The sequence below is a fragment of the Oncorhynchus masou genome, chromosome 30 (genome assembly GCF_036934945.1).
Source record: "Oncorhynchus masou masou isolate Uvic2021 chromosome 30, UVic_Omas_1.1, whole genome shotgun sequence".
Taxonomy (NCBI): Eukaryota; Metazoa; Chordata; class Actinopteri; order Salmoniformes; family Salmonidae; genus Oncorhynchus; species Oncorhynchus masou.
Genome location: NC_088241.1, coordinates 30,488,297 through 30,610,192, shown reverse-complemented (window position 1 = coordinate 30,610,192; position 121,896 = coordinate 30,488,297). Strand labels below are relative to the sequence as shown.

Below are 121,896 nucleotides of genomic sequence, written 5' to 3'. Positions count from 1 at the left end.
ATTTTATCCCCAACTTTGCGGCTATAGCTTCCCCCCTCACCGATCTAACCAGGGCCCGCCTCCCAAAAACAGTGAAATGGACGAACGAGACAGAAGTGTCATTCAGCCATCTGAAGGAAGCGCTGTGCTCCCAGGGGTGAAGCATGGAAACGCGGATGCCCTATCGAGAAGGGAGAGGTACAACGCACTGACGACTGTACCCTCCCCGACAGAGCTCTGGAGGGGGGGTGTACAGCTGGTCACCATGTTGGTCTACCACAATGTCTTCATGTACAATTTGTCTAATACAAAATATTTGTGTAGGAAAAGTACCAGTTTAAAGAACTTGTACTCTGTTAGATTCCATTTTAAGGTGTAAAGTCTCACAGAAGTTATTTCCCAGCAGGCACACACCAATTTCTCCAAAACATAGTACATGTAGTACTCACAGAGAGTTGCCATCCCTTTGACTCAGGAAACAAATCAAGGAATATTTGCACAAATATTAGAGGCAGAGGGTTGCGGGTTCAAATCTCTGTGCTATACTGGGGCTGACCATGTGCTCATGTGTGTGTGTGTGTGTCTGTGTGTGTGTGTGTTATATTTGTCAACAGACTGCATACTAGATGCAGTACTGGTAAAGAATAGACTATTTGAAAAAGATAACAAATTTTTTCACATCCACAAGAACCATAGTATAAGTATATTATAATCCTAATAATCAGAAATGTTCAGAAGGGCGCCGAGACTCCTATGGTCATAAAATGCACATGTAAAACTGATTCAGATTTACACACATGCCTGGACAAAAAAACATACTCAACTCTTTTTCACTTTCAGCATACTCTAGATGTGTGTGTGTGTGTTGTCGAGACACGTGGACCCCAGTATCTAAGTCTGACAGAGCTCATCACAGCCCACGCTGATGTTGATGACTGACAGCTGTATCCACGCAGCATTTCCATACACATTTGCCATATTTCCCTATCAGATAATTGACCATCCACTCATCGACCATGCCCCGGTGGCTTTAACCAACACCTAAGCCACTTTTTGGCATTAGTGATAAAATCCCTCTTGATTAACCTGACTAATCTGAGTGTGTGGGGAGATTAATGCTGCAGTTCATTTGCATGAGTGAGTGCTCCCATTTGGCTATCTGCATAGCAGTGGTAAGGTTCCCCCCTTGGCTCACTGGGCACTGTGTGGGTGGCACAATGCACTGGGAGCACCAGTACCCTCAGGCAGGGAAGAGAGCTGTCGGTTTATCTGTGCATTTGTGCCAGCCATCACGGAACAAGAGTATTTTGGTCAAATGTAATTCCAGAAACAGTTGAGCAACTTCTTTGACAGTGCAGTTGTCCAAACAATCATAACGTAATAGCTGGCAATGGTAGTAGAGATATTGCTGTTGGTCTGTAGCCTTCATTTTCAAAATACTGCTTCTGTATTGCATAAGATGTTTTGTATTGTACGTTGCTGACTTTGAGGTAGTGTGTCATAAGGGTTGGCTCGTGATTTTACTGTGAGTATTGTACCTTGGCCTTAGCCTCACATCTATTGTCTGACTCTCTTCAACCCAAAAAACATTTTATATGAAGTGTTCATCACTACCACATCCTTTAGATTAATTGATATAATTGATTGGATAATTAAAAGTAGTAGGCTGCTCTAGCTGGAGACAAAAATCAATACATCAAAAAAACAAAGCCCAGGGCCTTATTTCCATTCTGGTCTTCAATTTCCATTGTACCCCATTTATCTTGTTCAATCACTAATCAAATTATCGTAATACACTCAGACATCAATAACGCATCATGTTCTCAAAACACATATTGCCTGACTCATTTATTGTACAGTGCCTTTGGAAAGTATTCAGACCCCTTGACTTATTCCATATTTTGTTACGTTACAGCATTATTCTACAGTGGACTAAATACAACATTTTCCTCAGCAATCTACACACAAGACCCCATAATGACAAAGTGAAAACAAGTTTTTAGCAATTAAAAAACAAATACCTTATTTACGTAAGTATTCAGACCCTTTGCTGTGAGACTCTAAATTGAGCGCAGGTGCATCCTGTTTCCATTGATTATACTTGATGTTTCTACAACTTTAAACGATTCCACCTGTGGTAAATTAAATTGATTGGACATGATTTGGAAAAGCACATACCTGCCTATATAAGGTCCCACAGTTGAAAGTGCATGTCAGAGCAAAAACCATGCCATGAGGTTGAAGGAATTGTTCACAGAGCTCCGAGACAGGACTGTGTAGAGGCCAGATCTGTGGAAGGGTACCAAAACATTTCTGCAGCATTGAAGATCCTCAAGAACACAGTGGCCTCCATTCTTAAATGGAAGAAGTTTGGATCAACAAACACTTTCTAGAGTTGGCCCCCCAGCCAAACTGAGCAATCGGGAGAGAAGGGCCTTGGTCAGGGAGGTGACCAAGAACTCGATGGTCACTTTGACAGAGCTCTAGAGTTCCTCTGTTGAGATGGGAGAACCTTCCAGAAGGACAACTATCTCTGCAGCACTCCACCAATCAGGCATTTATGGTAGAGTGGCCAGATGGAAGCCACTCCTCAGTAAAAGGCACATGGCAGCCTACTTGGAGTTTGCCAAAAGGCACCTAAAGACTCTCAGACCATGAGAAACAAGATTCTCTGGTCTGATGAAACCAAGATTGAACGCCTTTGCCTGAATGCCAAGCGTCACGTCTGGAGTAAACCTGGCACCATCCCTACGGTGAAGCATGGCGGTGGCAGCATCATGCTGTGGGGATGTTTTTCAGCGGCAGGAACTAGTAGAATAGTCAGGTTCAAGAAAATTGAATGGAGCGAAGTACAGAGAGATCCTTGATGAAAACCTGCACCAGAGTGCTCAGGACCTCAGACTGGGGTGAAGGTTTACCTTCCAACAGGACAACGAACCTAAGCACACAGCCAAAACAACGCAGGAGTAGCTTCGGGACAAGTCTCTGAATGTCCTTGAGTGGCCCAGCCAGAGACAGGACTTGAACCCGATCGAACATCTCTGGAGAGACATAAATTGCTGTGCAGCAACACTCCCCATTCAACCTGACAGAGTTTAAGAGGATCTGCAGAGAAGAATGGGAGAAACTCCCCAAATACAGGTGTGCCAAGCTTGTAGCGTCATACCCAAAAAGACTCAATGCTGTAATCACTGCCAAATGTGCTTCAACAAAGTACTGAGTAAAGGCTCTGAATACTTATGTAAATGCAATATATTTTTTTCTATATATAAATTAGCAAACATTTCTTAGCTGTTTTTGCTTTGTCCTTATGGGTATTGTGTGAAAGCTTGATGAGGGAAAATACATTTTAGAATAAGACTGTAATGTAACAAAATCTGGAAAAAGTAGGCACTGTAGACTGAAGGCACTGTAGACCCACAACTGTATGAATGACATTTTTACTCCGTGGCGGCCGTGTGGCCTAGTGGTAACACTCCCAGCAGTATTCAAACAGTACATGTTACAACTGCAATCTTCGGCACTGTCTATACTATAAATAGAGCTTGAGAAAATAAGTATCGTAAGGATGGTGGAATTCCATTCGTCTTTAAAGAGAAAACAAATTAAATAATATTGTTCGGTCAACACATCATGGGGAATTCATTTGTTCTGTCAATCAATCCCGAATTGAGTCAATTGTCACCCAATGCACATCTGCTCCACCACCACAATCTGCCAAGCCCCTTGTATTGGATAATGTTCCCCCTGATCATTGTTTCCACAGCACCCTGGCCTTCCCTTGCAGACTCCATGCAAAGCAGGCAATCAGGAGCCATCTCTCTCCTTTTCCACATGGTCTTCCACTCCCTCCCTCTCCTTCCCTCCTACCCTCCCCCCTCAGGCTCTCGCCATATGTCAAACATCACTCAAAATATGACAGCAAAAGTACATGTCACACAACCAAATTGCATGTGGAAAGTGAATGCAACATGCTACAGGTGATAAGTACAGATGTTGTCTGCCCATTGACCTGCAGGCTGGAGGGTTGGTGAGTTGTGGTGGGGTGGGGTGGAGTGAATATAGATTCCTATGATAATAGGAATCTCAAACCCTCTGACGGAGTTGTGTAACATTGTAGCAGCAAGGGGCAGGACTTCCAGTGTGACATTATGGGGAAAGAGGACTATAAATTGAGGGCCACCTCTCAGGCACCTGCAAACAAACAAGCAAGCAGCAAAGCAGAAGACGGATGGGATAATTTGCCAAAGTGCATTTAAGGATATTCTACTTCACCGTGAGCTCTACAAACAGACCAACAGCAACCATGTCAGCACACACCAGCCTGCTCCTTCTCATCACTGTGTGTGTGTCCATTCAGGAAGGTGAGTACTACAGCGCTATTACTATAATAAATTATCTTAGGAATTGTTATGTCTTCCACAAGCAAAAATAGACTTAATCATGTCATTGAAGTATTGAAAAATAATGGTCAAGTGTCTTCCACTGATCATTTTTTGAATGCATAACTAAATATAAAAATATCCTAAAAATATTACTTTGGAATGACACACTATATAAACAATTATGTAATTGTATTGAGGTTCTGCATCAACAAAACACTGGCTGACTTTCTATTTAAACTAATTAATATCCCTATACAATGATGACATGGTGCAGCATTGACTACATGTTTTTATTGTCCAGAGCAATGTAAAGACTTACTCATAAGCACACTCATTATATTCAGTGACAAGATATACAAAGCAACAAAGAGACACGTTTCACCAAGCCCCGTACCAACTGTTCCATCATCAATGAAGGTTTATCATTAAACACATTAGGACCAGTGTTACATCTCACTTTAACCTTGCTGACTAGCTCAGGGGTACACATTCTCAAATGTTGATTCTCTGGAGAACCTCTTCATCTCACACAGCACATGGATTATCTTGTGTTTGAGTGATCTTGGTTGTCAAAACCACCTTAAACTTGAACTTGTGAGAGCATTACAATGTTTGTTTGCTGGTTGTAGACTTATCATTGTACAGTCAGAAAATACCAGAGGCTGTGTTTCTCCATATTCTGGTCATCTCTGTATCGGGACAAATGAGATGTACTGACTCCACTGAAACACTAGTACACATTCCCTTTCTAACGAGGGACCCACTTACTTACTTAAAACGGTCAATAAAGAGGTGAAGTCTCCTCCAGATGTCTGTTTGCCCTTCACTATTGGCATTGGCACTCCCTTCAGAATGTTTGAACAGACAGATAACAGAGATTACAGATGATTACTAGCTTTCCACAGAAAGGATTGATTAGACTGGTGTGATCGATCAAGGCAAATAGCGGAGTACCGGTAATAGTGTCCATTTATGCTGGTGACAGGGTTGGGGAGTAAGGGATTACAAAAAACTAGTCTATTACATTACCAGCAAAAATATTGTAATCAGATTACAGATACTTTTGAAAAAGTAGATGATTACTTTGAGAACTACTTTTAAATTCAGAAAGGATGTTTGCGGAAAAATAATCTTTGACACTGTTTTCTCAATGACATTCAAATCAGCATTGAAAAAAGGCACACGCTTAAGTTTGTTCCATCTAAGCGAGTCTGACCACAAGTCAAAGACCACTATGATGACACACCAAATGTATTTGATGGATCGCGGTAAAAGAGCAGGAACAGGCTTTTGTAGGCTACAATCTAAGCTATGCTTTCCAATGGTGCGACTGCTGTCGGCATCCAAAGATTATCCAACTTGAATAAACGCTTGGAGGTAAGGATGACAGCAGTGGGTTAATCTACAGTGATACGGATATCACTTATTATTGATGTAATTGTGAATCACAGTTCTGCTCTCTCATTTAGCTTTTTTCGTGTTATGGATTGTGGTTGTTGTGGATGGCTGGTCACAAATCTAAAATGTGTATTTGAACCCAATAATGGTTGAATTCAAGAAGTTTAAGCTGCATATCAATCATTGTTTTTTAAACCAGTGGACAGCCAATGAAAAATGCGCTCTTGCAACAGCTACATAGCGCGGACCCCAGCCTATGGAATAAAAGTGGGGCTTTTATTGCTCAATCTAATTCAGGCTGATTAAAAAAATAAATAAAAATACATAGGCCTAATGGACACATGCTCAAACTCGCACACTTTTGATAGACTTAAAGGGGCAATCTGTAGTTGCTACATCCATTTTTGGACATATAAATGATATATATCTATCCATTTATTATTGAGGACTATAACTTATAAATGCCCCATGAGCTTAGTTCAAATATCACACTCCATGAGAAACCAAAATATAAGCTTGTTTTTCTCCAATGTTTGCAAACATTGTAAATGTAATCAAACACTGTATAGCCTCATAACATGGTTAAAACAATACTCTTGATATCATGGATGGTCAGTCCTTGCATCCACAGCTCTGTCTGTTAATCTGAGAGTGATTACATTTCTCCAGGCCCATCCCTCAGCTTTTTACCAACGTGACCGTTTTGTTATTGTTTCATCTGTGGATTTGCCCTTTAAACAGCTGCATATTATCAAGATATCGAAGTGTCACCAACAAAAAGGTCAACAATAGGCCTATAGAAAATGCAACATATTGCATTAATTTTTCACATGTAAATAGCACTTTTCAGTAGAGCTCAAAACATGCCATTTAATGAGCGCAGCATTTACTTTTCAACTCGATTCAATGAGCCCAATCCATACTCCATGACAACAAAATCATAAACAACAGAGTAGGCCTGGCTAATACATCCTTAGTTTTGGGGCTATGCTCAGGTAAAACAATTTGGCTAATCAATACTTACCATGTTTCCAAGTCCTATTCTTGAAGATCAAGGGGTATAACATTTATTGGAATAACTGGAATTCTGAATGACTTTGGTTTTTAATGTAAAGACATAATTTAATCGTATTATTGTTTGTAGCTGAAAGCAGAATCCTACATAACAAACTCATAAAGTAAAATGTAACATCCCATCCCAGCTATGTAAACTTTAACATTGATTTATCCTGCAATAGATGTCGTTAAATTGGTAACATACATTTGTGTCTTCTTTTAATGACTCTTAAGGGGAAAGTAATCTAAAAGTAATGGAATGTAATCAGAATGCGTTACTGAGTTTGGGTAATCCAAAAGTTATGTTACTGTTAACAATTTTGGGCAGGTAACTAGTAACTGTAAAGTATTACGTTTAGAATGTAACCTACCCAACCCTGGCTGGTGGATTGTACGGTCTTGATGCACCAGGATTGCTTTCTTAGCTATATCCTTCTGTCTGTCATGTAGGATTTGGACTTCCACTGTCAGAGAGGCCTAAGTCCAGTGATCTGGCTCCACCTCACAGAGTGCGGACCAAACGCTGTGCCTGCAACAACCAGCTGGACTCTGAATGCCACTACTTTTGCCATCTCGACATCATCTGGGTCAACACACCAAGGTGGGCAAACACACCTCACAGAAATGTATGCATTCACAGAGAGAAACACATGCTCATACACTTACTTACACTAACACACCATCAAAGATGTAAAACAAATACCTACTCAGCTTTGCAGACATATACTTGAGCAATTCACTTATGTGGGTCAATTACGTCACAGTGTGATGATATCAACATTAATATTTGCACCGTTTTTTTATTTTAGCTGTGTATCATTGGTATCAATATGACATTATTCTGGCAATCATCCCTGTCTTGCAACACTGCATTTTATTAATGCCAAGGAACAAAGTCTATAAACATTGTGGTTATATCTTGAGAGTGACTGAGCAAACTGATATTCCCTTTCTCTCTTTCCCTTTCTGTAGTAAGACCACTGTTTACGGCTTGGGCAGCCCTCTGTCACGTCGCCGTAGGTCTGCCGGTCGCTGTGCGTGTGCCGACTCTGACGACCACACCTGCACCAGCTTCTGTCTGGACAGGTGAGTTGGGGTCAAAACAATGGCCAAGACACTATCACACACACTACCACCGCAGACAGACAGACAGACAGACAGACAGACAGACAGACAGACAGACAGACAGACAGACAGACAGACAGACAGACAGACAGACAGACAGACAGACAGACAGACAGATACACAGAGACTGTGGAATGTTCTAGTTTTATTAGTTATTTGTGTACACAGAACAAGAGGGACTCTCTGTTGAAGCTCTACAAGGTGTGGTCTGAGAGCATAGCTCACTTCTCTGGGATTCTATTATTAGCTTGAGGGAGTGTTGTTGTGTGTGTCACACAGGCGTTCCCTCTCGTGGTGGAATGAATCTGCACCACAATGTTACGGAGTGCCCGAAGGGGCAGTGTAATCCCAGGCTGTGTAATCCCCACTGCGTGTTTTGATTGGCTCAAGGGACAGGGGAGTGAAGTGTCTAGGAGTCTCAAGAATTGAAGGCTGAATTTGGGATTAATGGTTCCTAAGGATGATAGAGAAGCAAATACTGGCACCTGGAGACACCCAGAGACTCAATGCACTCATTGTTCCTCATTTCTAGCGTGCAATCTGTAACGCTTCACGCTTGGATAGAGCCGTTAGACATTATATTGTAAAGACATTATTGTTTGGTCTATGACCTTGATGTCAGTAAAACTTTCAGTGTACAATAAAGTTGTCTTTAGATTGCCAAATTGGCAAAAAAAAGAGGCAACAGTTCTTTACACACCTGATTCTTTGATCAAAGGTATTGTGAGAATTCACTGATCTGAGTTTGTTTGAAGGGTATCTGCAGTGCTTTCAGAAAGTATTCATACCCCTTGACTTTTTCTACTTTTTGTTGTGTTACAGCCTGAATTCAAAATGGATTAAAAATAAATAAATCACACATATACACACATTACCCCATAATGACAAAGGAAAAACATGATTTTAGAGAATTGTGCAAATTTATTGAAAATGAAATACAGAAATATATAAATTTACATAAGTATTCACACCCCTGAGTCAATATTTTGCAGAAGCACCTTTGGCAGCGATTACACCTCTGAGTCTTTCCAAACCTGGATTGTGCAACATTTGTCCAGTATTATTGTCAAAATTCTTCAAACTCTGTCAAATTGGTAATTGATCATTGCTAGACAACCATTTTCAGGTCTTACCATATATTTTAAAGTAGAGTTAAGTCTAAATGGTAACTTGGCCACATTCCCTGTCTTCTTAGTAACCAACTCCAGTGTAGAAATGGCCTTCTGTTTTCGGTTATTGTCCTGCTGAAAGGTGAATTAATCTCCCAGTGTCTGGTGGAAAGCAGACTGAACTAGGATTTCCTCTAAGATTTTGCCTGCACTTAGCTTCGTTCCGTTAATTTTTTTATCCTGAAAAAGTCCACAGTCCTTTAACGATAACAAGCATACCTATAACATGATACAACCACCAGTATGCTTAAAAATATGGAGAGCGGTGCTCATTTATGTGTTGTATTTTTGGAGCAAATCCAATAACACTTTGTAGTCAGGACAAAAAGTGAATTGCTTTGCCAATTTTTTTGCAGTATTACTTTACTACCTTGTTGCAAACAGGATGCATGTTCTGGAATATTTTTATGCTGTACCGACTTCCTTCTTTTCCCTCTGCCAATTAGGTTAGTATTGTGGAGTAACAACAATGTTGTACATCCATCATCTGTTTTCTCCTATCACAGACTCTGTAACTGTTTTAAAGTCACCATTGGCCTCATGGTGAAATTCCTGCGCGGTTTCCTTCCTCTCCAGCAACTGAGTGAGGAAGGATGCCTGTATCTTTGTAGTGACTGGGTGTGTTGACACACCATCCAAAGAGTAATTAATAACTTCACCATGCTCAAAGGGATATTCAAAATGTCTGCTTTTTATTTGTATTTTACCCGTCTACCAAAAGGTGCCCTTCTTTGCGAGGCATTGGAAAACATCCCTGGTCTTTGTGGTTGAGTCTGTGTTTGAAATTCACTGCTCGACTGAGGGACCTTGCAATTATCTGTATGTGTTTGGTACAGAGATGAGGTAGTCATTCCTAAATCATGTTAAACACTATTATTGCACACACAGTGAGTCCATGCAACTTATTGTGACTTTTCTTCCTGAACGTATTTAGGCTTGTCATAACAAAGGGATTAAATATTTATTGACCCAAAACATTTAATCTTTTCATGTTTTATTAATTTGTAAAAATGTTCACTTCAACATTATGGGGTATTGTGTTCAGGTCTTGCCATAGATTTTCAAGTAGATTTAAGTCTAAACGGTAACTTGGCCACATTCCCTGTCTTCTTAGTAACCAACTCCAGTGTAGAAATGGCCTTGTGTTTTCGGTTATTCTCCTGCTGAAAGGTGAATTAATCTCCCAGTGTCTGGTGGAAAGCAGACTGAACTAGGATTTCCTTTAAGATTTGCCTGCGCTTAGCTCTGTAGGCCAGTCTGCCCACATCTCTCTCTCTCTTCTTGTGTGCAGCTCAGATAACTCTTCACCCAGGGCTTAATTAAGAGCTCCCCAACCTTTTGACTTTCCTTAATGAGTTTGAAACAGCTGTTTGCTATTCTGGTTTTCAAATGAAGCATAGGCTGTACACAGAATTATTTCATATTGTACCACAAGATGACCGTTGTTATTATGTTGCTGACCAGTGTCTCTTTCCTCCAAAGATCTATGGTCAGAGCCTCTGAGAGAGCCAGGGGATGGGCCTTTCCACCCAGGAAGGAAGCAGCCAGGGTCCCTGGGCTTAATGAGCGCTAAACAACATTGTGTGGCAGACAGTGAGGAATGAACGACGAGTACCAGAACAAATGACACTAACATGGAGAGGAGCAGAACAAAGGGCTGCTGATAGAGAGATGTGTCACATGCAGGAAGGCCACAGACCGGTGGAACTGCCTGCCTGTTTGTTGGTTTGCACCCATAAAGAGAGGTTGGAAAACAAAATGGGACAGAGGCCTGAAGACAGAGAATAGACACTAGATCCAAACCTTGAGGGATGGATCAGGCATGATACATACAGGGTATTTGTGCAGCAAACTGTTTGTTAGGGCCAGGAGGGACAAGGATGGTCCATGCTACTGGCAGACTCTGGACAGGTAGCCGTAGAGAAAAAAACACTTGATGTGTTCATGCTGGTTGTCTGTGTTCAAAACAGTGGCAGACCATTGCTGTCATGATGGAAAGAATGTAACAGGGAGAATATGACTGATACGATCATCAAAATTATGTATGAGATAGCCACTGTGTTTTTCTCATTATTTTGCCAAACATATTTAATCTCTCCTTTATTTGATTTGTATAATAACAACATATTATGATTGCCATGCAGGTTACTCATCAAGGAAAATGACTGAGGTCATTTAAAGGTGCAATGTTTAGGATTATACACTGAGTGTACAAAACATAAAGAATTACCTTCCTAATATTGAGTTGTAAAGTTGACTGGATGTCCTTTGGGTGGTGGACCATTCTTGATACACACGGGAAACTGTTGAGTGTGAAAATCCCAGCAGTGTTACAGTTCTTGACACAAACCGGTAAGCCTAGCAGCTATTACCATACCCTATTCAAAGACACTTAAATCTTTTGTCTTGCCAATTTACCCTCTGATTGGCACACATACACAATCCATGTCTCAGATGTGTCGAGGCTTAAAAATCCTTATTAAACCTGTTTCCTCCCCTTCATCTACACTGATTGAAGTGAATTTAACAAGTGACATCAATAAGGGATGATAGCTTTCACCTTGATTCACCTGGTCAGTTTATGCAATGGAAAGAGCAGGTGTCCTTAATGTTTTGTACACTCAGTGTATATGTGTGTATGGTTGGGTGGATCAGGTGGGTGGGAGTAAAAAATTAATAACAATGAAACATATTGTTGTATTAAATTGATTTCGACCACTTCTGTATTGAGTGACTGTGTGAAGCAGTGTGTAATAATAAACAAATGAATAGTTGAATTATACAAAATACTTGCCAGACTCTCCTTATTTAACTGCGTTGACTAGATGATGAACTCTATGTTTAACTACAACACAGTGTAATAGTTCCATTATAAATATTCTGATGGGTCAAGGAGTGCAGGCGGAATGGAGTTGTCAGTCTTCTTTGGTTTATAACCCTGCAACAGAACATATTATAAAGGAAATGTGAAGGGACGAGGAATTGCACCCAAGTCATGTGGCCGATTCTCCTGTGTTATTGTTTTATGGTGTGATACAGAACACATCTAGCCCATGGGATAAGAGACAGGAAGCATATTCAGTCAAACAAGTTGCCTGGATTTTTTTCCCCCTGGTGTATACAGGTCAATAACTGGGACAGAAATGGAAACACCTAATAAGCAATGACTGAGCACTTTGAATTTACGGAATCATATACAGTGGGGCAAAAAAAGTATTTAGTCAGCCACCAATTGTGCAAGTTCTCCCACTTAAAAAAGATGAGGGAGGCCTGTAATTTTCATCATAGGTACACTTCAACTATGACAGACAAAATGAGAGAAAAAAATCCAGAAAATCACATTGTAGGATTTTTTATGAATATATTTGCAAATTATGGTGGAAAATAAGTATTTGGTAACCTACAAACATGCAAGATTTCTGGCTCTCACAGACCTGTAACTTCTTCTTTAAGAGGCTCCTCTGTCCTCAACTCGTTACCTGTTTTAATGGCACCTGTTTGAAGTTGTTATCAGTATAAAATACACCTGTCCACAACCTCAAACAGTCACACTACAAACTCCACTATGGCCAAGACCAAAGAGCTGTCAAAGGACACCAGAAACAAAATTGTAGACCTGGACCAGGCTGGGAAGACTGAATCTGCAATAGGTAAGCAGCTTGGTTTGAAGAAATCAACTGTGGGAGCAATTATTAAGAAATGGAAGACATACAAGACCACTGATAATCTCCCTCGATCTGGGGCTCCACGCAAGATCTCACCCCGTGGGGTCAAAATGATCACAAGAACGGTGAGCAAAAATCCCAGAACCACACGGGGCGACCTAGTGAATGACCTGCAGAGAGCTGGGACCAAAGTTACAAAGCCTACCATCAGTAACACACTACGCCGCCAGGGACTCAAATCCTGCAGTGCCAGACGTGTCCCCCTGCTTAAGCCAGTACATGTCCAGGCCCATCTGAGGTTTGCTAGAGAGCATTTGGATGATCCAGAAGAAGATTGGGAGAATGTCATATGGTCAGATGAAACCAAAATATAACTTTTTGGTAAAAACTCAACTCGTCGTGTTTGGAGGACAAAGAATGCTGAGTTGCATCCAAAGAACACCATACCTACTGTGAAGCATGGGGGTGGAAACATCATGCTTTGGGGCTGTTTTTCTGCAAAGGGACCAGGACGACTGATCCGTGTAAAGGAAAGAATGAATGGGGCCATGTATCGTGAGATTTTGAGTGAAAACCTCCTTCCATCAGCAAGGGCATTGAAGATGAAACGTGGCTGGGTCTTTCAGCATGACAATGATCCCAAACACCGCTGGGCAACGAAGGAGTGGCTTCGTTAGAAGCATTTCAAGGTTGTGGAGTGGCCTAGCCAGTCTCTAGATCTCAAATCTTTGGAGGGAGTTGAAAGTCTGTGTCGCCCAGCAACAGCCTCAAAACATCACTGCTCTAGAGGAGATCTGCATGGAGGAATGGGCCAAAATACCAGCAACAGTGTGTGAAAACCTTGTGAAGACTTACAGAAAACTGCCAACAAAGGGTATATAACAAAGTATTGAGATAAACTTTTGTTATTGACCAAATACTTATTTTCCACCATAATTTGCAAATAAATTCATAAAAAAATCCTACAATGTCATTTTCTGGATTTTTTTTTCTAATTTTGTCTGTCATAGTTGAAGTGTACCTATGATGAAAATTACAGGCCTCTCTCATCTTTTTAAGTGGGAGAACTTGCACAATTGGTGGCTGACTAAATACTTTTTTGCCCCACTGTAAATCATTATCTCTCTGCATCATACTGTATGTATTGTTAATTCATGAGGTATGTGTGGAAAAGTAAAAGGTAACTTTTGAGTTGTGTGAAGAGTGAACTTTATTATGAGAACTCCCTTCACTGCATGCAGGAATAGGTGAGATTGAATAGGCCATTTCTAAACTATGTAATGTACAGTATATGAATGTTCATTTGGCAGTGGTGTAGAACAACATTTTGAATTGACACCAAGCCACTGAATCTCACCAGAATGTGAAACGTTGAAAGGATACTATAGGAATTAGCTTATGATGTAACACGTCTGTAGTGAGGAAGAAAATGCTGTAATATTGAATTGTTACGTAAATATGGTACATTTTAGCTCTCCAACAGGATTCTCCATTCACTTTACTAGGAAGTAAACTAATAACAATAACTGTTTTGAAAAATACTCTCACATGCTGATGTTTGCCACATGAAGCAAATAATCGAGAAATATGATTTTTCTGTTTGTGTATAGTATTTTCAACTTCTCCCAGTCTCTCAAGCCAATGCAAACACGGCTCTTAGTTTAAACGGAGGCCCAAGGTAGATAAATGTCCAAGAAATTCAAAACCTCAAATAAAAAATAAAAAAAAGATTTTCCCTTCAAAAGCAGGCCAGTTTCTGTTGTCATAAGGATCTCTTGGCACATTTCCTATGACCAAATGTGTCATTGCGGCAGTGTCCTGCATTAGCCATTTTTAGTTACCATGACCCCTCGCTGACCTGTAGGACATAGGCCTATTGCTGAGACGTTGAGTAAACACTGGGAATCGTCTTACTGGGGTTTTTAATGAGATGACTTTCAAGTAATCCATCTCCCCTTTGGCAGTTTGATGCAATCAGCCCCATTCCTGTCATACTTGTTGTCATACATCTACTGCAGAGTACCCCTGCGGCCAGGCTCTCCAGACAGGCCCCAACATAGTCAACCTTCAATCAAGAGCAGGGCCGGGTGCTATTTCCTCATGTCACCACAACGACAATAGATCAGAGGGCAACAAGATCACACTCTACTTGGCTGGCTAAACTTTATCCATGGTGCTGTAAGTCTCTAAAGAGCCTACTGTATAAGCCAGGCTTCAAACTGCAGACGCTAACATCACTTTCATCCTTCCTGTGTTCAGTTAGCCTAAACTGACAAGAGGAGATAATGCATTGATTGAAGACTATTCTAAGATATTGCGTTCTGAGAGAAGTAAATTACTAGCTTACCTTCAAAAGTTACTGAGCTGACATTATTTCCAACATCTCGGTTTGAGGAGATATGTTGGTATAGTTGGTTCATGCTCTTTTGTTCACTTGATTTATTATTGCCACTAATATCAGTGTCACTCTTACATTCTACAACCTAATGTACCATCAAACCTAATGTTCAAGGAATTAATCAAAACATGTATGATAATGTACTTGTTCAAGTATGTACAAGAAATAAGGGTACATTATCACATAAGTCATCCACTCTAGTATGTCAGTACATTAGTAAATTAATGAATTCTGTGAATATGTAACTAGCGGGGTACGAAAATCAAATGCAGCCTTGTTAAGGCTTGTAGTCGCTTACAACTACAGTGCATTAATAAATCAAGTGAAGCGTATGCAGTTTGTTCATTCTTCACAACTCATTTGAAAGTCTGTATAGTTCTGTAACTGATGATATAACAATTTGTCAGCATTCCAATTCCAAGCATTCCAATGAAGTAATGTCAGATAGATGATCGTATCAGAAAGTCCTTTTCAAAGAGGTCTTTCATATCGGTTAGGAAATAAGGAGAAAATGTAAGATAATGTTTAATCATAACGTAGTCAGTCATCTCTTTCAGAATGAGAATCTGAAAGAAATTGTGGCATGAAGGTTCATCATGGGAAAATGATGAACGTTTCATGACGGCAATGATGAGATAGAAAACAGTGACAAACTATTGGTAATCATTTTAGATCCTCCAATATAATCTGGTTTCAAAGCTTGGATAAGGGAGCATGCAGTAAAAGAAAATGGTGATGTTTTTGTAACAGCTTGTATACTGTTACATGCCAGCGTACACACAATATATAGACACACTAGTTTGCCTGACTCTGTGAGACTAGTATACAATACACTCAGTATAGAGTGTACAGTTGGCTATCCACCTCCTATCCAACCCCAGACAACCTCTGTAACTCTTTGCCTTTTACATGGTGGTCTCCAAAACAGGAAGGGCTGTTTCCTCAACAACCCAAACAAACAAAGTTACTTTTGCCCCCGTTCTACTCCCCTGGATAAATGCCTTGCACTCCTATTGTCCCCGATTTGGCTGCTTTGCAAAGCGACCCCAATAACCCCGTAGAAAATCTTCTGTAGCTGCACAAGTGCACTTGTTGTCCCTGTGACTGGGTTGACGTTGGCTGAATTACAGTAGGTAAGTCATCAGTGCAGAGTATTTAGAAAGGCGGTATCCAGTTGTTTGCTATGTCTTTCAGATGACTGTGTGATCTCGCTCTCTGTAACCAATGTGAGTAAGACCAAGAGAAGGCTTATAAAACTTCAATAAAAATTCAAACCAGTTTAATTAAGGCCCTTAACCCCCTACTGTATAATTTCAGTGTTTGACCTGATGGGGCATGGATAGGTGTCGCAATATGGTGATGACTCCACCCTGCTGTGTAATGGACTCCGGGAGACTTCTGCCACATTACTTACACAAATCTAGAACCTCCAGATATGCAAACACTAACTAGAAACCGATGTCCAATTCCAAACCAACCCTGCTCTAAAGTTTGATTTTTAATTGGGCACAAAATATTAATTAACAGGGAGAATGGGTTTTAAAGACAAGTAAGCAAATGAACAGTCAATTTCAGTCAATATTTTATTACTTGCAATGAACATTCACAAGCCAATTCATTCAAACTCAGAAAAAAATATACAAATATTTACATGCTTGAAAACGTTACTTACAATACAAGACAGTTACCTGTGCTATATACAGTTGAAATCTGAAGTTTACATACACTTAGGTTGGTGTAATGATTCTCGTTGGTGGAAGGAGAGGATGACCAAAATGCGGCGTGGTAAGTGTTCGTCATATTTTAATTGAAAAACTGAACACTACACAAAATAACAATGAAGAGAAAACGAAACAGTTCTGCCAGGTGAACAGACACAAAACAGAAATTAAACACCCACAACCAAAATGGGGAAAACAGGCTACCTAAGTATGATTCTCAACCAGAGACGAACGACACCTGCCTCTGATTGAGAACCATAATAGGCCAAACACATAGAAATATAACAACATATAAAAAGGAACATAGACTACCCACCCCAAATCACACCCTGACCAACCTAACACAAAGACATAAAAAAGGAACTAAGGTCAGAACGTGACAGTTGGAGTCATTAAAACTCGTTTTTCAACCACTCCACAAATTTCTTGTTAACAAACTATAGTTTTGACAAGTCGGTTAGGACATCTATTTTGTGCATGACACAAGTAATTTTTCCAACAATTGTTTACAGACAGATAATTTCACTTGTAATTCACTGTATCACAATTCCAGTGGGTCAGAAGTTTACATACACCATGTTGACTGTGCCTCTAAACAGCTTGGAAAATTCCAGAAAATTATGTCACGGCCTTAGAAGCTTCTGATAGGCTAATTGACATAATTTGAGTCAATTGGAGGTGTACCTGTGAATGTATTTCAAGGCCTACCTTAAAGTTCAGTGCCTCTTTGCTTGACATAATGGGAAATCAGCCAAGACCTCAGAAAAAAATTGCAGACCTCCACAAGTCTGATTCATCTTTGGAAGCAATTACCAAATGCCTAAGGTACCACGTTCATCTGTACAAACAATAGTAGGCAAGTATAAACACCACGCAGCCGTCATACTGCTCAGGAAGGAGACGCATTCTGTCCCCTAGAGATGAACATACTTTGGTGCGAAAAGTGCAAATCAATCCCAGAACAACAGCAAAGGAACTTGTGAAGATGCTGGAGGAAACAGGTACAAAAGTATCTATATCCACAGTAAAACGAGTCCTATATCGACATAACCATCCACTCTAGCCGCTCAGCAAGGAAGAAGCCAATGCTCCAAAACCGCCATAAAAAAAAGCCAGACTACGGTTTGCAACTGCACATGGGGACAAAGATCGTACTTTTGGAGAAATGTCCTCTGGTCTGATGAAACAAAAATAGAACTGTTTGGCCATAATGACCATCATTATGTTTGGAGGAAAAAGGAGGAGGCTTACAAGCAGAAGAACACCATCCCCACAGTGAAGCATAGTGGTGGCAGCATCATGTTGTGGGGGTGCTTTGCTGCAGGAGGGTCTGGTGCAATTCACAAAATAAATGGAATCATGAGGCAGGAAAATTATGTGGATATATTGAAGCAACATCTCAAGACATCAGTCAGGAAGTTAAAGCTTGGTCGCAAATGGGTCTTCCAAATGAACAATGACCCCAAGCATACTTCCAAAGTTGTGGTAAAATGGCTTAAGGACAACAAAGTCAAGGTATTGGAGTGGCCATCACAAAGCCCTGACCTCAATCCTATCGAAAATTTGTGGACAGAACTGAAAAAGCATGTGCGAGCAAGAAGACAGACAAATTCACGGACATTGAAGACATGAGACAAAGAAGACACATGAAAATGCTTGATCCTGCACCAGCATAGGCAGTAGATTGATTCAGCACCCCTGATAAATCCCAATTAAAAAATTATTCATATTTAAAATAAATGTCCATCAAATTAGTGAGCTCGGGCTTTATTACCTGTATGAGCAGAGAAAAATACTCCTCAGCAGAGCAGGGAGTAAAATACCCCGATGGATTTCTGATGGTATCGTGCCATAGAGGGTTCCTCACCTCTGCAGAGGGTTAAACCTTTTCCAATAGCAAACAGCCCAAAATCTGTGCCTCCTTTCTGCTGCTTGACGGCCGGCAATGTGTATAGTACCAGTCAAAAGTTTGGACACAGCTACTCAATCAAGGGTTTTTCTGTATTTTTACTATTTTCTACATTGTACAATAATAGTGAAAACATCAAAACTATGAAGTAACACATATCATGTAGTAACCCAAAAAATGTTTTACAAATCAAAATAGATTTTAGATTCTTCAGAGTTGCCACCCTTTGCCTTGATGACAGCTTTGCAATCTCTTGACATTCTCTCAACCAGCTTCACCTGGAATGTTTTTTAAGAGTCTTGAAGGAGTTCCCACATATGCTGAGCACTTGTTGGCTGCTTATCTTTCACTCTGCGGTCCAACTCATCCACAACCATCTCAATTGGGGTGAGGTCGGGTAATTGTGGATGCCAGGTCATCTGATGCAGAACTCCATCACTCTCCTTCTTGGTCAAATAGCCCTTACACAGCCTGAAGGTCATTGTCCTGTTGAAAAACAAATGATAGTCCCACTAAGCGCAAACCAGATGGGATGGCATATCACTGCAGAATGCTGTGGTAGCCATGCTGGTTAAGTGTACCTTGAATTCTAACTAAATCACAGTGTCACCAGCAAAGCACCCTCACATCTCCTCCTACACGGTGGGAACCACACATGTGGAGATTATCCGTTCATCTACTCCGCATCTCTCAACGACACAGCAGTTGGAACCAAAAACCTAAAACTTGGACTCATCAGACCAAAGGACAGATTTCCACCGGTCTAATGTCAATTGCTCATGTTTCTTGGCCCAAGCAAGTCTCTTCTTATTATTGGTGTCCTTTAGTAGTGGTTTCTTTGCAGCAATCCGACTGTGAAGGCCTGATTCACACAGTCTCCTCTGAACAGTTGATGTTGAGATGTGTCTGTTTACTGTCACGTCTGACTAACTTATCTATCAAAACATTGTTAGCTGGCATGGCTAATTGAGTGACTGTCAGTGATTAACATAACAAGAGATATACTGCTGATGCACATCCACATTTTGAAATTGCTCCTACTATTCTATATATAAAGAATTAGTTGAGACTGACTGAGTTCCTAAAAAAAATTACAATTGTTTTTGGGTCGGGGGACCCCTAGCGCTTCTAGGCCACCGCTTATGCTGCTTATGCCTGGAGCCAGCCCAGGTTGTCCTGCTATCCAGCTGCAGCCAGTGATTAAATCTCTGCAGCTGACCTGGTCCCCGAACATAGACATTCCTGCCTAGATTATGACCTAATCCATTCTACCCACTGCATACTATTATTGGTGCAAGTATGTAGGAGGACCACTGGAAGAAATAATGTCTCATAACATGCAAAGACAACCTGATACAACACAAGAACACCTGAAACAACCTATCACAACACATATCTGTCTTGCCTTCACTATGTTCTGATGTTTTTCTAACACCAGGGAAGCAGATCATGTTTTGTTATGTTGGACAAAACATCTGGCTGCAGTGTTCCATCAACACCTCAGACAGACAGAGTTCTGAAGAAATAAATACAGTAGTGAGCCTAACTCTACTATACTGTACCTTAATGTTGCTCTTGTTGTTGTTAGGTAGAGAGAGGCATGGGAATGTTATCAGAGCAAAGGGCACATGCTCATATCTAAGGAGGTGTAATACTGTCCAATGCCTGATTACTTTATAATGTCTTAATCTAAGAACAACCACCAAGCTGGAATCAGATCAATAGACTTAAAAACTCTTCTTCCTTGAGAAAGTTACCTGGAAAAGTTGTTGACACATGATCGGCAATGATTTAGTCAAGTGCATAACGGGTTTCAAAATACAAGAATATGTATTCAAAAAACATCCTCCGTTTAGTTCTAGCCGTGGAGAACCTATTAGAGAGTACCAACGGAGTAGTACATTTGATCAGATGTGCATGTTGTAAAGGTTAAAATATTTGTTTTCAGTAGTCATCATTGCATTCATTTGTTAACCATGTCCATGTATGATCTGATTTCAATTCAGTGTCCTACCATAAACCTTCCAATAAGACACATGGCATTTAGGCAAAAAATATATATACATTAAATTGTGATTATGGAAAATTATGAGTTCTGTTATAACAAAAGATATTCTCTCTGAAATCTATTATGGCCAATAAAAACACTAGTGTATTTGTTCTGCTGCAGTTTCCAGCTGATCCAACACTTTGTTTTATACTCTATTAGTCCTTCCTGCCTTGCCTTGCCTTCCCTTCACATCACATGCCACTGGCACAAGATCATTCCTAGAGTATGACTACAACATCAAGAAAATAAGCAGCATGTTCAGGAGGCAGTAAACCATTTACTACAATTCAGCCACTAGATGAGGCTGTATGTCCAATATAAATTGAAGTTGAAGCTTGCAGAGAGTTTACAGACTTTAGCTATTCTGTAGCCTACTTGGTCTGATTCAATCCAATGTACCTTCAATCTAAAAATTCCCTACAATTATGATAAACTGACTTAATATATATTTGTTCTATTCATGGCAACAGTTAGGCTATTACAGTTGATATGACAGATTCTGTATATTTGTTACATATAAAACAAGAATACAATTGTTCGACATAAAGTAAGACGTATGCCTAAACCTGCACATTCTTAGAAAAAGGGTTCAAAGCAGGGTCTGCATTTGTCCCTGTAGGAGAATCCTTTTTTTTGGTTCAAGGTAGAACACGTTTAGTTCATAAAAGGGTTCTACCCAGCCCAAAAGGGGTTCTATCTGGAACCAAAAAAGTGTTATCCTACATGGACAGTCGTAGAACATCTTATGGTTCTAGTTAACCCCCTTTTCCCCCCATAAGAGTGTAGTACATCGAGAGCTTTGTCTTTTGCTAAAAAAAATTCAAGCTTGACTCATCAAAAGATCTTAAACCACATTTATCTTTAGAATTGTCCATGCTCCAGTTGTGCTTAAGTTGCTCTGAAAGTTTATGAGACCAGCATATCTTGGGTCTTTTGTGATGATAAAAATATGAAAGTATTGAATTAAACATCACTGACATTGAAACAAAGAATACTGTCTTGTAACATTCAGCTGCAATGCATTATTTCATTGAGGAACATCATGATGATTTTAGATTACGAAAACAGTTATAACAGTGCACTTGGACTGTTTTCTTTACAATGCTTGCTGGGTATTGAAGTCTTTCTAATCCGAGGAAGATTATATTTGTGACAACCATCCATAGTAGGCCAATTGAGATGCCCTGCCTGCGGTTTTACACAAAAACTACTATTACCAAAATGCTCTCCGGGTTGTTTCCGGTCATTCCGGTAAAAAAAAGTTTCGATGGGAGCCTGGGAAAAAGTGATGAGGAAATGGCTGAGTAACCTAGCTATATTAAATCGATTGTAACCGATTTCCAAACAAGAGGAGGGCAATTCATGAGTCAGGAGAGAAGGTATGAAGCAACATGGTAGAGTAAACAGAGATGGAATAATTTCCTGCAAAACACAATGAACGTGGTTTTAACTTGGCAATCACTAAGACACTGCCATTGAAAATATAGATTTGTAACAACTTTTTTCCAAATGTAATTTTTTATTAGTTTTCGTACATATTTGTTTTGTTTTTACCGCTTAAATCAGTGACGGTGTATTGTCCACCTTGATCTCCATTGATGCTCTGTTAGCGTTCAAGCACAATGGATGCGAGTGATGATGCTCTCTAGATGTTATCAGTGGAATGGAGTGGTGATGTTACACTAGGTAGCAATTAGCAAACCTCTTTCTTACAAAGAGGTGAGCTTCAGGCTGCGGTTTGATTTTTAGATATGTGACGACTATCCTTCATCCCTGTGGGGTGACTACAACTGCGTAGTCTATTCAATTCGTTTTTTGGCAATAATATGATAGGCTACAGTTGACGGAATAGCTAGTTGCTAAGTAGGCTACTTAATAGTTTGAAAACAGCCGCTATAGCTATCTATGCGGTTGGTTTCCTGAAGGTCCAACATTTGTTAGATTTGCCCACTATTCAGCCATAACCAACAGTTAGAAATGGTGCTGCGGCTTTCTTTGATATGCACAATAGGCTAAACCGAGTCTACGAATAGACTATGCATTTTATTGAACACCCATTTGATTGTTTACCTGTTCCGTTATTCGTGGGAGAATGTGCTCTGCATAGTTGACTTTACATGTTGAGCTGCAGCAAACCCCCAATCTTTCATACATTATAACCAACAGTGTTAAAGTTGCATTGTAACAATTCCACCCAACCACAACAATGAGTACGTTTACATGCACACAATAATGCGATTATTGTGGATGGTCAGATTCATGTAATATAGTTCGATTAAAACGTTTACATGCTTTGCAAGAATAACGATTTTCCTAATCCTGTTTACATGGACGCATCTGAAATCAGTCTACCAGACTGCACTAATCCATGCAGAAAATCGCCAATCGAAATAAACGATCTACCACATCGAACATATTATTTTTGGGAATAATATTTGATTCTGATTTTGGACATAAAGTTTGTATGCGAAAACTATTTCTAAAACGCATACATCCAGTTATTCAGAACTCACTACACTCGTGCCAAACATGCTGATGCTAGCACATGCGCAGATCAAACAGACCACTGGAACGCCAATTAAGGCGTTTAAGTGTCCTAATAATTCGAAATATTTCTCAGAAAACCAGGTGTTTTAATCGACGTATGTTTACACCGATTTTGACTTTACACAGTTTAAGATAAACATGTGTTTACATGACTATTCCATAATCATTAGGGTACTACGGCGGCAGGTAGCCTAGTCGTTAGAGCGTCGGGCCAGTAACCAAAAGGTTGCTAGATCGAATCCCCAAGGTAAAACTATCCTTCTTCCCCTAAATAAGGCTGGTAACCCACTGTTTCTAGGCGTCAATGTAAATAAGAGTTTGTTGTTAACTGACTTGCCTAGTTAAATAAAATAAATACTATGTTTGGAAATGTACTGCATGTTACATTGCCGTCCATTCTTAATGCCACGTGTTCATTCAATTACAAGCTCTACTGGCGAGATAGCCAAAGCATAGACACATTCTCCATTTTCGGTGTTGTTTTCAAGAGATACACAAGCGAAGCATTCTCGTATATTATTATAATAATTATATATATATATATATATATATATTATAATGTTTGTAGTCAAAATATGCATCCAAAACAGAGCAAGATAAACTAATGGGTCATTGTCGATTTGGTTTTGCGAATCGAGAGAGGAATATTAAGCATTCCTGTGACCTCAAGTTAGCTTGCATTGACTTGTTTTGCATGATTTGTCTCTGTGCTCGAGCGAATATGGAGACATGATAGCCGAATATGGATACTACTTGTTCCTGCATCATCATGGCTCAGCTGTAGGATAGCTTATGCTAGCGCTTGCTTACGCGTAGATCACACCGACAGTGTTATTGCGCAAAATGGTATGCAGCATCGTCTGAATATGTGTGCAGACGGGTTCAGGGTCATGAAATATTGTGTGAATGAAGAGCGGGCGGGTTAAATAAAGAAAACAATACCTTAAATTCATAAATGTATAATTCTTGTGCAATTTATATTTATAGGCTACATTGAGGTTTTCCTTTCATTATTTTAGGCTAGATATTTGGTATTTGTGCTTAAACCTAAACTGTAGTGCCTAACCAGTGGTGGGAAAAGTACTCAATTGTCATACTTGAGTAAAAGTAAAGATACCTTAATAGAAAATGACTGATTGAGGTGCGTTTTCCGAGTCATATCTCGCACCAGCTCCGCAGTGTCTTACTCTACATAGGAAGTCTCAGACCCAAGTGCAGCAGTAAGCAAGCGGGTCGGATCTGCTGGCTAAGTCTATTCCTGAATACCATGGGGTGTTCCACAAAATACTGATGAGGATAGATTGTTATGGTACAAAAACTGAATGGGCCATTTGATGGAGGATACATTTTCATGGAATGTTTATGTATGAATATTTAAATTGTCATAATTTTATTCCCTTAACTAAAGGGGATTTCATGTTTTCAAGGTCATGATAAAGTAGAGTACATTGGCACAATGTGGTTGAGCAGAGCAGTCTGTGAGGTAGGTGCCAGTGTTTTTGTAGTTAGGCTATGTTGAATGGAGTTACTTGCGGTTCTCTTAATGCTGGACAGTCAGTATGCAGTAATAACAAATAAACCACGAACTCCGTGGTAATACAGTAGCAAAACACTGCTGCTTGTTTTACCAATGTAGTCCTGTCTTACAGAGACTACTTCAAACAGGATAGTGCAGAGGTGTTGGATGCATAGTGTATCATTATATCAAATTAAATTAAATATTCTGTTGCATGCGCCGAATACAACTGGTGCACAGTTAAACAAAAATGAAAAAATACAATAAAATAGTAACACAAGGAATACAAAATTTGATACACAGTGTATGTTTACAGGGTGTTAAACTGTTAAATCATTTCTATAACAGAACTATAATATAAAAGCAACATGGATCAATTTCAACGATTTTACTGAGGTACAGTTCACATAAGGAAATCAGTCACTTTAAATAAATACATTAGGCCTTAATAAACACAGCAAAAAAAGAAACGTCCCTTTTCCAGACCCTGTCTTTCAAAGATAATTAGTAAAAATCCATATAATTTCACAGATCTTCATTGTAAAGGGTTTGAACACTGTTTCCCATGCTTGTTAAATGAACCATAAACAATTCATTAACATGCACCTGTGGAACGGTCGTTAAGACACTAACAGCTTACAGACGGTAGGCAATTAAGGTCAGTTATGAAAACGTAGGACACAAAAGAGGCCTTTCTGTGAGACGCTTAAGACAGCGCTACAGGACGGACAGCTGATCATCCTCGCAGTGGCAGACCACATGTAACAACACCTGCACAGGATCGGTACATCCGAACATCACACCTGCGGGACAGGAACAAGATGGCAACAACCACTGCCCGAGTCACACCAGGAACGCACAATCCCTCCATGTCCGCAATAGGCTGAGAGAGGCTGGATTGAGGGCTTGTAGGCCCGTTGTAAGGCAGGTCCCTACCAGACATCACCGGCAACAACGTTGCCTATGGGCACAAATCCACCGTCGCTGGACCAGACAGGACTGGCCAAAAGTGCTCTTCACTGACGAGTCGCGGTTTTGTCTCACCACGGGTGATGGTCGGATTTGCGTTTATCGTCAAAGGAATGAGCGTTACCCCGAGGGCTGTACGCTGGAGCGGGATCGAGGTGGAGGGTCCGGCATGGTCTGGGCCGGTGTGTCACAGCATCATCGGACTGAGCTTGTTGTCATTGCATGCAATCTCAACGCTGTGCGTTACAGGGAAGACATCCTCCCTCATGTGGTACCCTACCTGCAGGCTCATTCTGACATGACCCTCCAGCATGACAATGCCACCAGCCATACTACTCATTCTGTGTGTGATGTCCTGCAATACAGAAATGTCAGTGTTCTGCCATGGCCAGTGAAGAGCCCGGATCTCAATTCCATTGAGCACATGTGGAACCTGTCGGATCGGAGGGTGACATTCCCCCCCCAGATATATCCGGGAACTTGCAGGTGCCTTGGTGGAAGAGTGGGGTAACATCTCACAGCAAGAACTGGCAAATCTGGTGCAGTCCATGAGGAGGAGATGCACTGGAGGAGATGCACTACGGTACTTAATGCATCTGGTGGCCACACCAGATACTGACTGTTACTTTTGATTTTGACCCCCCCTTTGTTCAGGGACACATTATTCCATTTCTGTTTGTCACATGTGTGTGGAACATGTTCAGTTTATGTCTGTTATTGAATCTTGTTATGTTCATACAAATATTTACACATGTTAAGTTTGAAAATGAACACAGTTGACTGTGTGAGGATGTTTCTTTTTTTGCTGAGTTTGTATGGATTTCACATGACTCTAGGAATTCAGATATGCATCTCTTGGTCACAGCTACCTTAAAAGAAAAGGTAGGGGCGTGGATCGGAAAACCAGTCAGTATCTGGTGGGACCACCATTTTCCTCATGCAGCGCGACACATCTCACTTGCGTAGAGTTTCTCAAGCTGTTGATTGTGGCCTGTGGAATGTTGTCCCCCTCTTCTTCAATGGCTGTACGACATTGCTGGATATTGGCGGAAATTGGAACGCGCTGTCATACAGGTCGATCCAGAGCATCCCAAACATGCTTAATGGGTGACATGTCTGGTGAGTATGCAGGCCATGGAAGAACTGGGACTGTTTCAGCTTCCAGGAATTGTGTACAGATCCTTGCGACATGGGGCCATGCGTTATCATGCTGAAACATGAGGTGCTGGCGGCGGATAAATGGCACAACAATGGGCCTCAGTATCTCATCACGGAATCTCTGTGCATTCAAATTGCCATCAATACAATGTAATTGTGTTCGTTGTCCATAGTTTATGCCTGCCCATACCATTACAATGGCAAAAATGCAGTCAGATCAAGATCCTGGTGAGGACAATGAGCACACAGATGACAGTTTGTGCAGAAATTCTTCGATTGTGCAAACTCAGTTTCATCAGCTGTCTGGGTGGCTGATCTAAGATGGTCCTGCAGGAGAAGAAGCTGGATGTGGAGATCCTGGGCTGGCGTGGTTACAAGTGGTCTGCGGTTGTGAGGCTGGTTGGACGTACTGCCAAATTCTCTAAAATGATGTTGGCTGCGGCATATGGTAGAGAAATTAACATTAAATTCTTTGGCAACCACTCTGGTGGACATTCCTGCAGTCAGCATGCCAATTGCACGCTCCTTCTAATCATGAGACATCTGTGGCATTATGTTGTGTGACACAACTACACATTTTAGTGTCCTTTTATTGTCCCCAGCACAAGGCGCACCTGTGTAATGATCATGCTGTTCTATCAGCCTCTTGATTTGCCAAACCTTTCAGGTGGATGTATTATCTTGGCAAATGAGAAATGCTGATTAACAGGAATGTTAAGAGAAATAAGCTTTTTGTGCTTATGGACCATTTCTGTGATCTTTTATTTCAGCTCATGAAACATGGGACCAACACTTTATATGTTGTTGTTTTATATTTTTGTTCAGTATATTTCCCTCTTCAGTGCACATGATTTAATCCTTTTTCATCTTATCTATTTTTTGTAATTTTTTTTACCCCTTTTTTTCTCCCCAATTTTGTGGTATCTAACTGGTAGTTAGTCTTGTCCCATTGCCACGACTCCCGTATGGACTCGGGGGAGTGACAGCGACACTCAGGAGGCCCTTTTTCATATTTTCTACACCTGTTACTAGGTTACTAGTGGGTTCGTTCCTGTGTGTCTGTACTGTCTGTTTTGGCCACCTCCAATACCTGCCCCATAAAACTGTATCTCATTATCTGATGCTGACTATTTGTGGCCTGAGAGGTCTTGAAGTTCATTTGCCTGTCAGAGAAAACGCTGTCTCAGTGCTCTTGGAGTGCTCACCGCATACTATTGGAATGCAATGTAATGGGTAATGGGCCATTATAAGCTGAGCAGGATGCTTAACCCATCAGCTGGGCATGATTCAGTTACACCAAAGAGGAGACGGGTCTCTGACAAGCCACTTCAATAGCTCTCAGCCAGGGTTTTCGTTAGGAAAATGTTGCGCCGGACAACATAACCCGGAAGATTTTAATTTACCGGCCATTTTGAGAAATGTACCTGACCCATATCCACTGGGTGCATAACCCATTAGGGTGTCCACACATGGTTCACAGAATGACAGAAATCACATTTAGATTATGGTAATGCATCTTAACAGAACATGCAACTCATGTAATGAAGCAGCCAATAAAACGTCCTTTACAAAAATTGGCCACAATGCAATTAGCTGTAAAACCCCATTCTAAACAGCGCACCTGATAGCAGTTCCATGTGACACAGATGAAAATGTCTGTCAGAAACTTTGAAAGAGGGTGAATCTAAAGATACAACAACTCAAAGGGGTTGCTAATATGAAAAGGATTGTGCCTTTAAATTGAAAACTAATAGAACTAGAGAGAAATGGCATAGTGGTTGGTCCAATGGGGAAGTAAATGGAAATACATTTGCCAAAATTAAATAATTTCTCCTGTCTATACAGGGGAGTGGCAAAAGGCATCGCTGATTTATTGAATTGCGGCTGTCAGTAAAAAGTATCTCAAATATGTGTGAAGATAATGTGTCTTGATTATCATTTAAAATGTTGAGACAAGAAGGGTGTGGCGACGATATAGGTGTCTCTCCAGAATGGCTTAGCTGTATCCTGCCAATTCTTCGCATTCATTGTTTTATTGATTCCCCATTTACATATGTACCGTTAATCCCTGTCATTTGGTTGCATTAATTTGGTTGTCACTCTATAGCTAAAGAAGAGGCGGCAGTGTAGCCTAGTGGTTAGAGCATTGGACTAGTAATCGATAGGTTGAAAGTTCAAATCCCCGAGCTGACAAGGTAAATCTGTCGTTCTGCCACTGAACAGGCAGTTAACCCACTGTTCCTAGGCCGTCATTAAAAATAAGAAGTTGTTCTTAACTGACTTGCCTAGTAAAATAAAGGTAAAATAAAAAAAAGAAGCAAAATGGAAGAGTGATTGGGGAGGTTGTACAGTGTATTCAGACCCTTTCCCTTTTTACATTTTATTTTTACGTGACAGCCTTATTTTAAAATAGATGAAATAATCATTTTTTCTCATCAGTCTACACACAAATACCCCATAATGACAAAGCAAAAACATGTTTCCCGAAATTCTTTGCAAATTTATAAACAAATAAATGACAGAAGTACCTTATTCATAAGTATTCATACCCTTTGCTATGAGACTTAAAATTGAGCTCAGATGCATCCTGTTTCCATTGATCACCCTTGAGATGCTTCTACAACTTTATTGTAGTACATCTGTGGTAAATTGAATTGATTGGACATGATTTGGATTGGCACCCACCTGTCTATACAAGGTCCTACAGTTGACAGTGCATGTCAGAGCAAAACCAAGCCATGACGTCTAAGGAATTGTCCATAGAGCTCAGAGACAGGATTGTGACGAGGCACATATCTGGGGAAGAGTACCAAAACATTTATGCAGCATTGAAGCTCCCCAATAAAACAGTGGCCTCCATTCTTAAATGGAAGAAGTTTGGAACCACCAAGACTGTTCCTAGAGCTGGCTGCCCAGCCAAACTGAGCAACCGGGGGAGAAGGGCCTTGGTCAGGCAGGTGACCAAGAACCCAATGGTCACTCTGACAGAGCTCCAGAGTTCCTCTCTGGAGATGGGATATTCTTCCAGACGGAAGCCACATGACAGCTCGCTTGGGAGTTTGCCAAAAGGCAACTAAAGGACTTTCAGACGTTGAGAAACAAGATTCTCTGGTCTAATGAAACCAAGATTGAACTCTGAATGTTGAGCATCACGTCTGGAGTAAACCTTGCACCATCCCTACTGTGAAGCATCAAGCTGTGGGAATGTTTTTCAGCGGCAGGGACTGGGAGACTAGTCAGGATCGAGGGAAAGATTAACGGAGGAAAGTACAGCAATCCTTGATGAAAATCTGCTTGAGTGCTCAGGTCCTAAAACTGGGGCGACAGTTCACATTCCAACAGGAAAACAATCCTAACCACACAGCCAAGGCAACGCAGGAGTGGCTTCGGGACAAGTCTCTGGATGTCCTTGAATGGCCCAGCCTGAGCCCGGACTTGAACTCAATCAAACATCTCTGGAGAGAACTGAAAATGGCTGTGCAGTGACGCTCCCCATCCATCCTGACAGAGCTTGAGAGGTTCTGCAGAGAAAAATGGGAGAAACTCCCCAAATACAAGTTGTGCCAAGCTTGTAGCGTAATACCCAAGAAGACTCAAAGCTGTAATTGCTGCTAAAGGTGCTTCAACAAAGTACTGAGTAAATGGTTTGAATACTTATGTAAATGTGATATTTCAGTTTTGAATTTTTTATAAATTTGCAAAATTTGCTTTGTCATTATGGGGTATTGTGTGTAGATTGATGAGGACAAAACTCAATTGAATTCTTTTTAGAATAAGGGTGTCACTTAGTAAAATATGGTCATGGGGTATCAATACTTTCCCGAAAACTCTATGTTCTTTAATCATGGCTTAAGCAACAAATGAGGGGTTATTATTCTTATTTGGTAATCAGATTAGCTAATATCCATGTGACTATAGGAGATTCTCACGGGAGATGGATTATATTAGATATATCAGTGGACAACTTTAGTTTTTTGTCTCATCAACCTCTATGCCCCAAATTTGTACAATTCATTATTCTTTGAGAGGAGACGATACAGAAATTGAAGGATTGTAATGAACAAATTATAATGGTTGGAGTTTTTAATATAGTGATAGATTCAGTAATCGATAGAACTGAGAGCCGCATGTCAAATTATCACCCACAAGCTCTTTCAACAATCGGGGAGAATATATCCTCTCTGGATCTAGTAGATATCGGGAGACTTAAAAGTCTGAGTCAATTAGATATACTTGGCGAAGAAGGGAGAAGGCGAGACTAATTTATTATTATTTTTATTTGCTTTTTTACTCAGTTCTAAGGTATTGCTATTGCTGAACATTTATGTTCAAAGTACTCTGTTATTACAATCCAACTTGTCAGTGAGGAATTCCCAATTCCCACTTGAGGAATTCCCAAGTGCTCCAGGGTTTTGGAAGTTTAACCAATCCTTACCGGAGGATGTGAATTTTATTCATAACAATTTTTTTTAAACATAAATTCATTTAACCACAATACAGACGCAAATGATCTGCATATTGTATGGGATGCCATCAAATGCGCTTTCAGTGGGCATGTGATAAAACATGCTTCTTGGAGAAAGAAAAGGTGTTTTCCAAGGAAAAGCTTTTTAAACAGAGGAATTCTTTGCTCTAAACCAACAAATTGACAATTATTTTAAAGATTTAAATTACAACATTACAATTACTCAAAACAAAGAGAGCTAGAGAGACTTTATCAACATGTCGTTGGTGGTATCATCTATACTGTAGGTGGTGAAAAAATATATATTTCATGCATTTACAGCAGAGACATTTGCCTGAAAAAAAAATCTACTCATTTTAGAGAATTGCATTATTAATAGAAGGAGCAAATTATTTCAAACAGTTGTTCAAACAGAAGCCAGCCCTACAATCTCACAAGTATTCACAGACAAGCATTTTACTACACACCCAATAACATCTGCTAAATATGTGAATGGGACCAATACAATTTGATTTGAGATGTTTTTTGTATTGAATATCCCCCACCTGAAACGTATAGATGAGCAGCAGCTTTTAGGTGAAGGTTTGATCACAGAGGAGGAATTACATTATGCCATTGAGTCATTCAAAATGGGAGAGTCCCCACTTTTAGATGAAATTCCAATTAGAGGTATGTAAAATGTTCTTCACAGAAACTAAGAAACCCTTACTATTCTTTTGATGCCATAATCCAATCCGGCACCCAACAGGAGGGAGACTCCTCACGTCACTTGGTTTTAATGTCCGTATACTGTCAATGTATTTCCTTGAGAGTTAGAAACTTCAAGTTGTAGAAACATCCCAAGGATGATCAATGGAAACATAATGCAACTGAGCTCAAGTTTGATTCTCATAGCAAAGGTTCTGAATACTTTTGTAAAAAATATATTTTTTTTATTTGTAATACATTTGCAAAATTTCTAAAAAACTGTTTTGCTTTATCGTCATGGGGTATTGGGTGTAGATTGATGAGGAAAATATATTTTAGAATAAGGCTGTGACCTAACAAAATGTGTAAAAAGTCAAGGGGTCTGAATACTTTCCTAGTGTACTGTATATCCCAATCCAAACTGGATTTCAGCGAAATGTACTACATTTTCACACACAACCTCCTCCCCTTTCCTCAACTTAAACATTTCTCTACCAAAATAGCATAATTTATTTTTAGCAGTGCATCTCCATTACTTCAGGAGGCAATGGTTACACTTCCAATCCTATTCTCCCGAAAACCCTGAGGAAGTTCTTCAGCAATGTATTTAGTACAACACAAATGTTGAATATTAATGGCTAACCTCTTTTGTTGGCCATCTTATTGAAAAACACATTTTCTAAAGGACATTGTGGACAAGGACAGAAAGTTGTTTGATTTTGTAATGATGTGTAGAACCTACGGGGATATATGTACAAATCATACATGTGCTCAATTAGTGTCTGCTATACCCCCCACATGGAAAGTTAACTTGTGCTTTCCTTTCTTCATCTTCACTGTATGCTGTCCTACTCTAAAAAACTATAAATGGATACAAAATTATAAGTTATATTTGTCTGCAACGCCATAAAAATGAGGAAGATATCTTTGACAACCCAATACCATGGAAGCAGATCTGAGCCTTTCAGTTAAAGGTATTTTATAAAATTATGTCAACAAAGACAATGCTTTGTATTTGGTTTATTGAGCAAGACTCGAAATGCAGATTCTGTCATAATGAGGAGGACATAAAGCATTTGTATTGGTACTGTTTGACAGTAAGTTTATTCTGGCTACAGATTCAAGGCTGGCTTTCCCATCGCTCCATCAAACTACAGTTGAAGTCGAAAGTTTACATACACTTAGGTTGGAGTCATTAAAAATTGTTTTTCAACCACTCCACACATTTCTTGTTAACAAACTATAGTTTTGGCATGTCGTTTAGGACATCTACTTTGTGCACGACACAAGTCATTTTTCCAACAATTGTTTACAGACAGATTATTTCACTACATCACAATTCCAGTGGGTCAGAAGTTTACATACACCAAGTTGACTGTGCCTTTAAACAGCTAGGAAAATTCCAGACAATTATGTCATGGCTTTAGAAGCTTCTGATAGGCTAATTGATATAATTTGAGTCAATTGGAGGTGTACCTGTGGATGGATTTCAAGGCCTACCTTCAAACTCAGTGCCTCTTTGCTTGACATCATGGGAAAATCAAAAGAAATCAGCCAAGACCTCAGAAAAAAAATTGTAGACCTCCACAATTCTGGTTCATCCTTCCAAACGTCTGAAAGTACCAGGTTCATCTGTACTAACAACAGTGCGCAAGTATAAACACCATGGGGACCACGAAGCCATCATACCGCTCAGGAAGGAGACGCGTTCTGTCTCCTAGAGATGAACGTACTTTGGTGCGAAAAGTGCAAATCAATCCCAGAACAACAGCAAAGGCCCGTGCGAAGATGCTGGAGGAAACAGGTACAAAAGTATCTATATCCACAGTAAAACAAGTCCTATATCGACATAACCTTAAAGGCCGCTCAGCAAGGAAGAAGCCACTGCTCCAAAACCTCATTGCCAGACTACGGTTTGCAACTGCACATGGGGACAATGATTGCAGAAGAACACTATCCCAACCGTGAAGCACGGGTGTGGCAGCATCGTTTTGTGGGGGAGCTTTGCTGCAGGAGGGACTGGTGCACTTCACAAAATAGATTGCATCATGAGGGAGGAAAATTATGTGGATATATTGAAGCAACGTCTCAAGACATCAGTCAGGAAGTTAAAGCTTTGTCGCAAATGGATCTTTCAAATGGACAATCACAAAGCCCTGACCTCAATCCTATATGAAATTTGTGGGCAGAACTGAAAAAGCGTGTGCGAGCAAGGAGGCCTACAAACCTGACTGTTACACCAGCTCTGTCAGGAGGAATGGGCCAACTTATTGTGGGAAGCTTGTGGTAGGCTACCCAAAATATTTAACCTAATTTAAACAATTTAAAGGCAATGCTACCAAATACTAATTGAGTGTATGTTAACTAGAGGTCAACCGATTTTATGATTTTTCAACGCCGACACCGATACCGATTATTGGAGGACCAAAAAAAGCCGATACCGATTACTCGGACAAATGTATATATATATTTGTAATAATGACAATTACAGCAATACTGAATGAACACTTATTTTAACTTAATATAATACATCAATAAAATCAATTTAGTATCAAATAAATAATGAAACATGTTCAATTTGGTTTAAATAATGCAAAAACAAAGTGTTCGAGAAGAAAGTATAAGTGCAATATGTGCCATGTAAAAAAGCTAACATTTTATCTCCTTGCTCAGAACATGAGAACATATGAAAGCTGGTGGTTCCTTTTAACACGAGTCTTCAATATTCCCAGGTAAGACGTTTTAGGTTGTAGTTATGATAGGACTATTTCTCTCTATACCATTTGTATTTCATATACCTTTGACTATTGGATGTTCTAATAGGTACTTTAGTATTGACAGCCTAATCTCGGGAGTTGATAGGCTTGAAGTCATAAACAGTGCAATGCTTGAAGCACAGCTAAGAGCTGCTGGCAAATGCAGGAAAGAGCTGTTTGAATGAATGCTTACGAGCCTGCTGCTGCCTACCACCGCTCAGTCAGACTGCTCTATCAAATAATAGACTTAATTATAATATAATAACACACAGAAATACGATCCTTAGGTCATTAATATGGTCCTATCCGGGAAAACTATCATTTCGAAAACGAGACGTTTATTCTTTCAGTGAAATATGGAACCGTTCCGTATTTTATCTAATGGGTGGCCTCCAGAAGTGTAAATATTGCACAACCTTCAATGTTATGTCATAATTCTGTAAAATTCTGGCAAATTAATTACGGTCTTTGTTAGAAAGAAATGGTCTTTACACAGTTCGCAACGAGCCAGGCGGCCCAAACTGCTGCATTTACCCAGACTTTGCTTGTACAGAACGCAATTCATGTTAGCAGGCAATATTAACTAAATATGCAGGTTTAAAATATATATACTTGTGTATTGATTTAAAAAAGGCATTGATGTTTATGGTTAGGTGCACATTGGTGCAAAGACAGTGCTTTTTTTGCGAATGCGCTTGTTAAATTACCCGTTTGGCGAAGTAGGCTGTGATTCAATGATAAATTAACAGGCACCGCATCGATTATATGCAACGCAGGATAAGCTAGATAAACTAGTAATATCACCAAACATGTGATTATGTTAAGATTGATTGTTTTATATGAGATAAGTTTAATGCTAGCTAGCACCTTACATTGGCTCCTTGCTGCACTCGCATACCAGGTAGTCAGCCTGCCACGCAGTCTCCTCGTGGAGTGCAATGTAATCGGCCATAATCGGTGTCCAAAAATGCCGATTACCGATTGTTAACTTGAAATTGGCCCTAATTAATCGGCCATTCCGATTAATCGGTCGACCTCTAATGTAAACTTCTGACCCACTGGGAATGTGATGAAAGAAATAAAAGCTGAAATAAATAATTCTCTCTACTATTATTCTGACATTTCACATTCTTAAAATAAAGTGGTGATCCTAACTGACCTAAGACAGGGAATTTTTACTAGGATTAAATGTCAGGAACTGTGAAAAACTGAATTTAAATGTATTTGGCTGAGGTGTATGTAAACTTCCTACAGCTGTATATATGAATCCTCAGCTTATCTTTGGTGACCTCATTGTCCACAGTCCTTCAATTAACAGTACAATACTTCTGCTAGGTAAAATATTTATATTCAAAACACAAAATTCTACATGTCTAACGCCAACTTTTTAAACACATTTTATTAGACACAGATTCATCCTTGAAATTATAATTGCTATTAGAAATCAGAAAATTCAACAGCATCAAAGAAAGTGTGTTATGTCCGTCATCGGAATGAGACCAAAGCGCAGTGTGGAAAGTGTACATCTTCTTTATTTGGATGAACACCAAAAAAAAAAAAAAAAGATAAACAAACATAAAGTTCTGCAGGGCTATACAGCTACTGTGCAAAAACAAGGTCCCACAAACTCAGGTGGAAAACAGGCTGCCTAAGTATGATTTCCAATCAGAGACAACGATAGACAGCTGCCTCTGATTGGGAACCATACCCGGCAAACAAAGAAATAGAAAACTAGAATCCCCACCCAAATCACACCCTGACCTAACCAAATAGAGAAATTAACAGGCTCTCTAAGGTCAGGGCGTGACAAAGTGGGAGATGCTAAGCAATGGGTAGTATTGAGAAACTCTTTAGGCATATTTCGACTAGAGTTCTATTGAACAATATTAATTAAAGCAAATATGTTTTTAAAATTGTCCAAATGCCATGGAATGTAAGCTAACAATGTTTTGTACTTATTTATTTTTTGTATTAGGCTACACCATGGCATTGCTAATAACTGTTGTCCAAATGTGTTGTATCGTGTGTGTTTGTTTTGATATTTTGATATGTACATTGTCCTTAGTTCTTATGGTTGTCTTATCCTGTCATCATTTTTTTTAATCTGTTAATTCATGTCATTTACCTTTCTCAATCTCGGAGTGGAAACGTTGTTTGCTGAGTTCACAACCTTGTGAGAAACATTGTCTTTTGTTTGGGGTGCTCCATATGAGCATGTGTCTGATTTCTCTTTCCTGTTGAGGTAGTGTGTGCGCACTTGAGCACGCATAGAAGTACCTGTCCTGCTGCACAGGAAATGTAGGAAAGTGTTTATTATTTTTTTATATCAGTTGCGAATTATAATATATTGAAACTATAGTTCCTCACAGTAAGCTATTTGAAAAAGGTTTTAAACAATTAAGTATGTTTTCAAAATGCATACTGCCTCCAGCTCACATTGCAAAGTGGTGGGTGATGCACTATTAGGCTGGTGCCTGCACTTGAATGTTGAATGGGAGGTGTGCTTCAATTACCAGTTTAGAGAAACAAAATTGTAGCTCTTTTTAATTGTGCACTAAAACTGTTTTAAACATGTGATTTGCATTGGGATTTGTGGCGCAATGAATGGGCTTATAAAAGCACATTTTACTCTAGCAGCAACCAGCTGAGGAGCTGCAGGAGAAATTCCGCTCAAAATAGGCTCTGTATGCCTTGTGCATATGATAGTTGTTGGATAAATAAGATGCATGATGACTAATGAATACACAGGCCAATTTAATTACACTAAATTATTCAAATTAGCCTATAGACTGATAAGCATGACGGTGAAATGTATTTCCATGAACTGGTGTTTCCACCAATGAATTCATTTTTGATTTTTTATATTTTTTTATTGCCAATTGCCGGCTAACAGAAACCCTGTTGGTTAATGTACTCTGCCCTCTCCTCATTTTAGTCCACTAGCAGGGGGTAGGGTGGAGGGTGCGGAGACTGCGGACTCACTGACTTTAAACAGTGGAAGTGCATTTATGCATGAGGATGGAAATATGGGATGCAGAGAGCTTGGAAGATGGGTGTGTGAAAATACTGACCATGCAAAAGGTGTGGGTTCAAGCTAGATTACCTGACAGCTGTCCCTGCTGATACCTGACAGCTGTCCAAGCCAGCGATCTTGTCTATTGTATGTAATCAGGAACTTCACTTCCACACACCACATTGGGTGGAGTCCTTACTTCTGCCTTTAGGACAGAGGATATAAACACATTCTCATTGCTCATAGTTACCGAAGAACAGTGCGTTTCAAAGGTCCATTTGCACTAGCTTCCTGTTGAACAGTGCTCTAAAACAGGTGGAGAGATTTTTTAAAAGTTTTTCAGGGGATAGGAGCGTTTTGGGCTCCTTGGGAAAGTGGGCCACAAGTCCCTGCGGTGAGTGGTGCTATTCTGGGGTAGGCTCGGTGATGACGTGTAGCCGACCCGGATTGAGAACAGACTCCATCTTCTGTCCGTATCCGAGAGGGGGGCTGGGGAGCGGTGCTGATCGGAGAGATTCGCACGAGAGGGAGTAGAGAGGCTGTAAGTCTGCCACTGCGCACCCAGCTCCAAGACACCTTTGGCGGGGGAGAGATCTGGCATAAAGACCCTTCTGGAGCAGTGAGTATGGCACTGGGTCCACCTGCTTTAGGCTCTGGTTCTGGACAACTGCAGTGCTTACCTTCTAGATGTGTCGTGCTAGATGCATGTCATTAGCTGAGAGTGTTGTCTTGGTGTGTAGTGTAGAGAACTGGGGATAACTATTTTTTCTTCACTGCATTGGTGGCAGTTTGTGCCCAAAACCCAAGCAGCCCTGCTGTGAGAGTAGGTGGGTGGCTATTAAAAGATCACATAACCAAGCCAGCTGCTCCCGTTTCCGCTCTCATCTTAATTGAATCATCGCTATTGGAGTGCGCCAGCCAGTGAGAGTGCACTCTACAAATGATTATACAGTGGTGACTCTAGCAACAAATAGTTTGATTCCTCCTGACCTGTGCTTTCTGACCTGTGCTTTGTGATGCCTGATCTTTGGTGACTGTGGAGGGGCGGATAGGTGTGTGTGTGATTGGAGGGGGTGCAGGCAATAGCAGGACTTAAAAGTACCCTCCGAGTCAGCGTTGTTGTAGGTTTAGCCTGTGTTGGTTGTAAAGAGTTGTTGTGGGTCTAATCTATGCGGGTCACCTCAGGTTGTTTGCTACGGCAAGAGAATCTTTCATATCAATCGGAGCTGATCAGAATGAGTTTTAAGACAACCACTGACTCTAAGTTCATCAGGATCTATTCAATCGGCTACTCACCACGGTGGAAATCATTACGGTCTCTAATTAGTCAGGACTATCACTGACCAAGGTGTGTGCCAGGTCTTGCACCCTCCTGCTTGACAGTCAGTGTGAGGTGTTATGTGAGGTCAGTTGTTATCAGCTGTGGTCTGGACTGGAGACTGACATGTTATGATGTGTCAAAGGCAAGTCGAGTGTATATCTGGCATCGCTATGTTGGAAAGGGGAGTGATTTGAAGTCTCTGGACTGTTTGACTTTGACACAGTGAGACTTGTGGTGATGCAGAAAAGCATTGATTGAGCACAGTGGTTTCGCCCAGCAGTGAGACGGTTAAAAACTCAAAAGGGAACTAGGCCATGTACATCCCTTTTTCACAAGCACCATCCAGAGGGTGTGCTGTGAGCATGAGAGGGAGAGAGAGCGAGGGGGGAGAGAGCACATTTCTTTGTTTCAAATTACATGCAGTGATGCATTCAAAGGCTGAGCATAAAGATGAGAGCATGACGAGATGTATAAGATCACACACACACACACCTTTCTAAGATCGGGAAATGCTCGCCACTCTACTCCAGACTCTGCAGTGACTCACCAAGCCGTGGTGCTAGGCGGGTCGGGAGTGACTACTTGTCTTTCAGTCCAGTACATTTAGCCCAGGCTCTGACCTCAAGGAAAGGATGGGGCTTATTTGGTGTCGCTGCCACTTGTTCAGTTGGGTTTCATTCTTTTACCCTTTTAGCTTTCTTTTGTGGTTACAAAGCAAAGCTTTGTTCCCACACTCATACAGCAAGAGAAACTCAGAAGTGGTGACGGTACTTCTGAAACAAAGCAATCAGTCATATTAAATGGTCGACTGATGATGGGAAGTGCGTGTGCATTTGTGTGTGAGTGAGAGCAGTAGAACCCTGTGCATAGCTGAGTCCTAGATAGACTATTAGCCTAGGTAATGGCTGTGTGTGTGCGTGAGTGTGTCCATGCATTTATGATTGTACGTGTGTCTGTGTGTAGTAGAGCAATAGAACCCTGTGCTTGGCTGTGTCCTGAACAGAATTATTACTTCATGGCAGGGCATTGATTGGATGGTGTGTATTTCTAGCTCTGGTCAATGGGGCCTCTCAGGACAACAGCCATCACATTGTTTTAACAGGCTTTTGCCCATGTAGTCATGGGTTAATTCCACTGTTCATTAAAGAATAGTGATAGTCATTTGTAGGGCTGGGCATTGCCAGGGACCTCACGATATGATATCATTACGATACTTAGGTGCCAATACAATATGTATTGTGATTCTCAGGATTTTATATGTATTGCAATTCAATACTGTGATTTTATTGCAATGTTCAATGTTATAAATATATTGCTCTCCATGTCTGCTGCAGAGACGAGAGCCATGAGAAGTTTTGATCAGTTATGGAAATAAAAGTGCTGAAAACAAATTGGCTCCCAATAAAAAGAAGATTGAGAACAAGCTATGACGTTTTGGTGACGGGAAAGCAAACTAGCACAAAAATGATATTGTGATATTGTCAAAATCATGTCATAACTTTTCTGGCCTTGCATTTATGGAAGTGTAAGTTGTTGTTAAATCATATATTAAGCATTAATCAGTTAAATTAGACATTGAACTTGAACCCTGTAAGGATCTTGTTTCTAGCTGTAGGACAGTTTTTTTATATATAGAGATCTGAAAAATGCAGTCTAAGTAACATTTTTGTGTCTCCTTATGTTATAGGGTGAAAACCTTTTTCATGAGCACACAAATCCAAAATGATGTATGCGATTGCAAAATCAAATGCTTCTAACCGAAAGAGTCACCTTCCCTTGTATTTGTATTTATTATGGATCCCCATTAGCTGCCAAGGCAGCAGCTATTCTTCCTGTGGCCTGGCAAAATTAAGGCAGTTAAACAATTTTAAAGACATTACAATACATTCATTACAGAATCCACAATACACTGTGTGCCCTCAGGCCCATACTCCATTACCACATATCTACAATGCAAAATCCATGTGTACGTGTGTGTATGCATGTGTCTGTGCCTATGTTTGTGTCACTTCACAGTCCCCGCTTTTCCATAAGGTGTATTTTTTATCTGCTTTTTAAATCTGATTCTACTGCTTGCATCAGTTACCTGTTGTGGAATAGAGTTCCATGTAGTCATGACTCTATGTAGTACTGTGTGCCTCCCATGGTCTGTTCTGCTGTATGTCTTGTGGAGTATGCATGGGTGTCCGAGCTGTGTGATAGTATTTTAAACAGACAGCTGGGTACTTTCAGCTTGTCAACACCTCTTACAACAACAAGTAATGAGGAAGTCAATCTCTCTTCCACTTTGAGCCATGAGAGATTGACATGCATGTAATTTCATTTTAGATCTCCATGTCCTTTTAAGGGCCAGCCGTGCTGCCCTGTTCTGAGCCAACTGCAATTTTCCCAAGTCCCCCTTTGTGGCACCTGACCACACGACTGAACAGTAGTCCAGGTGCGACAAAACCAGGGCCTGTAGGACCTGCCTTGTTTATAGTGTTGTTAAGAAGGCAGAGCAGTGCTTTATTATGGACAGAATTCTCCCCATCTTAGCTACTGTTCTATCAATATGTTTTGACCATGACACCTCAACTTGCTCAATTTCAACATTATTCATTACGAGGTGCAGTTGAGGTTCAGGGTTAGTAAATTATTTGTCCCAAATACAATGCTTTGTCCCAAATGCAAGTAACTTATTCCTTGCTACCCATTCCGAAACTACCAAGAGCTCTTTGTTAAGTGTTGCAGTCGTTAAGTGTTGCAGTCATTTCAGTCACTCTAGTAGCGGACGTATATAGTGTTGAGTCATGTGCATACATAGACACACTGGCCATACTCAAAGCCAGTGGCATGTCTTTAGTAAAGATTGAAAAAAGCAAGGGGCCTAAACAGTTACCCTGGGGAATTCCTGATTCTACCTGGATTATGTTTGAGAGGCTTCCATTAAAGAACACAATCTGTGTTCTGTTAGACAAGTAACTCTTTATCCACATTATAGCAGGGGGTGAAAAGTCATAACACAAGTTTTTCTAGCAGCAGACTATGAATGATAATGTCAAAAGCCGCACTGAAGTCTAACAAGACAGGCCACACAATCATTTTATCATCAATTTCTCTCAGCCAATCATCAGTCATTTGTGTAAGTGCTGTGCTTGTTGAGTGTCCTTCCCTATATGCGTGCTTAAAGTCTGTCAATTTGTTTACTGTGGAATAGCATTGTATCTTTTCCAGAAGTTTACTAAAAGTTGATAACAGGCTGATCGGTTGGCTATTTGAGCCAGTAAGGGGGGGGGGGCTTTACTATTATTGGGTAGGGGAATGACTTTAGCTTCCCTCCAGGCCTAGGATTAAATTGAAAATGTGGCAAATAGGAGTGGCAATATCGTCTGCTATTATTCTCAGTAGTTTTCCATCCAGATGGTCAGACCCCATTGGCTTGTCATTGTTGATAGACAACAATCATTTCTTCACCTTTTCCACACTGACTTTAAGGAATTCAAAAGTACAATTATTGTCTTTCATAATTTGGATAGATATACTTGGTTGTGTAGTTTCAGAATTTGTTTCTGGCATGTCATCCCTATGTTTGTTTATCTTGCCAATGAACATGTAATTAATGTAGTTAGCAATATCAGTGGGTTTTGTGATAAATGAGTCATATGATCAAATCAAATCAAATGTATTTATATAGCCCTTCTTACATCAGCTGATATATCAAAGAGCTGTACAGAAACCCAGACTAAAACTTAAAACAGCAAGCAATGCAGGTGTAGAAACACGGTGGCGAGGAAAAACTCCCTAGAATGGCCAAAACCTAGGAAGAAACCTAGAGAGAAACCTAAGAAACCTATGCTCAAAGTATTTGAGGGAAAACAACTATTTAAACCCAGGAGCATGTTCAGAATAGAACTTTCAGATACTGTAGGAATGTATTCAAATCGAATCAAATGTATTTATATAGCCCTTCGTACATCAACTGATATCTCAAAGTGCTGTACAGAAACCCAGCCAAAAACCCCAAACAGCAAGCAATGCAGGTGTAGAAGCACGGCAGCTAGGAAAAACTCCCTAGAAAGGCTAAAACCTAGGAAGAAACCTAGAGAGGAACCAGGCTATGAGGGGTGGCCATCCTCTTCTGGCTGTGCCTGGTGGAGATAACAGAACATGGACAAGATTTTCAAATGTTCATAAATGACCAGCATGGTCAAATAATAATAATCACCGTAGTTGTCGAGGGTGCAGCAGTCAGCACCTCAGGAGTAAATGTCAGTTGGCTTTTCATAGCCGATCATTAAGAGTATCGCTACCACTCCTGCTGTCTCTAGAGAGTTGACAACAGCAGGTCTGGGACAGATAGCACGTCCGGTGAACAAGTCAGGGTTCCATAGCCGCAGGCAGAACAGTTGAAACTGGAGCAGCAGCTTGGCCAGGTGGACTGGGGACAGCAAGGAGTCATCATGGCAGGTAGTCCTGAGGCATGGTCCTAGGGCTCAGGTCTTATGAGAGAATTAGATAGAGCATACTTAAATTCACACAGGACACCGGATAAGACAGGAGAAGTACTCCAGATATAACAAACTGACCCTAGCCCCCCGATACATAAACTACTGCAGCATAAATGCTGGAGGCTGAGACAGGAGGGGTCAGGAGACACTGTGGCCCCATCCGATGATACCCCCGGACAGGGCCAAACAGGAAGGATATAACCACACCCACTTTGCCAAAGCACAGCCCCCACACCACTAGAGGGATATCTTCAACCACCAACTTACCATCCTGAGACAAGGCCAAGTATAGCCCACAACGATCTCCGCCATGGCACAACCCAAGGGGGGGTGGGCGCCAACCCAGACAGGAAGATCACGTCAGTGTCTCAACCCACTCAAGTGACGCATCCCTCCTAGGGACGGCATGAAAGAGCACCAGTAAGCCAGTGACTCAGCCCCTGTAATAGGGTTAGAGGCAGAGAATCCCAGTGGAGAGAGGAGAACCGGCCAGGCAGAGACAGCAAGGGCGGTTCGTTGCTCCAGAGCCTTTCCGTTCACCTTCACACTCCTAGGCCAGACGACACTCAATCATATGACCCACTGAAGAGATGAGTCTTCAGTAAAGACTTAAAGGTTGAGACTGAGTCTGCGTCTGTCACATGGGTAGGCAGACCATTCCATAAAAATGGAGCTCTATAGGAGAAAGCCCTGCCTCCAGCTGTTTGCTTAGAAATTCTAGGGACAATTAGGAGGCCTGCTTCTTGTGACCGTAGTGTACGTGTAGGTATGTACGGCAGGACCAAATCAGAACGATAGGTAGGAGCAAGCCCATGTAATGCTTTGTAGGTTAGCAGTAAAACCTTGAAATCAGCCCTTGCTTTAACAGGAGGCCAGTGTAGGGAGGCTAGCACTGGAGTAATATGATCCATTTTTTGGGTTCTAGTCAGGATTCTAGCAGCCGTATTTAGCACTAACTGTTGTTTATTTAGTGCTTTATCCGGGTAGCCGGAATGTAGAGCATTGCAGTAGTCTAACCTAGAAGTAACAAAAGTATGGATTAATTTTTCTGCATCATTTTTGGACAACGTTTCTGATTTTGCAATGTTACGTAGATGGAAAAAAGCTGTCCTTGAAACAGTCTTGATATGTTTGTCAAAAGAGAGATCAGGGTCCAGAGTAACGCCGAGGTCCTTCACAGTTTTATTTGAGATGGCTGTACAACCATCAAAATTAATTGTCAGATTGTACAGAAGATCTCTTTGTTTCTTGGGACCTAGAACAATCATCTCTCTTTTGTCCGAGTTTAAAAGTAGAAGTTTTGCAGCCATCCACTTCTGTATGTCTGAAACACAGGCTTCTAGCGAGGGCAATTTTGTGGCTTCACCATGTTTCATTGAAATGTGCAGCTGTGTGTCATCCGCATAGCAGTGAAAGTTAACATTATGTTTTCGAATGACATCCCCAAGAGGTAAAATATATAGTGAAAACAATAGTGGTCCTAAAATGGAACCTTGAGGAACACCGAAATTTACAGTTGATTTGTCAGAGGACAAACCATTCACAGAGGCAAACTGATATCTTTCCGAAAGATAAGATCTAAACCAGGCCAGAACTTGTCCGTGTCGACCAATTTGGGTTTCCAATCTCTCCAAAAGAATGTGGTGATCGATGGTATCAAATGCAGCACTAAGGTCTAGGAGCACGAGGACAGATGCAGAGCCTCGGTCTGATGCCATTAAAAAGGTAATTTACCACCTTCACAAGTGCAGTCTCAGTGCGATGATGGGGTCTAAAACCAGACTGAAGCATTTCGTATACATTGTTTGTCTTCAGGAAGGCAGTGAGTTTCTGCGCAACAGCTTTTTCTAAAATTTTTGAGAGGAATGGAAGATTTGATATAGGCTGATAGTTTTAAAAAATATTTTCTGGGTCAAGGTTTGGCTTTTTCAAGAGTGGCTTTATTACTGCGACTTTTCGTGAGTTTGGTACACATCCGGTGGATAGAGAGCCGTTTATTATGTTCAACATATGAGGGCCAAGCACGAAGCAGCTCTTTCAGTAGTTTAGTTGGAATAGGGTCCAGTATGCAGCTTGACGGTTTAGAGGCCATGATTATTTTCATCATTGTGTCAAGAGATATAGTACTAAAACACTTGAGTGTCTCCCTTGATCCTAGGTCCTGGCAGAGTTGTGCAGACTCAGGACAACTGAGCTTTGAAAGATTACGCAGATTTAAAGAAGAGTCCATCATTTGCTTTCTAATGATCATGATCTTTTCCTCAAAGAAGTTCATGAATTTATTACTGCTGAAGTGAAAGCCATCCTCACTTGGGGAATGCTGCTTTTTAGTTAGCTTTGCGACAGTAGGCAGCAGCAGGCTCGTAAGCATTCATTTAAACAGCACTTTTGTGCATTTTGCCAGCAGTTCTCCGCAAGTACAGCTCTGTTTATGACCTAATGGCTGATGTAACCGATGTGAAATGGCTAGCTAGTCAGCGGTGGTTCGCGCTAATAGCGTTTCAATGGTGACGTCTCTCACTCTGAATCCTGAAGTAGTTGTTCCCCATGCTCTGCAAGGTCCGCGGCTTTTGTGGAGCGATGGGTAACGATGCTTCGAGTGTGGCTGTTGTCGATGTGTTCCTGGTTCGAGCCCAGGTAGGGGCGAGGAAAGGGACGGAAGCTATATTTTTACACTGGCAATACTATAGTGCCTATAAGAATATCCAGTAGTCAAAGGTATATGACATACAAATGGTATAGAGAGAAATAGTCCTATAAATACTATATTAACTACAACCTAAAACCTCTTACCTTGGAATATTGAAGTCTCATGTTGAAAGGAACCACCAGCTTTCGTATGTTTTCATGTTCTGAGCAAGGTACTCAAACATTAGCTTTTTTACATAGCACATATTGCACTTTTACTTCTCCAACACTTTGTTTTTGCATTATTTAAACCAAATTGAACATGTTTCATTATTTATTTGGGGCTAAATGGATTTTTATTGATGTATTATATTAAGTTAAAATAAGTGTTCATTCAGTATTGTTTAAATCGGCCGATTTAATCGGTATCGGCTTGATTTGGTCCTCCATTAATCGGTATTGGCGTTGAAAAATCATAATCGGTAATTTACCGGTTTCTCGCAGTTACTTAACCCAGGAAAAGGGAGTGGTTTTGTGTGGTTAATTTTGGTAACCAGGTTCCCGCCATTCAACCCTAACCTGCACTGACACTTTTTCACCTCTCCCTTGACCCTTCACCATCTCTCCCTTGACACACACACACCATTCCTGTGCTCATCCTTCATTCTCCCTGTTAAAGGTCCCTGTTACAGCAGAGCTGCTCAAGGTGGCGAAATGTGCTCACGCTCTGTTCCCAGGATTTAATATTGTCCTCCTGGCTATGACACTGTCACACCGAGCTGCAGCTAGAGTCAGTGTGCGTATGTGTGTTTCAGTCAAGATGGATGCAAATGAGCATGTCTTTTGGCTCTCTTTAATATTTAGTTACCACACACCACAATGTGTTTATTGCCAATTGTTTTTATTAACTATTTTAGAATTTAGATTTGGGTGTAAATCTGAAGAGGAAAAAGTCGTTAAGTCCGTCGTTAAGACCGTGTGTGTTTGGGTGTCATAACGATGCCATTATCCTTCTCCTCACTCTAAATCCTCTAAATATTTAAGTGTTGTTTTATGTGGAATGTCACTTGAGTTTATCATTCCCCATTAAAACTGGTTAAATGCTCTTCCCTCCCAGCTGTGTGTGACTGACTGTGTGTTTTGCTCTCTCTGGACAGCGGGACTGAGCCGAGAGGGCATCTCCAGGGAGGCCTGAAACTACTGCTGCTGAAGACCACCACCTCCCAACACCAATGACCTTCTACAGTGTACATCTCTTCAGTTTTGACATAAATACTATTCATGAAAGTTGACCTTTTTGACATTTACCACTGCAGGCTAATAAATAAAAATGTTGCTGCTTCTTTTTCAGGAACCGTTCACTGTTGCGCCTCAGACCTTGTAATGGAAAGTCTTGGTAAGTTTAGCTTCTTGTTCATTGTGGTTTGTGTAGTAATGCAACATAGACCTGGGTGTGTTTATGGGGCAGTTTGTTTTTGCTGCTACTCGGCGCACAGCACACAGCTATGGCACCCTCTGTAGGCTAGCAAGACAGGCTCCCTCTCTTTCTTGTTAGAACCAGTCTGCCTGTGTGTTGAGGTTCAGTTCCATCTGCCTGCTGAAGAGGCCTGGCCCAGTCTATTTTCCAGGTCGACAGGTTCCGGGCTCATGCGGATTGGCCCAGCTCTCTGTCTCTCCCACTCTCTGGAAGCCAGCCCATTTTGGAGGCTTTATGTGGGGCAGTGAGAAAATGCAGTACAACTACAGACTCTATCTTTAGAAGCAGAGAGAGAGAAAGGAAAGAGGAAAAGGCTCATACCTAGTCAGTTTGTCTTCCGCATTTTACCCAAATGGAGGGCTCTACTTCATCGGTGCCTGGGGAAGAGTGGGATTAACTGCCTTGCTCAGGGGCAGAACGACAGACTTTTTTACCTTGTCGGCTCTGGGATTCTTTAGCTGTGCTTGATTGAGCTTGCCTGGCACAATGGAACCAATAGAATAGTCCCCAAAGTGACAGCTTTGCAAACCTCGCCCACCTGGCACTCCAGACAGGCTCAATCAAATGCTCAAAGTATAAACAACTATTTAAACCCAGGAGCATGTTCAGAATAGAACTTTCAGATACTGTAGGAATGTATTCAAATCGAATCAAATGTATTTATATAGCCCTTCGTACATCAACTGATATCTCAAAGTGCTGTACAGAAACCCAGCCAAAAACCCCAAACAGCAAGCAATGCAGGTGTAGAAGCACGGCAGCTAGGAAAAACTCCCTAGAAAGGCTAAAACCTAGGAAGAAACCTAGAGAGGAACCAGGCTATGAGGGGTGGCCAGTCCTCTTCTGGCTGTGCCTGGTGGAGATAACAGAACATGGACAAGATTTTCAAATGTTCATAAATGACCAGCATGGTCAAATAATAATAATCACAGTAGTTGTCGAGGGTGCAGCAGTCAGCACCTCAGGAGTAAATGTCAGTTGGCTTTTCATAGCCGATCATTAAGAATATCTCTACCACTCCTACTGTCTCTAGAGAGTTGAAAACAGCAGGTCTGGGACAGGTAGCACGTCCGGTGAACAGTTCAGGATTCCATAGCCGTATTCCATTCCGTATTGTGTAGAACAGATATGATTGTCTGTCAGATCATGCCAGCTCAATTCACTCTAATCAAATCAAATCAAATTTTATTTGTCACATACACATGGTTAGCAGATGTTAATGCGAGTGTAGCGAAATGCTTGTGCTTCTAGTTCCGACAATGCAGTAATAACCAACAAGTAATCTAACTAACAATTCCTAAACTACTGTCTTATACACAGTGTAAGGGGATAAAGAATATGTACATAAGGATATGTGAATGAGTGATGGTACAGAGCAGCATAGGCAAGATACAGTAGATGGTATCGAGTACAGTATATACATATGAGATGAGTATGTAAACAAAGTGGCATAGTTAAAGTGGCTAGTGATACATGTATTACATAAGGATGCAGTAGATGAGAGTACAGTATATACGTATGCATATGAGATGAATAATGTAGGGTAAGTAACATTATATAAGGTAGCATTGTTTAAAGTGGCTAGTGATATATTTACATCATTTCCCATCAATTCCCATTATTAAAGTGGCTGGAGTTGAGTCAGTGTCAGTGTGTTGGCAGCAGCCACTCAATGTTAGTGGTGGCTGTTTAACAGTCTGATGGCCTTGAGATAGAAGCTGTTTTTCAGTCTCTCGGTCCCAGCTTTGATGCACCTGTACTGACCTCGCCTTCTGGATGATAGCGGGGTGAACAGGCAGTGGCTCGGGTGGTTGATGTCCTTGATGATCTTTATGGCCTTCCTGTAACATCGGGTGGTGTAGGTGTCCTGGAGGCCAGGTAGTTTGCCCCCGGTGATGCATTGTGCAGACCTCACTACCCTCTGGAGAGCCTTACGGTTGAGGGCGGAGCAGTTGCCGTACCAGGCGGTGATACAGCCCGCCAGGATGCTCTCGATTGTGCATCTGTAGAAGTTAGTGAGTGCTTTTGGTGACGAGCCGAATTTCTTCAGCCTCCTGAGGTTGAAGAGGCGCTGCTGCGCCTTCTTCACGATACTGTCTGTGTGAGTGGACCAACTCAGTTTGTCTGTGATGTGTATGCCGAGGAACTTAAAACTTGCTACTCTCTCCACTACTTTTCCATCGATGTGGATAGGGGGGTGTTCCCTCTGCTGTTTCCTGAAGTCCACAATCATCTCCTTAGTTTTGTTGACGTTGAGTGTGAGGTTATTTTCCTGACACCACACTCCGAGGGCCCTCACCTCCTCCCTGTAGGCCGTCTCGTCGTTGTTGGTAATCAAGCCTACCACTGTTGTGTCGTCCGCAAACTTGATGATTGAGTTGGAGGCGTGCGTGGCCACGCAGTCGTGGGTGAACAGGGAGTACAGGAGAGGGCTCAGAACGCACCCTTGTGGGGCCCCAGTGTTGAGGATCAGCGGGGAGGAGATGTTGTTACCTACCCTCACCACCTGGGGTCGGCCCGTCAGGAAGTCCAGTACCCAGTTGCACAGGGCGGGGTTGAGACCCAGGGTCTCGAGCTTGATGACGAGCTTGGAGGGTACTATGATGTTGAATTCCGAGCTGTAGTTCATGAACAGCATTCTCACATAGGTATTCCTCTTGTCCAGATGGGTTAGGGCAGTGTGCAGTGTGGTTGAGATTGCATCGTCTGTGGACCTATTTGGGCGGTAAGCAAATTGGAGTGGGTCTAGGGTGTCAGGTAGGGTGGAGGTGATATGGTCCTTGACTAGTCTCTCAAAGCACTTCATGATGACGGAAGTGAGTGCTACGGGGCGGTAGTCGTTTAGCTCAGTTACCTTAGCTTTCTTGGGAACAGGAACAATGGTGGCCCTCTTGAAGCATGTGGGAACAGCAGACTGGTATAGGGATTGATTGAATATGTCCGTAAACACACCAGCCAGCTGGTCTGCGCATGCTCTGAGGGCGCGGCTGCGGATGCCGTCCTGGCCTGCAGCCTTGCGAGGGTTAACACGTTTAAATGTTTTACTCACCTCTGCTGCAGTGAAGGAGAGACTGCATATTTCGGTTGCAGGCCGTGTCAGTGGCACTGTATTGTCCTTAAAGCGGGCAAAAAAGTTATTTAGTCTGCCTGGGAGCAAGACATCCTGGTCCGTGACTGGGCTGGATTTCTTCCTGTAGTCCGTGATTGACTGTAGACCCTGCCGCATGCCTCTTGTGTCTGAGCCGTTGAATTGAGATTCTACTTTGTCTCTGTACTGACGCTTAGCTTGTTTGATAGCCTTACGGAGGGAATAGCTGCACTGTTTGTATTCAGTCATGTTACCAGACACCTTGCCCTGATTAAAAGCAGTGGTTCGCGCTTTCAGTTTCACGCGAATGCTGCCATCAATCCACGGTTTCTGGTTAGTGAATGTTTTAATCATTGCTATGGGAACGACATCTTCAACGCACGTTCTAATGAACTCGCACACCGAATCAGCGTATTCGTCAATGTTGTTATCTGATCTCTAATCCTATCTGCGATGTCCAGAACGTTTCACATCACTGAATACACCCCACGTCCGTTCAGTGTCCTGTGTTGCATGTTGCATGTGACCCCAGGTAGTGGGTTTAAACATGCCCTTTGTTCTAACCAAAACAGCCTGGCTGGCTAGCCTTCCTCCTCTTCTGCCGATCTCTCTCTCTACCCTCTCCTATGAGAAGGAGTTGTTTGTGTTGGTCCCTTCACACTCCTTTCTGTCTCTTTATCTTGCCCAAACAGTTTGCACCTCTCCTTGGCAAACATAGGTTTCAAAGGCATGCTAATCCCTCGGAGCCTGTTCAGATTCCGATAAGGATCCAGGCCCAGGATGGACAGAAAACAGCAGCCAGCCAGCCAACCAGCCAGCGTTGAAAATTGAGAAGTAGGGTCGTTCCACGTCAAAAAGCACAAGAAAGAGTGTCACGGCAGATTTCCTCCTCTTCCTCTGAAGAGGTGAAACAAGGATCGGACCAATACGCAGCGTTGTAGGTGTCCATGGTTTTTAATAAGAAAAACTAAACATGAACACAACTACAAAATAATAAAGTGAACTGGCAACGAAACATTCCCGTGTGGTACAAACACTGACACAGGAAACAATCACCCACAAAATACCCAAAGAATATGGCTGTCTAAATATGGTTCCCAATCAGAGACTACGATAGACAGCTGCCTCTAATTGAGAACCAATCTAGGCAACTTATAGACATACAATTACCTAGAAAGGAAACAGACCCATAAACTTACAAAACCCCTAGACAAGACACAACGCATAAATCCCCCATGTCACACCCTGACCTAAGCAAAATAATAAAGAAAACAAAGATAACTAAGGCCAGGGTGTGATAGTACCGCCCCCCGCCCACACACCTAAATCCATAGGGGAGGGTCTGGGTGGGCGTCTGTCCACGATGGCGGCTCTGGCGCGGGACGTGGACCCCACTCCACCATAGTCTTTGTCCGCTTTAGTCTCTTCCTAGGAACGGTAACCCTCGCCGCCGACCTAGGATTGGCAACCTTACTAAATGGCCCCACTGGACTGAGGGGCAGCTCCGGACTGAGGGGCAGCTCCGGACTGAGGGGCAGCTCCGGACTGAGGGGCAGCTCCGGACTGAGGGGCAGCTCCGGACTGAGGGGCAGCTCCGGACTGAGGGGTAGCTCAGGACTGAGGGGTGGCTCAGGCTGGTTGACTGACGGCTCTGGCAGAGCCTTGCTGAATGGCGGCTCTGGCAGAGCCTTGCTGAATGGCGGCTCTGGCAGATCCTGGCTGAATGGCGGCTCTGGCAGATCCTGGCTGACTGGCGGCTCTGGCAGATCCTGGCTGACTGGCGGATCCTGGCTGACTGGCGGATCCTGGCTGATCCTGGCTGAATGGCGGCTCCTTGCAGACTGGCGGCTCCTTGCAGACTGGCGGGTCTGGCGGCTCCTTGCAGACTGGCGGCTCTGGCGGCTCCTTGCAGACTGGCGGCTCCTTGCAGACTGGCGGCTCTGGCGGCTTATGACAGATGGGAGACTAGCAGCTCTGGACAGACTGGAGACTAGCAGCTCTGGACAGGCGGGAGACTCTAGCAGCTCTGGACATGCGGGAGACTAGCAGCTCTGGACAGGCGGGAGACTAGCAGCTCTGGACATGCAGGAGACTCTAGCAGCTCTGGACAGGCGGGAGACTCTAGCAGCTCTGGACAGGCGGGAGACTCTAGCAACTCTGGACAGACGGGAGACTCTAGCAACTCTGGACAGACAGGAGACTTTAGCAGCTCAGCACAGACTCTGGACAGGCGGGAGACTAGCAGCTCTGGACAGGCGGGAGACTAGCAGCTCTGGACAGACGGGAGACTCAAGCAGCTCTGGACAGGCGGGAGACTCAAGCAGCTCTGGACAGGCGGGAGACTCAAGCAGCTCTGGACAGGCGGGAGACTCAAGCAGCTCTGGACAGGCGGGAGACTCAAGCAGCTCTGGACAGGCGGGAGACTCAAGCAGCTCTGGACAGGCGGGAGACTCTAGCAGCTCTGGACAGGCGGGAGACTCTAGCAGTTCTGGACAGGCGGGAGACTCTAGCAACTCTGGACAGGCGGGAGACTCTAGCAGCTCAGCACAGGCGGGAGACTCTAGCCGCGCTGGAGAGGAGGAAGGCTCCAGTGGCGCTGGACAGGAGAGGCGCACTGTAGGCCTGGTGCGTGGTGCCGGCGCTGGTGGTACTGGGCCGAGGACACGCACCTCAGGGTGAGCATACAATAGAAACACTTTTATATACGAAGACAAAAATAACTGAATGTTTTTCTACATACCACTACCAATAAAGAAAACTGACATCAATACATTCAGCTTTCAGATAGTGGCACCTCCGTAAAATCGTCTCTCTCTCAACCACCCTCCAGACTGAGCTGGTTTAAGTTTGGCGGCGTGAGTGAAGGAGGCTTTGTTGCGGATTAGAAAGCCAACTCTAGATTTGATTTTCGAATGGAGATGTTTGATATGAGTCTGGAAGGAGAGTTTACAGTCTAGCCAGACACCTAGGTACTTATAGATGTCCACATATTCAAGGTCGGAACCATCCAGGGTGGTGATACTAGTCAGGCGTGCGGGTGCAGCCAGCGAACGGTTGAAAAGCATGCATTTGGTTTTACTAGCGTTTAAGAGCAGTTGGAGGCCACGGAAGGAGTGTTGTATGGCATTGAAGCTTGTTTGGAGGTTAGATAGCACAGTGTCCAAGGACGGGCCGGAAGTATATAGAATGGTGTCGTCTGCGTAGAGGTGGATCAGGGAATCGCCTGCAGCAAGAGCAACATCATTGATATATACAGAGAAAAGAGTCTGCCCGAGAATTGAACCCTGTGGCATCCCCATAGAGACTGCCAGAGGACCGGACAGCATGCCCTCCGATTTGACACACTGCACTCTGTCTGCAAAGTAGTTGGTGAACCAGGCAAGGCAGTCATCAGAAAAACCAAGGCTACTGAGTCTGCCGATAAGAATACGGTGATTGACAGAGTCGAAAGCCTTGGCAAGGTCGATGAAGACGGCTGCACAGTACTGTCTTTTATCGATGGCCGTTATGATATCCTTTAGTACCTTGAGCGTGGCTGAGGTGCACCCGTGACCGGCTCGGAAACCAGATTGCACAGCGGAGAAGGTACGGTGTGATTCGAGATGGTCAGTGACCTGTTTGTTGACTTGGCTTTCGAAGACCTTAGATAGGCAGGGCAGGATGGATATAGGTCTGTAACAGTTTGGGTCCAGGGTGTCTCCCCCTTTGAAGAGGGGGAGGACTGCGGCAGCTTTCCAATCCTTGGGGATCACAGACGATATGAAAGAGAGGTTGAACAGGCTGGTAATAGGGGTTGCGACAATGGCGGCGGATAGTTTCAGAAATAGAGGGTCCAGATTGTCAAGCCCAGCTGATTTGTACGGGTCCAGGTTTTGCAGCTCTTTCAGAACATCTGCTATCTGGATTTGGGTAAAGGAGAACCTGGAGAGGCTTGGGCGAGTAGCTGCGGGGGGTGCGGAGCTGTTGTCCGAGGTTGGAGTAGCCAGGCGGAAGGCATGGCCAGCCGTTGAGAAATGCTTGTTGAAGTTTTCAATAATCATGGATTTATCGTTGGTGACCGTGTTACCTAGCCTCAGTGCAGTGGGCAGCTGGCAGGAGGTGCTCTTGTTCTCCATGGACTTCACAGTGTCCCAGAACTTTTTGGAGTTGGAGCTACAGGATGCAAATTTCTGCCTGAAGAAGCTGGCCTTAGCTTTCCTGACTGACTGCGTGTATTGGTTCCTGACTTCCCTGAACAGTTGCATATCGCGGGGACTATTCGATGCTATTGCAGTCCGCCACAGGATGTTTTTGTGCTGGTCGAGGGCATTCAGGTCTGGAGTGAACCAAGGGCCAAATCTGTTCTTAGTTCTATATTTTTTGAACGGAACATGCTTATCTAAAATGGTGAGGAAGTTACTTTTAAAGAATGACCAGGCATCCCCAACTGACGGGATGAGGTCAATGTCCTTCCAGGATACCCGGGCCAGGTCGATTAGAAAGGCCTGCTCACAGAAGTGTTTTAGGGAGCGTTTGACAGTTATGAGTGGTGGTCGTTTGACTGCGGCTCCGTAGCGGATACAGGCAATGAGGCAGTGATTGCTGAGATCCTGGTTGAAGACAGCGGAGGTGTATTTGGAGGGCCAGTTGGTCAGGATGACGTCTATGAGGGTGCCCTTGTTTACAGATTTAGGGTTGTATCTGGTGGGTTCCTTGATGATTTGTGTGAGATTGAGGGCATCTAGCTTAGATTGTAGGACTGCCGGGGTGTTAAGCATATCCCAGTTTAGGTCACCTAACAGAACAAACTCTGAAGCTAGATGGGGGGGCGATCAATTCACAAATGGTATCCAGGGCACAGCTGGGAGCTGAGGGGGGTCGGTAGCAGGCGGCAACAGTGAGAGACTTATTTCTGGAGAGAGTAATTTTTAAGATTAGTAGTTCGAACTGTTTGGGTATGGACCTGGAAAGTATGACATTAATTTGCAGGCTATCTCTGCAGTAGACTGCAACTCCTCCCCCTTTGGCAGTTCTATCTTGACGGAAAATGTTATAGTTGGATATGGAATTCTCAGAATTTTTGGTGGCCTTCCTGAGCCAGGATTCAGACACGGCAAGGACATCAGGGTTAGCAGAGTGTGCTAAAGCAGTGAGTAAAACAAACTTAGGGAAGAGGCTTCTGATATTGACATGCATGAAACCAAGGCTTTTTCGATCACAGAAGTCAACAAATGAGGGTACCTGGGGACATGCAGGGCCTGGGTTTACCTCCACATCACCCGCGGAACAGAGGAGCAGTAGTATGAGGGTGCGGCTAAAGGCTATCAAAACTGGTCGCCTAGAGCGTTGGGGACAAAGAATAAAAGGAGCAGATTTCTGGGCATGGTAGAATATATTCAGGACATAATGCGCAGACAGGGGTATGGTGGGGTGCGGGTACAGCGGAGGTAAGCCCAGGCACTGGGTGATGATGAGAGAGGTTGTATCTCTGGACATGCTGGTTGTAATGAGAGAGGTCACCGCGGTATGAAGAGTGGAACTAGGGGCTCCATTGTAAACTAAAACAATGATAACTAACCTGAACAACAGTATACAAGGCATATTGACATTTGAGATGTTGTTCTTTCAATATTAGAACGTTTGGAAGTTCTGTTACATACCTGCAATAGTAAAAAGAACAGACACAAGTTTACATCTGCAATGTTCAGGAGCTTTCTTTATTCTGAAGAATGGTGCGCGCACTTGGCCAGAACTTGCTGTTTTTTCTACTACCACAGTGCAACAGCGCCATCTATTGGCTGGATGGACTGTTTGTTTTCAACCCATTACAGCAACAGTTCTGGTGGACATTCCTGCAGTCAGCATACCAATTGCACGCTCCCTCAAAATCTGTGGCATTGTGTTGTGTGACAAAACTGCACATTTTAGTGGCCTTTTATTGTCCCTAGCACAAGGTGCAACTGTGTAATGATCATGCTTTTTAAATCAGCTTCTTGATATGTCACACCTGTCAGGTGGATGGATTATCTTGACAAAGGAGAAATGCTCACTAACAGGGATGTACACACATTTGAGAGAGATTTTTGTGCGTGTGGAACATTTCTGGGATCTTTTCTTTCAGCTCATGAAACATGGGACCAACACTTTACATGTTGCGTTTATATTTTTGTTCAGTATAGTATGAAGCTGTGACTCAGAGAATTGTTTCTTCATATCCTATGTAATGCATTCCCATGCTAAAAAGTCAGTGGCCAGGTAAACATGGGTGTCATGGCATGCGGAAATGACATGGAATGAACCAGAACCGTCTCAATGAAGTAGATAGTTGTAGCTCTGTCATGAGTGCTGACTGGGAGTGAATGTGAAGAAGGCTTTTGTGAAGCGTACGCAGCTATTTGTAATGGCTAGCCATTGTGCATTCATTTTTCACATTTACATTTTAGTCATTTAGCAGATGCTCTTATCCAGTGCAACATACAGGAGCCATTAGGGTTGTGCCTTACTCAAAGGCACGTCAACAGATGTTTCACCTAGTAAGCTCGGGGTTTCAAACCAGCAACCTTTCTGCTCTTAACCGTTAGGCTAACTGCCACCCCATGACCACTTCAGCAGTACTAGCGACATCTCTGCTGATGGAATGCTGTGTGGTCTCAGAGCAGACACTTCCTCCTCTCTCTATCTGAACTACATCTCCATTGATAGAGGGCACAGATAGAAATAGATCTCTCTCCCAAAGGACAAGCTAGTAGCTTTGTACCTGCTCTGGTTTTCCGACTTTAAAGCAATTTAATTTCTATGTCGAAAGTGAGTTAGAGAAGGTACCACTTTCTATATATTTTTATTCAATTTTTCTCTCTCGGGCCCCACTGCCCATCCTTTCAGTTCTCTGTGAATACTCACAACTCTCAGCCCTACTGGCAGAGTTGCTGTTAGGAGCCCCGTGTTCATGCTGTACATATACAGTGGGGAGAACAAGTATTTGACACACTGACGATTTTGCAGGTTTTCCCTACTTACAAAGCATGTAGTAGAGGTCTGTAATTTATCATAGGTACACTTCAACTGTGAGAGACGGAATCTAAAACAAAAATCCAGAAAATCACATTGTATGATTTTTAAGTAATTAATTTGCATTTTATTGCATGACATAAGTATTTGATACATCAGAAAAGCAGAACTTAATATTTGGTTCAGAAACCTTTGTTTGCAATTACAGAGATCATACGTTTCCTGTAGTTCTTGACCAGGTTTGCACACACTGCAACAGGGATTTTGGCCCACTATAGACCTTCTCCAGATCATTCAGGTTTCGGGGATGTCGCTGGGCAATATGGACTTTCAGCTCCCTCCAAAGATTTTCTATTGGGTTCAGGTCTGGAGACTGGCTAGGCCACTCCAGGACCTTGAGATGATTCTTACGGAGCCACTCCTTAGTTGCCCTGGCTGTGTGTTTTGGGTCGTTGTCATGCTGGAAGACCCAGCCACGACCCATCTTCAATGCTCTTACTGAGGGAAGGAGGTTGTTGGTCAAGATCTCGCGATACATGGCCCCCATCCATCCTCCCCTCAATACGGTGCAGTCGTCCTGCCCCCTTTGCAGAAAAGCATCCCAAAGAATGATGTTTTCACCTCCATGCTTTATGGTTGGGATGGTGTTCTTGGGGTTGTACTCATCCTTCTTCTTCCTCCAAACACGGCGAGTGGAGTTTAGACCAAAAAGCTCTATTTTTGTCTCATCAGACCACATGATCTTCTCCCATTCCTCCTCTGGATCATCCAGATGGTCATTGGCAAACTTCAGACGGGCCTGGACATGCGCTGGCTTGAGCAGGGGGACCTTGCGTGCGCTGCAGGATTTTAATCCATGACCGCGTAGTGTGTTACTAATGGTTTTCTTTGAGACTGTGGTCCCAGCTCTCTTCAGGTCATTGACCAGGTCCTGCCGTGTAGTTATGGGCTGATCCTTCACCTTCCTCATGATCATTGATGCCCCACGAAGTGAGATCTTGCCTGGAGCCCCAGACCGAGGGTCACCTTGAACTTCTTCCATTTTCTAATAACTGCGTCAACAGTTGTTGCCTTCTCACCAAGTTGCTTGCCTATTGTCCTGTAGCCCATCCCAGCCTTGTGCAGGTCTACAATTTTATCCCTGATGTCCTTACACAGCTCTCTAGTCTTGGCCATTGTGGAGAGGTTGGAGTCTGTTTGATTGAGTGTGTGGACAGGTGTCTTTTATACAGGTAACAGAGTTCAAACAGGTGCAGTTAATACAGGTAATGAGTGGAGACCAGGAGGGATTCTTAAAGAAAAACTAACAGGTCTGTGAGAGCCGGAATTCTTACTGGTTGGTAGGTGATCAAATACTTATGTCATGCAATAACATGCAAATGAATTACTTAAAAATCATACAATGGGATTTTCTGGATTTTTGTTTTGGATTCCGTCTCTCACAGTTGAAGTGTACCTATGATACACATTACAGACCTCTACATGCTTTGTAAGTAGGAAACACTGCTGATTTTGCAGGTTATCAAATACTTGTTCTCCCCACTGTATATGGTGGCTCCATAGAGACAGAATATGAATACCTCAGTGGGTGTCATTATTTAACCTTTGACCTGGATCTGACCACTGTCAGGCCACATGAGCAGTCAGAGCCCACTGCTGCTCAAGAAACTACTTTCGTTACTGCTGGTTTTGGTCTATTAAGCATCTGAGTGCCCCATTCAAAGTGGAAAGAGATCCTGTGCAGAACTGTGGTGGGCATATATGAAGGGCTAAAGCCCGAGAGGTTAGCCAGAGAATGTTGGTAAATTCTGTTGTGGTAAATCCTGTTGTGGTAAATCCAATCTTCTCACTCACTCTAACACACACACACACACTAAAATACAAACACATATTTATACACCACCAGTGCAGCTCAAAGGAATGATTGGCATCCATCTGTGAATGCTGACCGGAGGGAGGGTCAGTGAGAAAGGGAGGGTGGGGAGTACTTCAAGGGAGCAGGGAGGGTAGGTCTTACGGAGACCGAAAGAGGGAGGGAGAGGGAGGATTAACCCGAAAGAGGTAGAGGGGAAAGAAAGTTGCAAAGAGTTGGTGGCGAAGTAGACAGAAAGAGGAGACTAGTGAACTTGGTTGAACAAGCTGTGGACCAGGTGTGCTCCTCCTCTGCCCAGCACGGAGTGCCTATTCCTGGGTAGAAAGAGCAAAACAGGCCCCTCTGGGGCTGGATCATGGGACAGAGCCTTCCTCTGGAGACCCCAGCTCAGGACCAACACATCCCCCGCAGAGGTGAGTTTCTAGCTTACTTACTCACTCAGTCACTCACATACACCTGCTCTATAATCAGTCTCACACAGTCACTCACATACACCTGCTCTATAATCAGTCTCACAAGTACACATTTATAAATAAACTCAAACACTTTTACTCACTTATAAAAATATCCTTAGTGATCAGTTTTTCAATTTCTTTTCAACATCTTGGGTGCTGAAAAAAGTTTGGAGGGCAGAGGAGAGGCGGGGCTGAAGATTGTTGATTACACAATGTTGCACACTTTATTTATCTCTCTTTGCCACAGGGAATGCTAAAAGTCACTGGGATCAGGTGGATGAATATCAGCTGTGTGTGTGCATGCACCCACATTACTGAGTGCAGGATACCCTTCTGACATGCTGTATGCAAAACAAAAAGATTAGCCGCACAAACACATGTCTCACTATTTGCGGCAGTAAACTGAGATATTGAAACATTTTTCTGAGGGATTACTGGAAATATGATTTTCTGTCTGAATGTGTAGAGTGTTATGTGCTTTATTTGGAGCCATTCCATCCAGCTTTCCCTCAGTATTGTTGTGGTCTGTTATCCCATGGAGGTTAAGCCTACGAGGTTGGGTTGTCTTGCTAGGTTATTGTATAGAGATTAAGTTAGGCAACCAGCGAGTAATCGGCCTAGTGTGCCACTTGTGTAACAAGTTAAACAAGCACACCATGCAAAAAATGGACCAGCCCATCTCGCATTTGAAATGCCAGATGGCCTGTTCGACCCTGTGTGTAGGTACTAGTACACAAAACCAGGTTGAGAGATAGCTATCTTTTCAACCGAAAACTTTAGGTATTGTAATTACCTCTCTGTACCACCCACTAGTGACAAGTCAAAACTTATCTAGGCTCCATTTCAAAACATGGAAGATGACTAGTTTAGGGTTGAGGAGGGAAAGGGTGGGCTTTCCTTGCGGAAGCAGACTCATATCTAAGTGATCAGGCTGCTCGAGGCAGTGGGCCTGCTGCTGAGGCCCTTTATTAAAATAACACTATCTGCTCTCCACCACATGCTCACCTGACTGCTCCTGCTATGAGTCAATGATTCATGGGGCTGGGGCTAAACCTGGATCATAATTAGCTACAGGTTTTTACGCAAGATATGTGATAACTATGTTTCCATACTCAACGTTACAGCTTAGCTTATACAAAACGTTGCCATAGATTTTTCAACTAACCTGCTCTTGGCAATACTATCTTCGTTCTCGTGTCAGGTACAAGGTTATCTTCTAAATGTCCGTATCCAGTTGCTGGTGGTTCTACAAAAAAATATATTAAAACCATGTTTTGTATCGAGCGGGAAATGCCTCTTGCATGTGTGTAGATCTTTGTTTTGCTCGCACTGTGTAACTTGCTGTCATCTACTAGTAGAAACAACTAGTTCCTGCAAAGATGCTGGGAAATGCTAGATGTGTGTTGACGAAGAGCCTCCCGGCACGGCACAAAGCATGGATTTAAATGCTTTCGGATGTTTTTTCTCCAGATTTTTGTAGAATCACCTGCAACTGGACACTCACATTTATAAGAACATTTTTCCTCATGACTATTACTCAGGCCTCTTTCTTTTTGTGGTGGGAGACTTGGTGTGAGATGATGTGTAGTTCGAAAAAATAATAAATGACAACTCTTTTTATTGACTCGAGTTATGATTCGTTTTTCTGAGTGACTCATTCATTTTTTTGTCATTCTTTTGAACTGCTGGCCGCAATTAACTCTACAGCAGGATTAATACGTGCTTCTCCGGCTCCTGAAATGTGCGCCGACCAACAGCTGTCTGTCATATATGCGCGCTGGAAAATAGATCATGCTGCAGGCAGCATAGAGAAAAAAAATACATGTTTAGAACTGATAACAGCCCCTGTGCAACAAACTCGAACTTGAGAATGAATCGTTTGGGGTGCTGCAGTTGCCGAACAATATTGTGCTTATCACCCTCACTGCAGTCAAGCAATGCATTCCACCAAGAGCCGTTCACAATCTAGTCCGGTTGCGACCACAACCAGACCTCGTTTCAAGTGTATCAATAAATAATATAGTTTGTATTCCTAGAAATCTGGGCGTTACTGACTAAAAATAGTCAAGATTCGTTCTTTTGACTAAACGAGTCAAAGATCATGGTCAGTAAAAATAGCTCACCTTCCCATCACTAGTCTGAGATGTGGAATATGTTTTGACACCAGGTGTGGCTATTAGTATTGCTTTGAGGTTATCTCAGTCTGGCGGTTTCCACTAGATAGTAAAGCCACAAAGTCAAAATTGGCTATATTGTAAAAATGGGAAATCACGTTTTAAGTAGATAAATTGTAGAAATAGGTGGAACTTATGACGTTGTGGCTGTGGTAACTGTTACAGGCTTTGGTTTTCGAGGTTGGTTCTATTTAGTTGTGGATGCGCACTGATTGGAATTATCCTAGTTGATCAGGATGTGTTGCACCTGTTGCCTCATTAGTCAGTCGTTAGTTTCAGGTGATATTTAAGAGCTACAGAGCCAATGCTTCAGTGGGCATCTCTTATGTGAAACAAAGCCTTTTATAATGTCTCACCTGTTTGGTTTGTGCCACATTTATTTGCACTCTTACCTAAGTTGGTGTGAGTTGTCTTTTCCTTTAGTTTGTCTGCTATCAGGCAAATCCAGTGGGTGTTTGTTTGGCCAGCACCCAGTCAGTAGGCACCCCCTTGGATGCCTTTTAAAACCCCACCTGTTTTGTTCTGGTTGTCAGAGGCTTATTTGGTAGTTGCCTATTTCTATTGAGCAGCAATTTTATTTATATAAATTTTTTTTGGGGGGGGGGGATGTAACATTACTAGTGACAACCAAGTCTGACCCTGTATCCTTATTGGTAAGCTCTAGATGGGCTGGATTCCTGATTGGACAGCACTGTCTAGCCTGGTATCCTTGCTGTCACTGCATCATTCACTTTGAACTTTTCTTCCAGACCTCTCTAAGGTCTGTTTTTACATAAAATCATTGTACACAACACTTAAGGATTCTTCAAGAGGTCTGGGTGATTGATGATTTTTAGAAGGGAGTGATGATGATGGAGGGTTTATGGTATTGTTATACAACGGGTGGGTCTAATCTTTAATACTGATTGGAAAAAACCGCATTCCAGCCAGTGTCTATTCCACAAATTAGCACCGGCTAAATCTATGACGTTAAAATGCCTATTTACTCTGTTCCATCTGACTGCACAATCATCCCAGCCAAGTTATAAACTTGATCTCCATTATAAAAGGCATCTAGACATTATCTCAATGTTCTTTTACACTAACATTTAGTTTTCAACAGCAGAGATTTGTATAAACCTTATAGAACATAAAGAGTGAACAACTGGATAGCGTCTCTAGCAACCGAGCCGAACGATCAACCAGCTTGGGTAGCAACCCTAGATTTGTGTCAAGACTATATCTTGTGGAAGAATGAAATGGTATGAATAAATTAATCAAAATAATGTTTTTAATGAAAATATGTCAATCATTATTTGAATATGTTGGTAACCCGTGTGTGTGATAATAGGTGATAATGCCCTTGAAACCGGTGTTTTGAAGGATATATTGGCACAATTTGCTAACACCCCTGCCAATATATACCGCCTTCTGGCATTATCACTTAATATTATGTCCTGTGTGCTTTATAGCCGATAGCCTGTACTATCAGTTGAAACAGGCTCTCTGTTTCCATGTGAGTGGTGGAGGTTGACTTTGTTCTCTGTCACAGTTAGAATCAGGGTGGAGTACCGTTTCCTCCCTTGTTTCCCAGAACCCTCCCCCCTTTCCTCTGTCCGAGTCACACAGCTGCAGACAGCCTACACACACCGGACCTCCACTCACTCTTCAGGCACGCTTTTGAAGAAGAAAATGGGTATAGGAAGGATCCATTTGGTCACCTTTCGAATCTCCGGTATAAGATCAACTGTATTTCCTGCTACCAGCTGAATGGAGTGAATGTGCTGCCATGTGTGTTTCTGGTAGTATCAGTCAGTCAACCCACTGTGGATCTGGAGTGTGTCGGCCCAGCACAGCCATCATTTATCCTGCTTGAGTGGATTTTAACTGACCTGCCTGCCTGCCGTGCTCTCCTTGTCAGAGGCAAACCGTTCTGCCAGAGCCTGCTGTGCCTGTGTGTAGGAGAACCAAGGAGGTGTATGTGTTACAGACAACTGCGTTTAGCAACTCATTCTTTGGACATAGTGAACTGAATCCACTGGTTTTTGTAACTTCCCGAAGAGATGGCTGTACATGGTTTGGACCTGGCCTCTGGACTTTGATGTTTTGTCCGTATGTGGCTTAGTAGCCTTCTGTGGGTCTCTGCACTGTTACAGCCGACCCCCGCCCCTCCCTGCCTAGGGTGTTGGGATCGACTAGGGACAAGTGTTTGAGTTTTTGAACACAACCTTCTGCTTCCTCATGGCATGCTGCCTCAAGTCCCACCACCATGGAAGCTGGACCCTGACCTCTCACCCAGGTGACTAGCTCTGTAATATAACCTCCATGACCCTGCTTTGGAGCCCATTTCCACCTTTTGACATGTTTCCTCTACCTCCACTTCTGGTGTTTTGAAGCTAGGTATTGTATAGTATTATTACATCTGCCCATCAGCAGCTGGCAAATATTATAATGTTTTTTAAGCGTGCGTTGTTGTGTGAACCGAATTGCTGGGGCAGTGTTATTGTCAGGACATCCTATGTTTGTGGGACTGGTTGGTTGTTTTGCCCCAGCCCTTCTACACTGTAAATATTATGTCTGCTGAATTAATACCTCCACCTTAGAGGAACCTGGCTCACAGAGATGTTCTGTGACAGGCCTTGTGAAGCTCAGCACCTTGTCAGTCAGCCTGTCAATCACCTGAGCTGTTGCCATGGCAGCTGGATGTCTGTACGTGTCTCGGAGAGAGACTCACTCAGGCCAAAGAGAGAGTCCTACCTCCAAATAATTTTAAAGGTGTATGACTCCACATTTTTAGTGAAAAAGCATAAAGTGTGCAATGTGTGTCTGTGTGCTTCTACATAGCCTGTTGTTGTTGAAAGGCTTATAACAATATTCTCCCAGTAGGGAGGAATGTGAGACTCTTGATTGTGGGAAGCTATAGGTGGAGGCTAGTGCAAGAGGAACTCTCCCATCTCATAACTGTTGGTTACTTGGTTGTGAATGTGTGGAGGAGTACATGCGCTTTCACTATCACCCTGCCAAAGCACACATAGTCCCAGAGCTCTGAGCTAACGTTAATAACCTTCCTAATGAGCCTGGCACTCCCATGTTCTTTAATCACGGTGCATATGGGTGTCAGGCTAGCATAGCTCGGCTAATGTTCCTCTGCACTTTACTCTGTGTGCATATGGGTGTCAGTCTAGCTCAGTTAGGCTATAGGCTAATGTTCTAATATTACACTTTACTCAAGAGTGCATGGGCCAGGCTAAACAGCAGCTAGTGCACAAGGTTTTGCTCGCCTGAGTTAGAGCTCAGCTAGGCTACTGTAAAAAATGTCTGGGCAAGGGTTACCTCTGCTCTCTGTGCTGTTGATATGTTTCAGATGCCCAGTTGTGGTTGTCATAGTTCAACAGTGTTTCTTGACTCTCTATTCTTGTCTCTCTGATGCCATTGCTCCAGTTGATGAAGTTGACCACCTGCACACCACGACGGAGGGAGATGGGGACAGCACCCCTCTCCCATTCAAGGGCAAGGGCAAGTTCTCTACCCTTGGCAAGATCTTCAAACCATGGAAGTGGAGGAAGAAGAAAAGCAGCGAGAAGTTTACGGAAACTTCAGAAGGTTTGTGTTATGGTTTCGTTGTGTTTGTTAGTTTTTATGTGTTGCATTCAGTCTTTATCAAATGCCTTTCAGTGTGTTTTCCTGTCTCCTGGTGATATGGCCAATTTTCCAGTGTGTACAGTTCAGTCTGCTTTAACAAGATGATTGTTATAGTGGTTAGAATAATATGATTTTTATTTGAAGATCTGTAAACTTACATCTTTGATTTCTGGAACGTGAGATGACACTAAAATCTGAAGTATTATCTTTGGTTTTATATGCTATCTGGAAGAAATCTGAAAAAAAAACTCAGTGCATTAACGCACTGGCTTAAATTCTGTGTGTTGACGGCAGTTCTGGAGAGAAAGATGTCGATGAGGCGACCGAGGCAGGAGCTTATAGAACAGGGAGTGCTGAAGGAGCTCCCGGAGAATGGTAAGAGTGCTGCCACTGGTGATGTCACTCACTCACCAGATCCCCACATGACTCAATCAGCCAGTTCCAGTTGGCTCACTACCCCTTCCACTTGCCCCTAAACTTTGAATGTTTGGCGAAAAATTGCGCCGAAGGGAGAAAGATGGCGCCGAAAGGTAGGGCTGCCGTCTTATCGGCTCTTAACCAACCATGCTATTTTGTTTGTTTTTTCGCGTTGTTCGTAACTTTTTTGTACATAATGTTACTGCTACAGTCTCTTATGACCGAAAAGAGGACTGGGAATACTCACCTCAAATTCGACGAGTCGGACTCGAGGGATATACTACAGACACCCGACCATGCCCAGATCCCTGTGATTCGCTGGAAAAGTAAACGTAGGTTTCACGGAAAGAAATCAGGATGCCTTGTGAGAATCAGGCGACGAGTGGCTAATCTGCCCTTGCCTTCCGTTCTGCTAGCTAACGTTCAATCGCTGGAAAATAAATGGGAGGAACTGAAAGCACGTATATCCTACCAACGGGACATTTAAAAACTGTGATATCTTATGTTTCACCGAGTCGTGGCTGAACGACGACATTAAGACCATACAGCTGGCGGCTTATACACTATCGGCAGAACAGAACAGCAGCCTCTGATAAGACACGAGGTGTGGGCCTATGCATATTTGTAAATAATAGCTGGTGCACAATATCTAAGGAGGTCTCAGGGTTTTTATCTGTATTTTTGTAGCTGTCTACATACCACCACAGGCCGAGGCTGGCACTAAAACTGCGCTCAATGAGCTGTATTCCGCCATAAGAAAACAGGAAAACGCTCATCCAGAGACTGCACTCTTAGTGGCCAGGGACTTAAATCAGTTTTACCTCATTTCTATCAGCATGTTAAATGTGCAACCAGAGGGTAAATTCTAGACAACCTCTACCCCACACACAGAGAAGCATACAAAGCTCGCCCTCCATTTGGCAAATAAGACCATAACTCTATCCTCCTGATTCCTGCTTACAAGTAAAAAATTAAAGCTGGAAGCTCCAGTGACTGGGTCAGTAAAATAGTGGTCAGATGAAGCAGATGCTAAACTACAGGACTGTTTTGCTAGCACAGACTGGAATATGTTCCGGGATTCTTTAGATGGCATTGAGGAGTACACCACATCAGTCACTGGCTTCATCAATAAGTGCATCGAGGACGTCGTCCCCACAGTGACTGTACGTACATACCCCAACCAGAAGCCATGGATTACTGGCAACATTCTCACTGAGCTAAAGGGTAGAGTTGCCGCTTTAAAGGAGTGGGACTCTAACCCAGAAGCTTATAAGAAATTCCGCTATGCTCTCTGACGAACCATCAAACAGGCAAAGCGTCAATGCAGGACTAAGATCGAATCATACTACACCGGCTCCAATGCTCGTCGGATGTGGCAGGGCTTGCAAACTATTACAGACTACAAAGGGAAGCACAGCCGAGAGCTGCCCGGTGACACGAGCCTACCAGACGAGCTAAATAACTTCTATGCTCGCTACGAGGCAAGTAACACTGAAACATGCATGAGAGCATCAGCTGTTCCGGATGACTGTGTGATCACGCTCTCCGCAGCTGTTGTGAGTAAGACCTTTAAACAGGTCAACATTCACAAGACCGCTGGGCCAAACGGATTACCAGGACGTGTACTCCGAGCATGCGCTGACCAACTGGCAAGTGTCTTCACTGACATTTTCAACCTCTCCCTGTCCAAGTCTGTAATACCAACATGTTTCAAGCAGACCACTGTAGTCCCTGTGCCCAAGAACAGTAAGGTAACCTGCCTAAATGACTACCGACCTGTAGCACTCACCTCTGTGGCCATGAAATGCTTTGAAAGGCTGGTCATGTCTCACATGAACACCATTATCCCAGAAGCCCTGGACCCACTTCAATTTGCATACCGCACCAACAGATCCACAGATGATGGATCCACAATCTCTTTTGCACGCCACACTGCCCTTTCCCACCTGGACAAATGGAACACCTAAGTGAGAATGTTATTATCTATTCTTTAATAACTCTACCTACATGTATATAATAACCTCGACCCCCCGCACAATGACACATTGACTCTCTACCGGTGCCCCCTGAATATAGCCCGCTATTGTTATTTACTGCTGCTCTTTAATTATTTTTTATTCTTATCATTTACTTTTTTAGGAATTTTCTTAACTGCATTGTTGGTTAAGGGCTTGTAAGTAAGCATTTCACTGTAAGGTCTACCCCTGTTGTATTCTTCGGGCGCATGTGACAAATCAAATTGATTTGATATATGTAAAGTGTACGCAACATGTTGGATGCTCCACCACTACCCTACATATACCTATCCAGACCCTTCAGATCTGCAAACATTTAATGGTTAAGGCAGCCAAGGGGGAGGGAGCAAATTGGAAATGGCTTTATCTTTATCAGACAAAAGTCCAGGGCTATCACACCTACATAGACAGCATAGTCGATGACAATAACAGCTTCAAATTCAGGACATTCAATGGCAGTTGAAGAAAGGCAAATTCACTCTCATGCTCCCTTTCAAACAGTATAACTGTATATTTTGGGAAGAAAATGACATGGCGTTTTTCTTGAGCTGGGGAAAGTGGAACAAATTGCACCCTGCAGCGAAATAGCTTTGAAAGTCAGTGTGTTCTGTGCCCTTACTCTGCCGGCATCAGTGTTGCAGAGACCTGTTTATTAAACATATTTCACTCCATGGGCAGAGCTCTGTTCCGAAGGGGTTGGCAGTTAGGACACCTTTCTCAAACCTTACATCCTGAATAGGGCTATGAAATTGTGTCCAGATGCACCGAGGGAACAAATCCAAAAGTCCATCCTGCCCTATTTCAACAAGCCAATTAAATTTGCCCATTTATACTCGAATATGCAGAACATTTTGAGTAGAGATGATGGCTTTGTTAGATTTCTGGCTAACCCCTCCCTCACACTTGGTTGGTGACTCAAAGTAGTGTAGTTTATAGATCTTCTCATGTGTGTGTGATGATTGTCTCTGTATGGAAAGTCTCACTGCTTGTATCCATTTTTGTGACAGAAGGGGACGATCTTCACAGCCCCAAGCAGCCCTACGTGAAGAATGGCCACACCCTGCCCATGGGTGGAGGTGGTGGAGGGGGCAGAGGGCAGGAGAACCAGACAAGACCCCCCTCAGAGTCTGGGGTGAACCCCTCAGACTTTAAGATTAACCCAGCCTGGCTGCCCCAGCCAGAGGACCGCAGGGTCCGCTTCCCCCCGGATGTAGACCGCCATGGGGACCAGGGTGGCCCCAGAGGGTCCGGACATCAGGAGGAGGGCCAGCGAGGAGGTGGAGGACGGTCCCAGGGGGAGGGGAAGTCTAACATGGCCTGGCAGGGCCAGGTGCAGGGGATGGGACAGGAGGAGGGTAGACGTGGGGGCAGACTACACCCTTCTGATGGAGACAAGCGGCCGGGCCTGCAGAAGGCGCCATCAGAGGACGGAAGGAGGAGTCGCCCCTCTGAGACAGCATGGAAGCCCACCCTCCCCCGGCACGCGTCCGCAGAGGAGGGAAGGGCCCGTAGAGGTGAGCTATTAACACCGACACATTCTTTTACTTTTAGATTTGTATGTATTGTTGTGAATTGTTAGATATTACTGCACTGTTGGAACTAGGAACACAAGCATTTTGCTACACACGCAAAAACATCTGCTAAATATGTGTATGCAACCAATCAAATTTGATTTGACACATACACATTCTGTGGAGTAGGGTGAAGCTGTCTCTAGACTGATCTAAGGTTTGTGTTTTTCCCCCTAATGGAAGATTTGAAAAGGATCAGCTGGTCCTAGATCTTTGCATAAAGGCAACTTCTACCTGGAGCCTGGTTTTCTGACTGCCCCTCCCTCCCTCCCTCCTTCCAGTCAGTATTCCTCCTCTTCAGTCCTCTGGTTTGGGCCCAGATATAGACAGGAGTCTCGGAGCCTCTTTGCTCCCCTGAGTCCTGCTCCAGCTATGCGTCTTATTCAGGAACAGAAGGGAATAGGAGGAATAGCTCATCGTCTCCTACTTTCGTAATTAATGCGGCACTATCGTTTTAACCATTCCTGCTCTTAAAAGCTAATGCCTCTCAGCTCAACCGTAAACCTGCTGAAGAGCTAAAGCTAATTGATACAATTCCAGCTATTACACACTGAGCTAAATGGCATTTAGTGTCTGCTGTTTCTTTTAGATATTATGCTGTCCCTGATTTATCTTAATCTTCTCGCTTTCTCTTTCTCTCTCTCCCTCTATTGTCTCTTTTCTCTCTCACCTCTGAAACTTCCATGTCATCCCTCTCCTTTTCTCCCCTTTTCTCTCTCCCTCGGTTTTCTCTGACCTACAGTGCCTTCAGAAAGTTTTCACACCCTTGACTTTTTCCACGTTAGTTGTTACAGGCAGAATTTTAAATAGATTCAATTTAGATTTTGTGTCAATGATCTACACACAATACCCCATAATGTCAAAGTGGAATTATGTTTTTAGAAGTGTTTACAAATTAATAATAAATGAAAAGCTGAACTCTTAAGTCAATAAATGTTCAACCCTTTTGTAATGGCAAGCTTAAATAAGTCACTACAAAGATACAGGCACCCTAACTCCGTTGCCAGAGAGAAAGGAAACTGTTACAGAGTTTAGAGTTTAATGGCTGTGATGGGAGATAACTGAGAATGGCTCAACAACATTGTAGTTACTCCACAATACTAACATAAATGACACAACACAACACACCACGTGTGTACCACCCTTCATATTTTCAACCATGGTGGCTGGATCATGTTATGGGTATGCTTGCCATCGGCAAAGACTAGAGTTTTTTTTAGGATGAAAAGAAATGGAATAGAGCTAAGCACAGGCAAAGTCTTAGAGAAAAACTTGGTTTAGTCTGCTTTCCAACAGAAACTGGGAGATGTCGTTTCTTTGTCATCGTTAAAGGTGAAGACTGTTATTTTATCAAATCAATTCTCTGTAATTATTATTACATGATTAAACTAACCATATACATTTTATTAACTAGGAAGTCAGGGCACCACGGAAAATTTTCAGATAACAAAGTTCTAATTTTCAGAATATAACTTCAGATATTTTAATATCTGATCAATTAGTCTTCTATTAATTAATTATTCAGTCTCATCTGAACGTCGTAAATTGTTGGATATCTGCACAAACCCAGCCTGTACAATAAATCATCCATACACCAATTTTCTTAATTATTTATTTACTAACTAAATAATCACAGAAATGCATAAACAAACAAACTGTAGATATTGGTTACTAACAATGATAGGGAAGATTCCCTAGTGGGCTAAACCGATATGACGACTTGGTGGACAAAGGGAAGGGGGTGTGGACTGAGAGAGCGGGAAAGACAAAATGGATTCATTACACAGTCTATAATTATATACATTGAAATGCTAATCCTTCACACATGAACGCTCACTCATTTAGGAATAATTGCAATCAATATATATTTACGCCCATATGTCGTTGTGATATTCTCTGTTGGAATCATCAGTCTGTCTGGGAGAGTCAGTTCATCAGAGAGTCTCTGGTTACTCATGGTGGTAGCTCTAACGGCGGCTCCTGATAATGTCGGTTGTTATGGATACGTCAGGCGTCCATTGTTCTGAGAGTAGATGTTTCGGTGGTTGTCGGTATTCGCATCCCAAGTTTACATAATTTATAGCTGCAGACTAGTAATTAGTATCTAAGATTTGCTCTTATTCTGTAGGGATTGATAGTCTCAGAGTTTAACCATTTCCAGGCATGTAGCCTATGCTCCACATGGTATGGTTTTCTAATCTTGGTACTCAAACCTGTGCCACCTCAGCTTACACCGAGGTATGCGTGGTCTTCACTTTTCGCAATCAAAGTTCACACTGTGGGTTTGCTTAGTCTGAAAAATATTTTCTTAGGAGGGGCTTTTATTCGTAACAGTAGAAAAGGCGGTTCCATGATGCCAGATCATGTCTTCGCTCACGGGGGCGTGGCCGCTGACTAGTTAAACTTTACAGGGAATACAATTCTATCATAATGAAAGGTTAACATCACATTACATTATTTCACAAAGAGTCTCATCTTTACTCATCAAGATTTAGATGCAAACAACATAATTGAGAAATGTACGCATTCAGAGATATACAGTGCCTTGCGAAAGTATTCGGCCCCCTTGAACTTTGCGACCTTTTGCCACATTTCAGGCTTCAAACATAAAGATATAAAACTGTATTTTTTTGTGAAGAATCAACAACAAGTGGGACACAATCATGAAGTGGAACGACATTTATTGGATATTTCAAACTTTTTTAACAAATCAAAAACGGAAAAATTGGGCGTGCAAAATTTTTCAGCCCCCTTAAGTTAATACTTTGTAGTGCCACCTTTTGCTGCGATTACAGCTGTAAGTCGCTTGGGGTATGTCTCTATCAGTTTTGCACATCAAGAGACTGAAATTTTAAGAGTGTCAGAGCTGTAATTGCTGCCAAAGGTGATTCTAACATGTACTGACTCAAGGGGTTGAATACTTATCTAATGAAGATATATTGCGGTATTATTTTGACATTGAGCATTTTGTGTAGATCATTGACAAAAAAAGGACACATTTTAATCCCACTTTGTAACACAACTAAATTTGAAAAGAGTCAAGGAGTGTGAATACTTTCTGAAGTCACTGTTTCCTCTTTTCTCTGTGACATCAGCATGTGATAAAGACTTGTCTATAAATAAACTTCAGCTTTGAGAAATGGCGTGGGATAAGAAGCAGGGTGGAGGGTTAGGGGAATGGGGGGAGGAGGTTTGGTAATTACAGCACCCTTTGTCTATACAGCTGATCCCCTGATAATGACAATACACACACACTAGAGTGGCTGAGTGAATGGCACAAATTGTCTCAGTGCTCCAACCCAAGACTGAAACATTTATGTTTTTTTAGGGAGATGCATAATGTGATGAGATGGAAAACATACTATTATTGAAAGAAACAAACACGCTCCAAAAAGCCTAGCAGTGTGTAGCGAGTTGCTGTGTGTACGGTCTTTGACACGAATGCGCCCATGTGTCTCTCATGATGATGATTAGTGATTTAATGTATAGTGCTCTTTAACACATGTATTTTATGTAACATATTTTTTGTGTGCTGTGTGTTTTGCAGAATCAGATAGCCATTTTGTTCCTGACCCAGATTCGCTGCGGGATACTCTCCGAGAGTCACTGCCCCCCAAACAGTCCGTTATGCCCCCCAAGTGGCTGATGAGCTCCACCCCCGAGCCCGGCAGCGAACCGAACCCTGCAACCACATATTCTTCCTCCTCCTCTTCTTCCTCTGCAGTTGCAAAGCCTGCCCGAACTGTCTCCTCTGCAGGCGCCAACACCCAATCTTCAGCAATAGTGTCCCTTGCGCCATCCTCCACCCCCCAGGCGACCAAGCAGCCACCCCTCCCCCTGCCCAAGCCCGTCAACAGGGGCGTTAATGCTGCCATGTTGGGTGAGTAGTAGTACTAGTTGTGGTGGTTGTAGTAGTAGGGGCCTGTTTAATCACAGAATGGCAGAATTAGCCAATGAGATGCCCGGGGAGACCAGGTGCAGTTTGCATCGATGCACACACACATTCACTCATGTGCACGTCATGCACAATTAGTGGAGCTTCCACACGTAACTTTTAGTCACGTGTCATATGCATACATGTCTGCAGAAGACTCATGTCACATGCATAGGGGTTACTACAAGGGACACGTGCACGTTGCACGCATTCTCACACACACACACTTTGCCACTCTCATCCTTATAATGATGTTATCCCTGCGGCTCCAGCAGCTGTTCCCCAGCCGATGACTTAATAAGACTGAACTATTTTAGACAGCAGCAGCAGAGCAGATTTTCCCTGGCATTGTACTCTCCCAGGACACCACTAACTCTGGTGGCTCTGAGCCTGCTGCTTGCTCAGCTCCATGCGAAGACAATATTGTTGCTTTTGTTGTTACCAGGGGCGTTTCTCGTCAGGGGAGTCTGACTTTATTCACTGTTGTTCTCTTTGAGATCTGATACGCCTATTACCTTAGGACTGTTTTAAACACGTTTTTTTGTATATAATTCCGGTATCATTATTACATGTAGGTTGGTTGGTTTAGCCTGGAGCTAGTAGGCTTGGAAGTCATTTGCCGTGCACTCGTTTGTCACCTATTCTCCATCTATAGTCTGTCAAGCTATTTCATATGTACGTTCTAGAATGTGTGTAGATATTTCAGCTGTCATATTATGTAAACAATTCCGATGTATTAAACTATGTCGGATATGTTAACAAATGGGGCATAGAATGGGGCTTTTCATGATGTAGCAGGAAGGAGAAATGGCATTAAGAAGTTGCTTCGCTGATAAACTTTCTGCATTCTTAATTTGGTACAATTACAATACGTTCAGTTATTGTCTACAATACATAGTCAGTACATTTTGTTAGGTAATGTTCAAACCAAGGTGTTCATAAACTACTGGGAAAACTTGTTGATCTAAAATCTCATCCGGCAATGGTACTGAATATGCAATCAAACTGTATATGAATGCTAGCTGAGCCTGTAGTGAATGTTTTCAAAGGTATTCCACTAGTTAGTTAGGAATATTCCTAACAGTTAGCTAGGTACAGAGTGATTACTTCCAATGGCTAACCTAGAGGGCCCGAAACGGAAGGAGTTTTGATTTCCTCTTCACTTTCCCCACTTGGTGCCCCTCTCACAGCCCAGACAAGCCTCTCAGACACTTAGCGTAACACTAATTACACAGACCCACTTGTTCTGGGTGCTAGTAGTGCGTTCAGTGTAAGCATATACACCTTGGTCGTGTCCATTAGACACCACACGTTTTTTTTTTAAACAGGAAGGACTACCTGGACTGTTTTTAAAATGGTGTGCTACGGGGTGCCCTAATGAACATCACCCTAGTGTATGTGTAGTTAAGGTGACCAGATATTGGAAATAAAAATCTGGGATTTTTTTACATGGGGCTAGTTGTGCAAAAATGTAGAAAAAACAATGGCATGGAACTATAGTTAACTATCAAATTTCAATATATTCCATTCAAATACCTGTATTAATTATAACACAGAAATTGATTACCCCTCCACAGTTTTCTTAGGCTAGCCATTTTAGAATCACCTGTTTAGTAGCCTGGGCCTTCATTTATCAATGTTGTGTACGAACAGATATGTTCGTAAAACATGCGTGTGGGATTCAACAATTTGTACTTACAGTTGAAGTCGGAAGTTTACATACACTTAGGTTGGAGTCATTAAAACTTGTTTTTCAAACACTCCAAAAATGTCTTGTTAACAAACTATAGTTTTGTGCATGACACAAGTAATTTTTCAAACAATTGTTTACAGACAGATTATTTCACTTATAATTCACTGTATCACAATTCCAGTAAATCAGAAATGTACATACACTAAGTTAACTGTGCCTTTAAACAGCTTGGAAAATTCCAGAAAATTATGTAATGACTTTAGAAGCTTCTGATAGGCTAATTTACACATTTTGAGTCAATTGGAGGTGTACCTGTGGATGTATTTCAAGGCCTACATTCAAACGCAGTGCCTCTTTGCTTGACATCATGGGAAATCAAAAGAAATCAGCCAAGACCTTAGGAAACCAAATTGTAGACCTCCACAAGTCTGGTTCATCCTTGGGAGCAATTTCCAAATGCCTGAAGGTACCACGTTCATCTCTACAAACAATAGTACGCAAGTATAAACACCATGGGACCACACAGCCGTTATACCGCTCAGGAAGGAGACATGTTCTGTCTCCTAGAGATGAACGTACTTTGGTGCGAAAAGTTTAAAAATCAATCCCAGAACAGCAGCAAAGGACCATATGAAGATGCTGGAGGAAACAGGTACAAAAATGTCTATAGCCACAGTAAAATTAGTCCTATATCGACATAACCTGAAAGGCTGCTCAGCAAGGAAGAAGCCACTGCTCCAAAACTGCCATAAAAAGCCAGACTACGGTTTGCAACTGCACATGGGGACAAAGATGGTACTTTTGGGAGAAATGTCCTCTGGTCTGATGAAACAAAAATAGAACTGTTTGGCCATAATGACCATCGTTATGTTTGGAGTGAAAAGGGGGAGGCTTGCAAGCTGAAGAACACTATCCCAACCGTGAAGCATGGGGGTGGCAGCATCATGTTGGGGTGCTTTGCTGCAGGAGGGACTGGTGCACTTCACAAAATAGATGGCATCATGAGTCAGGAAAACTATGTGGATATATTGAAACAACATCTCAAAACATCAGTCAGGAAGTTAAAGCTTGGTCGCAAATGGACAATGACCCCAAGCATACTTCCAAAGTTGTGGCAAAATGGCTTAAGGACAACAAAGTCCAGGTATTGGAGTGACCATCACGAAACCCTGACCTCAATCCCATAGAAAATGTGTGGGCAGAACTGAAAATGCGTGTGTGAGCAAGGGGGCCTGCAAACCTGACTCAGTTACACCAGCTCTGTCAGGAGGAATGGGCCAAAATCCACCCATCTTATTGTGGGAAGCTTGTGGAAGTCTACCCAAAATGTTTGACCCAAGTTAAACAATTTAAAGGCAACGCTACCAAATACTAATTGAGTGTATGTAAACTTCTGACCCACTGGGAATGTGATAAAATAAATAAAAGCTGAAATAAATTATTATCTCTACTATTATTCTGACAATCTGACATGATATACTTGAGAATGTGCGTAAATTTAAACACACCTCTGACCATGCGTACACAGCACCTTGTGGTAGAAAAGTCAAACTGCTAATGGAATTCCATCTACCAAAATGGTGGAGAAAGGATTGACATACTGGACCAAATCATAAACTATGAAAAAAGATAATACATGAATAGTTCATTCATGTATTTCTTTTATAGACACTTCAGCTACTAATAGTTTTCTCAGGGTGCTATCGAATTCATAAACATGAAACCATTTCAGCCTAATTGAATAATAAAGTCAGTTAGAGAGTTGAATGTAAGGTTGAAGGCAATTTAGTTAAACCAGTTAAATACCATAAAAGGCAACACTGAGGAATTGTGACTTGTCCAAAATAGCAAATCTTGCATTGCTGGAGGAACTGGCACAAGCTGCATTACGCAGGGAGCGTGTTTTCAATGAGTGTGCAGTTTTTTTTTGTTTGTTGCTGAGAGCGACGCTTGGCTTATAAGTAGATTTCATTTTCCAAGGCATATTTTATTGTATCTCTGCAACCAACTCTCGCCAGTATTAGAAATGGAGACGAAACGCACCAATGCCATCCCAGTGCGTGCCCAAGTCCTCTCCACCCTGGGATTTTTGGCCACTGGAACATTCCAACGGGATATTGCGGATCGGTCTGGCATTTCACAACCAACCATGAGCCGATTATTGCCTGCAGTCCATCGCGGCATTATTTAATTGACCCCACAATACATACAGTTTCCGTACACTGCTGTGCAACAGGCCAGAGTGAAAAGGGATTTCCATACCATAGCTGGATTTCACAATGTCATTGGAGGAATTGGCTGCACCCACATCGCAATCGAAGCACCATCATTGAGCAAATTTAACTTTGTCAACAGAAAAGGTTTCCATTCTGTCAATGTGCAGATCATCTGTGATTCACATTTGGCTTTGTTGAATGTAGTGGCCAAATGGCCAGGTGAGACACATGATTCATTCATTGTGCAGAACCGTTCATTCGGACTTAACCTCCAGGAAGGAGCTGTTGGGGATGGATGGCTTATTGGTAAGTGACTTATGTTTTATTTGCCATGTTAGACCTCTACTGGGAAACAATATCTGAATGTTGTGTTCATAACTGCAGGAGACAGGGGCTACCCATTAAAAACATGGCGGATGACTCCCCTCACAAACCCCTTAAAACCTACAAGAGGCAAGGTACAACCCAGCCCATGTACACAGAAGAACAGTAGAGCGCACCATAGGCCTGCTGAAAGGGCATTGGCTGTACTTGTCTGGGACAGGAGGCACACTGTAATTTGCCGCTGAAATGACGTGCCTTCAAATGCCATTACGTGAATGTAATACAATGTGCAAATTCCTTTTTAGGTTTGCTACATTGTCAAGGATTGCAGTGTGCTCCACAATATTGCAATCAAAATTGGTATTACACTGAATAATCCACCTGGACTCGATGAGCCCATGCCTGACAGAGTGTTTCCCACCAGCTCTGGCACTGAGGACAAGAGTCAATATCACACAACAGTTTTAGGTATCTGTTCTTCCAAATATTGTAATCAAATCGACAAGGAAAACACATTTACATTGCACCAGTATTTGTCTCTAAGGCTGTTGCATACATACTCCATCTGCTGTTTGAATCTAAGAATTGGTTTATTGATCTCGTTGTTTCAGGACTGCGTCAGCCAAAATATGCGGCGCAGCTGAAGCGTTTGCCAAAGAGGAAACCCTTCTTGTAGGCCTGGGGATGGCTGAGGAGTCAGAAAAATCACCCACATCTGTAAAGATTTAATGTTTTGTAATTCTGGTTATATTAATTGTTACATTTGGTTTGTTATATTTATTGTCAAGAAAAAATATTTAGATGTGGTCCATGTCTGAATATGGTTGTGAAAATAAAGCTTGACTTACCAGCAGTTGGTGTGTCTGGTATTCCTTCAGGGTCTGGGAGAGGGTCCTCAGTATCACCATCACAAATGATACCAGACACTGAGGTCTCTCCAATTATGCTACCAATGCGCTGGTCCATAGACAGTGAAGAGTCACTCTACCCTTCTTACACTTATATCTTCCACTTCGGTGATGAAAAGTTTGCAGTTTTCTTTTGTGTTCTTTGATTTCTCTATGTTGGCGGACAGAAATGAGTGACATTTCTTGCAGATTTGAAGGGAAGGTTTGTGACCATTAGTGGTCATGTAGGGCGGTTCTTTATGTAAATGAGACTTCACGTGCACTAGCACAGTGTTTTAGAACGTGTCTGATTTATCAAGGCAAAATACTTTCCGGTGTCTGTAAATCAAGCATACGAGCAATTGATAAATACCAACTTTTTGGGGGATTTGTACAAGATAATTTAGAAGCTTTTCTACGCAACATTGATAGATGAGGGCCCTGGTGGGCATGGTTGTTCATGCGGTGGTTACATGTTTGTATCAATGATCAAACGTTCTCATAAATGGTCAAACAAGTTTGGTACAGGGATAGACCATTTGTACATGCAAATTTGACTGGATACAGCATTTTATTATTGAAATATCAACCTAAATGTAACTTCACAGTTGCATCTTTCTTTCTGAGGGATAATCGTGTATATTTTCAGGGACAGCTCTAGCCGGGGACAGGCCACTAAAGTTGGGGACTGTCCCTGTCAATCAGGGACGTCTGGTCACCCATACACACTGTATACATTCAGCCAGCCTATATGAGAGCTGAAGGCCTGCGTGTCATACCTCTCGTCCCCCGCCAGCCTCCACTCTACAGGGGGGTGTGAACCAGAATGACTCCCAACTGCCCCTCTACTGGTCCTGCTGGAAACGCGAGGGCGACTATGACGTCTACCTGTCCCTCCCGGTCTACCTGTGTCGGCGGGACGGCAGAGGCCTGCGGTCAGGTAAAACAAAGGATGCCCACCAATGCCCCTCTTCACTGGCATCGCCACAGCAATGGTGCCCACCCTGTCTCTCTAACGTCTTCCCGAGCCTGCGTTATGTGTGTGGCTGTATGCCCCCGCCTGTTAACGTCAACCTTCTGGTCACCAGCGTCATCATATTGCATCATCCTGACTTGAAATGCCTCATGACAAATGCTACCTGGATGCTACTGCTGGACTAACCTATAACGGCCTGGATTGAGTGCTCTCTTATGCTCATGCCACGATAGGCTGCATGTACGCAACAAGGTTGAATGAGAGTGAGGTGTGCGTGTAAGTGGGTTTAAGTGGGTGTATGTGGGTGTATGTGGGTGTCTGAGCACCATATGTGTACTACCACCTCTGGCATGTGAATGGGGGAGTAACTGAGTGTCTCCCATGATGGCTAGCTGTGGCTGCGCAGCGCAGACCAGGCTGCCCCATAAAGGTTAATCCACACATCTGCTCTGGAGCAAGAAAGGAGAGAAGGGCAGATGAAGGGCTTGACTCTGTTTAAAGCAGATGTTATAGTCCAATCCAGTCTACTGCATGCTTCATGTCTGTCACTTTAATTGGTCAGCTGCTGTGATCTATTGTACTCCAATGCAGTCCATGGCTTTGTATTTTAATGCTATTTCATGTTAACACATCCGTCAGCAACTGCATCAAGCTTACATATTTAAAGGTTTGCATGCAATCGCAAAATGTCTATTCCAGCTTGGTTGAACAGGGTTTTTTCATAATTCTCAGTTCAGAGATGCTAAGAAGCGATGGATGCATACTGGCCAAATCGATTTGTGTATGGTCTGTGTGTGTTCTAGAGCATGTGTACTTATTCAAACCCTCACTGTAACCTTGATTGCCACATGCGCCCGTTTGTAATGTAAGACCCTGTCGGATGCACTCATGTGACCTGGGTTTGTGGATCTATGCATTCATGTGGACTCAGTCATGTGATCTGGGTGTGTATATCCATTCATGTGCACTCACCCATGTTCCTTGGGCTCAATCTTACATGTAAATGGAGACGTAAACAAGCATGTGCACTCACTTGATCCGCAGTTGAATGCCCAGATTTAGGTTAATAAAGTAAGTGAACATGTGTTTTTATCAGTGTGTGTGACACCTTCAATATACTGTGTTTCTCAATCCCACAGGCAACCTCACCCAGGCCGGTAGCAGCCTTGTGCCAACTAAGCCCTCTCCACCGATGCCCCCCAAGAGGACCACCCCTGTCACAAAGCGCAACCCGGAGGACCCCTCTGCATCCACCCAGTCGGTCCCCACCCCCTCCCCCTCACTGCTTTCTCCTGAGGACCATCATAACCACTCAGTCGGCTTCCAGATGCCTCCCCCGTCCCCGCCCTTACCCAACTACATCCCCCCTTCTCCCCCCCGCCAGCATCTGCACACACACTACCTCCACCACCAGCACTCCTACCAACATCCCATCCCCCAGCCCTTGCTCTTTGACCCCCCCAGTCCCACCAGTGAGCCCCCCCAGCGTCCGGCCCCCGTCCCCCTGCACATCATGATCCAGAGGGCCCTGTCCAGCCCCGGCCAGGCCCAGCCACATCCCGACGGCTCCCAGCGTTCAGCTCACTCCCTGCTCTTTGAGACGCCGCTCGAGTACCAGGGGGACCGCGGCCGGCCCCTAGCCGTCAGCATCCAGCCTCTGAAACTGTGAGTCCAGTGGATATTTCATCAATGTTCTAGACTTGAGTAAAACACACACCTCAAACATTAGGTGTAAAGTTGGCAAGACCTTGTCTAGGACTTATGAATGAATCTAGCCACACAATCTTTCTGTGATGCCAATGATTTATTATAAGCTCCGTCAATAATATGTGACTGGCGGCTTTTTCTATTTCTGTTGAAAACTCATCTGATCTCCATTTCTCTCTCTCTCCCTCCTCTCTCTATCAGGGCTGAGGATGACTACTCTGAGGAGGAGGAGGATGATGATGAAGAGGAGGAGTACGATGGGGAGCTTCCCCAGCCAGAGCTGGAGCCTCGGAGCAGGAGGTGCATGGTGGGAGATCCCAGCATCAATGTCATCCCCGAGGGGCCCAACAGCAGTGAGGAGGAGGAGGAGGAGGAAGAAGAGCAGGACCTGCAAAGGGAAGACAGCGACTCGGACGGGCCAGTGTTCTATAAAGATGAAAATTCAGACGAGGATGAGGAAGATGAGCCTCCACCCAGTATGTATCTCTGTCTCACTTGAATTTGGTTATGGATAAACATTTATACTCAGATACGGCAGCGTCTTTAAAATACTGTAAAAATAAGTATGCCACCTAGCAGACTCGGTGGCATATTAGATGTGACTTACAGTAGCGTGAGCACATACTTTTTTGTATGTGACCTGCGGAAATGTATCCCCGATTTGGCATGGTTGAGCCACACAGGATACCTATATAGTACCAGTCAAAAGTTTGGACACACCTACAGTGGTTGCTCCACTAAAAGTTTTGCGATTATTAAAAGTTTTGCGATTAGAGGTAATTTGTGGTTTAGTACGGTACCCTGCGTCACTACTTCATTGCTCCAGACCAGAGCAAGGGGGAGTTAGGGCACTGATTATGTTTTTGGGTCCTACTGTGTCTCTAACTGACAATGAATGGGTGACATAAACCTAAATAGAAAACTATAATTGTGCACGACTTCATTATTACTTACTAAAAGTGTTGTTACACTAAGGTTTTTTATTATATGTTATTTTGTTAGGATTATTTGGCTTTTACTGTAGTAATGTGGCCCCCTCCCGACCGATCACGTTGTACAGCGCCTGAGTGGTGCAACGGTCTAAAACACTGCATAACAGTGCATGCTGTGCTGCTTCAGATGCTGGTTCAATACCCGTGCTGGCCTCGAGTGGGAGACCCATGAGATAGATGATTGTAGGTTTTTGGTTTCTCTCTCTCTAAAAACAGAAATAAATCATTCTAAATCATTCTAATTCTAAATAACAAACTGGCTTTATTTACAAATTAGTAACAATGTCTCTCCCCATGAGATCATCAAGCTAAAGAGTGGCTTCTTTGAAGAATCTCAAACATAAAATATATTTTGTTTTGTTTAACACTTTCTTTTTGGTTACTACATGGTTCCATATGTGTTATTTTTAGTTTTTTTTAGTTTTGATGTCTTTACTATTATTCTACAATGTAGAAAATAGTACAACATAAAGAAAAAACCTTCGATGAGTTGGTGTGTTCAAACTTTGGACTTGTATTGTATATCTTTCTATACCTGACTACATCTCTCTGTGGTTCTTGTTCAGGTGCTTTGGCCAGCAGGGTCAGAAGGAAAGACACGTTAGCTTTGAAACTGAGTAACCGACACGCCCCAGAGAAACATGCTCGAGAGGACAAGTCCAGCAGTCACACCGAACGACGCACTCCGGGACACACACCAGGTCACACACACCAAGGGTCAACAGGGCTGACATGGCAGAGCAGGGAGCAATGGGAGGCCATACGCACACAAATAGGCTCTGCTCTCACAAGGTAATAGATAAGGCCACACAGTCTCACTATCATTTTCTTCTCGCTCTTTCCTCTTCTCTCCACATATACACACACCATATCTAACACAAAGTTGATGTGAACTTCTATCCTCTAGGCGTCTCAGCCAGAGACCCAGTGCAGAGGAGCTGGAGCAGAGAAACATCCTTCAACGTAAGTCTTTCCTACTCCCCATCACAATTTTTCTGACAGGTGAAAGCTTTGTGGTGGAGGCATGGAGCGCTTGCCTTCACCCGTCCGATCATGTCTAATCAGAGAACTAAAAGGAAGGGAGGAAGGAATAATGCACTTTTCTAGAATTAGAATGGGGCCTAGGTTTTCACCTAATCACAGCTCAATCCCCACTGGTATTTCTCTCTTAGTAAGGATTCTTGTTATTTATATAAATGAGGCCACATTCCAAGAGCATGAGGCCACTTCTTATCAACGTGGATTAGATTTATTTTATCTCAGTCGGTGTACTTGTGTATTTGTACCTAGTACCTTTATTAAATCCCATTGGAAAATCCTATTTTTGTTAATTAGTCTATACAGGGTTCTAAACATTGGTTTGACTCTCTCTCTCCTTTTCAGCCAAGAACCAGGTAGACAGGCAGGCGGAGGTCCGAGAGATCAAACGTAGACTCACCAGGAAGGTAAGACCAGTGACACACACACGCACTACTGTTTACCTGTAATAATATATTTCTCTCATTTAACAGAACATTTACGCACAGAGGAGTAACGAGTGAATTGTTATAAAACAAGCTGAGAGAAGGTAGTCTTCTTCAAGGGAGACTGGCAATGAGGCCCTTTATCTACTTCCCCAGATTCAGATGAACTTCTGGATACCATTTTGGCTTTCAAAACTACTTCTAACTTCCTTCATACAGAACACAAATTCATCTGACTCTGGGGAAGTAGATAAAGGGCGTCATCCCTTTAAACTCTTCATTTAACTCCTCCTCTAGCTGAGTGAGAGGCCCACGGTTGCTGAGCTACAGGCCAGAAAGATCCTGCGCTTCCACGAGTATGTGGAGGTCACCACAGCCAATGATTATGACCGGCGAGCAGACAAGCCCTGGACTAAGCTAACACCCGCCGACAAGGTACAATCAATTGTCAGTCATAGCTCCCTAAAGCCCACGGCTTGTAATGCACTTACTTATTGACACCAGTATATCTCATTGCCCAGTAATGGAAGTATATATTTCTGTATTTACTTTAGCAGTTAGACGCTGTCTTATGCAAGTCTTAATTGTATTAACTTTCCCACCTTCGTCCAGGCTGCCATTAGGAAGGAGCTCAATGACTTTAAGAGCTCTGAAATGGAGGTTCATGAAGACAGTAGGATCTATACAAGGTACTTCCTCAGCCTATGGACAACATGTAATTGTGTAAATAACTTCATAATATAGATCTTGCATTAACATACCAAGACATTTGTTTCGATCCCTTTAATTGGCTGCTCTTACAGCCTTGGAAAATACCTTTTTGATATGTTGAGTTGTTGTGATTGATCAAATTATCATTGATGTCCTTTTCTTTAGGTTCCACCGGCCTTAGCATCCACCCCATACTGGAAAACACTTACTTAACCAGTGGCCGGCAGAGTCTCTGGAGAGGAGTCGCGGGGTCTCGGTGCCCCCTAAACAGACTTCCCTTTTATGTTGCTGAATGTACTGTACAGATCATCAAGGAAGGCCCTGGAATTGACTGAACGGAAAACAGGGGGACTGAGGACCAGATGCAGTATTTCTATCAGACAATAGGGGGTACCAAGTGCCAACAAAGTGAAGAGGTGGCAGAGGGGCTTGACCGAGAGGGCTGACTGGGAGCCACTCTGCCGATGTGTGTTATCCTTTAGGGTTCCACTGACAACGACCTTTTGCCACCTCTTTCGATGTTGCCTTTTTTCTGATTTTACTCTGTATGGCACAGTTAACCCATGTTGCAGAGATGTAAATGTAATAACATTACAGTAATAATAGTCCTAATAATGACAGCTACAATAATAAACACATTAATAATAAATGTTAGAGACAAAGCTGCAGAAAAAGAATGAGGAGGAAGACGACTGTGGGATTTGCCATTCTCCTAACTGGAAAAGCTCTGGGATTTTTGTGCACTTCTGTATAGATGTATGTGATTTCTTAGACTGAAACTTGAGAGTTCTAATAATGACAACTGTAATGCATAATATTTTGATCACATCAGAAATTACTGCTTTTATTTGAACCTGTTTCATAGTGTGCATTTTTACATTTTAATCATTTAGCAGACACTCATCCAGAGTGACTTACAGGAGCAATTAGGGTTAAGTGCCTTGCTCAAGGGCACAGCGGCAGATTTGTCACCTAGTCCGCTTGGCGATTTGATCAGCGAACTTTCGGTTACTGGCCCAACGTTCTTAACAGCTAGCCTGCCTTGCCTGTATTTATATTTGGCTGTGACGCGGGGTCAGCATTTGAGCTTTAACTAGTCATAGGAAAGAAAACAATGAGGAGGTAGTTGATGTGCTATTCTTTTTTTGATTTGTTTCGTCATTTTTTTTGCCAGACTCTGATCCCCATGCTGACAGTAGAATGCTGTTTTCATATCACAGATTTTTTCATTTCGCTGCATGAGCCAACACACAGTGCAATTATTGAATCAACACTTTTTTTTTATTTACGCTTTTTTATTTGTGTTTTTTGTACTTCTCTACATAGGTCAAACCATGCAATGCTGCAAATAATAGCTGTTTTAAAATGCTAAGATTATGATGATGGCATCTTAAATAAAACAAAAGTTTAAATGTTATATTCTGTAAAGATTTGTATCAAAGTGCAGTTGGCATAGATCAGGATTTGATGAAAAAATCACAATTAGTGGATTTTACGGTTGACAGGGAATCATTTCGGCAGGAAAATACTTTTTTATCTGGAGAAATGTTACATGCGTTGTATTCTGGCCAGTAGATTACAGAGTCCTTTAATGTACAGATGCATTTAGGTTACTGTTGTGTATATATCGTTCTTCCTTATTATTTGAAAATAAATGTTAACTATAATAGTATTATAGGTTGCTATTTTTCTAAGCACAAAGTATTACTGTATGCTTAAACACTACAACAATGGGAATCTTTAAGTGTTCAGTTTAACTTAGTTTTTTTACGAAATGTGGAATTTTAGTAACTGCCTGTAAATAGTCACCTATAATTAAAAACCTGAAATCACTCTGAGTCTTTCACTCTTTGAGTCCCACTTCCCATCTTCAATTGTGAAGATCCAGCTAAATCCTGTAATTCCAAATGAATGGGACAATATCTCTCATTCATCTGGGATTCAGGCATATAGCTGAATCACAAGAACTGACAAGTGGATCTAGACTAGTTAATATTTAAAAAATAATAATAATAATTTCTGGGTAACTAGTACCTTACTGTAGTAGATTTCCATTAAAATTGTTTTTTTTTAAATTAATTTTTAGCAAAACAATATTTCTCAAGCAAGAACAACTTTGCTAGGACTAATCACGTTTCCATCCAGTTTTTATGCGAGTAAATCATACCATATAAAAAAAAATCACAACATGTGTGATGGAAACAGGAAGTTTTGGAACTATTTTATAAATGCTGCCATAATTCGCAGCAGGTCAGCTTGGTGGAAACACCTCTGTTGGGAAAATGTGCATATTTTCATTATGCGTATTTTAGAATATTCGCATGAAAATGTGTCTCCAATTTAATGGAAATCTAGCTATTATCTAGGTAGGGAGGGGAAAACTGAAAACTAGCTCTTATTGGCAGGTTTGCATGAGGTTTGGAACTCTCTTTGTTATTGGTCTATTAACCAATTTACTGCATGGTGATGTCACCATCGAAAGCTGAAACGCCCACTCATGCAAACCTGCTGATTAGAAGGTGCTGTGTAGATAGCAACTATCAGGAAATGACGCTGAACGTATTTTTTCACTGTAGTGCTTGTTTCATCAGCTGATAAAATGTTGACTAGCTGGGCCTTTAAATGCCCACAACAGTAAAAATCCACTTTTTCGAGATGAACGACGATAGCCAGAGTTTACCCATTTACCTATAATTAGTATTTGGTAGCATTGCCTTAATTGTTTAACTTGTGTCAAACATTTTGAGTAGCCTTCCTCAAGCTTTCCACAATAAGTTGAGTGAATTTTGGACCATTCCTCCTGACAGAGCTGGTGTAACTGAGTCAGGTTTGCAGGCCTCCTTGCTCGCATATGCTCTTTCAGTTCTGCCCACAAATTGTCTATAGGATTGAGGTCAGGGCTTTGTTATGGCCACTCCAATACCTTGACTTTGTTGTCCTTAAGCCATTTTGCCACACTTTGGAAGTAGGCTTTGGGCCATTGTTCATTTGGAAGACACATTTGCGACCAATCTTTAACTTCCTGACTGATGTCTTCAGATGTTGCTTCAATATATCCACATAGTTTTCCTCCCTCATGATTCCATCTATTTTGTGAAGTGCACCAGTCCCTCCTGCAGCAAAGCACCCCGACAACATGTTGCCACCCCTGTGCTTCACGGTTGGGATGGAGGTCTTCGGCTTGCAAGCATCCCCTTTTTCCTCCAAACATAATGGTCATTATGGCCAAACAGTTATATTTTGTTTCATCAGACCTGAGGACATTTCTCCCAAAAGTATGATCTTTGTCCCCATGTGCAGTTGCAAACTGTAGTCTGGATTTTTTATGGTGGTTTTGGAGCAGTGGCTTCTTCCTTACTGAGCAGCCTCTCAGGTTATGTCGATATAGAACTTGTTTTACTATAGCGGTATGATGGCTGCGTGGTCCCATGGTGTTTATACTTGTGTACTATTGTTTGTACAGATGAACGTGGTACCTTCAGGCATTTGGAAATTGCTCCCAAGGATGAACTAGACTTGTGGAGGTCTACAATTTTTTTCCTGAGGTACACCTCCAATTGACTCAAATGATGTCAATTAGCCTATCAGAAGCTTCTAAAGCCATGACTTAATTTTCTGGAATTTTCCAAGCTGTTTAACGGCACAGTCAACTTAGTGTATGTAAACTTCTGACCCACTAGAATTGTGACACAGTGAAATAATCTTTCTGTAAACAATTGTTGGAAAAATTACTTGTGTAATTCACAAAGTAGATGTCCTAACCAACTTGCCAAAACTATAGTTTGTTAACAAAAAATGTGTGGAGTGGTTGAAAAACAAGTTTTAATGACTCCAACCTAAGTGCATGTTAACTTCCGACTTCAACTGTATGTATACACATGAGTGTATGGGGATTTTTATCATGTATTATACAAGGCACATTTGGAAAAGAGACCTACTGTAGGTCTCAATATGTCTTCCCTGTCAGAATAGAGGTTAAATAAAATAACAAATAAAACCACGGCCAGTACAGAGGAACGGAAGAAGGAAAGGAAGCTAGGAATGGAGGAAAGGGTTAGAGGAAAGAAGGAAAGGAATCTAGGAAAGAAAAAGGAGTTCACATTTGTTGTAGGGATTAACCATGGCCGGCCAGTAGATGGCAATAGTATTGGTTTTAGTGACAAGCTAGTTTTAGTCACCGGCTGCTGCAGCTGGATAATATTGCCAGTGCATCCCCTCAGCTGTTGTCAGACACAGGTGAGTCTTGAAATACCATTCTCTTCCTCAATAGTGTGCACTGAATTCTTACAAAGGTTGTCTATGGAAATACATGTTCTCCAACATGGAAGACAAACAGGTGGAGGCGGGATCAAGTGGAACCATTCTAGCCAATGAGAGGGCTGAAATAGGTAGAGGACTCATCTTTGTATCTTGTGAGAGCAAATTTGCAACATGATGTTATAATAATATAATAGTGTTATAATAATATAATAGTATTATAATACTATAATTGCATCAAATGGTTGTTTAATGCACAGAATCGAGGCCTCTGGGAGATTTAACACTGACAGCAAATTTACGATATCTTTGGGTGATACTGCATTCCAGACCATGAGTTAATGTTTATGTTCTATAAGGTACCAGGGAGAGCTGGCTTTCTACACAATGAGAACAGTTTTTACTGCGGAGTCAATCACCACCTTCCGGAGACACCTGAAACCCCACCTCTTCAAGGAATACCTAGGATAGGATAAAGCAATCCTTCTCACCCCCCCCTTAAATGATTTAGATGCACTATTGTAAAGTGGCTGTTCCACTGATGTCAGAAGGTGAATTCACCAATTTGTAAGTCGCTCTGGATAAGAGCGTCTGCTAAATGACTTAAATGTAAATGTAATGTAAATGTAGATAATTCCCAGCAGACAGTATAAGTGTCTTTCATGCGAATTTTAACCTTGTGACCCATTTCATACTTCTGTTGTTCGTCATGTAGACTGAAGGGAGAGTATCTTGCCTATCTATATAAGACCTGTGTACCTTTGTCTCGGGGCTCTCAACAAATCATCTGAGGGTGATTCGTCGACCAGCCATCATTATCATAGAGCACTCAATCGATTCACTTAATATATGTGTGTTGTATTGACCTGCTCCTTTATTAATAAGTGAATAAAGATTTAGTTTAAGTATTACTCTGACTTGTGTGATAAGTTTGCCTCTCCTCGTTTGATAGTAAAGAAATTAACCAACACAATCTATGCCATCATAGCGTCTGTGACAGCCACAATGGCTCAGCCCATGCTATCTCCATTTTAAAGTAGTAAATTTTTCTTCTTCTTCATTGGCTGATTGCTCCCAATTCATAGGAAAGGGGAAGGGGATACCAAGTCAGTTGCACAACTGAATGTATTCAACTGAATACAGAGAGGTGTGGGTGGCTGCCTTAATCAACGTCATCGGCGCCAGGGGAGCAGTTGCTGTTGGGGGTTAACTGATTTGCTCAAGGGCAGAATGGCAGATTTTTTCACCTTGCCTGCTCTGTGATTCAAACCAGTGACCTTTCGGTTACTGGCCCACCCAGTTGACTACATTAAAATGGTGGAAGCCCATTAATGGCAATGTATATCCATGATGAGTCTTTCATCCATCTCTATGTCAACTTTGCTGAAATGCCAAATGCGTCCACTTATGTCAGTGCATTCGTAACAACCTGACCATTACGACGCTTGTATTAGATCGAATAAGCCTTTAGTAGCAAATTAGCTATAAAACATTTTATTGATCAAATTCGACACTCTCATTAGTTAGGTTTCCATCCAATTGGAGGCCGATTTTCATGCGTTCTAAAATCTGTATAAAGAAAAGATGTGCATTTTCCCACCAGTGGTGTGTCCTCACAGACTTGGTGTGAATAAAATTAACATAGTGCACACCCCAAAAGAATTTGCTTCAGTTTTCATGTACGGAATAAAACTCTAAAGATCAATGTATTTCCAGTGCATTTTCCACTCTACAGATCACAAAAACTTTTGCATTAAATAGCAAACGTGCCTACTCTGGTCTTGGCATATGAGTTCTAGTCAATAAGAGACACAGTGAGAGTAGGCTGTGGGGTTAGGCTAGTCTACATGATGAGATTATTATGGCTAAAAGCAATTCATATTTGCATTTGTCAAACAGCAGTTAAGCATCAATCATCATGTCAACAAAATAAGACCCTCGATAATTATTGGAAGGGAGCATCAAGCTCATTACCTGGCACTTTCACCACCATGTGAAGTTCATAATTGATTTAATCTGTAGTCTAATAAATTGCACGCTCTCCCGACGAGTCATAGTGGGAGGACCACACGCATGACTCCAAGTTTACTTTGATGGTTATTATATCAATATTTGCACATAAAAGCATTTCCACTAACAATTCTCTCATAATACATTTAACTGACACACATATCCCACCATGTCGAATGAAAAAATGTGCTGTTGACGTTTTATATAAAATCATGTCGTGATTTTTTGAAAATACAGTACGACTCTATTCGCATAAAAACTGTGGATCTAAACGTGGTTACGAACTTCCATACAAAAATTCCTCACTTTGTGGGCTTATTTTTGTGGACAGATTTTGGGCAGTAAAACCTCTCGCTTCCCCTCTTTCTCTTTGATTCTACTAGATGAAACGCATCTACTCTTAGGAAAATGGGTTCTATACAGAACCTTTTGATTCTTTGGACGAGATTAAAGAACCCTTTACTGAGCAAGGTTCTATTTACACTGAGTATACAAGACATCGACTGACCAGGTGAAGCCAGCTGAAAGCTATGATCCCTTATTGATGTCACTTGTTAAGGTCACTACTATCCCCGCCCTTATGGAGTGGCAACACAAGAGCTGATTTCCATACTTTTGGAATATTTCATGATAACAAAGTTGAATAAAAAATATGGGTTATTGAACCAACAATGATAGGTGTAGCACACTTAAGCAGACCAGGGTCCAATTTATAGGCTCCTGTGGATTTCTGGTTGTCTATTGCTAGCAAAGCATCTAGGATTTACATGTATTTTTCTGTAAGTAACCTTAAAGAAAAGCTTTGACTACTATATAATTTATCTGATAATTCATCAAGTTTCCCCTATTCGCATCCAGAAAAGAAACATGTAATGCCGATGCTGAAGACTTCTATATTGGTCCGCTAATACAGGCAGTGGCGACCCATCATTCAGTTCAACTGTTTAGCAACAAAAAATATATATAATAATTTATTCTGTGTGTATAAATACATTTTGTATGTTATTTTGGCATTAATACGTGTCACATTTAGTTTGCAAAGAATGTAATATATATATTTTTAAATGTAGTTAATAAAGCCGCATACAAACATGGTCTCTTTTTTTGCTTTCTTGAGTAAGGCAGCTCCAAAATGCAGGTATTTCAGCCTAGCTCAGTGTTTTGTGGTGGTGGGGTAGCCAGCGGAAAAAAAGGGTTGGTAATGATTTCACATTACCAACAGTCGGCACTACAGAGGTCAGCTACTTCGGACATCTTCTCACAGCGACTGGAATCAAGCCAGATCCACAGAAGATCTCAGCCATAAAAGAAATGGAGCCACCAAAGAACCGTGCTGAGCTGGAAACAGTGCTTGGCATGGTCAACTACTTAGCCAAGTTCGCACCCAACCCCTCCAATACTAATGCACCCCTGCGTCAACTGCTAAAGCAGTCCAGTGAGTCTCTGGGACAAGCAACACGACATTGCTTTCCAGAATGTGAAAGACTTGATCACGAGAGAACCAGGACCAATCCTTGCCTACTACAACCCCAACAAAGAGCTCAGACTCCAAGTGGACGTGTTGAAGTATGGACTAGGTGCAGTGCTACTGCAAGAAGGATATCTATGTATATGGACGACAAGTCATTGTGGAATCCGACCACAAGCCCCTTGAGTCAATCATGAGGAAACCACTAGCCGCAGCCCCGCCAAGGCTTCAGAGAATGATCCTTCAACTACAAAAATAGGACTTCACAATCACTCACCTTCCAGGCAAAGACATCCCTGTCGCAGACACACTCTCCAGGAAGTTTCTTACCTATAAGGATAGCAGCCTCAGTGAAGGCATGGACATGCAAGTGCACACTGAGTACAGCAACTTACCAGTTAGTGACACAAAACTGAAGGAGATCCAAGCAGAAACAGAAAAGGACTCACAACTCGCACAGCTGAGGAAAGTCATACAGGATGGATGGCCTGAGCAGAGGAGAAAATGCCCTCAGAGCATCTCAGTTCATCACAATTGTTGCAGAATTCTATCACAGATCAATGGAAAAATTTTCAAAGGAGAGAAAATCATTATTCCAGTCCCAGAGAAGAGATTTTGACAAAGATCCATGCTGGACACATGGGCATGGAAAAGTGCAAACAGAGAGCACGGGACATTTTGTTTTGGCCCGGAATGTGCAAACAAATAGAAGACATTGTTGGTAAATGCGCCATATGTCTTGAACGACGCCCCTCAAACACCAAAGAGCCAATGTTACCTCACTGTATTCCAGACCGACCCTGGCAGGTCGTGGCAACCGATCTGTTCACCTGGAACAAGGAGGACTACATCGTAACAGTGGATTACTACAGCAGATACTTCGATCTCGACAAGCTTCATTCACAGCACCACATCTGCAGCTGTGATACACAAGCTGAAAGCAGCCTTTGCCAGGCATGGCATTGTAGAGACTTTATTATCTGACAATGGGCCCTGTAACAAATCAAATGAGTTTGAATCCTTCACAAAAGCAAAGTAATGTCCTTGCTGAAAAATCTGTGCAGATTGCTAAATCACTTATGGACAAAGCAAAAGCAGACGAGAGACAGACCACTAACTCAGTCTCCTTGAATACCGCAACACTCCAGTTGACAACTTCAAATCACCAGCCCAGCTGTTGATGAGCCGCAGACTTCGCTCAATCCTTCCCAGCACCAACCAGCAGCTGCAACCTGAGGTCGTCAACTACAAGGAAATGCAAGAAAAACGTACACAGAGACAACAACAACGAAAGTGATACTACGACAGGTCAGCTAGACCACTGCCACCATCGATCGACGGAGAGTCAGTTAGAATCAAGGAGCATGGCCTCTGGAAGCCAGCAGTCGTCATCCAGCCAGCTGACACTGAACGTTCTTATCACGTCCGCACCGCAGGGGCGGTGTACCGCCGCAATCGTCGTCACTTACTGAACACAAAATAACAACACACTGAGATTAACTGTTCCCTTGAAAGAGAGTGTCATAGACTAAACACACACACACAGCACAACATACACCATACTTACCTGCAACACCACAAGAGCTGTTGACTGACACAAAAGCATGCTCAGCATCATATCGCACAAGGTCAGGAAGAGAGGTCAAGCCCAGAGCTGTCATAGACCTGTGAAATGTCAAAGGGTGTAGGCGGATCACTGCCATAAAATAGTTCCAGACTGTAAATTGTTATACAAAGTTCACTTGAAATGCTTTGGTATTGTATTTGTTTGAAATGTTAAGATGTAATTTCTACTGTGAAAGCTAAGTTGCTGAGAATCCCTTGTTCGAAAGTAACAGTATGTTGGATCATTGTTTCAGAGTCTATGTTGATTCAGTTGGTGTAGTATGCAATATAAATGGTTACTTACCTTGAGTTCAAACTGCAGAGTGTTTTCAAAAGAAAAGCTTGGAATATGTAAACATTTTGTTTTAAAAGAAGGGGGATGTAATATCCATATGTGTAAACATACTGAATTATAATTGGATGCATTTTACCGCTGTATCATACTGTGCTATGATTGGTTAAGACCACCCAGATCATGGGCAGTTGATCATGGTTGGAGATACGTGAACATGCAAGTTGTAACTAGCTAATAAAGAGCTACGTTAAGAAATATCCTGTAGTACTGAATTTTATTATTTTGTACAAAGCGTGCAAAACAAGACACCTGGGCGATATGTATACTGTAGATAAGAAAGTAATACTAAGTGTATGTTGTGTAGTAAGCTGTTAGTTGCCCATGTGCCTCACCCTAATAATTTGGTCCCTTTCCCCTCATAACTGAGCCTACTGTTCTGACTTGGTGGTGCTCATGTAGCCTATAGCCTGTTTTGGAGAAATGTAATCATTGAATATTGTAAGAGCTTTCATTGTTTGCTTATTTGCACCATTTATTTATCCTAAAGTTCTGACTTGGTGTACAGGGAGACTACTGTAAGAACAGCCCATGTTCTGAATTCTGTCGCTGTACATTTCAAAAGTCCTGAACAAATAGTTATATTGATTACATCCTTCCTTCCTAGCTCGCTCATTAATTTATTCATCAGAATTACGGATTGCCTCTTATCCGCTTGTCGTTCCCTTATGCCATAGTTTGTACACCTCAATTGTCAGTAGAAACCACATTTCTTTAAGCAAGTCAGCCATATCAGCTATGTTTTTTTAAAGGCAGTAAATAGGGATGAATGAACTGTTTTGCTGCCAGACAAGGCTCTGCCAGGTGTAGCGGTGGTAGGGATTCACTCCATGGTGCTGAAAAGAAAGCTCTGCTGTTGGGACATCTTTATGTAGACCCTAACAGTTCGTGAACACCGTTTGATGTCTTTATAGTGCAATTAATGTATTGTTTAGTGTTGTTGTGCAGTGGCTTTGCTGGCATGCATCACACATTATTTACATTTTTTTGCCCCACCATGATTTACATGCTAAAAATCGCCACTGAATACAGGACTAGTAAAGGCCCAGTGCACTACTTTTCTGGATTTTTTTTTTGTGTGTTTACCAGCATTTGTAACTTGGACTGGGTTTCTGTATAATACTTTGACATCAGCTTATGCAAAAAAGGGTTTTATAAATGCATTTGATTGATTGATTATTATCTGTACAAAACAGTTTGTTATTTTTATTTTTTTGTTTTTAACCTTTATTTAACCAGGAAAAGTCCATTGACACCCAGAGTCTCTTTTTTTAAGGGAGACCTGGCCAAGAAGGCAGCAACAATCTGTCACGTTCTGACCTTTATTTCCTTTGTTTTGTATTTATTTAGTATGGTCAGGGCGTGAGTTGGGGTGGGCAGTCTATGTTTGTTTTTCTATGATTTGGGGATTTGTAAGTTTCGGCCTAGTAGGGTTCTCAATCAGAGGCAGGTGTCATTAGTTGTCTCTGATTGAGAATCATAATTAGGTTGCCTGGGTTTCACTGTTTGTTTGTGGGGGATTGTGTCAGCACAGTTCTCATTAGCTTCACGGTCGTTATTTCGTTTATTGTTTTTGTAGTGTGTTTCAGTGTTCAGTGTTTTCTTTATTAAAATTCATGATGAACACATACCACGCCGCATTTTGGTCCTCCGATCCTTCTCGCCTCTCCTCTTCAGATGAAGAGGAGGACGTCCGTGACACAATCAATACATTACTTAATTAAAACATACAACATGATCCAGCCTAAAAAAAAGCATTTACACTCCTCTGTAACAGTCTCCCATCAATATTTTAAATTTGTTCAGTGGCACTAACATATCTAGATGAAGCATGGATTGTAGATTATTCCACGTGTTTGGTGCACAAGAAGAGAAGGTAGTCATGCCTAACAGTGTGAATGTTCTGGGGACTTTAAGTAGCAACCACCTAGCAGACCGGGTATGGTAACTGCTGGTGGTGAAGGAGACCAGACGACAGAGGTAAAGAGGGAGTTTACCCAAAAGGGCTTTGTAGATGCACACATACAAATGTATCTTTCTGCGCATATAAAGTGAGGTCCAACCTACCATTTGTCCAACCTACCACCAAGGTGCAATGGTGGGTGAGTGACTTGGCATTTGTAATAAAGCGCAAGGATACATGTTAAACAGAGTCCAGTCTCTGTAAGATGGAGGTTGTATGCATATACAACAAGTCACCATAATCAATTACAGAGAGAAAAGTGGCCTGAACAAGCATCTTTCTAGTCATAACAGGGAAGCAAGACTTATTACGAAAATAAAAACCCAATTTCAATTTAAGCTTTGTCACAAGATTACCGACATGAACTTTAATAAATCTTCTTCGGGATTGGTGTCCCTTAAACGTGATGGTTGAGCTAACATGGGCTAATGCGATTAGCATGAGGTTGTAAGTAACAAGAATATTTCCCAGGACATAGACATATCGGATATTGGCAGAAAGCTTAAATTCTTGTTCATCTAATTGCACTGTCCAATTTACTGTAACTATTACAGTGAAAGAATACCATGCTATTGTTTGAGGAGAGTGCACAATTTTGAACATAAAGTTATTTAAGGACAACTTGCCATCCAACCAAATACCTAGGTATTTGTAGGATGACACTTTTTCAATGGATAAGCCACCAGATGTGACAATGCAAACATTCTCTGGCAGAGTTCTAGCTCTGGTAAAGGTCATGAATTTAGTTTTTTGTACATTCAAGACCAGTTTGAGACTGTAAAGGGAGGCCTGAAGTGACTGAAAAGCAGTCTGGAGCTCTTAAACAGCCTGAAGGAGCACATGAATATATAATTGTATCATCTGCATATAGATGTAACTTTGCTGGTTGCATCCCATTTCCCAAATCATTAATAAAAATTGAAAACAACAGAAGACCTAAATTGAACCCTGTGGCACACCTCTATTAATCTCAAGAAAGCTATAATTGTCAGTATTTACACATTGTGTTCTGTCAAAGAGAGTTCCTAAACCAATTTACTGAGACCAATGTTTCTGAGTCTACCTAGCAACATTTCATGGTCAACTGAATCAGAGGCCTTTGATAAATCCACGAACAGAGCAGCACAATGTTGCTTTTTATCAAGTGCATTAATGATGTCGTTTGCAACTGCCAGAGCTGCAGTAGTGGTGCTGCGCTCCAATCGAAAGCCAGACTGAACCTGATCAGTATGTTTTTTTTTTCAATTAAGAAGATTTTTTAACTGAGTTCACTAGGGATTCATAGACTTTGGCCAGGATAGGCAGTTTAGAGATAAGACGATAGTTATTAGCATCTGAGGGATGTCTACTCTTTAGCAGTGGGAGGACATAAGCTGATTTACAAATGCAGGATATGATATTGGTCAAGAGACTCAAGTTGAAAATGTGAGCCACAGGTTCAGTAATAATACCAGCTGCTATCTTTAAGAGGTAGGGGTCCAGGTTGTCTGGACCTGCAGACTTTTTGTGTCTATTGCCTTTAATGCTTTATGGACCTCAGTATAAGAAACAGGCTCAAAGTTAAAATGGTTCACATGAGGGCATTTTCATAGTTGACTGTAACAAAGCTTACATTAGTATCCTGGGCCACACCATTATCAAAAACTGAACCAGCTTGTTATATTATATATATTATTGTTTTTTTTTTAATTCACAAAAGTATTGCATTGGGCCTTTACTAGTATTAGCTACAGTATCAGATTTATCTTTCATTTGAATCCATCATTAAATGGTCAGGAAGGCCAGAGGATACATTAGAACCTGACACTGGTTTGATTAGCTTCCAGAACTTGGTAGGGTTGTTTAGGTTCTCTGTGACTGCATTTAAATAGTCATTTGATTTAGACTTCCTGATCCCATTTGGTGCATTTGTTTCTTAGCACTCTGAAGGAGGTACAGTCAACAAGAGCATTTGAATGTCTCGCTTGAGCCCAATATATATATTTTTCTTTCTAATGAATTATGCGAAGTTATCTTAAAACCAGGGATTGTGTCCCTTCCACCGATTCTAAATTTCTTCACAGGGGTATGCTTATCACTAATGTGATGTGGGAGTCCTTATATATGTTCACTTTAACCGCAAGCAATTCAAAATGTTTGGCTATGATATGCGAGAGAATTTCAGAGGTGTTTTTTTATTTATTTTATTTTTTATTTCACCTTTATTTAACCAGGTAGGCTAGTTGAGAACAAGTTCTCATTTACAACTGCGACCTGGCCAAGATAAAGCATAGCAGTGTGAACAGACAACACAGAGTTACACATGGAGTAAACAATTAATAAGTCAATAACACAGTAGAAAAAAAGGGGAGTCTATATACAATGTGTGCAAAAGGCATGAGGAGGTAGGCGAATAATTACAATATTGCAGATTAACACTGGATTGATGAATGATCATGTACAGGTAGAGATATTGGTGTGCAAAAGAGCAGAAAAGTAAATAAATAAAAACTGTGGGGATGAGGTAGGTGAAAATGGGTGGGCTATTTACCAATAGATTATGTACAGCTGCAGCGATCGGTTAGCTGCTCAGATAGCTGATGTTTGAAGTTGGTGAGGGAGATAAAGGTCTCCAACTTCAGCGATTTTTGCAATTCGTTCCAGTCACAGGCAGCAGAGTACTGGAACGAAAGGCGGCCGAATGAGGTGTTGGCTTTAGGGATGATCAGTGAGATACACCTGCTGGAGCGCGTGCTACGGATGGGTGTTGCCATCGTGACCAGTGAACTGAGATAAGGCGGAGCTTTACCTAGCATGGCCTTGTAGACGACCTGGAGCCAGTGGGTCTTGCGACGAATATGTAGCGAGGGCCAGCCGACTAGAGCATACAAGTCGCAGTGGTGGGTAGTATAAGGTGCTTTAGTGACAAAACGGATGGCACTGTGATAAACTGCATCCAGTTTGCTGAGAAGAGTGTTGGAAGCAATTTTGTAGATGACATCGCCGAAGTCGAGGATCGGTAGGATAGTCAGTTTTACTAGGGTAAGCTTGGCAGCGTGAGTGAAGGAGGCTTTGTTACGGAATAGAAAGCCGACTCTTGATTTGATTTTCGATTGGAGATGTTTGATATGGGTCTGGAAGGAGAGTTTGCAGTCTAGCCAGACACCTAGGTACTTATAGGTGTCCACATATTCAAGGTCGGAACCATCCAGTGTGGTGATGCTAGTCGGGCAAGCGGGTGCAGGCAGCGATCGGTTGAAAAGCATGCATTTGGTTTTACTAGCGTTTAAGAGCAGTTGGAGGCCACGGAAGGAGTGTTGTATGGCATTGAAGCTCGTTTGGAGGTTAGATAGCACAGTGTCCAATGACGGGCCGAAAGTATATAGAATGGTGTCGTCTGCGTAGAGGTGGATCAGGGAATCGCCCGCAGCAAGAGCAACATCATTGATATATACAGAGAAAAGAGTCGGCCCGAGAATTGAGCCCTGTGGCACCCCCATAGAGACTGCCAGAGGACCGGACAGCATGCCCTCCGATTTGACACACTGAACTCTGTCTGCAAAGTAATTGGTGAACCAGGCAAGGCAGTCATCCGAAAAACCGAGGCTACTGAGTCTGCCGATAAGAATATGGTGATTGACAGAGTCGAAAGCCTTGGCAAGGTCGATGAAGACGGCTGCACAGTACTGTCTTTTATCGATGGCGGTTATGATGTCGTTTAGTACCTTGAGTGTGGCTGAGGTGCACCCGTGACCGGCTCGGAAACCAGATTGCATAGCGGAGAAGGTACGGTGGGATTCGAGATGGTCAGTGACCTGTTTGTTGACTTGGCTTTCGAAGACCTTAGATAGGCAAGGCAGAATGGATATAGGTCTGTAACAGTTTGGGTCCAGGGTGTCTCCCCCTTTGAAGAGGGGGATGACTGCGGCAGCTTTCCAGTCCTTGGGGATCTCAGACGATATGAAAGAGAGGTTGAACTGGCTGAGGTTGAACAGGCTGGTAATAGGGGTTGCGACAATGGCGGCGGATAGTTAAACTCAGATATCACATAAATTGCAACCCCTCCTCCTTTACTCATCCGATCCGTTCTTTTAAAAAACGGGTATCCACCCATCAATAGAAATCAAGTTATTTGACAGATTTCTTTAGCCAAGTTTCTGAGAAAAGCATTACGTCTGGATTTGTCGTTTTGGCCCATTTTCTAATCATGTCTATTTTTGGAAATAGACTTCTGACTTTAACATGTAAGAGGCCAAAACCTGAGGTGTTTTTAAAATCATAGTGATTCGGTTGAGATTGCATGGTATCTACTGGCCCAGAGTTTGGTTGCACATTACCATCAATAAAAGCGAAACAATATATTTGTTGCCCAATGCGTGAGGACTTGCTGAAGCCAACACAATTGTCAATTGGTCCGCACTTCGGTCCGCAGACCATACAAACGCTCCACACCGCGTGGCCGCGGCCACCCTAATCTGGTGGTCCCAGCGCGCACGACCCACGTGGAGTTCCTGGTCTCCGGTAGCCTCTGGAACTGCCGATCTGCGGCCAACAAGGCAGAGTTCATCTCAGCCTATGCCTCCCTCCAGTCCCTCGACTTCCTGGCACTGACGGAAACATGGATCACCACAGATAACACTGCTACTCCTACTGCTCTCTCTTCGTCCGCCCACGTGTTCTCGCACACCCCGAGAGCTTCTGGTCAGCGGGGTGGTGGCACCGGGATCCTCATCTCTCCCAAGTGGTCATTCTCTCTCTCTCTCTCCCCTTACCCATCTATCTATCGCCTCCTTTGAATTCCATGCTGTCACAGTTACCAGCCCTTTCAAGCTTAACATCCTTATCATTTATCGCCCTCCAGGTTCCTCGGAGAGTTCATCAATGAGCTTGATGCCTTGATAAGCTCCTTTCCTGAGGACGGCTCACCTCTCACAGTCCTGGGCGACTTTAACCTCCCCACGTCTACCTTTGACTCATTCCTCTCTGCCTCCTTCTTTCCACTCCTCTCCTCTTTTGACCTCACCCTCTCACCTTCCCCCCTACTCACAAGGCAGGCAATACGCTCGACCTCATCTTTACTAGATGCTGTTCTTCCACTAACCTCACTGCAACTCCCCTCCAAGTCTCCGACCACTACCTTGTATCCTTTTCCCTCTCGCTCTCATCCAACACTTCCCACACTGCCCCTACTCGGATGGTATCGCGCCGTCCCAACCTTCGCTCTCTCTCCCCCGCTACTCTTTCCTCTTCCATCCTATCATCTCTTCCCTCTGCTCATACCTTCTCCAACCTTTCTCCTGATTCTGCCTCCTCAACCCTCCTCTCTTCCCTTTCTGCATCCTTTGACTCTCTATGTCCCCTATCCTCCAGGCCGGCTCGGTCCTCCCCTCCCGCTCCGTGGCTCGATGACTCATTGCGAGCTCACAGAACAGAGCTCCGGGCAGCCGAGCGGAAATGGAGGAAAACTCGCCTCCCTGCGGACCTGGCATCCTTTCACTCCCTCCTCTCTACATTTTCCTCCTCTGTCTCTGCTGCTAAAGCCACTTTCTACCACTCTAAATTCCAAGCATCTGCCTCTAACCCTAGGAAGCTCTTTGCCACCTTCTCCTCCCTCCTGAATCCTCCTCCCCCCTCCTCCCTCTCTGCAGATGACTTCGTCAACCATTTTGAAAAGAAGGTCGACGACATCCGATCCTCGTTTGATAAGTCAAACGACACCGCTGGTTCTGCTCACACTGCCCTACCCTGTGCTCTGACCTCTTTCTCCCCTCTCTCTCCAGATGAAATCTCGCTTCTTGTGACGGCCGGCCGCCCAACAACCTGCCCGCTCGACCCTATCCCCTCCTCTCTTCTCCAGACCATTTCCGGGGACCTTCTCCCTTACCTCACCTCGCTCATCAACTCATCCCTGACCGCTGGCTACGTCCCTTCCGTCTTCAAGAGAGCGAGAGTTGCACCCCTTCTGAAAAAACCTACACTCGATCCCTCCGATGTCAACAACTACAGACCAGTATCCCTTCTTTCTTTTCTCTCCAAAACTCTTGAACGTGCCGTCCTTGGCCAGCTCTCCCGCTATCTCTCTCAGAATGACCTTCTTGATTCAAATCAGTCAGGTTTCAAGACTAGTCATTCAACTGAGACTGCTCTTCTCTGCATCACGGAGGCGCTCCGCACTGCTAAAGCTAACTCTCTCTCCTCTGCTCTCATCCTTCTAGACCTATCGGCTGCCTTCGATACTGTGAACCATCAGATCCTCCTCTCCACCCTCTCCGAGTTGGGCATCTCCGGCGCAGCCCACGCTTGGATTGCGTCCTACCTGACAGGTCGCTCCTACCAGGTGGCGTGGCGAGAATCTGTCTCCTCGCCACGCGCTCTCACCACTGGTGTCCCCCAGGGCTCTGTTCTAGGCCCTCTCCTATTCTCGCTATACACCAAGTCACTTGGCTCTGTCATAACCTCACATGGTCTCTCCTATCATTGCTATGCAGACGACACACAATTAATCTTCTCCTTTCCCCCTTCTGATGACCAGGTGGCGAATCGCATCTCTGCATGTCTGGCAGACATATCAGTGTGGATGACGGATCACCACCTCAAGCTGAACCTCGGCAAGACGGATCTGCTCTTCCTCCCGGGGAAGGACTGCCCGTTCCATGATCTCGCCATCACGGTTGACAACTCCATTGTGTCCTCCTCCCAGAGCGCTAAGAACCTTGGCGTGATCCTGGACAACACCCTGTCGTTCTCAACCAACATCATGGCGGTGGCCCGTTCCTGTAGGTTCATGCTCTACAACATCCGCTGAGTACGACCCTGCCTCACACAGGAAGCGGCGCAGGTCCTAATCCAGGCACTTGTCATCTCCCGTCTGGATTACTGCAACTCGCTGTTGGCTGGGCTCCCTGCCTGTGCCATTAAACCCCTACAACTCATCCAGAACGCCGCAGCCCGTCTGGTGTTCATCCTTCCCAAGTTCTCTCACGTCACCCCGCTCCTCCGCTCTCTCCACTGGCTTCCAGTTGAAGCTCGCATCCGCTACAAGACCATGGTGCTTGCCTACGGAGCTGTGAGGGGAACGGCACCGCAGTACCTCCAGGCTCTGATCAGGCCCTACACCCAAGCAAGGGCACTGCGTTCATCCACCTCTGGCCTGCTCGCCTCCCTACCATTGAGGAAGTACAGTTCCCGCTCAGCCCAGTCAAAACTGTTCGCTGCTCTGGCCCCCAATGGTGGAACAAACTCCCTCACGACGCCAGGACAGCGGAGTCAATCACCACCTTCCGGAGACACCTGAAACCCCACCTCTTCAAGGAATACCTAGGATAGGATAAGTAATCCTTCTCACCCCCCCCCTTAATGATTTAGATGCACTATTGTAAAGTGGCTGTTCCACTGGATGTCAGAAGGTGAATTCACCAATTTGTAAGTCGCTCTGGATAAGAGCGTCTGCTAAATGACTTAAATGTAATGTAAATGTCAATAAAACGAACTGTCTTTCGACACAGAAAAAAAAGTAATTAAATAGTTTGAGATTTTGGAAGTATGCCATCAAGTGTAGGTCCAGTTGCGTTTGAGAATGGTAGAAATGTAATTGCAGAGAGACACCAAATTCCTGGTGGTATTGACATGAGGGTATCGTCGGAGTGCTTGCAAATTGTATGGCATAAAGCATTCAGCCTATTTAATCCGGGATGGCATTGAATAAAGAGAAGGCAACAGTAACCGATACATAATGCCGGTTTTTAGAGGTATTTCAGCACAGGTGTGCAACGACCAGTAGACGTGTAGAACAAGGTAGGTTTTCCAATTCGATAACCGCTTCTCGGCTCCAAGCTTTCAGTGCGCACCTGCGCCCACGTAGTAGGTATTGCGCGCAGATGACGGTCCTGACACGCAAAATCCAACTCCAGAAAGGTGAAGAAAAAAATAAAGGCCTTCTCAATCTGAAATATTTGTACAAGTAAAATAGAGACTGAGATCTAAAACTAATAGTTATATACAGCATCCATCTTCACATAAAAAGTATTCGCTTCTGTAAACAGGATCAAGGTCCTTAAAACATGAAAACTCTGATCTCATGGATCACACATACAAACGGACAGACTGATTGGCTACCAAATCTGATAATACTTTTGGAATATAAAAATTATTGCGTGGTATATGTTTTCCAGTCTCTTGAAATACCTTGCAAATGCATTCATTCCTCTACCAACTGAGCCACATAATCACAAACCACTACATGTCTCAATGTACTCAAATACTGTATTGTGCATTGTTTTTCTTCATGTTGATGGAAAGTCAACAGGTACAAACCTAGATGACCAGTTTATGTACAATACAGTAATGTACATTTACATTTATGTGGTTTGTAAGAATGGTAAATGATTACACTACTAAAAGTGTTTGTTTTCCATGTTATTTGATCAAGAAAAATATTTAATTTGATGTGGATGTTTTGTGTCTTTGCCCATAACTTTTCACCTTTTGATGTAAATGGTTGAGGACAGGGTTTTGTTCTTTCTGGATGCCATTAGAATTAGACAATTGTAGAGAAAGGAACAGGGCAACAACTTTTACAATTCCAACTATTGAATCCTGCAAGATACTGTTCTTAATTATACAACTACCCTTTTAGCCAAAGCTGAGATGCTGAATTTTTGGGGGGCCAGCGTTGTTGCCCAACTCTTCATTGGTAGCTAATACTAGTAAAGGCCCAATGCACTACTTTTGTGAATTAAAAAAATAAAATAATAATATATAATATAGCATTTATCAATATAGCTAACACAGTATATATATACTATATATTTGATATCGTTTTTTGGGGGGGGTGCTGCAGCACTGTCAGCACCCCTTCTTCCCGCAGATACACCTCAGTTGCCAGTCTGGGCCGAAGCCTGTGTTTCTGGTCTCGACCCAGTGTCTCTTTTATGGATGACTTCGGATAATTCCAGAGTGTACCTTTACCTTTAACCCCTATTTTTTTTAAAGGGATTATCATTATCCACAATAGTATTGAAGACATCTGCAAAGAGGCTCAAAGCTAAATCTGGTTCAGGGACAGCTGAAATATACAATCAAAGTCACTAAAATAAAGATTGTGTAAAAAGCCTGTTCACAGAAGTTTTTGAAGTTTCTCTGTGATGACACAAGGCTTAGATTTTTGTATTCTCACATCTCTAACACAAACAACTGGGCAATGGTCACTAATGTCTTGGGGCAAAGACACCAGTATAAACATATTGCTTCAAGGTATTCGTTAAAATACAATCAATCTGAGTTGACTTTGAAGGATCTTTAGGGTTGGGCTGTGTAGGCTTAGGTGGCCTAGGTTTAGATCCTTAATACCTACCACATACATGTGTACTCCTCCTTTTCTTTCCTAGATTCCTTTCCTCCCATCATCTCTCCTTTTCCATTCTTGCTTTTCCTCCTTTCATAGCATTCTTTCCTTTCCTCCTTTCCTTCCTTCCTTCCCAACCTAAATGTTCTCTCCCCCTTCCCTATCCTTATCACCTTACCTTTCCTAGCTCCTTTTCTCTGTTCTCTTTTCCTAGCTTCCTTTCTTTCCCTACATCCCTTTCCTCACCTCCATCCCTATCTACCTTTCCTATATTAATTTCATTCTTCCTTTTATTTCCTAGATTCCTTTTCTCGCTCTCTTTCCTTATCTCCTTTCCTACCTTCCTTTCCTTTCATAGCTTCCTTTAGAGAAGCACCTGCTATCAATATGCTTTGTATCCCACATTTACTCAAGTGTTTCCTTTTTTGTGGCAGATATCAACCACGACCAGAGGAAAGGAACGGAAGAAGGAATGGAAATTAGGAAAAGAGGAAATGAAAACACGCTAGGAAAGAAGGAAATTAATCTCGGAAAGAAAAGGAGATCGCGTGTATGTGGTGGAGATTAACCACAGCCAGTAGATGGCGATAGTATTTGTTTTAGTGACAGGCAAGTTTAAAACTTCAATATGTAACTTTTGGGGCAAACTGAGCAAATTCATATAGAAATATTAGTTATAGATCTGTCATTCTCTCATTCAAAGCAAGTCAAAGAAGCGCTAGATCTATTTTATGTGCGCTATTTCTATGCTTCCTGTTAAATTAGTTTTTGCTTTACTTTGAGCTTTGTACATCAGCTTCAAACAGCTGACAATACGATATTTTTTTGTTATGGAAAATATATTTCACAGCGGTTTAGCTGGTACAATGATTATCTACTCTAGAAGTGCTTGTTTTGTCACATTAGCGTATTATAACTATTTGAATTTTAGGAAATGGCGGAGGGATTTCTGTATAGTGCAGCTTTAACACCTTGATCAGACTGACAGCCATTGCAGCATAATCGATTCTGCAGTCAAACTGTTTTTAATGGATATTGTGTGCAACAAAAGTTCAACATTTACCTTTTGCTACTATTTCTGTCAAGTCTATGCATACGTTAAGACTGCATTCATTTTTACTTAACAGTACGTTCTAAATGGTACATACAGTGTGCAGTAATAAGTAAGACAGACGTCTAACACGGCCACTGTCTCTTTAAAAATTGATGGCGCGTGTTCTGTGTGGAACAGTTGTAGACTGGGATAGCATACAGTACACCGCACGAGTGTGGCTTCGTTTCTGTCAGCTACCGAAGTGATCCACGGTACATGCAAGTATGTGGGTATTTAATATTTTTACTTGGGGGAAAACTCGTATATCCCGTTATCTTAAAATAACTACGAGATGTTTTGTTATTTTTTATTAGTTTAGTCTATGTTCATCCATGTACCAATGAATCAGCTAGCAAGCTAACTTTCAGATAACATTATCCAACTCCTGTTGAACTTGTTAGCTAGCCTAGCCTTCCCGTGTAAAATGTAGCTAGATCGCGCTAGCTTTGTTGGTAAAATAGCGAACACGTTAGCACACTTTATGGTTTAAACAAACGAATTTTCCAAATATTAGCCAGCTAATGTTAGCTAGATAACTTAACGTTGTCATTGCAGTAACAGGCGCCTATATGCGAACATTAGCTTAGTTCTAGCTGACGAAGTTATGTATTTACTTTAACAATGTAAGTTACACCAGTATAACACATGTACCGACAATTGAGGTCAGTACTAGCTATAGCCATCATCATGTTCCTGGGACGTGTAACGTTGTCATCTACATGGCTAAAGTTAACAGGGTGGTTGTTTGCAGCCGGGAACAACTAGCTAACGTTATTGTTGTGCGCCTTTTCGGTCGTAACGTTGCACACCACCCTACTCTAGTCCAAGTCTCGCTGCACGTACAACTTGTGGAACAGCTGTCCGAACTGGTTGAATGAATAGCTAGTTCCTGACATCTGTTCAAGTCAAACTACACTGCCCTCTTTCATAGGTCACATTTATTTTGTAATTGATATCCTACTGCAGCAATATTACTGTACCCCAGTATTGGAACTGTTATCTGGAATAGTTCTTCCTCTAATGACCTTCCTAAAACAATTGTTTGCTATTTTAAATGCAGTCGTCATTTTCTGTTCATTACAGGCTTGTTTCCCCCTCAAGTCTTCTCACACTAGTTTTGTGCAGGGTCTGTTGCAGCCATGCCTGCAAAGAAGGCTCCTAAGAGACAAAAGGAAAGCAAACAAGAGGAAGTAAAGGATCCTAAGAAAGTTAAAGGTAAGCCACGGACTAACTCCATTAAGCCAATATGAAGTCTATTGTGAGATGTTCAATCTCTTTGTCAAGCCGACTACTTGAACACACCCTAGTATGAGTCCTTTTGAAATAAAATCTTCATCAGTGTCTCTGCTTGTTAATTTTGCTGTTTTCATAAAGATACTACAGTTTGGATTAAACAATACTGTTAGTGTCAGTTTCCCACAGCAGCCATGGGGAGGAGAAGGGTCTGGTTCTAGTGCTGGGCCAAGGGGACGTAGGACAGCTGGGTCTGGGAGAGGACATACTGGAGAGGAAGAGGCCGGCCCTGGTGACACTGCCTGAGGGTGTGGTGCAGGTGGCGGCAGGGGGCATGCACACAGTCTGTCTCAGTGACACTGGAAATGTGAGTGAAGGCGGCAGATCCAACTTCAACTGTCAAGATACTGCATCCAATTTCATAAATTCAGATTAACCATGCTACTGGTCTTTTAAAGCATGCTCAATTGAGAATATCTAAGAGCTTTTTAGTTCAGGCCCTGTTTTCATGAATTGTCTCAGAGCCGTTTTATTTCATCAACAATTTCAAAAAATACTTGTCAATGACTTATTTTTCCTGACAACCAAGTGATGATAACGATATGCGGTGCCCTGAAGAAAAACAAACTATTGAAAAAATATTTTTCCTTTGGAGAATTCCATGAACTCTTATGATTGTGTCCAATCATGAGCATGCATACCTTTGGAATATAATGCAATCCTCTGTGGTCTTTCAGTTGCGCTGGCTGATTAAGCTGATCTGTCTGGCTCTACCACACACAGCTACCAGGAGGACACTCCAGTAACTCCTCTCTTTTGAGGACCCTTCAATTGTAACTAACCTCAACTAGAACCAATGTTTACACTCTTACTTTCATATGGGCTATTTTTGCTTTGATCACATCAGAAGGTCTTACTTTGTTGTCTGTTATTCATCTGTGATGCTCTCGCATGCGGCAATTGCGAGGACCGTTGCTTTTTCTTGATTGGAAATGCTAAGGCTATTTGCTGAAGTGTTAGGAGTACATTAATAATTTTGGAGTTGTTGGAAAGCTCAGGTTTTCCCACTTAAAAAAAGGGGATTACTGTTATTTACCCACATCACAAGGTTGTGATGGGGAGAAAATATGAGTTGTTGTTGTATTGTTAAATTGTTTAACCTGCCTGTAGGCAAGGCTTTGTAGCCAATATGATAAATTATGGCTGGCATTGGTTACAATCTGCCACAAGCAATGTTGCCAGCTATGTGGAAATAGCCTTGTCCAAATAGGCCTACTATCTTAATGTGAACATTTATTGAAGTTGGAGGTAAATATTAATTATTTAATGAGGGAAAAAATGTAGAGTAAAATGTGACAAATGACGACAAAAGAGGACATTTCTAAACCGCCTGATAGCTAAGACTACAAGGCTAAATCTAAAATGGCTGTCAAAATTAACACTGGCTCATCGAGTGCTGATCTAGGATAAAGTCACCTCAGTCTTATTTAAAAGGCAAAACTGATCCTAGAGCAGTACTCCTACTTTGGAGATACTTTGTGACTATACATGCTGGACTAAGATTAATCTGGGGCTGGGAACCCGTATTTTAATGAAATATTACTTAGTAACCAGATGCTTGTCACTGGTGTAGATCTACACGTTTGGCTGCAATGATGAGGGTGCTCTGGGTCGAGAGACGACAGAAGAGGGCTCCGAGATGCTGCCAGGGAAGGTGGCCCTGGACGAGAGGGTGGTTCAGGTGTCTGCTGGGGACAGTCACACAGCTGCACTCACAGATGATGGTGCAGTATACATTTGGGGCTCCTTCAGGGTGAGTAGGGGACAGGGTTTAACCGCTGTCAAACACCCTGGAAACTGTTGCGCCATTCCGTTACTCAAATAATCTTAAACTGACTTGCATCTGCCTTAAAATTGTATTCCATTTGATTCATTTATTAGTCACATGCTTTGTACACAACAGGTGTGGACTAACCGTGAAATGCTTACTTATGGGCTTTTCTCAACAATGCAGAGAAAGAATAGAAATTAACATTAAAAGAATAAATACACAGTGAGTAATGATAACTTGGTTATATACACAGGGTATCTGTACTGAGTATGAGGTAGATATGTACAGTTGAAGTCGGGACATTAACATACACCTTAGCCAAATTCATATAAACTCAGTTTTTCACAATTCCTGACATTTAATTCTAGTAAGAATTCCCCGGTCTTAATTCAGTTAGATCACCTCTTTATTTTAATAATGTGAAATGTCAGAATAATAGTGTTTTTATTTTTCATCACATTCCCAGTGGGTCAGAAGTTTACGTACACTTAATTAGTATTTGGTAGCATTACCTTTTACATTTTTTTTACTTGGGTCAAACGTTTCGGTTAGCCTTCCACAAGCTTCCCGCAATAAGTTGGGTGACTGTTGGCTCATTCCTCCTGACAGAGTTGGTGTAACGGATTCAGCTTTGTAGGCCTCTTTGCTCACACACGCTTTTTCAGTTCTGCCCACAAATTGTCTATAGGATTAAGGTCAGGGCTTTGTTATGGCCACTCCAATACCTTGACTTTGTTGTCCTTAAGCCATTTTACTGCAACTTTGGAAGTATGCTTGGGGTCATTGTCCATTTAGAAGACACATTTGCGACCAAGCTTTAACTTCCTGACTGATGTCTTCAGATGTTGCTTCAATATATCCACATAGTTTTCCTCCCTCATGATGCCATCTATTTTGTGAAGTGTACCAGCCCCTCCTGCAGAAAAGCACCCCCACAACATGATGCTGCCACCCCCGTGCTTCATGGTTGGGATTGTGTTCTTTGGCTTGCAAGCCTTCCCCCTTTTTCCTTCAAACATAACGATGGTCATTATGGTCAAACAGTTCTATTTTTGTTTCATCAGACCAGAGGACATTTCTCCAAAAAGTACGATCTTTGTCCCTGTGTGCAGTTGCAAACCGTAGTCTGGCTTTCTTTATGGCGGTTTTGGAGCAGTGGTTTCTTCCTTGCTGAGCGGCCTTTCAGGTTATGTCAATATAGGACTCTTTTAACTATGGATATAGATACTTTTTGTACCTGTTTCCTCCAGCATCTTCACATGGTCCTTTGCTGTTCTGGGGATGATTTGCTCTTTTCGCACCAAAGTACATTCATCTCTAGGAGACAGAACGCGTCTCCTTACTGAGCGGTATGACAGCTGCGTGGTCCCATGGTGTTTTATACTTTGCTACAATTGTTTGTACAGATGAACGTGGTACCTTCAGGCGTTTGGATATTGCTCCCAAGGATGAACTAGACTTGTGGGGGTCTACAAAAAATGTTTTCCCCTGGGGTCTTGGCTGATTTCTTTTGATTTTCCCATGATGTCAATCAAAGACAGTTTGAAGGTAGGCCTTGAAATTTATCCACAGGTACACCTCCAATTGACTCAAATTAGAAGCTTCTAAAGCCATGACGGAATTTTCCAAGCTGTTTAAATGCACAGTCAACTTGGTGTATGTAAACTTCTGACCCTCTGGAATTGTGTTACAGTGAAATAATCTCTGTAAACAATTGTTGGAAAAATTACTTGTGTCATACACAAAGTAGATGTCCTTAACCGACTTGCCAAAACTATAGTTTCTCAACAAGAAATTTGTGGAGTGGTTGAAAAACGAGTTTCATGTAAACTTCCGACTTCAGCAGTACATGCACTGTATAATTAGGAATGAAGTAACAGATAATAAACAATAGCAGCAGCATATGCTACTTATCACATACCAAATTAAGGTAACCTGCAATTCTCACTAATTTCACACATTGTCCCGTTTGCTTTAGGATAACAGTGGAGTCATTGGTCTACTAGAGCCTCTGAAGAAGGTTACTGTGCCTGTCAAGGTCCCCATGAAAGGGCCTGTGATGAAAATAGCATCAGGTGAGAAATGGGGATCTGTCCCTAAGCTTTAAGGTTTCTCTGCAGAACTTCTGCTTTCCCGGAGGTTTTGACCACATTCAACAAAAATATAATGATTAGAACTGACTTGATTCCTTATTCTGCAGGTCAGAGGCATGTTTGTCCTACAGCTACCATATAGTTTCTTGCTCAATGCTGTCCTGGTTATAAGACAATATTCATGACCTCTGACCCCCAGGTAATGACCACTTGGTGATGCTGACAGCAAGCGGTGACCTCTACACATCAGGCTGCGGAGAGCAGGGGCAGCTGGGAAGGGTGCCGGAGCTCTTTGCCAACCGAGGGGGCAGGAAAGGGCTGTGTATGTACCAACTGAAACCATTTATTTTGACACAGTATTCATTCAGCTGTAGTTTGGGTGTGAGCACTTGTATGATGAATGGATATCTGCACCATTATTCTCTGTTTTGACTGATGTGGGTGACAGGACATGTGTTTCTGTATGCTTACAGTGCGGTTGCTGATACCTCAGATTGTGAAGGTCCAGTCTAGGGGCAAGGTTCACTTCACAGATGCCTTCTGTGGGGCTTATATGACCATTGCTGTGTCAAAAGAAGGCCACGTCTATGGATTTGGACTGTCAAACTACCATCAGCTTGGTGAGTGTTAGATAAAAATGTATTTGATAACTTTCAGAAATACTGTAACAGAACTTGGTTTATCCTCCAAATTAATCTTCCAATTTGAGCTTAATTCATCTTCAACTATAGGTTTCCAGCCACTTGGCAAGGTTTTCATGGGAAATTTAAAGATCTTTATAAAGATAATGCACGTTTTTACTTTGATATGGTTATATCAGTATGTGCATAAAGGGATTGCCATTTTTTTTTTTTTTTATCAGACATGTACTTTACTTGCATAGAAAAAGGTTGGCTGGAACCTGGTTATTTATGCACACTCTGACCATAGACTTCTGTACTGTTTCCAGGGACCAAACTCATCAACACATGCTTTGTTCCAATAAAACTTACCTCCTTCAAAAACTCCACCATTAACTGGATTGGCTTCTCAGGGGGACAGCACCACACAGTCTGCCTCGACTCTGCCGGTAAGCGCATTGGGGCCCATCTTTTATTTTAACACTCTTGATCAACTATGTCAGAACTTGGGACTGTTCAAGAATCTGTCAACTGCATAGTGCAGCACAAATTGGGAAGATGTCTCTGTCCCCCTATAGGGAAGGTGTACAGCCTGGGCCGGGCGGAGTATGGGCGTTTGGGTTTGGGCCAGGGGGCAGAGGAGAAGAGCGAGCCCACGCCTGTGGAAGGACTGGATCTAGCCCAGGTGGTGGCTTGTGGGGCGTCGGTCAGCTATGCTGTCACCAAACAAGGTGAGGTCATTGCTTGTGTGTTTCTTCTGGTTTATGAAAAATTAAAGGATTAACCTGCTGATGTTGTGCATGTCTACGTTATGGTGTGTAATTGTGATAGGAATGACTCCAAGGCCATTGTGTCTGTATATGGTCCACTGATGTGTGTATTTATTGCAGGGTCTGCATATGCCTGGGGTATGGGCACTAACCTCCAGCTTGGCACAGGTGAGGAGGACGACGAATGGAGCCCTGTAGAGATGACGGGCAAGCAGCTGGAGAACCGCATAGTACTGATGGTGGCCAGCGGCGGGCAGCACACAATCCTACTGGTCAAAGACAAGCAGGAGAGTTGATGTATCCTCAGGCAGGGGAAGGTTGCCCTTGTTGGTCTGTACCAGAAGGATCTGTGTTAAATACCTACATGTGGGGGAGGGGTTTGTGGCTGAATGTGACTTCCTGTGCTGAGCCAGGTAACCCGGAGTGGGAACGTGGTGATGGGAAAGGGGCTAGTCTATGTTAGAGGGCTCTGATCTGTTCCGCTCAGTGCAAAAATCCCCTAATGTTTTTGTTGTGGTTCAGTAGATTGTGATCAACAAGCAAGAGAAACACATTTTTTAAAATCTAATTTATACTTAGTTATTTTTTTAAATGAGAATCTTTAGGATGCCAGTCTGGTATGTTTGTGGGGGAAATAATGGACGAGCCTTTTAATGAAATCCCAAGTCACAGCCTTTTAAGAATACCCCCCCGGCATCTGTAAGATGAGTACTAGTATTTCTTGTCAGCAAGGTCCTTTCATTTGAAAGTCTGGCCTAAGGTGTCTTGAACCATGTAGTTTAGACAGCTTTTCACTGTACCCCCTTGCACAATTATTTGCTGGTCCAACTTGGAAATAAAAGTAAAATTTTACTGTTTTGATCTTTCTTTTGGTTTGCGTACTGCAATGACAAACTTTGTTCAGGGGTTGGTGCTCGTAATGCATTGAGGGCCAATTAGTAGATGGCCATAGTGATGATTTGAGTACAACAGCCTCACATCTATCAGTCTGCCAACATATTTATATAAGGCAGCCAACGTAAATTAAAATCACTTGAAGTTGCAAATGATTGTTCTGGGGCAGAGAGCAATGCTACAGGCTAATTTTGTGCTAGTGAAAAGGGAAATGTTGCGTCCTTGGATTTTTTCTACTGGCTTTCATCTGACTAATGACTCAAGGATGTGGAATCGTCTTAAAGCCCAGTTAGCTCCCATTTTTCTCAAAGCTTTGAAATGCTAAAGTCCCTCTTCTACGCACTTAATTGACGAGCATGGCCTCATCCCACTGTTTAGTGCCTGTTCTCCTTTGATAGGATTTGATTTTGATGGGTGGGCAATCAATTCTGTTTGCAATATGCAGTGTCCTTCACTTTTAAATTTCATTTAGCAGTTTATGACATTATTAGGGGGGCTTTCACACTGTTCCTGTGCTTCTCTAATGGTTGCCCTGACCATCTAAGACTGACAGTCTCACTAGTCTATGATGCCTCAGATCTCACCCTCCTTAGTGTCTCAGCTTGATCTTTTAACTCATCAACCAATGTGATCAAATATGAGGTGACCCTCAACCTTCCTGGTTAGTAGATGAAGCAACGGTGTCGCGAAAAGGTTCTGGCTATTGGATTTCACAGTACTTGGTAGGGTAGATAAATTAGATGAGTGACTACAACCGATACTGTTTTGAGTGAGATTAGTAATAAACTTTAATTAAATTCATCTTTAGACCAAAATATACTACAGACCCTGGTTTGATTCCAGGCTGTATCGCAACCGGCTGTGATTGGGAGTCCCATAGGGTGGTGCAGAATTGTCCCAGCGTCGTCCGGGTTTGGCCGTCATTGTAATTAAGAACTTGTTCTTAACTGACTTGCCTAGTAAAATAAAACTGTTCATATAAGGAAATCAGTCAATTGAAATAAATCTATTATGCCCCCATCTATGAATTTCACATCTGGGCAGGGGTGCAGTTATGTATGGGCCTGGGAGGGCGTAGGTTTTTCCCCAACAAAAAGGCTATATTACAGACATACTCCTCAGGTGATACCGCAGGTGAGGAAACCTGATGTGGAGGTCCTGGACTGGCTTTATTACACGTGGTTTGCGGTTGTTCGACCGGGTGGACATGCTGCTAATTGGGCATACTGCTAATTGTTTGGCCGGTTGGACATAGTCAGCATGCCAATTGCATGCTCCCTCAACTTGAGACATCTGTGGTGTTGTGTGACAATTGAATATTAAGACAAACAGGGAAATGGTTCTAATTGTTTTTCCACCATTTATTTTTCACATGGGGGATTTTGGAAACACTTAAAATAAGGGTTGGGTTTTGTGTGGCGGAAGAATCAGAAATAGTTAGGTAACATATATAATTAAGATGGCTTATCTGCATAATATGCTTATGATATGCTCGCTATTAGAATGTATCTTTTCGTACCTGGGGCCCAGAGAGGGGAGAAGTCAGGCTAGTCTTTCACAAGCCTGACTTGTTGAATATCAGAAGGAGAAGACAGGAGGGAACATTGTCTTCATATGTGAATGTTCTAAACCACATGAAGGGATGGCGTGATGAATGGGGAATCAATTGTCTCTACAATGTCTGTGCACCAGTCACTCCCTCCTTTGGTATTGGGGGAGATACGGCATGAGAAGATGTGGGCTAGTGTCTGGAACCATTGGATGTTCTCTCTGATGTTGCACCTATCCTGGAGTAGTGTATGACCTAGAGGCTCATTCCCCTCAGTGAGCTTGTCCAGGTGTGTGGTCAAGAGGGGTTTTACTTGAGATGGTTGTATCTGGAGTTGACAATTGATTTATGCCATATAATTAATTGGTGTTTCTGTGCTATGAAGTACCAGGAACGGGATCGGAGCTTCATCTTAGGGCCAGACTAAACAATAAGAACAGTCTTCATAGCAAATGCTATCTGGCTGTGGGATACTCCTTTCTCATATATCAAGTTTCACCTTGTGACCCATTCCATACATCTGCTGTGTGTCATGAAGACTAAAAAAGCGTATCTTTTCTATAAAAGATATTTGTGTTCTTTGTATGTTAGAGCTACTCACCACAACACTTGGAAGTGTTGAGCTGACCAGCCTCATCATTATAGAAGCAATTGCTCTATTCTTTGCTTATTAATACATTTTGAATAAATGAATATACTGATTGGTGATTGACCTTGCCTCTCCTCATTATTGATTAGAGTCTCCACCACAATTTTGGCGACGAGGATGGGATATGCAACTTCACCTGTGGACCGCTCCTGAAGATCTGGGTAAACTGTGCACAGGGGATCAGAAATTGGGATCCCAGGGAATACCACACTCATTGTTGAGCAGCTAGACCCGCCTAATGATCTGAGAGGAAGAGTGCATGGGTGGATGCCATGATCCTGAAAGTAGAACTGAGAGGTGATCTTGGACAATATCAGTAAGTGATGAAAAGATAAGAAAACAATATAAAAAATAACAATCTTGTATTGAGGGTACACTCAGAGTGAGGTCTTCATTAAGAGGGCCACAGCTGGGTTAACGAGCAGGACTGAGTTGAGTTGATAAGTGTTCTTAACCTCTTGGTGTTAGGGGGCAGTATTTTCATTTTTGTTTTAAACGGGATATTTTTATCAGGAAAAGATGCTAGAATATGCATATAATTGACAGCTTTTGATAGAAAACACTCTAACGTTTCCAAAACTGTAAAGAAATTGTCTGTGATTACAACAGAACTGAAGTTGCAGGTGAAAGCCTGAGAAGAATCCAATCCGGAAGTACCCCAGGTTTTGAAAGCGCTGCGTTCCAATGACTCCCTATTCAGCTGTGAAAGTACCATCAACGAGCTTACGCTTTCCACGTATTCCCCAAGGTGTCTACAGCATTGTGACATTGTGTGTGTGTGTATATATATATATATCACACACACACACTGCTCAAAAAATAAAGGGAACACTTAAACAACACAATGTAACTCCAAGTCAATCACACTTCTTTGAAATCAAACTGTCCACTTAGGAAGCAACACTGATTGACAATAAATTTCACATGCTGTTGTGCAAATGGAATAGACAACAGGTGGAAATTATAGGCAATTAGCAAGACACCCCCAATAAAGGAGTGGTTCTGCAGGTGGTGACCACAGACCTCAGTTCCTATGCTTCCTGGCTGATATTTTGGTCACTTCAATGCTGGCGGTGCTTTCGCTCTAGTGGTAGCATGAGACGGAGTCTACAACCCACACAAGTGGCTCAGGTAGTGCAGCTCATCCAGGATGGCACATCAATGCGAGCTGTGGCAAGAAGGTTTGCTGTGTCTGTCAGTGTCGTGTCCAGAGCATGGAGGCGCTACCAGGAGACAGGCCAGTACATCAGGAGATGTGGAGGAGGCCGTAGGAGGGCAACAACCCAGCAGCAGGACCGCTACCTCCGCCTTTGTGCAAGGAGGAGAATTGCCAGAGCCCTGCAAAATGACCTCAAGCAGGCAACACATGTGCATGTGTCTGCTCAAACGGTCAGAAACAGACTCCATGAGGTGGTATGAGGGCCCGACGTCCACAGGTGGGGGTTGTGCTTACAGCCCAACACCGTGCAGGACGTTTGGCACTTGCCAGAGAACACCAAGATTGGCAAATTTCCCACTGGCGTCCTGTGCTCTTCACAGATGAAAGCAGGTTCACACTGAGCACATGTGACAGAGTCTGGAGACGCCGTGGAGAACGTTCTGCTGCCTGCAACATCCTACAGCATGACCGGTTTGGCGGTGGGTCAGTCATGGTGTGGGGTGGCATTTCTTTGGGGGGCCGCACAGCCCTCCATGTGCTCGCCAGAGGTAGCCTGACTGCCATTAGGTACCGAGATGAGATCCTCAGACCCTTGTGAGACCATATGCTGGTGCGTTTGGCCCTGGGTTCCTCCTAATGCAAGACAATGCAAGACAATGCAAGACCTCATGTGGCTGGAGTGTGTCAGCAGTTCCTGCAAGAGGAAGGCATTGATGCTATGGACTGGCCCGCCCATTCCCCAGACCTGAATCCAATTGAGCACATCTGGGACATCATGTCTAGCTCCATCCACCAACGCCATGTTGCACCACAGACTGTCCAGGAGTTGGCAGATGCTTTAGTCCAGGTCTGGGAGGAGATCCCTCAGGAGACCATCCGCCACCTCATCAGGAGCATGCCCAGGCGTTGTAGGGAGGTCATACATGCACGTGGAGGCCACACACACTACTGAGCCTCATTTTGACTTGTTTTAAGGACATTACATCAAAGTTGGATCAGCCTGTAGTGTGGTTTTCCACTTTAATTTTTAGTGTGACTCCAAATCCAGACCTCCATGGGTTGATCAATTTTATTTCCATTGATAATTTTTGTGATTTTGTTGTCAGCACATTAAACTATGTAAAGAAAAATGTATTTAATAAGAATATTTCATTCATTCAGATCGAGGATGTGTTATTTTAGTGTTCCCTTTATTTTTTTGAGCAGAGTATTTTGTAATAATGACAATTATAACAATACTGAACATTTTTATTTGAACTTAATATAATACATAAATATCTATTTAGTCTCATAAATAATGAATTGTAATATTCAATTTGGTTTAGATAATGCAAAAACACAGTGTTGGAGAAGAAAGTAAAAGTGCAATATGTGCCATGTAAAAAAAGCTAACGTTTCAGTTCCTTGCTCAGAACATATGAAAGCTGGTGGTTTCTTTTAACACGAGTCTTCAATATTCCCAGTTAATAAGTTTTTGGTTATAGTTATTGTAGTAATTATAGGACTACTTCTCTCTACCATTTGTATTTCATATAACTTTGACTATTGGATGTAGTTATAGGCACTATAGTATTGCCAGCCTAATCTCAGGAGTTGATAGGCTTGAAGTCATAAACAGCGCTGTGCTTCAAGCATTGCGAAGAGCTGCTGGCAAACGCAGGAACGTTCTGTTTGAATGAATGCTTATGAGCCTGCTGCTGCCTACCACCGCTCAGACTGCTCTATCAAGTATCAAATCAAAGACTTAATTATAATATAATAAACACACAGAAATACTCGCCAGAGTATTAGGTCATTAATATGGTCAAATCCGGAAACTATAACAAAAACATAACATTTCTTTCAGTGAAATACGCCGATTAATCGGTCGACCTCTATTTGAGACCACTAATTAGGCAATCATTTTGATAACTGGTATGGGGTATCCTGCTCATATAGACAGGGTTTGAAATCTAAAAACAGCGCTAACTGTTTTTTCATCTTGTCTGTCTCGTCCTCTGTGTGTCCATGTTTGTGTTTTCTGTGAGTGTGTATGATTGAAAGAGCAGGAACCATGGGAGCACACGGGAGCATAGGACACAGCATTTTCCATCCCCCAACGGGTGCCCTGAAGGTTATAGTAGATAAGTGGAAGGGGGATATTTTGGACAAGATGAAATTGTGGCATTTCAAAGGAGGTTTTCCTTTGACAGGGACACTTGAGTGTGACACTGTTGGATGAGGTTAGGGAGAGCTTAACAGCTCATGAGGGAACTAAGAAAGATAAGGTAGACTGGGTTAAATTTCGGAAATGGGAAAGAGGCAGACAGGCGCACACAAAGGCAGGACCATACTACCTCAATTGGGCCGACCAACCAGTGCTCCCGCATATTGGCTAACCAGGCTGTCTGCATTGTGTCCCACCACCCGCCAACCCCTCCTTTACGCTACTACTACTCTGTTCATCATATATGCATAGTCACTTTAACCATATCTACATGTACATACTACCTCAATCAGTCTGACTAACCGGTGTCTGTATGTAGCCTCGCTACTGTATATAGCCTTTCTTTTTACTGTTGTATTTCTTTACTTACCTGTTGTTCACCTAATACCTTTTTTGCACTATTGTTTAGAGCCTGTAACTAAGCATTTCACTGTAAGGTCTATAGCTGTTGTATTCTGCGCACGTGACAAATAGACTTTGATTTAACCCATTCAGGGAAAGCCCCGTCAAAATATGGTAGTACAGACTGAGGAAGAAGGGAACACAGACAGATGAGACAGTAAAGAAGAATCGGCAAGACGATGAGAGAGATTTCCCCCCTCCCTATTCTTCTCCTCACAATCTCCACCTAGTGTTGCCGGTGCCTGCTGTGGCTGTCGACCTCCTTCTCCGCCTGATCCAAACGACCTAGTGGATGCCCTTGCTCTGCACTCTGCTGTCTCCTCCCCCAACTCCACAGTTCACTCCTGTGCCTCTCCTCCCATATGAATCTCCCCTAGCAGCAGCGGTGGACAAAATGCTCTCTGGACTGGCTATGCTGGGTGGAACGTCAACCCCAAAACCAATCAGAAAGGGTGCAGCTGGAGGAGCCAGAGCAGCGGGTAGGAGGAGCAGCAACCCCTTCTCACAACCACCCCCAGCCACCCCTGTGGAGGATGATGATGACAGCAGTGATACGTCCTCTCAGAATGGAGCAGCAGCTCCCCTACTCTCTTCCCCTCCACTCAAGAGCCGTCTGCGAAGGAAGATAATCCCGCCGACACCCTCACCATATGATCCAGCACCAGATATGTATCAACAGTACCCTCTGATGGCATGCCAAACACTCAGCCACATTCAGTGGCAGGCCACGCTGATTTGGCTGCCTGGCAACCAATCGTGTACATCCAGAGGACATGGAGACACAATGAAATTAAAGACATTGTTGAGGATCTGCCTGACGTGGTTAAGTTTGCAGCAGAAATGAGGGTTCTGACAAAAAATACAGATTTCCGATTGTTATGAAAACTTGAAATCGGCCCTAATTAATCGTCCATTTCGATTAATCGGTCAACCTCTAATATGGAGATCTGTTGAAGGACGCCCTGGTGAGGGGCCTGACACCAGACCTGTAGAAGGTGGTGAGAACCACCTATATCAGTTGGGAAACTGAACCCCTGGCCACTGTGGTACAACATTGCAAACATGCTGACTGACGACAATGTGCTCAGAAGGAAGAAAAAAATATATATGAAAAAGTGAAGACTCAGAAATTGGAAGCTGCCCAGTTGACATTCTACCAAGGTAGGTGCCTGCTGGAGTGGGTGGTGGTGCAAGTGGAGGAGAACCCAAACTTGGCAGTTGCTTCACCTGTGGCAAGCCAGGCCATTTCGCTGCACAGTGCAATCAAGCCCAGCAGGTGAGGGGAAGAGGCAGAGGCGGGCCAAGAGGCAGAGGAGGAGGTCCACCTGGAGGACAAGGACTGTGGTATCCCCCTGCTCAACAGCCATGGCAGCCGATACCCAACCAATGGTGGGGGTGGCCCTCTGCAACCGTGGGGAATGGCAGATGGGTCCGCCT

General features: G+C 42.6%; 3 protein-coding genes across 11 annotated transcripts; all 3 read left to right on the top strand.

The window, feature by feature from the left end:
• The first annotated feature begins 4,153 nt into the window (after positions 1–4,153).
• Positions 4,154–11,878, top strand: LOC135523142 (endothelin-2-like). The gene is made up of 4 exons (XM_064949866.1): positions 4,154–4,343; positions 7,269–7,419; positions 7,791–7,904; positions 10,595–11,878. The coding sequence occupies exons 1-4, from the start codon at positions 4,286–4,288 to the stop codon at positions 10,683–10,685; spliced, it is 414 nt and encodes a 137-aa protein (XP_064805938.1). The 5' UTR covers positions 4,154–4,285; the 3' UTR covers positions 10,686–11,878.
• A 10,238-nt stretch (positions 11,879–22,116) lies between these two features.
• On the top strand, positions 22,117–86,816 carry LOC135522515 (phosphatase and actin regulator 4B-like). 6 transcript variants are annotated; one of them, XM_064948840.1, is made up of 16 exons: positions 22,117–22,234; positions 47,560–47,649; positions 47,754–47,798; positions 65,877–66,038; positions 66,372–66,452; positions 69,517–70,023; positions 73,628–73,960; positions 79,931–80,074; positions 81,250–81,775; positions 82,019–82,293; positions 83,376–83,601; positions 83,717–83,772; positions 84,193–84,254; positions 84,570–84,707; positions 84,885–84,961; positions 85,149–86,816. In XM_064948840.1, the coding sequence occupies exons 3-16, from the start codon at positions 47,786–47,788 to the stop codon at positions 85,162–85,164; spliced, it is 2,616 nt and encodes an 871-aa protein (XP_064804912.1). In that variant the 5' UTR covers positions 22,117–22,234; positions 47,560–47,649; positions 47,754–47,785; the 3' UTR covers positions 85,165–86,816. The 6 variants fall into 6 exon arrangements, with proteins under 6 accessions (XP_064804912.1, XP_064804913.1, XP_064804911.1 ...); XM_064948841.1 differs by lacking the exon at positions 22,117–22,234 and adding an exon at positions 38,218–38,585; XM_064948839.1 differs by lacking the exons at positions 22,117–22,234; positions 47,560–47,649; positions 47,754–47,798 and adding an exon at positions 60,027–60,240.
• A 20,334-nt stretch (positions 86,817–107,150) lies between these two features.
• LOC135522514 (regulator of chromosome condensation-like) lies at positions 107,151–114,452 on the top strand. 4 transcript variants are annotated; one of them, XM_064948837.1, is made up of 10 exons: positions 107,151–107,275; positions 108,137–108,268; positions 108,466–108,653; positions 109,920–110,099; positions 112,096–112,192; positions 112,410–112,532; positions 112,684–112,830; positions 113,160–113,279; positions 113,409–113,561; positions 113,721–114,452. In XM_064948837.1, exons 2-10 carry the CDS (start codon positions 108,193–108,195, stop codon positions 113,894–113,896), a joined length of 1,260 nt encoding a protein of 419 aa, XP_064804909.1. In that variant the 5' UTR covers positions 107,151–107,275; positions 108,137–108,192; the 3' UTR covers positions 113,897–114,452. The 4 variants fall into 4 exon arrangements, with proteins under 4 accessions (XP_064804909.1, XP_064804908.1, XP_064804906.1 ...); XM_064948836.1 differs by having other exon boundaries at positions 107,152–107,275; positions 108,179–108,268; positions 108,460–108,653; XM_064948834.1 differs by having other exon boundaries at positions 107,152–107,275; positions 108,460–108,653.
• The last annotated feature ends 7,444 nt before the right edge of the window (positions 114,453–121,896 follow it).

Excerpts from the sequence above, each read along its gene's own strand:
- LOC135523142 (XM_064949866.1), top strand. The coding sequence starts at position 4,286 with ATGTCAGCACACACCAGCCTGCTCCTTCTCATCACTGTGTGTGTGTCC. Across the intron at positions 7,420-7,790 it reads ATCTGGGTCAACACACCAAG|TAAGACCACTGTTTACGGCT; the intron begins GTGGGCAAACAC and ends CCCTTTCTGTAG. Across the intron at positions 7,905-10,594 it reads ACCAGCTTCTGTCTGGACAG|ATCTATGGTCAGAGCCTCTG; the intron begins GTGAGTTGGGGT and ends TTTCCTCCAAAG.
- LOC135522515 (XM_064948839.1), top strand. The coding sequence starts at position 60,183 with ATGGGACAGAGCCTTCCTCTGGAGACCCCAGCTCAGGACCAACACATC. Across the intron at positions 66,453-69,516 it reads GAAGGAGCTCCCGGAGAATG|AAGGGGACGATCTTCACAGC; the intron begins GTAAGAGTGCTG and ends TTTTTGTGACAG. Across the intron at positions 84,255-84,569 it reads AACGTAGACTCACCAGGAAG|CTGAGTGAGAGGCCCACGGT; the intron begins GTAAGACCAGTG and ends CTCCTCCTCTAG.
- LOC135522514 (XM_064948836.1), top strand. The coding sequence starts at position 108,193 with ATGCCTGCAAAGAAGGCTCCTAAGAGACAAAAGGAAAGCAAACAAGAG. Across the intron at positions 108,269-108,459 it reads GGATCCTAAGAAAGTTAAAG|TGTCAGTTTCCCACAGCAGC; the intron begins GTAAGCCACGGA and ends CAATACTGTTAG. Across the intron at positions 112,193-112,409 it reads TGTGATGAAAATAGCATCAG|GTAATGACCACTTGGTGATG; the intron begins GTGAGAAATGGG and ends TCTGACCCCCAG.